This window comes from Panthera leo, chromosome F3 (assembly GCF_018350215.1).
Source record: "Panthera leo isolate Ple1 chromosome F3, P.leo_Ple1_pat1.1, whole genome shotgun sequence".
Taxonomy (NCBI): Eukaryota; Metazoa; Chordata; class Mammalia; order Carnivora; family Felidae; genus Panthera; species Panthera leo.
Genome location: NC_056696.1, coordinates 29,834,622 through 29,978,800, shown reverse-complemented (window position 1 = coordinate 29,978,800; position 144,179 = coordinate 29,834,622). Strand labels below are relative to the sequence as shown.

At 44.0% G+C, this 144,179-nt stretch overlaps 1 protein-coding gene and 2 long non-coding RNA genes across 5 annotated transcripts in view; 1 reads left to right on the top strand and 2 right to left on the bottom strand.

Annotated features, from left to right (window-relative positions):
• LOC122211814 overlaps positions 1–926 on the bottom strand; it is a 10,964-nt gene extending 10,038 nt beyond the window's left edge. The window contains exon 1 of the long non-coding RNA XR_006198855.1: positions 803–926. This is a non-coding gene — a long non-coding RNA (uncharacterized LOC122211814). The remainder of the gene's footprint in view (positions 1–802) is intronic.
• A 33,497-nt stretch (positions 927–34,423) lies between these two features.
• On the bottom strand, positions 34,424–65,867 carry LOC122211813. Its single transcript, XR_006198854.1, has 6 exons — positions 65,750–65,867; positions 59,452–59,562; positions 59,106–59,343; positions 44,051–44,238; positions 34,836–34,947; positions 34,424–34,525 (listed from the first exon to the last, which is right to left on the bottom strand). It is a non-coding gene; the product is annotated as an uncharacterized LOC122211813 (long non-coding RNA).
• Positions 65,868–66,359: 492 nt separating this feature from the next.
• On the top strand, positions 66,360–116,275 carry PROX1 (prospero homeobox 1). 3 transcript variants are annotated; one of them, XM_042925239.1, is made up of 6 exons: positions 66,360–66,547; positions 66,680–66,785; positions 74,584–76,375; positions 83,357–83,464; positions 89,824–90,018; positions 112,920–116,275. In XM_042925239.1, exons 3-6 carry the CDS (start codon positions 74,651–74,653, stop codon positions 113,103–113,105), a joined length of 2,214 nt encoding a protein of 737 aa, XP_042781173.1. In that variant the 5' UTR covers positions 66,360–66,547; positions 66,680–66,785; positions 74,584–74,650; the 3' UTR covers positions 113,106–116,275. The 3 variants fall into 3 exon arrangements, with proteins under 3 accessions (XP_042781173.1, XP_042781170.1, XP_042781171.1); XM_042925236.1 differs by having other exon boundaries at positions 112,917–116,275; XM_042925237.1 differs by lacking the exons at positions 66,360–66,547; positions 66,680–66,785 and adding an exon at positions 67,317–67,390 and having other exon boundaries at positions 112,917–116,275.
• The last annotated feature ends 27,904 nt before the right edge of the window (positions 116,276–144,179 follow it).

Below are 144,179 nucleotides of genomic sequence, written 5' to 3'. Positions count from 1 at the left end.
CTCCATACTACCTCTCAATGCGTTGCTCCCCCTTTTAATATTTCTAAATTGAGATTTTCAACGAATGTGTACATTTAACGTAGCACCAGAGGGTTGTTTTTTTTTTTTAATCTTCCAAAAAACAAGCAGTTGTTATTTAAACAATGGTACCCAAGAACAGAGGACGTGGATGGGGGTATGGTAGGGTCATTCTCCAGTCGCCTGGCTTGAGCCTCACTGGCTCAGGGACGCTAAAGGAGACACACACAAGGCCTCGGCCCCGAGCACACCGCACATCCCTTGCCATCCCAGACCCTTTCTGCAGCTCTCCAAAAACACAGGCTGGATCCAAGGCGCCTGTTCCAACATCACTTCTGTTTACTCCACCATCAGGATGGTGTCATTTAGCCGGAGCCATCATTCATAGTCACACCAAATGGCCCATGGAAGAAAAGTTGGTTACACTCGAAGAACAGATGACAAGTGACAGGCTCCGCTCCTGATTTTCCATAATAACAGAAGAGACCAGCAACTGCCATGGTGGTCCGACATCCGAACCAACCACTCCCTTCCAAGCGGATGCGATCAGCCCATCTCCACTCCTCTCTGGGATTAAAGACTATCCCTTGTCCCTGGGGACGCTGGGCAGCCTGTCTTTCCAAGGACAGTATTGGGAAAGCCACGCACACGAGGAGCCCTCCTCGTCTGAGTTCCACTGCTGACTGAGGGGGAGAAGGAGCTGAAGACCAAAAACAGAAGAGAGGAGAAAAAAACTCCAGAAGTTCTCAATCAAAAGCAGCAACGGGGGACAAACTGAACTAACCTCGCCGATACCCAGGCCGATCTACTCCTACACCCCTTTACTTCAGCTCAGGAAAGGCAGCTTTTGACATTCGCCTCCTGCCTGTGGGATAATCAGAAGTTTCAGTCCTTGGGGTGCCTGGGTGGCTCAGTCAGTTAAGCATCTGACTTCAGCTCAGGCCATGATCTCACAATTTGTGCGTTTAAGCCCCGCATTGGGCTCTGTGCTGTCAGCGAAGAGCTCACTGTGGATCCTTTGTCCCCCCACCCCCCACCTCTCCACCCCTCCCCTGCTCATGCTTTCTCTCTCTCAAAAATAAACATTAAAAGAGAGAGAGAGAGAGAGAGAGAGAGAGAGAGAGAAATTTCAGTCATTGAAACTGAGAATTAAGGGAATGCTCCCAGCCTGCTCTGTGGAGACTGTTCAGTTCTAATAAAAAGTTCTCCTAGAAAGCCCGGGTCCAGTTTGAGGATTCTTATAGAATTTTTTTAATGTTTATTTATTTTTGAGAAACAGAGTGCAAGTGGGGGAGGGGCAGAGAGAAAGGGAGACACAGAATCCAAAGCAGGCTCCAGGCTCTGAGCTGTCAGCACAGAGCCTGACGCGGGGCTCGAACCCACAAACCATGAGATCATGACCTGAGCCCGAGTCAGATGCTCAACTGACTGAGCCACCCAGGCAACCCTTGAGGATTTTCAAAGTTGAAACACACCAAAATTGTTACTTGCCTGTTTTTTAACCTCCCAAAGAGGAAATACCTTATGGTCCAACTTAATGCTTTGTGCAAGCCGTTGCCCTAGGTGTTACAGATGTATACGGAGATGAGACACAGTCTATCCTCAAGAGGCCGCCAGAGAGAATCCCATAAAGAATTAGCTGTAGGGGCGCCTGGGTGACTCAGTCAGTTGGGTGTCCGACTTCAGCTCAGGTCATGATCTCACGGTCCGTGAGTTCGAGCCCCGCATCGGGCTCTGCACTGACAGCTCAGAGCCTGGAGCCTGCTTCGGATTCTGTGTCTCCCTCTCTCTCTGCCCCTCCCCCGCTCAAGCTCTGTCTCTATCTCTCTCAAAAATAAATAAACATTAAAAAAAAAAGAATTAGCTGTAGATTGGGTGTGCGATACTAAGAGGTACAGACGAAAGGGGGTGGGGGTAGGAATGCAGGGTCCTGAAGTCGGAGTTCACTCCTTTCATTAGCAGGAGCCCGGATCCAATGGAATAAGCACGAAGTCCCCTTTCGTGCCATCTCAGCATCTGAGAATCAGCCAGCCAACCCAGAATCTCCAAGCAAGTATAAGAACAGGGTGAGCCCTGAACCTGCCAACCTTGACTGAGTCTCTTTAGCATTTGTTATTTTTATGGGTCCCTGAATGCTTCCCTTGAATATTAATTTTCTTCAATTCTTTAAGTATATATTAGTTATTACATATTTTTGATTAATATTTGATGGCCGCTTAGGCTGCCAAGAGCCCCCATAAATTTCCCAAGTGGATATCTGGCGCTAGGTAAGAGTGGGAGACCCCTTATGTGGAGCAAAGACATCAATCATTTTAAGTCTCTGACTCCACACCTTAATACCCAAAGATATATTGCTAAGAAGCCCATAACAAGGCATTAAAAATGAATGTCTTGTGGCAGTTTTCATGCCCGCAGAATTCAGCGGGGGAGGGAGAGGAATCTGGGATGCGGCAGAGCCCAGATAGCTCACTAACACCTCGTTGGGCATTTTTAAAAGCTTTCCTATCCCTCGCTCCAGGACCAGCTACACCATTTGCAAGGTCCAGTGCAAAATGAAAATGCAGGGTCTTTTCAAAATTATGAAGCGTTTTTTTGAGACAGCAATGACAGCGCATTAAACCAAGCACGGGGCCTTTCGGAAGCTTGGGGCCGTGTGTGACTACACAGGTCACACAGCCGGGAAGCCCCGCCTCCCTCGGCCCTCCCCAGCACCCGCATCGCCTTCTCTCTGGAACTTAATCCACTTCTGTAGGTGCCTCCAACGATAACAACAATAACAGCAGCATTTGTTGAAATACTGTAAGGGCGCTCACAACTTTTATTTTTATTAACTCACATGATCAAGAGAAGGTGCACATTAACCCTATAAATGCTATTGTTACCCCCATTCTGCAAATGAGGAAGGAGAGGGAGGTTTGTGATGGTTAATTTTATGTGTCAACTGGACCAGGCCACAGGCTGCCCAAATATTTGGTTAAACATTACTCTGGGTGTGTCTGTGAGGGTGTTTCTGGAGGAGATTAACATATGAATAGGCCTCCGTCCCCACGGGGTGGGCCTTGTCCAATCAGTTGAAGTACTGAACAGAACAAAATGCTAACTCTCCCTTGAGTAAGGGGGACTTCCTCCAGCCTGACTGCCTTTAAGCTGGAATATCAGGGTTTGTTTTTTTGTTTTTTGTTTTTTCCTGCCTTCAGACTCAAACTAAAAAACATCAGTTCTTTCTGGGTCTCCAGCTTGCCAACTGCAGGCCTTGTGACCTGTGAGCCAATTCCTATTCATATATACATGTATATATATGATACATATATATACATATATATATATATGAATATATATGTGTATGTATATGTCTCTATTTCACAGATGGATAGATGACAATATAGGGTAGATAGATGGATAAATCATCTCCTATTAGTTCTGTTTTTTTGGAAAAGCTTCACTAATGCAAGGCTCATATAGTTAAGTAAACTGCCTGGTGCCTCCGAGCTGGCAAGGTGGTAAGGTTGTGATATGGATACAGTAGATGAATACCCGCAAATGACTGTAGTGCTGTTGAGTAAATGTGTGCCCTTGGCCTGGTTAGGAGGAAAGACTAAATCCATAAACCAGGGCAGAAGTGATAAACAACTTTCATTTGGTCAAGGACAGCACAACTCAAGCACCTCAATGCAGACAGGATCACACTGTGAGCTCGGGCTGAGCTCTCAGATCCAAAGAGGCCCAGGCTCTGGTCCCAAGACCCCTTCTAATCAGAGGGCCATGCCAGTCGGGTGAGTCCCTGCTCCCCGGGCTCTAGAGAACCGCCTGGGGAGAGAATGAGCTAGACTTCCTGTCCTCAGTGAAGTCCCTTCCTGTCTCAATACTCAGGCTTTCTGGGAAGAAATGGTCTAAGATGATAGATACATTCTCTCTTCTTGGTTCCTTAGATGACTTCTGGTTTGTATTCACTCTGAAGAAACTTACTGGGCTAGAGAAACGGGTCCACATCATGCCTGCCCATTGCACAGATATATGAACAAGGTGAGGAAGGATGCTCCAAGATACTGGACAGGTTTACAGACACGCACCCAAAGCTTAAGTCCAACCTGAGGCTAACACATGGTTCATTAGCCGTCAGTGTTCTGAAAGTGGGTGGAATGTGGTCGAAGGCAGCTTCAAGGAAACCTTTATCAGAAACCAGATGTCTTTGTCCTCTCCCACTGTCTTAAACTAGGAGAAGAATGACGACAAGTCTCAGAGGGACAAGGGAGAGAAGGCAGGCAACTAACACTTTTTTTAACCCCTTACCAATTCCTGAGACAGCCTCTGATTTATATCATCTCATGGCGACCTTGTTGGGCGGGAAATACTGTCCCTGTTTTACAGATACCAATCTGAGGGTCAGGGAGACGAGGGAACTTGCTCCTTGTCTCACAGCTCCTGAAGAAGAAGCAGAGCTCAAAGCCAAACCCAGACCTTTCCACTGCATCACCTTCCTGAAATGACCTGTGTTGAAATAATCAGTTTCATAAATTGAAACAGAGTCCGGAATTGAGCTGGGCACTTTGAATGTGTCCTGAAGCCATTGGTTTAGTTTATAAAATACAGTGGTATTTGTTCCCTGTTTACCAATACTCAGATCAAGTCAGGAAATGTAAGGTGAATAACGCCCCCTTAAAAGGGGTTTATAATGGCTATGATCCCAGTTTCCCTCATTGCCCAGGTCCTGTGGCTTCTCAAAGATCCTCACGGCTGCACAGGGAACTTCCCGTCCTCCCACATCTGGGCCAGTCCACCTTCTAAGGAGCCCTAAGGAGCATCATCATCTTTGTTGAAATCTCCAGCACAGAAAACTCGACGTACAGCAATACTATGATCCAGAGGTCCACCAATCTAATGATCGACAAACTATAGTATACTTCCATCCTTCCTGCTATGATTTCAGGCTCTAATCCCCAGGGTCCTGGTCTGCTCGTACATCTGACCCTAGAATTGTGGACATGCTGTACGACGCCCACCCTGTCAGGCAAGAGGAGCGACTGAGATTCTCTTCTCTGCTATCACACGTCCCACATTTCCCACACAGCCTCACCTACGCCTCCTTCCAGCCCCTTTAACTTTCTCATTTGCTTCCCTATGTTTAGTCTGGTGGTAATTATTTAGACCTATGGTTTTAAAACTGGGGGCACTCTTACCCCCAGGGGACATTTGGCAATATCCAGAGATAGCTTTAGTCGTTACAACCGTGGGGGTGCTACCGGTATCTAGTGAACAGAAGCCTAAACATCTTGCTAAAGATCCTGCAGCGTGCAGGACAGCCCCCACCACAAGGAATTATCTAGTCCAAATGTCAATGGTGCCACGGTTGATAAACCCTGATTTAGACCCGGGATGGCAAGTTTCTGCCATGAGTGCTCCGCCTCTCCACTCCCCTTGTGTCCTTTGCTGTCACATCTAGTTGATCAGGACAGTCATGCCCTCTGAGCCCAGTTCTGAACTCAGAATCCTCTCGACACAGGGCTCCAGGCAGCTGCTACTAAGTGATAGGTGCTGAAATGCAAAATGAACTCAACTGGCCATCCTCACGTCAGACACTCTTTGTGCTGGCCAAATTTACTGATTTTAATTGTTACCCTTTCAGAGCAAGGGTAAACTCTTATTGTCCCCAGTAGCTCTGAGATAAGAAAGGAAAAGGTGGGCAGAGGAAGAGAAAGAAAGAGAAGGAGGAAAGGAACGAGGGAAGTAAAGAAAATGAAAGAGAAAAAAAGGGAAGAAAAGAACTGTGTAAAAAAAAACAAAAACAGGAATAGAAAATAGAAGAAATGAAGTTCCAAACTAGGCTCCACTGAGATCAACACTGTGAATAACCGATGGAACCCCTCTACGTGAGGAGCTCATCTTGTGTATTGTTAAGGTGGCTCTTCAAAGCCAAAGGAGCCAACACCGAGAACTTCCTACCGTCAAGAGGGTGGCTCTCTGTCAGGAGAACCTCATGGCTGCACTCTTCTGGCCATCGCAATTGGCCATTTCCCCAGTCCCTCCACCCCCCCACCCGCCGCCCAGTACAGGGCCTTCTTGCCACATGGTGAGACAGAACTGTCGTTCGGTGTCACTTTTCCTGAAGGCCACACAGAGTGCCCCCAAAGAATTGGATTCAAGTTTTTCCCAAATGTTGGTCAGCCCTTCCTCTTGGGGCGGACCGCAGATTCAGGCAAGGGCACCCATCCTCGTTAATGCCTTCATCAGCGGTCAACAATGGTGGCCGTGAGCTGAAACGAAATCTTAAACAGCGCTTGACTGTTGACAGAGTCTTGACGGATACACTTGGAGTGTTTTTAATAGCTTAGATCTTCAGAAGAGATTTGGCAGACCCTTAGCATTTAAGGATGTATGCCATGAGAATGGCACAACCACGTGTCCCTTTTGAACTTTTCCCCAGTAAACGTGGAATGTAGGCAAAATTCTCATGTATACAAAGGGCGCTCCTTAGAAAATCACAAACCTTCCTATTGAGTAAACAAGTGATCAATTTGTTGGAAACAATTACTCTTTGAAGGCACGTATAATTTTTGGCACTGTGCATCTTGGGTTTTTTTTTTTTTCCCCACAGCATTGCCAACCAGAAGCCCAAGCACAGGCTGTGCCTCAGATGCTTCCATGCATCGCTACCAGCAGCACTTGCCCTGTCTAAGGTACAAAACATTTGCTCAGTGCGGCTTCCCGTGCACAGCTCCCACAGTGGCCAGACTCGCAACCCCCCTCCACTGATTTTTAAAACCTTTTTTTTTTCCTTGAACGTATTCCTATTCTCAGAGTCCATCTGTTAAGTCTTTTTATCGGTGGCGTATTTGGGACCCCATGCCATGCAAAATTCCACAAAGGAACCTTCTTTGTCCATTGTAAAATGAAGTGATCTCTCCCTCGTCTCTGCAAGAGAGAGCCGTTTGGATGAGATCCCAATCCCTGGAGAGAAAAGATGGAGGAGGCAGGGGAGACCGTCGGCCACCTTGGATCCTAGCTTCGCGCCTCCTGCCCTTTCTGCAGGGCTGACCCGGATAACACAGATCATTTAGCCTCCACGAGCAGCTGAGCAACAGCACGCCCATACCTCATGCAAGTTGAAAAGAGCTTAGCCGAAGTGGGGACCACGTGCAAATTCAGCGTTGGGAGAGCCATGGGATTTTCTGGGAAAATTCTAGGAAAGAAGTCAGAGGACCGCCGCGCTTGTTATCCCTTTCCGAGTGACTTCCGAGCTGCTCGCTTTGTGCTCCAATTTCCAGGCAACCAGGCCTATCGGGGCCCGTGTGGGCAAATGGCTCTGCTTCTGCTGCTACCGCGAAAGGCAAAGGCATCTTTCGTCACCTTTGCCTCCTGTAGAGAAGGGACTGGTTCTCATGTTTTCCCCCAGCTCAATAGCTCAGGGCTTTGCTAATCTTGCTGAACACTTCAGTTTTTAGATGGTATATCAATGAGGCATTCAAACAGAGCAGTTTATACACAAAAATTCTGTCTGCTTTGTAAAAGATTATCCTTTTATAAACACTCTGCAGAAAACATAAAAGCAAATAGGGGACAGCACATGGAACAGGAAAGATGTTAGCAGGGAGATTAATACTGAATGGGTCGAAATGAATGGCGCTTACTAAAACGCGGTCCAGATACTTTGGCTGCAGTGAGACATAAGTAATGGGAATGACACATCGTTTATTCGGGATAATGAGCTGATCCAAAGTAGAGGCCTAGGACAAGAGATTAAAGATTAAATATCCATCTCCTGATGAATATCAGTAGCCAACTTTAACCTTTTCCTCCCAAAAGTACAATTTTACTTGAACAATTATATGTGTTTATGCTACAGTACAGAAATGGGATTCTTACACACACACACACACACACACACACACACACACACAGCAAATACCGCTTGAACCATTCTCTTATCCTGGTGATAAAAAAAACAAAAACAAACACAAAAAATACGGCTTCACATTTCAAGACAGGAAGTGTCGTGAATTTTATTTCTAGCCTGTGAGCCTCTGGACACTGATGCAAAGATTTTCCCCTCGATATTCTGCGTTTGAGAAATCTAGCTTAGGGACTCTGCTCACCTCTCTTCACTCACTCATTTCACGACAAAGTTTTGCAAAAGAGAAAGTGGGATTGGCACAGCCCCATACGGATCCCACATAGACAGTAAGCTCCACAGAATGACAGACTGGGACAAGCCTCAGAAATCAGTGCATCCCGACATGGGAGAGGACGCTGAGGCCGGCGGCCGGGGTCCCACAGCTAGTTCGAAGCAGGGCTGGGACTAGTACTGGGCCTTCTGGCTTCCAGCCCCCACTCTCTCCACTGCACCCCGCTGCCTCTTTATTCCCTCAAGTTGGAAATAATGACCAAAGCAGCCTGCTTGAAGAGCCAGCACCCCACATGCTAAATTAAAGCCCTGAATTCATGAAAAACTTAGAATATTGGAAGCTCTGAATAAATAAGGGTTGGAAACAAAACAAGGGGATGGGAAGAGTTGGAGAGAAATGGGAGAAACGTAGAGGAGGAGGAGGGGGAGGCAAAAGGAACAGGCAGCCATCACGGCCACCGGCAACGCCAGCCCGCAGGCCCTGCCCCCCACCCCCCCAGGGCACGATTCCGGAACAGTCCGCTAGTGGCCCTTGTCTCTCGGAAGGCGAGAAGACACCAGGCAAGAAGAAATCGTGTGGTCTGCCCATTTCTTGGAGCCAAGAAGCTGCCCACTGTTCATAAGCCAAGACCAGGAAAGTGATTTGGGGGCGAGGAGATACCAGGGGAGTAAGGAAAGCAATAGGATTCAAACGTTCCACCAAAAACAACAAAAAAACGAAAACAAAAACCCGGGCCACCAACCTGGTGGGAGCCGGAGACCATCACAGGTGAATTCCACAGCCGCTCACCTACAGGGAGCAAGGTCAGGATTTGGCTGGCGTCCCACGTGGTATCAGTTTGGTGGTTTCCGTCTATGCTCCAGGGAACATTTGTCGCGGTGCCAACCCAACATGCATGCGCAGTTGGCAAGCTGTCCTCGGAGGCCAGCGATGAGGAGCCGTGGAAGTGTATCCATTTTCACTTTGCAAGTATTTGCATGCCAATGCCTCGGACACTGCTGCTCTTCCGAGAAAGAGGGGAATTTATACTTGAGAGCAAGGCTGTTTGCAGACACCGCACCCCACGTGGGGGTGGGGGCGCTGGCAACTCCAATCCCTCTGTCCTCTTCGCGAGTAAGGCCAGCACCTTGTCGAAGGTGGAAATAATTGAACTACTTCCTAGACGAGAAAGGTGTCACTGGGACCACCTGCCAGATCTCAGCAGGAAAGAATTTTTTCTGCTTAACGCACAACTCATAGGTTTCCATGTGGATGGGATCAAAAAGACTAAAGGCAAGAGATTCACAAGACATTCAACTGCCATTCTGTTTTATTCATTCATTCATTTATCTATTTATGTATTTATTATTTTTATTTATTTTTAAGTTTATCTATTTTGAGAGAGAGAGCACAAGCAGGGTAGGGGCAGAGAGAGAGGAGAGAGAGAGAATCTCAAGCAGACTCTGCACTTTCAGCACAGAGCCCGATGCAGGGCTCAAACTCACCAACAGTGAGATCATGACCTGAGCCAAAGGCAGACGTTTAACCGACTGAGCCACCCAGGTGCCCCCGATTTTTTTTAATGTTTATTTATTTATTTTGAGACAGACAGACAGACAACGAGCTGGGGAGGGGCAGAGAGAGAGGAGAGAGAGAGAGAGAGAGAGAGAGAGAGAGAGAGAGAGAATCCCAAGCAGGCTCCACGCTGTCAACACAGAGCCCGACATGGGCCTTGATCTCACCAACCGTGGGAACATGACCTAAGCCGAAGTCAAGAGTCTGAGGCTTAACCGACCGAGCCACCCAGGTGCCCCTAATAAGTAGCATTTTGGAAAAGGAAGGATATGTTAAATAGAAAGTTTAGAAAAAAAAAAGAGTTCTGAAAAGGAGGCCATCACAAACTCAAACACCTTTTTGAGCACTGTGGAGGCTCAGCACTAAGAACCCAGGAGAAAACGGCACCACTCGGCCTCCCTAAATTGAAAGAGCACCCACATTTTAACGTTTTTACCCAGTGTTATGAAGTCATCCAGTGCACACAGGTATGGAAACAAGGAGAGGGTGGCTAGGGGGAGGAAGGTCCCAAAAGAAGCACCATGCTTCCATTGAATCTCGTCATGATGCCCAGCCCTGGTCAAGGTGATTGTCGGCAATAAATAGTAACAAACTGAATGTGGCCCTGCTCTAGAGATGGTGTGACACAGGGTCAGGAGGATGATGCTACACAGACCCGGGACCCGTCCGTGAAGAATTTCCAGTCAAACATTCCCAGGGCTTAAAAATGCTACTCACACTTTCCAGGCATGACCGCCATTCTCTTGTGGGTGAAGCCTATTAGTAGATCTGACCATGAAAAGACTACAGCCTCCAAAGTGAGATCGCTGCATCTTTATCTCCCCAGAGACAATTGAGTGGCTGTGGAGGCAAAGATGGCCGCCCTCAAATTAATCCCCAAGGGCCCGGTAATGAGTGGGCTTGGGAATGTCTCTCAAACTGCCATTTGAAAATGTTGACCCACCAGCAAATAAAGAGCTTTATAGGAACTCCCGAAATTGGCTTTTTTTCCCCCAGATTATCAAATTCTCAGCAAATTACATGGTCTTTCTCATAGCTCCCGAGTGACGTGCCTATGTGGCTGTGGGACTAGGTCCGTCCTTAGGGCCAAAGCTAGTGATAACCAGGGGGATCCTCATAGGCCAAATTCTTATTTTCCCTCAAATATATTCACTGAAAAAAGAGTCAAATGTTCATAGATTGAGTGGGTACAGTGAGAAAGAAAAAAAAATTCTCTTTACTGGCTAAAACAAGCAGCGAGTTCCGGAGGGCCCAGGGTCCCAGCCTGAAATTCCCGATTCTGAGCCTGCCTCTAACTCTCGTGTGTAGTTCAGACTGACGTCAGTTGTTTTTACACATTACAAATGTATGCCAGCACATGCCTTTCAGACTTGGACTTATAACTCCGGGGCACTGAACCCTATACTTATGGGAGCCCAGCGAAGTTAGATCTCCTTTGACTTGTTAGTTCCACATATCCTTCGTAATTTGGACTTGGACTCAGGTGTCACGCAGTCTAGAAACTTAGTGTCAGGTGGATGGAAAGAAGTAGTAAGAACTGAAAGAGGCAGGACCAAGAACTGCAAGGAGGTGACCTTTCCTTTCAAACAGGCACAGTGAGTGAGGGCTTCATTCAGATAGCACTGAGAGCTGAGGGTTAATAGGGCAGCAGAGGTCTCTAAACGGCGGTGACTTCCTGCCTGCCACTGTAAGCACTCTTCCCTCATTCTGCTCTGCCCAGTAGCTCTCAGCCCTGGCTATACACTAGAGTCACTTGGGGAACCATTAAAAAAACACCCATGCCCAGGCCTCACCCAGAGATTCTGATATAACTGGTCTAAAGTGGAGCCCAGGCAGTGCATATTTAAAAGTTCCCCTGAGAGATTCGAATGCATTTCAGGGTAGGGGGCTGAATAGGGACTCCCAAAGCTATCAGGTCCTAATCCCTGGAACCCACAGATGGTCCCCTATATGGCAAAAGAGGATTGTGCAGATGTGATTAAGTTAAGGATCTTGAGATGCCATATTGCTATAATAATGCTGTATTATTCAGGTGGGCTCTAAATGTGCTCACAAGTGTCCTAATAAAAGAGAGGCGGAGGGAAAGTGAACACACACCTCAGAAAAGGTAATATGAAGATGGGACGGAGAGAGATCTCGAGATCCAGAGTCTTGCACTATTGAAGACCGGGGTGATGCAGTCACGAGGCAAAGAATGCCGGCCGCCACCAGAAGCTAAAAAAACGCAAGGAACGGATTCTCTCTTGGAGCCTCTGGAAGGCGCGTTGCCCTGCTAACACCTGGATTTCAGCTCAGTGATAGTGACTTTGCACTTCTGGCCTCCGGATCGCTGAGAAAATAAGTTCTATTGTTTTAAGGCACTAAGTTTGCGACAATTAGTTATGGCAGCCACGGGAAACTCATAAAGCCAGGCTTGGCAACCACGGTGCTAATCTCACTGGCCACCACGAAAGCCACCAAAAAGGCCAAGCTCAGTGCTACCTCTGAGCCATGAGACCTGCCTTCTCTCGGCATGGAGCACTCTTCTCCATGATCTCCACTTGGCTGGCTCCAGAAGATTTTCCCTGGTCCCTGACCCAATCTACGTTAGATCCTGCTTGGCATTTCTTTTCGGAATCTGGTTCTCATCCTTCAAAGCGCTTATCACAATTTATAATTAGATATTTATCTGTCTGGTTATTTGTGTAGTGTCTTTCTTCCCCACTAGAACGTAAACTCTCTGAGAGCAAGGTTTACACCATTTTGTCCACCTCTGCATTTGCAGCCCCTAGCATGGTAGCAACACGTAGTGAGTGATCAATAAAAACATTAAAGGAAATAACGAACGCGTGAACGATTGTCACAGTATGTGGCAGTGAACCCCAGATAACATCCAGGAGCATCAGATCAGCATCTATCTCTTGGGAGAGAGAATGGCAAGAGCTAAAAAGGAAATCTGGGACGCAAATAAAAGGACCACAGCCCTGATGGTGCCCCAGAATCCGTGGGAGGACTGGCAGGAACAAGGGAGGTTACGCACCAGGGCTACATCTGTGCACACCTGATTCTTGATTTAAGCAGCCAGCCACAGTTCTAGGCTGCACTTGCCATGTCATGGGGATCCTGATCCAGTACCTGGTTTGACTAGTACTGGCTCAAGAACTGGACAGGGAAGAGAAAGCAGGTGGAACAACCCTAAGACCTGCAGCAAGGCAGAGCTAGAAAACGTAGACACTGACAAATATTCCAGTGAGATAAGACACATCTCTCTCTTCATCTATGGGAAAAGATAGGCGACTGGTTGAAATCCATCGATCTGCAGGTGTTTTAAGTACGCTCCCACTATCCGTCTGTCTCTAAGGGACTACCTGTTCTGTAGCATGCGTGTAGTATCTATTTTTAAAAAATCACTTCAGCAAACCCAGAATAGTAAGTACAATCCATTGCACTGTTCCTTCCTGATTGCTTGCTCCAAACATAGAAAACAGACCCCAAAGGCGAAAGTGATTGACTACTGGACACTGCTTTTCAGGGTCAGGGACCAAGATGGTTCTCTCATCAGGACGCTCCAGGCTGTTCACTCGCTTGGTGAAATGGCAATGTCAACAGAAATGTAACTTTGAAAATCTAGGAATTCCAGGATTCAGGACAGCGATTAAGCAAAAAAGCAGACCTAAAAACCCTACCTTCAGCCAAGAAGCTAAAATGATCGGGTAAGGGAAGAAGAGGCTTGGTAAAGTAGAAATACCCAGAGGAGGGTTTCAGTTAGGCTCTTTGATTGCAAGGAACAAACTCACCCACTCATGCCAGGGAAAAGATGGTGCTTTAACCCTGCCTTTTTTTGTTTGTTTATTTTATTTATTTTGAGAGAGAGGAGGAGAGAACACAGCGCCGGGGAGAGGGGGAGAGAGAGAATCCCAAGCAGGCTCCATGCTAACAGCACGGAGCCCAATGCAGGGCTCGATCTCATGACCTTGGGATCATGACCTGCGCCAAAATCAAGAGTCCGACGCTCAACCACCTGAACCACCCAGGCACCCTTAACCCTGCCTTTTGTTTTCATTTGGCTTTACTCCTCCGACTTGACCTCAGGAACATGTTGACTTAGTATTTGTAAATGTAAACATTTTAATCAAAGGAATACCAACATCAACGAATTTTCAATGAGAAGCTATTTTCTAGAGCAAACCCTATTGGCCCTGTGTATCTCAGCTTTTAACAGCTTCACCATTACATGCCTCAGTGTAGTTTTTTGTGTGTTCTTTTTGTATTTATCCTGCTTGGAGTTTGCTGAGCCTCTTGAATCTATAGGTTTATGTGTTTCTCCAGTTTTTGAAAATACTCGACAATTATCTCCTCAAATATTTCTCCTTCCTCATTGTCTCTCTCTTATTCTCCTGGGTCTCCAATTTACATGTGTGTTAAAACATTTCACTATGTCCTATGTATCTCTTCTGCTCAGTATTTTGTTGTTGTTGTTTTTTTCCCTGTGATTCAGTTTAGCTTTTCCGTTTGGGCCTGACTTTGAGTATATTAATCCTGCCTTCTACTGCATCCAGTAAGCTACTGGACAGTGAATTCTTAAGAGCAGATATACTGGGGCACCTGGGTGGCTCCATCAGTTAAGCGTCCGACTTCAGCTCAGGTCACGATCTCACAGTGCGTGGGTTCGAGCCCCGCGTCTGGCTCTGTGCTGATAGCTCGGAGCCTGGATCCTGCTTCAGAGTCTGTGTCTCCCCCTCTCTCTGCCCCTCCCCCACTCGCACTCTGTCTCTCTCTCCTTCAAAAATAAATAAAACGTTAAAAAAAATTTTTAAAAGAGCAGATATAATATTTTTAGGTTATAGAACATCTGATCGATTCCTCCACATAGATTCAAACTCTCAGTTGGTCCTTTCCCATCTGTCCATCTCTTTTGTACATCTTTTCCTTTAGCGTATTTATATTTTCTTTAGCATATTTATACTAGCTATTTTAGTCTTTGAACTAACTCCAATATTTGGGTCATCTCTGGGCTTACTTCTATCCCTTGCTTCTCATTTAATTGTTCATTGTCAGTCTTACTTTTCTGCTTCTTCACATGCTTCATAATATTTTTCAATAGAGGTAACCTCAGACATAAAGTGTCTTAGAGACTGAAGTCTTTGTTATTTCTCCCGGCAGGTTTGTACATTCTTCTGAAGGGCAGATAGGGAGGAGGACTGATCACCTCCGTCCCATGAGGAATTGAGCTAACTTGGAGCCAGACTGAAGCTTCAGTTAGAAAAAGCCCACCTCTGTTTTCAAATACCTCAAGGACAATTGTGTGCTCACTGTAGGACCTTCCGTGGGGGAGGGAGGGTGGGTTTCAAGACCCTTTAAGGCAGTAAGACACTGCACTCTGCTTTCCTAGCCCAGCCTCTTGAGCCCCGACTCTTGAGAGTCAAACATCAAATGTCCCTTGAGAAAACTGGCTAGGACATTTAGAGCTCTTCTAGATCCTAGTTTGTCAGTTTCCTTGGCAGGTCTGTCTTTCCTGTGCAGAACCCGTCTGTCTGGGCCAAATCCAACTGCCCCTCAGCCTGTGACTGTATGTGAAAGAAAATGGCCAATAATCTCAGCTAACCCAGGAAGGGAACTTCCCGCTGGAATTTGAATTTATCTGATACTTTTTGCTTCTCAGTTCTCCAACGTCTTTAAAAATAGTTTTATAATTTATCCCACTTTTTTTCAGCTGTGACAGCAGGAGCCAATAGCCTACCAGGACGTACTACTCAGGAGCAGAAGTTGCCATTAGCCCAGGCTAATTCCATAAGTCATTTTCTATATAGAATAGGCCAGCTTTACTGGTATTTTCCATTTCATTCTTATTTGCTGACATGATTTTTTTCTAGTTCAATTTTTTCCATGTAAATTTACAACCAAGATTTGATTTATTGATCAGTATTTTTGACCACATGAAATTATATCACTCACAGCAGCAGCCGTTGTGAGTTTTCCCCTGCAACCATAGCTTCTACCAAGTTTAATTTTACTCATTCCAAATTTGCAGATCTAACCTTTGTCAAAAACATTTCACTTTTTCAGTCATGCTTTAGACTCGAATATATTTTACCAAGTGTGGGTGTAGGTGATATAATTTTTACTTTGTATTGATTATCTTTATCAGGACTATCCATTAAAAACTCAAGACTGATGATATGACTGAAGTCTTATTGAATCTCTGAGAAAACTGTGTGTAATTCCTCTCAGATAGTCCAGATTTTGTTTGGCATCCTGAATTGGTCTATTGCACTTCTGACAAATTTCTTCTAGAATTCATTTGGCATCCTGAATTGGTCTATTGCATTTCTAACACATTTCTTCCACAAGTGTCTATTCTGTATGGTCGTAGAACCCTGTATTGGCAAAGTGATGAAATTTAAGTGGTAGCCCCGTAATGGCGAGACCAACATGCTTTGCTCGGAAGACCAAGGCCCTGGAACCGAAGCAGCTCTAAAGGCTGGGAGTTGACTCTATCTCAATCTGCTTTGTCCTTACTTGTCTCTCTCCCTCTGCTCTCACCTCCTCTCTACAAAAAGCTCCCTGTGTAGGCACCTGGTTAGCTCAGTTGGTAGAGCATGCAACTCTTAATTTCGGGGTCGTGAGTTCCAGCTCCATGATAGACACGGAGTTTGGGAGGGAAATAAAAAAAGAGCTTCCCGTGATTCATCATGATTGTGCTACTCCCTCCTAACCTCAGATCTCCCAGAGTCCATTATGGCCATGCGGGCCCCTTTCTCTGTATCATCACCTTTCAGCTTTAATCCCCTCACCTTTTCTGATATGATGTCTAAGTCCAAATTCTTGAGGGAAGGGAGGTGACCAGCCCAGCGTAGTCTAAAGACCATAAGGACCCAAGTCCCGGGAATCCTGTTCAGGAATTGCTCTCAGTACTTTTCCGTGTGATCTGTAGATCACCTTCAGGCCTGACAATCACCCTTCCCCATTCCACGTCCCTACATCTTTCCCCTGAGTTGCATTTCCCTCAGCCATAAGGGAAACCAGGCAAGAGGCTGCCAGGGCCCCCTGCAGCCCCTCCCCACCCTATACGGCAGTTCAGCATCCTGGGAGTGAAAGAGCTCCAGTGTCAGATTAGTCAGGGTTCAAATCCCAGTTTCACTGCCTATAAACTGATCCCAAGTGAGTTCCTAAATTCTGAATCTTACCTTTCTTATCTGTAAAAGGAGAGAGTTATATCAGCTTTACAGAAAGAAAGGAAAGAACATATATAAAGAACCTGGCATAGAAAAAGTACTCATAAAAATTAGTTCCTTTTCTCCTGAGAGCAAGTCTGTGGGGCTACCTTCATACACAGAGAGGATAGCAGAGCCACAGCGCATGGCCAGAACCAAGCAAAACACATGAGATGAACCCAGGAAATAAATGAATGGATTTGCCAGCAAGAGACATTGTTATGCTTCCTCCTTGCCAAGCCTGAATTTCCCAGAGATACTGCATTTCTTTGGATAACTCAGCAACCGCTCAGTCCAGATATAGTCTCTCAGGCAGGCAACATGTTTACAATCAAAAAGCTCACTTCCACTTCAAGTTTCCAATCCCCTGCTGCTACTTTCTGCAAACTTAATTAATTAGTTGCAGCTAACATTTGTTCAACCTCATGCGGCAATGGGAGACTGAAGGAAACGGGCTCTCATAAATTCAAAACATTTCAAAATATTGTCTTCTCCCAAGAAAACAGCTTTTTTTTTTTTTAAATTAACACTCCATTTGGATAACTTTAAGGTTTCAAAAGAAAACAAACATGGGAGTTCCAATTAATATCGATTGCCTTTAACTATTTCACCACCATCGATCCATGCTACCACCCTTGTTATCCCAAGCATCGTCATGCCCATAATAGATCTATAACTGCTCCTATACCTATCTCCTTTGTAATGCTTAGGTAATTATATCACATATGGTCCTGGTGTGAAAATGCCTGCCACACACTCCATCAGTCAGCAGATTAAGAGATGCCTAAACCCTAAGTGATAATGTTGTCTTAGAAAATTAAAATCTCCAGTGCCATATTGAAGGCAATGATGTGTAACAAGTGGTTACAGTAAATTTTTATTTTTCTTACTGATTTGGTTGTTTCACTACCAAGACATAATTACACTGGCTAAGACTAAATGACAGGGGAAGTGGCTAAGAAATGTCACGACGAGCAAATGTCACCTTATCCCAAGCGATTAACCCAAGGGATCCAGATTGGGGCATTGTGATCTCTTCGCCTGGTTAACAGCTCACAGTTGAGTATCTGTAATTGGTGGGGGAAAGTTCCTCCATTGACCACTGAGTAGGAGAGAGCATCCCAATTACTGATCACCCACTACCTGTTGTGATTTTTGTATAGTGCTTCCTCATCTAAAAAGGATCAATAATATTTGCTCTGTCTGCCGTGCATGCCTGGTGAGGCCCTCTGTACAGTTCTACAAAAACATTAATTGTTGCCGTTGTTTTATTGTTACTATGAATAACAGCGACAGTATGAACAGTATGAACAGCGACAACTGAAAGACCCAGTATTGGGGATGCTTCTAGAGACTCTGTGACACCGTCCGAACGCCCATGATCGTGTGGAATTATCACGATTTCTTCTTAGTTTACTCTGGTGTAATCTTTATCTTTCCTATCTGCTGATGATAAGATTCAAAAATATGTCACACGCACAGTTTGAAAGTTACTGATTAAATCATGGAAGTGGAAGAGAACAAAAGGTGAAACTTAAGAAGGCCTAAACTCGGGGCACCTGAGTGGCTCAGATGGGTAAGCACCTGACTCAGCTCAGGTTTTGATCTCAGGGTGGTGAGTTTGAGCCCGACCTTGGGCTCCATGCTGGGCCTGGAGCCTACTTTTAAAAAAGTCCAGATGGGCACCTGGGTGGCTCAGTCGGTTAAGCGTCCGACTTCAGCTCAGGTCATGATCTCACGGTCCGTGAGTTCGAGCCCCGTGTCGGGCTCTGTGCTGACAGCTCAGAGCCTGGAGCCTGTTTCAGTCTGTGTCTCCCTCTCTCTCTGACCCTCCCCCATTCATGCTCTGTCTCTCCCTGTCTCAAAAATAAATAAAATGTTAAAAAAAAAAAATTAAAAAAAAAAAAAAAACTCCAGAAACGAAACTAAACCCTGGATCACTAAATCATTTAGCTTCTATGAAATGTGAGGGTATGATCATTCAGACATTCCTATCAAAAGTGATGTTGACTACAGGCGTGAGAAATCTAATCGAAGCTGCCATACAATGGAAAAAACTTGATATGATTTTGCACAAATAATCCCAGTAGTTACCTAAGCAAAAATATCTGCACTTATGTGTAACTACAACAAGCATGGTAATTGGCATCATATTTAACATATCAGGGCTTTTTAAAAATTTTTTTAAAGGTTTATTTATTTATTTATTTATTTTTGAGGCAGACAAGAGGCAGGGAACAAGCAGGGGAGGAGCCGAGAGGGAGACATAGAATCCTTAGCAGTCTCCAGGCTCTGAGCCATCAGCACAGAGCCCGACGCGGGGCTCAAACCCACAAACCATGAGATCATGACCTGAGCTGAAGTCGGATGCCTAACTGACTGAGCCACCCAGGCTCCCCCATATCAGATTATTTTTACAGTGATATTTATTCGATTTTGTTCAGTTTTAACAATGTGTATGTGTGAATTCTCAAATAGAGATAGATATAGTAAATCTCTCTCTTTATCTATCTATCTATCTATCTATCTATCTATCCATGTAACAGGCATACTCTGGAGATATTGCAGACTCAGCTCTAGACCAGTACAATAAAGCAGGTATGACAATAAAGTCAAATTAATTTTTGTTTTCCCAGCGCATATAATAGTTATGCATGCACCATGTTCTAGTCTTTTAAGTGTGTAATAGTGTTATGTCTTAAAAAATCAAATGTACATACCGTAATTAAAATACTCCATTGCCAAAAACTCCTATTATCTGAACTGTAGCAAGTTGTAATCTTTTTGCTGGTGGAGGGTCCTGCCTCAGTATTGGTGGATGCTGAATGGCGGTTGCTGAAGGTCAAGGTGGTTGTGGCAATTTCTTAAAATAAGACAACAATGGAGCTTGCTGCATTGATCGACTCTTCTCCCCATGAATAATTTCTCTGTAGCATGTGATGCTGTTTGATAGCACTTTACCCCCAGTAGAACTTGTTTCGAAAATGGAGCCAATCCTCTCAAACCCTGCTGCTACTTTATCAACGAAGTGTAATATTCTAAATCCTTGGTTGTCACTTCAACCATCTTCACAGCATCTTCACCAGGAGTACATTCCATCAAGAAACCATTTTTCTTTGCTCATCCATAAAAAGCAACTCTTCATCCACTATAGGTTTATCACGAGATGTCAGCAACTCAGTCCCATCTTCAGGCTCCACTTCTCAGTCTAGCTCTCATGCAATTTCTACCACACCTGCAGTGACTTCTTCCACTGAAGACTTGAACTCCTCAAAGTCATCCATGAGGGTTGGGATCAACTTCTTCCAAACTCCTGCTAGAGTTGATGGTTTTATCTCTTCCCGTGAATCATGAATGTTCTTATTGGCATCTAGAATGGTGAATCCTTTCCAGGGGTTTTCATTTATGTGTGTGTGTGTGTGTGTATATACATATATGTACATATGTATGTGTATACATATATGTATATACACACATGTATATATACACACATGTATACACACATATAATATATATGATGTTTAATATTTAACAAATTTTTTATTTGAGTACAGTTGACATACAGTGTTACATTAATCTTAGATGTACAACATAGTGATTCAGCATCTCGGTATGTTATGCTATATTCACTACAGGTACAACTGCCATCTGTCATTATGCAACACTGTTACGGTATCATTGGCTAGATTCTCTCTCCTGGGCCTTTTATGTCCGTGATTTATTCACTCCATTACTGGAAGCCTGCAGCTCCCAGTCCCCTTCAACCATCACCTCACACTCATCAGAGTGGCTAAAATCAAAAGACAAAAAATAACAAGTGTTGGTGAGGATGGGGAGAAAAAGGAACCCTCGTGCACTGTTGGTGGGAATGTAAATTGGTGCAGCCACTGACTGTGGAAAACAGTATGGAAGATTGCTCTAAAACTTAAAAATAGAAGTACCATATGATCCAAGAGTTCCAGAAGGTTTTCAATTTACCTTGCCCAGATCCACCAGGGGAATCACTATCTGTGGAAGCTCTAGCCTCACAAAATGTATTTCTTAAGTAATAGGAATTGAAAGTTCAAATGACTCCTTGATCCATGGGCTGCAGAGTGGATGTTGTGTTAGCAGGAATGAAAACAGCATTAATCTAATTGTATATCTCCATCAGAGCTGTTGGGTGACCAGGTGCATGATCAGTGAGCAGTAATATTTTATTTTATTTTTTTTTAATTTTTTAAAATGTTTTTATTTATTTTTGAGGCAGAGAGAGAGAGACAGAGCATGAGCAGGGGAGGGGCAGAGAGAGAGGGAGACACAGAATCCGAAGCAGGCTCCAGGCTCTAAGCTGTCAGCACAGAGCCCGATGCAGGGCTCGAACTCACGGACCGCGAAATCATGACCTGAGCCGAAGTCAGACGCTCAACCGACTGAGCCACCCAGGCGCCCTGAGCAGCAATATTTTAAAAGGAATCTTTTTTCTGAGCCGTGGGTCTCAACAGTAGGGTTAAAATATTCAGTAAACCATGCTGTAAACAGATACACTGTCATCCCGGATTTGTCATTTTCTCTCCAGAGCATATGGGCAGAGTAGATTTAGCATCATTCTTACCATCCTAAACGGTAAAAACTCCTGGGATGTTTAGAATGGTCAGTGAGCATCGGCTTCAGCTTCAAGGAACCAGCTGCATTAGCCCCTAACAAGACATTTGAAGCTTTGAAGCCAAGTATGAACTTCTCCTCTCTAGCTATGAAAAGTCCTAGATGGCATCTTCTTCCAATAGAAGGCTGTTCTGTCTACGCTGAAAATCCATTGTTTAGCGTAGCCGCCTTCATGAATTCTCTGAGCTGGATCTCCGGGATCACTTACTGCAGCTCCTACATCAGCACCTGCTGCTTCACCTTGCACTTTGATGTTGCGAGACGGCTTCTTTCTTCAACCTCGTGAACCAACCTCGCCTAGCTTCAGACTTTTCTTATGCAGCTTCCTCACCCTTCTCAGCCTGCATAGAACTGAACAGAGTTAGGGCCTGAATCGGGCTTTGGCTTAAGGGAATGTGGTGGCTCGTTCGATCTTCATTGCGGACTGCTCGAACTCTGTCCATATCAGCAAAAACGCTGTTTCCGTTTCTTCTCATTCATGTGTTCACTGGAGGAGCGCTTTTGATTTCCTTCGAGAACTTTTCCTTCACGTTCACAACTTGGCTGACTGGTACAAGAGGCCTAGCTCTCAGCCCATCTCGGCTGCCGACATGCCTTCCTCTGAGCTTCGTTATTTCTAGCCTTTCACTGAAAGTGAGAGATCTGCAACTCTTCCTTTCACTTGAACACTTAGAGGCTATTGTCCGCTTAGTAATTGGCTTGATTTCAATACCGTTGCGTCCCAGGGAATAGGGAGGCCTGAGGAGAGGGAGAGACACGAGGCGATGGCTGGTGGGTGGAGCAGTCAGAACACACACATTTATCGATGAAGTCCACTGTCTTTCATGGGCATGTTTCCTGGTGTCCCAAAGCACTTACCATAGGAACATCCAAATCACTGATCACAAATCATTATATTAAATAGAATAATAGTGAAACATTTTGAAACATTGCAAGAATTACCAAAATGTGACACAGAGACATGAAGTGAACAAAGATTGTTGGAAAAGTGGTACCGACAGACTTGCTCAACACAGGGTTGCCACAAACCTTCAATTTGTAAAAAAAAAAAAAAAAAAGAGAGAGAATCTCTGCAAAGTGCAAAAACATTTTATTATGTGTGTGTGCATACATATGTGCATATGCACATTTATAATATATATTCATATATATTTATATGATTCAAATAGAGGTAAAGATACAGAGACATAGCATAATCTCTGTCTTTCACCATTTACATGTGTGTGTGTGTGTGTGTGTGTGTGTGTGTGTGTGTGTGTGTATCCAAACAAGAATTTATATTTAGGGACAGAGACAGAATGAAAGAGACAGACAGACAGACAAAGAGCACAGATAATTAGTTGCCTCCAAGTTGTCAATAGCCCTTATGTTCATTAAAATAACCCAGATTTTTCTGGAGAAGGCAATATGTCCACCTAAAAAAAAATATTTGCAGCATTGCTTGCGAACAGGAATGGCTATATATCCAACTGCTGACAACCAGCAAAATATAAGCAGTACTTGTGGCATGGAGTGTCCAGGGAAGCATACCGAAAGTAGGACAGGTGTGACTGGGTGGGTCAGTCGGTTGAGCGCCCAACTTCAGCTCAGGTCATAATCTCATGGTTCATGAGTTTGAGCCCTGCGTTGGGCTTGCTGCTGTCACACAGAGCCTGCTTTGGATCCTCTGTCGTCCCCCTCTCCCTCTGCCCCTCCCCTGGTCGCACACTCTCTCTCTCTCTCAAAAATAAATAAACATTAAACATAAAATAGAAGTGGGGCTGATTAGGTTGGAAAGCCCATTTATTCCCTGCCTTTCCCCTTCTGCCGATCTGCAGCTCAGATGCTTTACTTGAAAAAGATCAGTCAGCCTGTGATTCCGAAGTGACAAATCCATGGTAAGGACGGCTCAGTGGAAAGGTAGGAGCAGGCTGGGTCTCTGCTCTTATCAAGATTTGCCAAATCAGGTTAGGATTACCTGCCTTCATGCTTCTCATAAACGAGAAAAACATCAAACTCCTAATTTCTTAAGGCCACTGTGTGGGAGCTTCTGTTCTTAACAGTAAAATAGAATTCCTAACTGATGCAAGAGGAACATTGATCCTTACACTCGAGGCATTTATAGTTTTACTAACGAAACAAGATAGGTATTTGTGTTTGACCTGATTAAACAAGAACACAGACATGTAAGTGATCAAGTGCTTCACAAACAGTGCATGCTGTAAACGCTACGGGAGTTTGACAAAGAGAAAGAAGAGTATGCACTGGAGTTTTTGAAAAACATCTTCACATGGAAAGGACCTGAGCAGCCTTGATGCGCAGAGAGATGTTAATAATTAGACATTTAGGGAATGAGCAAGCATTTAAACACAAAGACCAAAAAGCAAATGCAGTTTGCTAACTGACTGGACCAGGAGGGGAGGTACACAGAATGCGGGATAGCTGAAGATGAATTTGAATAAGTAGGATGGGGCTAGGTGACAGCAGCCTTGAAAATCAGGCTGTGAGGTTGGGATCTACAGGTAGTATGGAGCTCTTCATCATCAATTCTTCGTGTCTTCTCCTGGCCCCTTGGCTACTCACTACTCCCATGTTTATAATTGTCTATAGGATGGTTCCACCGGGTATCCCAATTGATCCCAGATATAACCTGTCTAAAAATAGAAGTCAGTATTTTCTTTCATCAAGAGATCAGTGGTGTTATCAATTATCCAGCCTTCTACAGTAGAAATCGTGGGGTTATCTTTGACTTAATTTTCCTCTCCCAAACCCTCTATGCAATGCCACCCTGGCCCATCCTTCCCTCCTTTCAAATGTCCTTTGAGTTGATTTCTCTTTAGCCCTCCCACCATCACCATCTGGAGTTGTTTTTTAACCCTCTCTCGCAGGAGTCCCCTAACAAATCTCCCTCTTGACGGCCTCTCCCCTGTTATAGTCATCCTATAAATAACTGCCAGAAAAACCTTCCTAGATCACTATTCAAATCACATTACCCCGCCCCCGCCTCATACTTCAAATCCTAAATTCCCCTACTGAGCTTACAAGAACTTTCGTATTATTGCTACCAAAGTGAACCACCCTATTTCTCACCACACAGGAACCTGCAGGCAATCCTGCAGTCTTCTGTGCTTACCAAAGGAACTACTCATTCATGCCTAGCTCCCACTTGCTTAAAAGTCCACTGTTTTCCTCTCTGGCTATCTAAATACTACTCACCCTTAAGATTCAGTAAACTAACATCTTCCTCAAAGGCTGTTCAATCAACATCGATCTCCTCTTTTCCGAACTCCCACCCCATTTACAGTTTATAGAACAAAATATGCTATTTCTAACTATTCGTGTGTCTCAGGATTGCCAGCCACGTAGACCGTAAAAGAGGGAAAGATCTGTGGAAAGTTGCCACCAGCTCCTCGGGTTGAGGGACCCTAACGTACCCTCGGTGTTCCCCCTACAGAAGTCTTCTGTCTCTGCCAGGGTAAATCCAACTCTACACTCTTCGACAGAATAGACATTCAACAAATACCTCTTCAATCGATGGCTTATAAAACTTTGTGATACTGTGTTGGGCCAATACAAACTTAATAAAAACTTGTTAATCATTTGATGACAATTAACCGATTAAGGTTTACAAGCGATAGACACGAACATACGCTTTAGGGAGATTAATCATTCTTGTTCTCCATATCCCTGAATGCTGACTCTGCCATGAGAGTTTAGATCTACTAAGCCAATGTAGTTTACATTAATTTTAAAAAACTAAAATAAGTTCCATTGTTATGTAGAATTCATTATGGTTTAATGGCCACTGATTATAGTCTGGTTAATCCTCATTCATAGACAAATTTACCTTGAATTGCTGGACAATTAACTATACCATTGTTCAAAAGGCAGTAATTATTTCTAGCTGAAAATTGAGAGGTATGGAACTGAACCAGCTGTGCCCATCCAAAATTCCTAATGAATTCTGAAAACCCATATCATCCTTTTTCATTTATCACATCCACTTGATATTATTGTAGTGTTCCCTTTTGATTCAAAGGAAACGATTCCATTAGTAGACACAAAGAGAGTACCTATTTAAAGGTGAATTTGAGCAAAGAGAATTATAGCCAGAAAGAAGCAATTCATTATCTTCTTATAAATAATTGAGACCTCTGCTAATTTCTCGAAAACAGGAAAACTAAACACCCGGTCAATAAATATATATCCTTGAAAATATATTGTTATTAAACCAACCACATTACTCTGTTTAAACAGGTCCTATGATACATCAGAAAAAAAAATTCTAGATAATGTGTTTTTAAAATTTTCCTTTTATCTTGACATCACTAAATGGGAGTATTCACCATTAAGTTCTTTAATGACAATATCCTTTCTCTTACAAATGGCTTTGAAGTCTTCTACCGCCTATTGCAAGTATGTGGATACTTCCCCAGCAAGGGTGGGCAGGAAGCCAATACAAGCCACCAGGTGCCAATATTACACCTGACAAATTAAGCCACACGACTGGAAAAGGGTGGGTCCATCCTTCTGTTAGAGGTTCATTTCCTCTCATTTTCCCATGAACAGGAAGTCATTGGAATGGGGAAAAAAGCTTTCCTTAAAGACCCAGACGACCAAAGGTCTGAACTTGTTAACTCCTTGCTAACAAACAACTTGGAAGCAAGTTCAAACTAATCACAAGACTTTATTTACATTGACATGCTCCAACCCCGCTGATGGCCTGGGTTCCGTGGTGTTGTGATGTAGTTAACTGAGTGTTCCTGGGGCAGGTGGGGAGCGTCCTTGGATGTCATTTAGAATGATATCACAGCTGATGGAGGAGGCAGTTCTATCTCAGCCCTTGCACAAAACCTGAGAACCTAAAGACTGAAGGAGTCCTGACAAGATCCTACCACAGCCATGAGTTAGGGCCAGAACCCTCTTTAAATAACCCAATTCAACAGGATTGATTTGAAGAATTTAATCGGAGCTGACTGAAATTCCATAAAATACTGCACTATATTAATGTAATACTCAATTCAATTATACCCCTGAACTAATGACTTGTAACACTGTCTCCTAAAGATCAGTTACTCAGCTTGATGGGTGTTAAATAAAGCATAATAAAAGAACGTTTTCCAGCAGGAAAGTAATCCAAAGATTAGAGCTGTATACTTATACTTGCTGTAGCCACTCCAAGAGATAACGACTATACAAGACAATGTTGTGTCTTTGTAATGCATAAATAATTAACAAAGTTCATTCATGTTTGCTTTTTAAAAAGCGTTATGAAAGTGACGTGATATAATGTACGATGTCCTACAACTTGCTTCTTTCATTTAGCAATATATTACTGACATCTATTCTTGACGGTCTATACAGTAGGTTCATTCATTTTAACTGATATATCAAATCAGCTCCCTTAGTTTTTTGCCAATCTGATAGGTAAAAAAATGGCAGCTCATGTTCTTCACTGTATATTTCTTTAAAACTAATGGGATCGATATTTTTCGATTTGTTAGCCATTGGCAATTTCTCCTGAGAATTGCTTATTTTATATCTTTTGCCATTTTCAAGTACATTATTTATATTTTTCTCATTAACTTGGGAGCACTCTTTAAATAATGGACCAAACATCCTTTATTCTGTAATGTGTAATTCAAATATTTTGTCCCAATCTGTCATTTTTCTTTTAACTTTCTTTATAATGTTTTTTTTTTTTTTTTTTACAAACTCGGGTTTTCCTTAATGATCTCTGGATTTCCCTCCCATCTTGTTTTTACAAAGAATTTCTAATCCAAGATTATTTAAAAAAAAGATTTCGTTCATATTTTCTTCCAATGCTTGTATAGATTTGATTTTTATGTTTAGAGCTTTATTCCATCTGGAATTTACTTTTGTGTATGGTATGAGTCCAGATGGAGAGCCGGCTGTCCCAATGCCATTTACTGAGCAGTCCGCTTTTCAGCCACTGATTCGAAAGGTCTCCATGTTATCTGTTAAATTCTCCTGTAGTCTTAGCTCTGTTTCTGGACTGCGATCTTTTTTCATTATTTGATTTCTCTATCGCTGTGCTTGTGCGGTAATCATATCACAACTGTTTACTGCTTAAGATGAGTGGTTCTTTTGACCACTGCCACTACCACTAGGGTAAGTCTTCACTCATTTTAACTGTTTGTTTGTTTCCCATGGCTATCGTCACGTGGTTGCTCTTCCGGATGAACTTTAGAATAGACTGCTCAAGGTCTATTACCGGGATTGCCTGGTAATTGATTTAAAAAACTGAATGGAATTTTACATCATAAGTGCATCTGATTTAGAGCACAAAGTTTCATGAAACAAAATATTTTACAATACTTTGAAAAGCTAGACTATCATAAGACATAGGTGGGATATTTTGCCATTATTCTTTTTATATCAAAGACTTGCAGGGGGGTAAATGGAAATATGTCCTTTTGATTGGCTGCTCAGCCAACCAAACAGTAGCCATTCTGTACTAGGATACCATGGTGTATGTTATGAGCCTACAGAGGTAACTTGTGGCATGGTCTCTGTCCTTGGAAATTTATAATCTAGTTAACCAGATGAGACATATGGCCATATACATATAAGGCACATCGATATGCACAACATACATATTGATATGGTAGGTCATATTAAGAATCAAATAGAAAATAAGATTACGAGAGTTCAAGGGCAGGAGATTCGCAGTAAGGAAAGCTTAGAGGCTCTCCCCCTCATTTTATGGAAGAGAACATGAAGGCCTATTCAGGTTAAATCATCGAGCTAAGTAGCAACAGAAAACATCAGGTTTGCTGATTCCCATTCCGGGGACCTACCCACTGCACGTTTCCTTGTCAACCGTTTTAGAATGATCTAGAAATCCGTGTCAGTGAAGCAGCAGAGTCTTTTAGAAAACTCACACTGATAACTGTGTCAATACCCACAAACTAGCTTCCCCAAATCAGTTAAAAATGAAAAGGTTGCATTCATACCACCTATTATAGGAATATCTTTTGATGTGTATGACATCAAATAACAGATATTAGCGATGCTTCACTTTTCAACCAGTGGTTTTGACATTAGAACACATAGCCCGTGACCAGGTAATGAGATGCAAGGAATTTTTTTGGCCCCTTTAGGCACAAATCATCCTCTTGTCATATTTTAAAGCCCTTGGGTGACAAACCCTAAGACCCACAGGTATCTTTACACCTGTGGAGAAGAGATTTCTAAAACTCAACATCAAATCCACTTTTGATTTTCACTTGAGTTTGTTTCTGTCAGTGTTAGGCAGGTAACACATTTCAGCTTTTAAGCCATGAAGTGATCTCTTTTTTAGAAAAAAAAAATTCCATTCACAGCTTTAATCTTATATTTCCATGCGTATTGAGTTAAATGTTGTAAAACTATCAATTCTGTCAAAACCTAGCAAAGAGAAAACAGGACACCATGCAATCTTAATGTCCAAACTGACTAGTGATTATCAGAAATTAAATGTGCAGGAATTCCAAATCTTTTTTGATCTGAGATGTCTAGATAACTTTTGTTTTTCCATAATTGTATGAGGTTTCTACATAGTATTTAAGAATCAATTATATTGCAATTGATGTAATTAACTCTAATAATCCATTAAAAGTCAGTAGGAGGGCTATTCAAGTCAATAGAAAAGAAGGAGTATATTATGAAGGTGTTATTAACCTATACAGAATTTTACTAGACATTTTCTTTTCTTACATAATAAATACACAGTGGTTAGGAAGGCTGTCATTATAATTTAATGTGAACAATAGTCCATCACTTCTTTTCCTATGCAACCCTTAACTAATTCCATGTACCATGCACAAGTAAAATGAAACCTTTTCTAATCAGGGTACAGTCATATCAATCATCTGTTACTCCATGATTAAAGAAGAGGTCCTTCCCCAGCTAAGTGGGAGAGAACTGGGCTCTAGCAGAAGTTTCAGACCCACCTTTTCTTTCAGTTGACAAGTCTCAGTTTCTGATGGCTGTCTGTATGTTGCAACTAATCAAAGAGTAAAGAGCCCCCCCTCCCAGAAAATTTTGTTCAGCATACTCTAGAAACCATTACATTGCCATTGAAATCATGGCTACACACTATCTTGAACTTTGGAGCGTTTGGAACCTTTCGAATGAAATGAGATGAGACCCGCTAGCCTTCGTGGCATTCTACACACCCACACCACTTCCTCGTCGTCTTGTGTGGCCCTAGCCGTGAACCTCACAGATATCTAAAACGGCCAACCCCAGTAGAGCTGGCCTGACCATCCCGGGGACGCTAGGTCACCTGCTCTGTGATCTAGAGTCCCCGCTCAGCCTGCTTCCCACCCTTTCTCCGTTCCTGGCTAAATGAAGTCAGGAGAATATAATTTAATCACAGGTCAACAACCAGCCTGTCCTTCTCTGGAAGGACCCTCATCTCTCACTAGGTCCCAGTTCTGCTTTTCCAATTGGACACTGAATGACAATGTTGCACCCTAATATTTGCATGAAAGGATACTTCCTTATCAGTCTTAGCCACTTATCCCACCATAGGCTTCATTAGGAATACACATGGTGTTGGCTTCCCCTGGCTTCATATGTATCATGGTAAGTGTCCCCAGCTACGTGGACGGCAAGTTTTATCGAGAACAACACTTTCCACACAAAGAACAGCAATGTCCACAAAGGTACAGAGCCACAGGGGTTGTGGGGGAAAAAACAGGGCACGTGGAATCACAAGACTTGGGACGAACACAGGCTCTGCCAAGGAACTAGCTACGTGATCCAAACCCCCTCACTCCTCTGGCTCCTCATCTGTAAAGCGAGCGGACAAAAGGATCCACGTCATAGGGCTGTTATTAAGTTCACCCCCACGACATTAGGATTAAATTAGACAAACCCCGTGAAATAAGCCTTGTGAATCAGGAACCATCACACAAATCTGAGATTGTCTTTGTGCCGGTAGCACCACGCAGTCACCAAGGGCTCTGGAAGCTAAGGAGAAAGGGGACAAAGCGATAATTCTCAAAGTTTGGTGCACACAAGATGCGTCTCGAGACTCATTTCCAAGTACGCACGCCTGTTGCCCTGGTGATTCGGATTTGAACCACAGGCGGAGGAGGGGCACTGGAATAAGTGCTCGGCTGAAAATGGCTTCCGGTTCATTCATCAGAAATTTTAAACTAGTCTTAGAGGATGCAAATAATGAGAAGATACGGCTGAAGGTTGGGCGACCGCAGATCTACATGTAGAAAGAAGGCAAACATCCGGAAGTAGATAAAATACAAGGCTCTGTGTTGGCCAAGTAGAAAAGGCAGCACTTAAGTAAGACCTCATTGAGTTTCCCTGTGGAGCACCTGTACTGCTCCAGGCTCCCTTCTGCGTGAACCTCACTTCCAGGTCCCAGAGTCACCGTGAGTCATTGAGGATCGGCCAGGAATCAAGGGGAGCGTGTGGGTCCCGTCCCCGCTCCTGGAAAGCCAGACCTCACCGGGAAGTGGCATCTCTTACTCAAAGGGTTCATCTCAGAGATGGAACAAAGAACCCCTTTCATTCTGGAGAGCTCCTGTTTTATGTGGTACAGGCAAAGATTGAACAAATCCACCAGAGGCATGGGCAGCCACAGTGACTAGAATATGAGACTTCCCCCTCTGAAGGTTTCACTTTGAATCTCCTCCCTAAGGCCAGTCCCGGAGAGAGAATTTGGACACAGCAAAGCAGTGGCTTCAAAGTCACAGTAACTTTCTACATGCCTGGGAGGAGATGGAGAATGTCACCTTCCTTTTTTTCTGAAACTCCCATCATCACTTTGTATAGGTCGCAAGAACACAGAGAAAAGAGAGACCTGGTCCAGGAGTCAAGAGACCTGGGTGGTCGTCCCTGCCCCTGCCGGTGATGAGCTAGGTAACGATATGTCTTTCTTTGGCCACAGCCTCTTCCAAAGAGCAAACTTCAGGATACTGACATCTACCCTGGCTATTTCACAGGGTTAACGTGAGGGCTAGATGAAAAACTTCTTTGAAAAGTAAAAAGTGCCACTGAACTGTAAGAAATTAATATTTAAGGCCCCAAAGTAAAAATTTCAACCTCTGAATCCCCCGATTTGGTTATGAAATGTGGTCGCCCGATTCACTAAAGTTCTCTCGGCTGCTTCGCTGTGAAAGCGGAGGCCGGTCCCCTGATAAGTCACCGCCGTGGAGTCCTCTGTGGATGCAGACTTGCCAGGCCGGGCCGCAGGCCCCACTGAATTCCCTCCGACTCTCGCAGGTGTGCCCTCGCTCTCTCCAGGCCTACAGAAGCTTGACATGCTCCTGCTCTCCCACCCCACTCCACAGACCTGGAGGTGCCCGAGTACAGCTGACCCCCGTCGCATTCATGTGACACCTTTGTTCACTGCTAAATTCACTGGAGAGGGGAAAAAAATACCTCAACCGGGAAATAAATCTTTCGCTGCTATTCATCCTCCCCTCACGTGGAGCTGGAATATCACTTTAAAGAACATTCTTGTGGCCTTTCCAGGTCTTTTCCTTTAGGTCTGCAAACAGGAGTAACCCGTCCAAGGGGAAACTACTCCCCAGCAGAGCAGTTCTTCAAAGGGGACTTCTTCGGGCAGGAAAAGGGAACGTCTGATACCATAGCTGAATAAACAGACTCATCAAGCCCAGCGCCAGATTGGAAAACCAGGCCCTCTGCACCTACAGCCCGCCAGCCGTGTGCCTCCTGTGCGCTCGGGCTCTGGCTCTCTCATCTCTGTCCTTCTGGCTCTCTCTCTCTCTTTTTTTTTCTCTTCCATTCTGTCATCTTCTTCACCAAATGCCTTAACGTTCTTGGGTTCATAATTATTGTTTTTATTATTATTGATTGACTGATTTAATGGGCTCTGCAGTTTTCGAAGCCCATTTTTCAATCACAAACTGCTGACACTTCTAGTCATGAGGCTCCCATTATCCCTCAATGTTCACATGTCTCCACAGTCACCAACACTCCTCAGAAAGTAGCTCCTTTGGGGGCACCTGGGTGGCTCAGTCGGTTAAGCATCCGACTCTTGGTTTCCGCTCAGGTCACGATCTCATGGTTCCTGAGTTTGAGCAATGACAGTGCGGACCTTACTTGGGATTCTCTCTCTCTCCCTCTCTCTCTGACCCTCCCCTGCTCACATCTGTGCGTGCGCTCTCTATCTCCTTATCTCTATCTCTATCTCTCTCAAAAATAAATAAATAAACATAGGAAAGGAGCGCCTGGGTGGCTCAGTCGGTTCAGTGTCGGACTCTGGTTTTGGCTCATAGCATGATCTCATGGTTCATGAGTTCGAGCCCCACATTGGGCTCTGCACTAACAGTGAAGAACCTGCTAGGGATTCTCTCTCTCTCTCTCCCTCTCTCTTTGCCACCCTCCTCAAAATAAACAAGTAAACTTTAATAAAAATATTTAATAATAAAAAAAAAAAGTAGCTCCTTTTAAAGGCAGAACAGACAATTCACACGCTCGATGTTCTAAGCCCTGGCTGGATGGCCTAAAAAACCCTAGAGTTTGATGGACCCTCCAAACATCAAATTTTCAGACTCAGAAAGATAATTGTCTACTCTGGACTTTGAAAGAGTCTTGAAGCTTTACAACTCAGCTCAGTGTCTCTGTCTGTAGAAGTATTTCCAAATGTCTAAGCTAAACTTATATTATAATTAGTTTTTCCACTTGAATAGCTGGTCATGAGTGAAATTCCAAGCCATAGGTCATAGCAGGGCTTAGGCTTAGAAATTGGAATTTGTCTTTTCCATACGGGAAAATTGTGGGGTTTTTCCTCTAAAACAATTATGCTCATAAACTCAGATAATCTAGTTGCCAACTAGTTTTGATTACCTGTGTATCCATACATACTCACATGGACAGAGACAATTCTGTGTGGATTTCATACAATACATCAAATCAATTAGGATTTCTTTAGCCATCTAAAAATTAGGCAGAGGATCTCACTCTGATTGCTTTGTTCTTCATGTTTAAACTCTTTCTTAAATATTTCTTTGAGGGGTGCCTAGGTGACTCAGTCGATTAAGTGTCTGACTCTTCATTTTGGCTCAGGTCACGATCTCACAGTTCGTGAGATCAAGCCCCACATCCGGCTCTGCTGACAGCATATAGATGCTTGGGATTCTCTCTCCCACTCTCTCTGCCCCTCCCCTGCTTATGTTCTCTCTCAGTCTCAAAAAAAATAAACTTAAAAAAATATTTCTCTGAGAAAATAATTCTTGGATAATAAACATACTTGGAGAAAGTTTATAAACTTCTCCAGTACCTAATTTTAGAGCTAGAGGTCGGGGCACCTGGGTGGCTCAGTCAGTTAAACGCCTGACTTTGGCTCAGGTCACAATCTCGTGATTTGTGGGTTTGAGGCGGTCTCAGACTCTGCAATGACACCTCAGAGCCTGGAGCCTGCTTCGGATTCTGTGTCTCCCCCTCTCTCTGCCCCTCCCCTACTCATATGCACTCTCTCTCTCTCTCTCAAAAATAAACATTGAAAAAAAAATTTTTTTAATAACTTTAAAAAAATTAGAGGTCAACTCTTTAAGTTACTCGGCTTCCATAACTGGCTTCTGGCTCATTCATTATCAACAATGCATGACTGTCCTATATAAAATGCCTCTTTAATTGGCTTTACAGACATCAAGTTTCAACAAAAGCAACAACAAAAAAGGAGTCAAAATAAAGAGAAATGATTCAGTAAATATGTGGTCAGTATGAATCTCTGAGACCCAAAGCATTGTTCTTTTTTTCCCCTCCAATAGTAAGCTCTTAACCTCAACCGCTCAGTCACCTCCCACTTTCCCATCAACATTTATGGATTGGATACTATCTTCTAAAAGACTCGTTGATCCCCACACTGTATGTTCGTCCAGTCTGAATACTTGTAATTACTATGGAGTACTCATAAGAACAATCCAATCGTCCTTGACATCATTAATCACCACCAACAGAAAAGTCCAGATTAGCCAGGAATTGGTAAACTTATTTTAGTATTTGTCAAGAGTTGTGTTGTGTCTATGTTGGGAGAAGGAGAAAAAAATTCTAATTCAGCTACTCTGACACTGACAAGCAACACCTGAATATTTAGAAACACTCTCATCAACAAATAGACTTTTCATATGATTTTTGCATAGACACCACGTTCAATTGCCTGTCAAACTAAGAAGAATAAAAGTCAGTGACTATGTTTAACCAGTAGGAGTCTAAAATGTGCCTCCTCTCCTTTTGACACGCATAGATTTGGTTCTCGGTTATGCAATCGTTGGCGCAAGTATCCCCTTAGACGGGCTGAAGGGACAAGGTGGGAGACATTCGTTACAGTTACCTTTGCCCAGGCTTTATTTGTTCTGCAGATAATAACCTTTGGACTTCTTTACTCAACGAGTCATCTTGCACAAACAGTAAACTCTCTCAAAACTTTCTGTTCCCTTGAGACCCTTGAGAAAACAAATGGGGGTAGAGGGGGAAGCATGATCAAAATCTACTTTCTTTGGTCAACATCCTAAAATTGAGCAATTTCTTGACATCTTAAAAGGGACTGTCTGGCGTCAGGTTGAGAGTTAGTAAACTCCCTATTGATCAAATAACTGAAACCAGTAATAACTGCAGTCAGGATTCTAAGGTTGCAAACACTTGTTCTGTAGCTATTTCCTGTTCCTCCATGCAGCATCGTGAAAACTTTATCCACATTTACCCTGTGTAAGCACTAGTTGCTAAACTTTTAGGTCACATAGTTCTATCGATAAAACTATTTGAGACATATCCAATTTGTGTACTTTTACTTATAAGTTCCATGCATATTACTGGATCGTGTGCATCAAAAATACACACACCCTGGGGCACCTGGCTGGCTCAGTTGGTAGGGCATCAGTTGATCTCAGGGTCATGAATTCAACCCCACCTTGAGCCTAGAGCTTACTTAAATATATATTATGTATATATCCCCCAAATATATATTATATATCTCAAAAAATCTTTACCTAAGATGGAATTTTAAAAATAAAGCAAATAGAAGATTTAATATCTTCCTTCTGCACATGACGGGATCATTTGGGATTCTCCATGGGGCCTGGATATTCTACTTCTGAACACACTGCTTTAAGAAGAATGCAGTGACCCACCACTGTCCCAAACTCAATCACCACCTTGCCCTAATCAAAACCCATTTTCGAAAAAAGATCTGCCATCAGTCATTATCATCTTATACGAATGAGGACCCGTCATTAGATTAATGCTTCCAGCAGGATTTGCATTTTAAGTATATGCATAATTATGAGAAGAAAGCTTTATTTCACGTTAATGTAATATCAGGAATGTCAAAATAATTTATGATATTTGAAAGATAGAAAACGGTTCCTGGTGGCCCTAAAATCAGACAAGTTGGGATGCCCCTTATGTAGTGAATATGCCATAGCAGCACCAAACTTGGTATATAGAAAGGTCTTAGGGAGAGCCAACTGGTTAGAAAGAGGAAGAGGGGGGACCACACATGGTAGGAGATTTTTCCTGAGGCCAAGACCAAGTTTCTACTTGCACTGTATATTCATCTGGGAAGTCAGAGCAGGACAATAGCTAGACATTATAGAGGAAGGGCTTACATCCTCCAAGTCATGTTCACGACCCCCTCAAGACCAATTAAGAAAAAAAACTTGATAAACTCCCACGAGGTTGACATGGAACTTCAAAGGCTTGGTAGCCTCAAGTTGAGGAGTAAGACTTCTATAATTCAAGAAAAAAATCACTTTTGCCACAAACAATCACAGGTACTGACACAGCTCAGGTACTTATGTTTATCATGAGTTCATGAAAAACAATGTTCCCAGAGGAAAAGATGAGCAATAATTTAGATTATTTTCATCCTTGGGAATAAGCAGTAAAAGTGATTACAAAATCAGAATAATCCACTAGACGTATGTATTGATCCGGCTCATCAGGTAATTACAAAATAGTCCGCTTCTTTTTGTTGTTTTTGTTGTCTTTAATCTAATGTTTATTTTTGAGAGAGAGAGAGAGACAGAGACAGAGAGCAAGGGAGGGGCAGAGAGAGAGGGGGACAGAGGATCCAAAGTGGGCTGAGAGCAGATCGGATAGCAGAGAACCCGATGCTGGGCTCAAACTCACAAACCACGAGATGCATGACCTGAGCCAAAATCAGTTGCTTAACCAACCAAGACCTCCCCCCCAACCCTCCGGTGCTCCGTAGCCTGTTTGGTTTTGACAAAAGTAAAGTGGAGAATGAAGCACATAAATTAGCTGTCAGGAGATGTCTCTTGTGTATGTATGTATGCATACAGATACCATCCATATGTATATCTATGTTTGTATGTATAGGGAAACTCCTGCCATTCAGTTTACCACCTGATAAGAAGTTGGGCTAATCAGGTGCCCATGAAAATTTGTAAAGTGATATATGTATCAGCAGACACAAAATAACGACGTAACCCAAAAACACCTCAAATAAGTATGCACTGACCGAATAAAGAGAAGGATATAATTAAAATTTATTAGGAATTTCCAGAGAAGTAGGGACAGACATTTCAGATAGATGAATAAATTGGCACGAGAAATGGAAAGAAGTTTAACTTAGCAAATTATACCCAGGGGACACAAGATTCACTAGTGTGAGAAAAGTATCCACACTGATAAAGTATGAATTACAAAGTTAAAGTTAATGGGTTGATAGAGGAACCTTGTTATGTGACAGTTAAGCCAAAATTTAGCTTTGCTTGAAGCATCTAGGTAAGGAAGGCAAAGCATGTATTACATTGTTGTTGTTTTACTTAAAATATTCCCTGTATAGTCCTTCCGTACTATGTGAGATAACATAGATACACAGACATAACATAAGAAGGCACAACATGATACCAGCTTTATGGGAGAGAACTTCACAAGTGTGGACAGGAATTCTACCTGCTCTGGGACCTTTTCAGGCTCTGACCTTTGTTTCCAAAATGTCAAGGGATCTCTTGTGTCATCACGAGCCGCCTCCCCCAGCCCCTCAGAGCTGTTACCGCGAAATGGCCATAAACTATGCCAAAAACGATAAGACCTGAGAATTGCTGAACACCACCAATTCTTCTGTCAACATTCCTGTCCTGAAATCTCCTTTTACTTAACAAACCTAGATCACCTTCCTTTAATGCCACCAAACAGAAGAAAGCTGAGGCAAATAATCAATTCTCTGTCTCTCCAAAAGACGATCGTCAGGAGGGAAATGGAAAGATACCTCCTGTCTAGTTTCTCCTGCGTTTTCTCGGTCCCACATCTTGCTTTGTAATTGTCATGAGCTGCTCCACCTGCTCCCGATCGAACTTCCAAAAGGAATGGAAGCTCTACCGGGAGCAAAATCTGGCTTTTCAGTATCTTATGTATTCCCTATCACAAGTTTTGAAAGTTAGTTTCAGCCTCTGTGCACAGCAGGAACTCAATGTGTTAAGCACCAGATGGTATCCCAACCTTGCTCAGATGATGCGTTAAAGAATGTATGGATCAGGGCGCCTGGGTGGCTCAGTCAGTTGAGCATCCGACGTCAGCTCGGGTCATGATCTCACAGCTTGTGAGTTTGAGCCCTGCGTCGGGCTCTGTGCTGATGGCTCAGAGCCTGGGGCCTCTTCAGATTCTGTGTCTTTCTATCTCTCTCTGCCCCTCCCCCACTCACACTCTGTCTCTCTCTGTCTCTCAAAAATAAATAAACATTAAAAAAAATTTTTTTAATAAAAAAAAAGAATGCATGGATCAATCAGCTCATCAAATTGATCACCAAGCTATGGATAAGAGAATCACAAATTCCATTCAGTTTGGTTATTGAGAAAGTCAGCTAATGACCAGGCCACAAATTATCCTGTTAGTGTTTACCAGTTTAATAGCCAAATACACTTGGCACTGCTCAGCAGTGGATTGTGGAAACTGTCAAGTCAACCTAAAGTTAAGATGGATTTGAATCTCCACAAGGGCAGAGGCTGTGCCTGTTTAGCTCAACACATTTCTCCAGTATCCATCATAGTACCTGCTGCATAGTAGATAATTATAGTAGCTTGTCATTAAGATGACCGCCATCAGTTCTTTCCTTCTTTGAATGCACCAGCCATTCCCCTACTGTGAGTGGACTCCATTTCTCCATCTCTTAGAATCTGGGATGGCTGGTGACTGCTTCAACAAGCAGAAAGTAGAAGTCACCCGCATGACTTCCAAAGCTAGGTCTTAAGAGGCTTTGCAACTTGCACCTGGATTTGAGAACACTTGCACGTGAGGAAGCCGGTCATGTAAGAAGGCTGATTACCAAGAGACCAACAGGCTCTGAGGAAACCCAAGCTAACTATGGGGAGCAAAAAAGATTCCCGAGGAGCCCGAAGCCAGACATGAATAAGGAAACATTTAGCTGACTCCAGCCCCAGCTACCATCAGACTTCATCCATATGAGGGACTCAAGCAAGAGCTGCTCGGCTGAGCCCATCAAGCGTAAGAATCAAGAATGACAATAATGAAGTGTCTCCTTAAGTCACCAGGTTTGGGGGTAGTTTATGACACAGCAACAGATAACTGGAATAGTGTTCAATGCTTATTGAACGATTTATAAAAGCAGCCACTTAGAATAAAGGGTTCCCAAATGAACCCAAATAAATCCATTAAATAAATTATTAAGGTGATGTCAACAATGGTAAAGACTATCAGAAAATTGGACAACTCTGTGGATAATTAAGGCCAAGAGGAAATCTGCTACAGAGTAGAGAAAGTAATTTTTTTTTTGAGAGTGGAATTTTCCAGATTCACTAACCATCTTGACTGCATTCATTAGATGATTGCTCAATGCTCTACTTCCCTTTACACAAAATAAACTCATGATTGTGTTCCATCCATGATTCTGGGTGCAAAGTAGAAGAAAATATATTCACCAAGAAGGAACATGAGTAACCAAGGGAAACAGATTTTGTGGAGCCTGGTTTTTCTGTGAAGACTCTATCTCTTCTCTCCATTCTTTGAATTTTGTAAAATAGACTTTGCTCCAGGTACACTGTGTAAAACAACTAAATATAGCCAGAGATCATGGTGGGTGGGAATGGAAAAGAGAGGCTAAATACTGGGCACTAGCCGCTATTACATCATCACATCCCCCATAATTGTGCTATTATGCACACAACGCTTCAGCTAGATACAGTCACCACTTTATAATGATAAAAAGATTAATTAGTGACATGATCCATATCTTCCATTTCTTTGATGGTTGTAAATAAGTCTGAGTCATTCTACTATTATTTTTACCATAGGCACAATAGTCTTACCCTTTTTTGATGAGGAAAATGAAAATATCAAGAGGATGTCTTTAATCTTCCACAGAGTTTTAACTTGGTGCCTTTCTAGGTAAAACCACATCAAGGTCTGGCCTTCCCTTTCCTGAGTATCTTTTTCTCGGGCTAACACCCGAGTCTACCCCACCCTCTCCTCACTTACAGAATACTCCCCACCCTGCCCCAATGTGAACTCATAAACCTCACCTTCCCAAAGATGTCTTAGCTCTGCCAGAGCACAAAAGTCATGTTCAGACCAAGTGAATAAAATACGGAAATACTTGGACTAACTCTGCAAAACCAACGTGATACTTCAGTTTAAAACATGTGTGTGTGTGTGTGTGTGTGTGTGTGTGTGTGTGAGAGAGAGAGAGAGAGAGAGAGAGAGAGAGAGAGAGAATATAGACAGCCTCTACCAGACCCATTATCAAAGCCTCCTCTTTTTGCCTATGTGGACAGGACCCAGAGCTCAAGCTTAAGGTCACTTGTTGAACAAGAAGCTCTTCACTCTGAGCAGACTAGGAGGGGAAAGAGCTTAAGCCAGGGAAGAAACTAGGGCAGTCATTAGGGAGAATCATCAGATTCCATGGGCACAAGACCTTGAAACCTAACTTAAATACACGGAGACAACTTTCTGATTTGCTACTCATTCTATTGTCATTCCATCCAAATCACTTCAGAACAATTTTTTGTTTGGTCTTGTCTGGCATCGGGGGATAAAGAATGGAGTAAGATCTGCCCTCAAGAGTCAAGAGAAAATGGGTTATGGAGGGATGACCATTTGGATTTCTCATGGGAAGGACGAGGAGCATTTGTGCCTGACACTTTTTGTTGAGACTCAGGAGGCACCACCTCTGTCCTCTGTACCATAATGGTTAAAAGCCTGGCGATGACATCCCCAGGCTCCTTTGGCAGTAGGGTTTTCGGTACCACCTCCCACTGAGAGATGCTCTTGCAATCATTGGAGGTGGGAGGCAAAAGCCATTTTTCTCTATCTGTAGCTACAAGCAGGTGTGTGGGCACTAACAGACTGCAGACATGGGGTGGGGGGGGTTCCGTGTCAGCTTCAGGGCTTCTTCCTAGGCCTCTCCCCCATCAGTGCTGCAGGGAGCTGAGATCATCGGTGGCAAGCTGACGTCCTGGTGGTGCCTTCACTTCAGATTTCCCTTCATTCCCTGGCTCTCCCAGTGATTCTGGTTTTGGAGTCCTCGAATTCCTTGCACTGAATTCCTCCCTGATGAAACACTTTGAGTACAGGCAGAATGCGGTAGGTATGTTTCGGTAACAAACAACTCCCCAACCCTGGAGAATATGACAAAATACAGGTTATTTCTTGTTCACGTTGTAGGCTGAGTGGCTTCTATCTTGTAGCCACACCATCCGGAACACATGTCCTGCAAGATCCCTATGGACGAAGAGGAGACAGAAACAGGGAAAACGCACACACACTCTTAACTCCGTGGACCAAAGGAGGCACAGTACTTCTGCATACACTCCCTTACAAAGAACTGGTCCTCTGGCCCCAATTAACTTGCAAAGGAGAGGGGACTGTGGTCTTCCCCTGTGCCCGGGGAAAAGAAATCATTTGGTGAACACATTACATTGCATCTGCCGCAAGAGACTTCTATTTTCCTGAATAAACTTGACTATTCTCTTCAGTACCCGATCTGGTGTCCTGTAACAAGACCCTGATATATGTGGCGTTGACTTTGCGGTCAAGGTGCCAGAGCAGATATATTAGTCTGGATGGCTGCAGATCCATATCATGCAGTGGAAAAATACCTGGCAAAACTGCTGCTTTTCGTAACTTGGAAGTCAGACCATGTGACTCTGGAGCTCGTAGGTGAAAAATAGCATGCGTTGGTTGTTATTGGCTGCTGTTGACAACATAATAGAAGAAAAAGAGGATATCAGGAAATAATTAACTGGTTTTTAAGCAAAGGCGAGAAGAAAAAGCAACTGCTTCTAGAGCTCCCTTCTCGTAGCAATTTCTGTATTAGTCAAGGTAAGTAATGATTGCTGGTATAACAAACAATCCCTAAAAGCTCAGCGGCTTCACGTATGGACATTTATGTCTCACTCACAAAAAAGTCCAATATTTGTGGATATTCCCGGTTGGGCAGCTGTTCTGGGCTGCTCTTCTCTAAGCAGTGATTCAGGAATCCATATTCCTTCCCTGTAATGGCTCCAGGCATGGGGGACATCAAGACCGCCCTGGCATTATCTAGCCAGAAGATGGAGAGACAGGGAGGGACAGAGACAGAGAGACAGAGACAGAACGGAGAAACTATCACAGTCTTCACCGAACCCCCATGTGACACATATCTCTTGAATTTCAGCTCAGACTCCCCTGATGAGAACTGGTCACATGGTCCCACATCACCACAAGAGAGGCTGGGAAATACAGTCTCCTGCTGACATCCCAGAAACACCTCTACCTGGCAGAAGGGGAGGATGAATCTTCATTGGCCAGTTAGCCACCTCTGGCACAGGACTGGGACGTTTCTTTCGTTTGTTTGCTGCTTTGTACTTTCTTCCCCCCTTGTTAACAATATAGCTTTGTGCTCTTTCCAACTTCTCTTTTTCTTTTGACATGCACTTTCTTTTGTCTTTTGTTTGCTCTTACCTTCCCCTCTTATTTTCCCGTTAATGATAACGAATCGTGGCATTCCACTCTGAGAAATTTCTAAGCGTAAGGTCAGGAACAAAAAATGGAGCTGCTATCTTGTCTGAATTGAGAAAGGAAGTCATTCCTGTGCCTTTTCTCCCAACTCAAGTCCCCTCTTATCCTCACTGTGGGAAGTGACGCAGCGGCAGGAAGGGGCGGTCCAAAAACCGTCACAGAGCCAACAAAGTATCTGCGAGTTTGGTGATGCTTTTCAGACTTCCTTGTTCCATGTTCTTCGGGTTGTTTCAGGTTTTGTACTAGCTTCAGGGTAAAAGCTTTGTTTTTCTCTTTATTCAGTTATTAATGGAGACTACCTGTCACTGCTGGAGGAAAGTGGCATGTGTGATCTAGACGGTTTTCAATAACTGTTTTCAATAACATGACTCTAGAGGGGTTTCTTTCAGTCACTGATGCAACTTTTATCCATTTTCAGCTTTAAGGAAGAAATAAACAAACATTTTCGAAAATGGGAAACGTAAATATTTATAATGTGGCAAAAGCCAGACGCCTCCGTGAAAGGTAACCAGCACGGGTCACTAATGCTTCCTTACAATCTACCTGGCTCTGTGCTTTATGTGGGCCGGGGGTGGGGTGGGGGGTTTAGGACAGAAAAATAAGGCTGCGGTTCCTATCCCAATAGTTCCCGTCCTTTGGAATACCCCCCAATGTAATGAGTTGGGATTGGTCTGCTCAGAAATTGGAGTTTTCTAACTTCAGTTGGAATCCATGTTGAGCAAGACTCGATTCTCAAATCTGTGTCATTATGTGGCAAAGAGTCCCTGTAAAGTCGTGGCCTCACAGCATCTTTCTATTTCTGTGTTTGCTCTCTTTTCTGGTGAGGTAGCTGCCATGAAACTAGAGCCCTGGGGTCCTAACAAGCTCCTAGAGGCACTTTTGACTATAAGTGAGCTATTCGGTATATTTGGGGCAGCAAAAATAATAACAATACCAACATGCTTTTACATCTTTGCCAGATAATGTTCAACCACTGTCACGTTATGAAGCAGGTATGATTATTGTCATCCTTATTTTATAGATGAAGAAACTGAGGCCTGGAGAAATTAAGTCACTTCTTGAGGAGATACAGCTATTGATTGTTACTTCAAGAACTTCAACTTGATTCTGTTCGACGGCAAAGCCAATAGCTTAACCACTCTGTTACCAGTCTATTTCCATAAAACCAACCCAAAGAATTAGCATAATGGCCATGGGAACTGGACAGGACAATTATCAGAAAATAAAGGCAAAAATGCAAACTTCCATAGAAATGAATCGTATCAACAATAATTATCAACATTTCTTGAACACTTGCTATATGCCAGACGCGGTTCAGAAACCTTTATGCGGATTAACTCATGGAATCTTCACAACAATCCTAAGAGATGAGTTATTTATTATTATCATCCTAATTTTTCTTTTTTTGCAGAAACTGAAGCACAGAGTTACTAAATTACAGGATCGCACAACTAGCAATTGCAAGACGTAGAGGAGTTGGAATAAAAGCGTAACGAACCTATTTGTCCTCCATGGAGATAAGAATGGACAAACTGGAAAAATAACTTTTGAAAGTTCTTGAGCACAGCTTACCTTCTGTGACTCACTCACACCGTCCGAACCATCCTTTGGGTAACTCGGATCCCAAGTTCTGGTCCAACCTCTTCCTTCCACCTGAACTGGGAAGTTTTGGATGATGGCCGTGTATCCTCATACACGAGCGACCCGCATCCCTCCCTCACCGGACCAGGAGGGTTCCGATGCCAAGGAGCTCTTCTGTCCTATTGAAAGCAAAGAATGGTTGCCTCTGAAATACGTACAAAGAGCAAGCAAATTTAGTCAGTTTATGCAAAACACAAAATGGCATCTGCCGTCTGGAAAAATACACCAAAGCCATGAGCTGTCAAGTCCCTTTGGCATGTAAAAATCAACACTTTTTTTTTAAGTCTGAAAGGTCCATGTGAACTCCCAGTTTCATTAAATATAATTCTCTCTTCCCCATTCCTGCCACCAGCCGACCGCTCTCCCAGCACATGCACTACTCCCCCTCCCCCCAGTTAAAATATACATACATACATACATACATACACACATATTTTCCCCCTTCTCAGAAGTACAAAGATCATTGAGAAGGTGGCCTTGACAACAGAGGGCTTTTAAAGGGAAGATGAAAAAAATCATTCATAATTACCTTCTTTTTTACATTTAAAATGATTGTTTTTTACATTTACATTTAAAATGATTTTTTACATTTAAAATGATTACAGGGGCGCCTGGGTGGCGCAGTCGGTTAAGCGTCCGACTTCAGCCAGGTCACGATCTCGCGGTCTGTGAGTTCGAGCCCCGCGTCGGGCTCTGGGTTGATGGCTCAGAGCCTGGAGCCTGCTTCCAATTCTGTGTCTCCCTCTCTCTCTGCCCCTCCCCCGTTCATGCTCTGTCTCTCTCTGTCCCAAAAATAAATAAAAAATGTTAAAAAAAAAAAAAAAAAAAAGATTACAAATACACTTGCTTTGGCATTGTGTATGTCTACACGTCTTGACGCTAGTTTTTCAATGACATTCCAGAGGCCCCCAGATTGTGGGTTGATGTTGCTGCTGTCTTTATGATCACAAACTCGTGATATTGCCTCCATCTGCACTCACTTCAAGGATTTCCAACCAGATGGGAACAAGGAAGGCTGAGCTCAGGCTTTGCCTCGGTTTTGGGCAGAGCAGGCAGGGCACCCAGGCAGAAATGCATCCATCACATAGTGGGGAAAAGAGGCTGGTGATGCCTACTTAAGAGTTGGGGTTAAACGGACAGGAACTGAGACTGGGAAAATCGCTGGTGAAGTGTAAGGGGGAAGCTGATCACACCAAACGGACTGAAAAGGGACAGAATCGTGGCCGAGGACGAAGTTAGCTACAGGCTTGGAATCAAGGAGGCTGGAGCATGGTCAGAAACAGAGCAAGAACATTGACGAACGTGTATGTAACCGCAACTAGATGCAGGAAGTGATTCCCCATGGTCCAGCTACTTCACACACATCAGATCATTGTCACAACAGCTTTTTGAGGGAGGTACTTGACATACGAGAAAACTAGGGTCCAGAGAGGTTAGGTCACACGGCTGGTGACAGTGTCTACATTTAAAGATGGGTGGTCCGATTTCAGTCTGCCCTGTTTTACTGCCTACTATATACATATAAATAAATAAATGAATGAATGAATGAATGAATGAATGAATAAATAAATAAATAAATATCTTAAACAAAACAGACATACACCATAGGACTATCAATTTTCTCCTGCTAGTAGAAAAACAGGTAACTCTTATTTAATGTATTGATCTGTATTTCCCTATTCTCTATTTTATAATGAAAATATTTCAAAGATTGGGGGAAAAGAAGATAAAACATGCTTAATGAAGGAAAGAGGCTAAAATTTGGTGAATGAAGGAAACATGTTTTCTCAGGAACAGAGGAGTGTAGAAGGCTGGACGCCGGTATGAGGCATGAGCGGCAGCCGGGACTGGTCCCAGTGCTGTTCGGATCAGAGTTCATTGTGACTTGTTATCTGCAACCATTCAGCTCTTCCTGGGCCGGTGCCCTTCCAAGGCTGAGGATGATTCCCAGGGTCAGGCTTTTGAGGGTAAGAAAGGGGCTTGTTGGGGGCAGGGAAGATGTGCTGGGAACAGTTTGCATCTCCAGGGCTGACATGATCAGAGCCTCAGACTTTCCCTTTTCTTCTTAGTCAGCACCATTTGCGCATGTGTGTTTCGTCCCTGGCTGCTTCATTCAGTCCTCTCCACCCTCATTCGAAAGTGCCTGGTGACAGGTTATTTTTCAGTTGCGTTAAAATGAATGCTCTGTTGATCATCTCTTTACTCTTTTAGACTTAGGGAGACATGGTGACGTTTCTTAAAAGTTGGTGTGTTATGTGTAACCTGCTCTAGCAGTAAGAGGCATAGCCTGGAGTCTATCAGACCTCACAATTAAAATCCCAGCTCTGCTACTTATCAGCTGTGGGACCATGGACAATTTATTTAGCTACTTTGATCCTCAGTTTCCTCATCTGTAAAATGCAAAATGCAAGATGAAGAGTTAGACTGGCTAAGTAAATAGTAATAATAATGATTTTTATTATTTATATACTTATAAATAATTCTTCATAATAATAATTTATTATTATTATTATTATTTCTATCATCAGCAACAGTGGTAACATTAGATTCTATCACGGTAGAAGAACCATTCCTGCCACTTCTGGGGAGTTGCCAAGTCGCTACAGAAAGGATGTGACAATGGACTCCAATATATTATTGAAATGACATTCTCCAACTCCAGGGGCTGAAGAGCTTGTTGCTATCACAGAACCCCCTTTAGGCCAGTCTTTTGAGTGTCACTTACACCAGTTTGGAAGTAATCTGCTTGCTCGCCCTTCCAGCAAAGGATGTCATGATCAGCTAATGGAAAGTGACAAGAAGGGATATAATGAATGAGAGGGAGTTAAAGATTGGGATAAAAAAAAAAAAAAGAGCCTTGTTCTTTTGGGGAATGCACAATGCTAAGCATACCATGTTAAATCGTGCGTGTCAAATAATGGACTAATTAAGAATCTTCACCCATTTTTTTTCACATCTCATTTTTGTTGTCCTTTCGTAGATGTATTTTCAAATTAGCTCTTAGCTCTTTAAATAAGTACCAAGGGGAAAGAAAAAGAAAGAGAGAGAGAGAGAGAAAAAAGCTTGTCTATCAGAGAAGCAAAAGATAAATGTAAAAGGAAATGCGCCAGGGATGGAGATGAGGGCTTTGCAGGATATGCTGGGAAGTTTTATAATCAGAGCGGCAACTTCTTGAATAATGGAATTTAATAACATATAATAAACTATGATCTGGGAGAACTCTGATTCAATCCCACTAATTGTTTGAGCCAGTGAAATGAAGGCAAAGTTTATCATGCCAACGTGCTGCTAATGCCACTGAACACCGCGGGGGACAGACAATTGTTCCCAGCTGCCTACCCCCTCACACCCAGAGGGCACATGGTCCCTGCCCTCCAAACACCAGGCTGAATCCCCAACTTGCAGTGGCAGACCTAGTTCTAGGACTTTAAAGTCACAGAAATGTAATTTTTGCAATCAACAAACTATTGTATGAAGCTGAGAACAGAGGGGTAACTAGATACAAAGCCTCCAATTAGGTTATAAAAACTAATAACCAATATGCTTTCATGCTAATGCCAAAAAGTACAAAAACCTATAATAAATCTAATTGAGCACACGATCATAAGCACTGTTTTTCTACCTACATAGTTCTGCTATATTAAGGTATACTCCAAATAAACACGTTTTTTTTTTTTCATTGTTATTGAAAAGGGTGCCTTTTTTTTTTTCTTTTTAATTTGGATCATTTTACCAACATCAAAAAATGCAGATGTATAATTGAGAAAAAATTATTTTCTCTGTCATTACTCATTGATTATATTTCAGCATAAAAATGAAGGAATTGAAGCAATTATCTGGATAATTCGTATCTCCCCCAAAAGATTAGAGATTTCTAATAAAAAAAAAAAACATATTGTGTTTGCCTAAATTACTCGGGTAATAGCCTTAGTTTTCACTTTATGAGAGTGGACCTGTCTATTGATGAAAAGTCTTTTGTAATCATTTAGAAGGGTTTTTTTTTTTTTTAGTTTTTTTCTGACAATTAAGTGTATGATTTCTTTGTACCTAAACTTTGTACCTCAAAAGTACAATCTAAAATTCTACAGCACATTTTGCAAAGCAGGTACAGTCTAAAATTCTACAGCATATTTTGCAAAGCAGCTACGGTAAATTACAAAACCTAAAAAGAAATGTGAAGAATGGGTATTAACTTCCCTTTCCCAACGAGGTCCATGAAATCTTGGTTACTTTTGGGAATCAAAGAGGGAGTGAAATACCTCTGTAAACTGGTAGTCTAAAAACAGGAAAATTAGTCTTGTGCCACAGCTATGAGCAGCTAATAAAGAAAACACGGGTAGAAGAGATTAAGGTTCAAATCAAGGTCAGAAGAGAGACTGGTTGAGGAAAACTGCCATGTTCCATTGCATGGCAGTTTGAGTGAGACAGTTTCCCCCTGAATCAGTCTGAGGTTGAAAAATTACACTGTTGGGGTTAATAAAGAAGCTGGGCATTTGTTTGGACTGAGATTCCAATTAAAATGTTATTTGGGGGCAGTCAGAGCTAATGTCTTGCTTAGAGGTAAACTGAACTGCCTTTTCAGAGGTTGAAAAAGAAGAAGAAGAAGGAGGAGGAGGAGAAGGAGGAGGAGGAGGGGAAGAGGAAGAAGAAAGAATAAGAAAGACCACCTAATCTGTCAAAGACCCTGAATAACTGGCAGAAAGAATTGTGTTTGCTGGGCCTGTGCCCAACTCAGCAGTGAGCATTCTTGAGGGTTTTGTGACATCATCCAAGGCAGCTGAGGTTTTAGGAGTTTTTGATTGTTGCACTGGGTAAGGAATCTAGTGTTCAGCTTAGCCTTCTTTGAGACAAAGAAAAAAAATCTGGGTGGTGTAATATGCCAAGGTTTGGGTTGGGTTTTTTGTTTTGTTTTTTTGTTGTTTTTTTTTTTAATGCCACAAAAGGGAATCAAGAATTCCGGGTCTCAGTCTGACGATTCTAGCCCAGAAACAAAAATTGATGAATACAGTTAATTGAATTTCTCAGTCCATACCAATTTGCCCACAGTTAAACAAAACCACCAAAGTTTGCTTTCATTTCACTTCTTAAGGGTAAGTGAAAATCCACCCTGAATAAGCTCCTTCTTCTCTATAGTCACTCCTATATTCCACAGAGATTCATTAAATATGTTTACTCTGGCCAGCATCAGGCATACCTTGGTCAACAAAGCAGACACATTTTCCAGCCTTTATGAGGCTTATTGCTGGAGGGAAGGTAGAGCCGTCAATACGTAAAAAGATAAGTAAATATATAATTACAAACTGATAAGATTGAAGGAAACCGCGTGAAGCTGGAAATATATTCCATTTCTTTCCGATCTTATTCTTACCCAAACCCCTGAGCAGCAACTATCGGAAGGCCTCTGATTAGGACATGGGGTGGTTGGGGAAGCTGGTTAATGGCAGATACAAACTATGTGATTTTCTGCTGGGGATTCTGAGATCTGGTTGTGGAGATAAACAGTGTGATACACAGAAAGGGGTGGGACAGACAAAACAGCAGGGATTGGAGCCAAAGTGAACTTAAGAGTATGGACTTTGATCGGCTTTTTTGGTCCAAAGAGTGATACAAACAAAACAATGAATTCCTATAACAGTGCAAAACCAGAAGAGGCCCCCAGGGCAGGGAAAGATGCTGTTTCACGGGAGTTGTGGGGCCAGCACAAAAGAAAAGGTACGCTAGGGTCCACAGAAGAGAATCCGAACCATTCTTTTGCTCATTTCCTTCGTGCTGTGCAAATTTTCTTTAACCAAGACTATAGAGAACGAACCCAATTTGTCTGAATCTCAATTCAAACTCAGCCCCGCGGTCCAGCTCTGTCATTCAAATTAAGAAAAAAATTGCGAAAGTATGAATTCCCCTCTCCTCTTCCCACCCCCTCGGCTCCTCCAAAATTAAAACAAACTAAAGCTAACAGAATGTTTGGTCTTCAGAATATTCTTTAAGAAGACAAGATTGGTTGAAAGACAAGTGGTAGACAGTGCCTTAAGCCTGAGCCACACAGAGGGACCATGTGAAATGGGAAGATAACACTTTGAAAGGAAAATGCCAAACATGAGATCACAGCAGTGGGAACAAGGCAACCAGCAAGCTGAGAAGTGACACGACATCATGGGTGCTACGTCTGTCCAAGTTGTGGCAAAATCTGCCAAGTCCAGATTGACTTCATTAGTCACTTAGATGCACAGAGATCACAGAAAAAACTCTCCTCCTCCTCATAGGCATAGTTGATCATTATATAAATAGAAACTGATTAGAACATCAAGATTTCTCCAAAGCATAAATATTTCATTCACCAACCAGTTGCTATTTGGCCTGTGGTGGTTAAGAAGAAAGTGTGCAAGGCTACCACACAAAAGGTATGACTATCGTAGACTTTAACAGGGACATAGGTTTGACGTGGATTCCCATTGGATGTAGGGTAAACACGCAGACTACACTGTCCCAGATACAGTCAGGGAACTTGGGGAGAAGCAAGCACCACTGCGTTAGCCTAATTCAACCCTTCATTCCTTCAGGCCTACTTGAACCAAGATGATTCTCAATGAGCAAATATTTGCAAGGTCCTTTTTGGATGCCAGACATTGTGTCGGGCATTGGGAATTCTACACTGAACCAGACAACCACAAGCCTTCCCTCTTTTCATTCCCAACTTATCTTCAAGCCCTCTCCATCCCCTTACCCAGCTTCACTATTTTCCAGAGTGTTTATATCACTGACATTATATCCCATCCACATGTGCTTCTTGCTTGTTGCCTCACTTATAAGCTCCAAGGGCTGAGACTTTGTCTTCCTGTGTGGTATTCCCAACATCTAGGCCATTCTCTGAAGGCCTCAGAGAGTATTTGTTGGGTGAATAAGGTCTGTGCTCAAATAACTTATTTCACTTAGGGTAAGCAGAAGAAAAGAAAACCATAGGTGATGTGAGCTGGTATCATTAGATCATCTAACCTAGGAAATGAGGGAGGCCTTTCCTGAGCGAATGACTTTTAAGTGGGACCCTAACTAAAGAGAGGAGTTTGTCTGGAGAAGGGATTGGGGAGGCCTTTCAAACAAAGGCAGCAACACGATAAAGGTACCAGCAGTGCTGAGGTAACAGGAGAAAAGCCAGTGACGTGGAGACGTGGGGAGAATGGGGAGTTCCAGGAGGTGAGGCAGGAGCCCAGGACAGAAGCCAGATGATGAAAAGTCTCGTGGCACACATTCAGGACCTTGGACTTTATCCTAAGAGCAATATGAAGAGTTTTAGGCAGTGACACGATCACAACTCTCAATTCACGAATCTCTTCAATAAGCACACAAGCAAGCACTTAAATCTGAGCACTCTGAAACTGACTGGGCTTCAGAAAGGACTGGAAAATTTCAGCATGTGGAGAAGAGGGAAGTATAAAGACCTAGCCACGTTCACTGAGGGTATATCAGAGGCGCCACATTAGAACAGGCAACAGCAAACAGATGGGCTTCTTGGTTTCTGAAGAGGCCGCGATCCAGCTACAGAAAGGCAAGGAACACCCGTGGGAAAACTTAGAGGAAACTGAGAAATCACAGATGAACAAATCTGTCTGTCTCTTTCCTGTTTTGAGGCCATCACTGCCCCACAAGCCCCTTCCTGGTCGGGCAAGACCGACTTTTGCTGGCTCTTCCTCCTTCAGGCCGCCCCTGGTGCTCTGGGCTCCAGCAGTAAGAGACCAGCTCAGGCCCGCCACGCACAGAAGTGTGCCTCCTCCACGCCTCGCAGGAGCCACCTGTCATTCTATCTCTCGCTCCGTCCTCATGGTGTCTCCTGACGAACTGCTGGTCTTTTGCCCAGAACCCAGCACTAGGGCATGACACCTGGTCAGTGCCCAACAAATATTTGCTGGATTAATATTAGAGAGTGTGCTAAGGTGTCACTTTATCATACCTTTCTAGCAGACATTTATGCAGTGTCGACTTTGTGCACGGTGTCGAGGCCTCTTCACGCAATCTCACTTAACCTTCAATCTCAGAAGGCAGGTATCACTATTCCCAGTTTGCAGACAAGGAAACTAAGGCTCAGGGGGATACAGTGACTTGCTTAGGATTCCGCTCCCTTTGCAACGGGGACACACGCTTCTGTTCCTCTCCTGAGCCCATGGTCCGATGAATTAACGCTTTTGCTTAACTTCTCCCTGAAGGCTTCCTTGCTACTCCCAGCTTCTGTGAAATAAGCCTCAGGGCTCCTAAAGTATTTTGTGTCAACATGTATCCAGAACTATCCGACCCGATGCCTTCCCAAGCACACTGTGAAAGCCTCAGATGGGTCTTCTTTATCATCAGTGCTGAGTATGGTGTGTGGCACATGATATGGGCACAGGTTAATATTCGTTCAAGAACGAACGGATGGACGAATCGACCCTAAGGCGATCTAATGTAAATTCTAAATTCGTCCTTCAAGGAGCTCATCAAGAAAATGCAGTGCACACAAATCCTGACAGATGAATTGAAAAAACGCTCATTCGTGTCAACAAGCATCCAACGCCACTTATCCTTTCCTCTGCTTCCACCCATCACGATGTTCCTTGACGTACTGGTTCCTCTGGCAAATGGACAATCTGGTTTATTTTCAGAATTAGAGATACCAACATTGTACCGTTATGTAAAGGGAGAAAAGGGAGCCATGAAGACATTTGTATGACTACACATGAGTCATGGGTCCATGCACAAGCTGAGAGGACACAAAGCTGAGGAGCAAGCAGAAAAGGGAATTATTCACTGCCACCTGATTTTCCCTCAGAAGTACTGAAAGGCTACTCTTCGTTTAAAAAATAAGGGAGATGAGCAATATTGCTTTTTAAACTTGGAATATATCCCATAGAAATACTTAACGCAGACATCCAAAAGCTGAAATATCCCAAACCAACCACAGCTCAGAAGTTGGAATCTCCCTGACAAGATTACTATACTAGAAACAACATGTTTATTGGCTCATAAAAGACATGTCAACTAACAATTCATAACAGGGGGCCTGAAGGAAATAACTCACCCATTGCGAAGTCAATGTTCAAATCAATATCCCTTGGGGAGAAAAATATTGCTCATTGATGGAGATTGATTTTTCTTTTTCTTAAGAAACTCTCGAGGGGTAAACATCTTTTTCATAGTGAGTGTAACGAAACGTGCCAATGTCAAGGTCTACATTTCCCTATCCTCATTAGTATGATACTCACAAATTATTAGTGTAATTATAAATGCCTTTCAACCTGTTGAAAAATAGATTCCAGTTTCATTTTTTTTAAATCTCATTTTAATATCCAAGCAACATGACCACACAGACAGCATGATGTATGTCCTCTGCTTTACTTACCAGCCCTCTTATAGGTGAGATACTTTTTCCTATTTTAAAACAATCAAAAGTTAACATAAAGCCCAAGAAAACTGGATCTCAGGTTTACCTAGATCCCAGGTTTACCTACAAATTTAATGACTAGTTTAAAAAAAAAATTCTCACTGTTTTTCTTCTTATCTTTCCCATTCCCACTTGTATCCCCAAATGATTGTCGTAACATTGAATGTAACCACTTACCACCTTGATGAAAGCAAGAAGTTTTAATGGGCAAAGAGAAAAAGATGGCTGGCCCTAACTGGTTTTATATTTAACATGTTGTTTCAGGCCGATGAATCTTCTAGACTTATGTATAAGGCTGTGGTAGATTATGTTGTTTAATTCTTAGATTGTCTTCTTAGGCCAAATGTGTGACCAAAAGAAAGCTTGCCTTCTGCCCTTTTGAAACTCACAAGTTGCATAAGAAAGGACAGATGGATGATGTGGGGAAAAAAGAAATGTCATTCAATTAATGTTTGTTGAAAAGGGTGTCACAGATCATTGGCGGAACTTCCACTCATTGGCAATTCCCCCAAGCAGCCAAAGATTAATTGAGCACCCAGACTACTGAGTTCTATTAGGAGAGAAGAACAATGTGTTGGTGATCACGGAGGCTGAGCTGTGGAACCAACGGAAGTGTAAATGGATGCACCATCTTTGACATGAAGGAATAACACCCTTGTGACACCTTCGTAGACAAACGTTCAATTTTTGTTGTTTTTCTCCCAGAATGGAGATGGAACCACATCGAGCCACACTCTTGCACCCCACTCCCCCTGTGTCTAAAAGAACCTGTTTTTCAAATGGCTTGAGCAGACAAAATTAGGGGAAAAGTTCATAGACTGGCATCCTGTCGTGACCCACAGCTTGATCTTAGGAGAAATTCAAACCACACTTAATATACTGATTTTTCTCATCTAATAGTATAACTACAAGCACATATCATAATACACTAAATGCTGTACAGAATAACAAAGCAAAGCAAAACCAAAAAATGGAAATTAGAACCATTTAAGAATTAAGCCCCTTACTAAAAATTTGCTTCCGTAGGAAGTGAAAAGAACCTGGCCTGCCAGAAGCACCAAAATCAGTATTTATTTGTCATTTAATTTTCTACTTATTTAAAATTTGAAAATTATTCTCCTGCTTTGGTAGGGCTATGCGGCTGCTTATCACTTAAAGTGCATCTCTGTTTTTACCACAAATTGAAGACACACTGACCTTGAGAGACAAGGAACAGAAATATCTATAGGCACTGGGAAGAAACTACAATGATGGGAAAAGCAGGGAAAAAAAAAGATACAGTCCTCTAGGAAGACTAAGGGAGTAACGATCAGAACACATCTGGGATTTGGTTCAAACTGACCTGGAACCAGAATGGATCTCCAAGCTGTTCTGTCTGACACACGTGCATGCGCACACACACACACACACACACACACATTTCCCAAAGTGAAATCTGCAGATGTTATCCAAAGGAGTGAGCCTAAGAAAAGATTTCACTGGCAGGTACCGGCATCATTTTACCCCTCATGGGGATCCACGAGTGGGGTCTATCGGAAGGTTCTACCTAAGCATCCCACTAAAGCAGGGATCTGAAGGTGTCAGCAGGATTTGGCCGACTGGCCCATTCATGGAACTTCGGTTAATTATTGACTGATTAGGGATTTACCTTATCTTTCCATCGGCAGCTGGCTCAAGACTTAACGGTAAGCAATTTAGAGCCAGGGTGAACCTACCCACGTGTTTTGTTTTTTCTTTTAAATTCTCCTTTGGGTCACTTTAGCATGTCTTTCCCTACAATTCACGTTCAGGTCAGAACAGCCAGTTGGTACGGCACTGGGGAGTCTGCAAAAGGACTGGAAATGAGAGGAGTCTGGTTTATGGTGAGGAGTGTCCAGAGGCAAAGGCCCAGAGGACCTGTAGCCTTTTGCAAGACTTTACTTATTGGTCCAGGTTCCCCCTGCCTCCCCCCACCACACACACACCCATTAAGTCCCTGGGAGAGAAGCCATGACTTTTTGTCTCTAAAAGTGATTGGGATGCTCTGGTCCTGGATGAGAAGGAGCAGTCCCCCCCCCCCACCCCACCCCCCTCCCACTCTGCAAGGCAGCCTCTCTGCCGAAGGCCTCTTGGCAAAGCCAGGGAATCAGCCCAGGCAGCTGAGACCCAGCTGCCCCAGATAAGAGGTGGCCCGTGTTAATGTACAGGCTTCCTCTGCACCTCAGCAGGGCCTTCCTTTTCTAAACAGTCTCCCTTTAATGTTGGCGAATGTTGTTTTTCCATTGACTCAACATCTCGCCTCTGGTGGTAAGCCAGTGGGGAAAGTTGGAGCGGGGGAGGGAGGAGGAACGGGGGAGAGGGTGATGCCAAAGCAAGAGGGAGAGGGACTGTCAGCGACATTTCCAAACAAGCCAGACACCTGCTTTGGAAAGACAGTGACCGAGCCTAAAATTCTTGCCTTCCTCTTGATTTAGATCGGCCTTTTGTTCCCTGCCTGTCTGTGATGGGCCCTGGGGCTTCCCGGTCCCCAGGACACTGCCCACTTCAGCTGCAGTCACTGCTATAACATGGACACCACTGGGAGGGATTCACAACTTTTCTCGAGGAATGTAACAGTCTTAGCCGAAGGAAAGAAACACTAAGAGAGCTACCGGGGTACACTGAGGAGGGAAAAGAAATTCTAAGGAAGAAATGAAAGAGAAGATGCAAAGAAAGCAGGTGACAGGAAGGAAATTAGGAAAGATAAGAGGAGAAAGGGAAAGTGAGGGAAAAAAAAAACCAGAAGCATGGAAATGAAAGTCAAACAGGAGGAAAAAAAAAACCAGAAGCACGGAAATGAAAGTCAAACAGGAGAGAACAGAAGGTGCAAACAAAAAAGGAAAAGGAGAGAGGGGAGAGGAGAAGGTCGAAACATCTGAAATGAGAGTGTTCCCCCAGAAACTCGGGTTTTCAAGCCACAGGACAGAAGCTGGGTTGGGGATGGAGAGCAGTCCCCTCCGGGGCTTCTCTGGGCAACTCGAGGTCAAAGGGCATCTTCAAAACCAAATCTTGATTAGAGCCAGCTAAATGTTTTGACTTGAAGGAGACACGAAGGATTAAAAAGCAAAATAGAGCAGCATGGGTAAGAAAGAAACAGGAAAAGAAAGAAAATTAAAAAAAAAAAAAAAACCTCACGGGAGACACAAAGGGAAGGATAGAAAACACTTCTGAATCAGCTAGTCATCTACTAACAGGCTGCAAAGATTTCCAATGACAAGTTGTCACATTAGTTTAGTGAAACTGAAGCAGTACTTATCCCCTTTCCTGTGCTTAATCTCTCCCTGCGTGCCACAAAAACATGCTACCACGTTTAATAGGATTAGTTTCGTTCACTTTCTCCCCCCACCCCTTTTATTTTTTACAATTCTATTTTCAGCAATACAGGGATCCTTGAATTCATCGACTTCCTGCAGTGCACAGCAAAACCTGGCATGCATGGATTTTTACCCTTTTAAAGACTCTATTTGAATCTGAAGAATGTAATTTGACTATTTTGTACCTTTTCTCCCCAATGAATTACTTTCTCCTCCTGGAAATCTCCAGAGCTTAGAGGGTGGGGGAGGGGTCGCCGGTGGCAAAAGGGTCCAGACAGAACCCGGGCTAGGAAAAAAGCTGAAGGAGCCCAATCTTGCAGAGGTTACGTGCCCTGGGAGAGACTGTTCTGGTTCTGACCGCAGGCAGACCGGGCGTCACTGCTGACTGCTACTTACAGGTTCTGTGGCCTTGAGCAAGTGGTGAAAGCTTCCACAGTCTCAGTTTACTCATCCATACAGTGGGGATAATTCCTATCAGGGCTGCTGAGACAACTACGCTTAATAGACTTTGTTTCTTCACTTCTGAGATTCCTGTTTTCTCATATTTTATTACGTTCCTGAAATCAGTATGTTTTACCACCTATTGTGCATTTAAGGTCACTGTGTTTTCCTTCTCTCTCATCTTTACATTGTCAGTGCATCTTCTAATCCATGGCATTTTAGAATTAAGAAAATGGCAGTGCTGGGTATAAAGCATCTGGCACAGTTATGGCACTGGAAGTGCTCAATAAATGCCGACCTGCCTATCATCGTTTCTCACTTCGTCTGTTTGCCTCCTTCTGAAGTCTCACAGAAAGACCACTGGGATACCGAGAGGATTACATGTGGACGCGTTTGCCCCTCATCCAGATTCTTCTAGGCTTGTGTTCCTAATTGAAGTTTCAGAGGCTCAACTAAATCCCACACATGATAATGATCTCCCCATGTTGGCTAAGACCCCAATGGCTAAGACTCGGCTCCCTCAACAGGGTCACCAACTGCCATTCTTAGCCATGTCTTGCAAACGTTAGCTCTCTGTTGAATTGTGTCATTCCCTTCTCTTTGAGTCCACTTTGGGCTATGGGCCCTCTCTTGCCCTCTGCCTGCTACCCGCCCTCCCCGCCTCAGGCACCACTAGCAGAAGATTAGCATGGAGGAGATGAAGGGGTGAAGGCGTCTTATCTGGGAGGGAAAGAAGAGTGCCCAGGGAGACCTGGGGCTCAGAAGCAACCCTGGGCCTAGAGTGGGGATGGAGGCACTTCAGGGGACGTCCTGCTGGGAGAGGGGGGGAGGGCAGGGCTGGAGGTAGGAGAGGGGAGCAGGGTGCAGGCCTGCCTGTGGGGGGGGGGGGGCATCCCCAGCGGGAGACCCCCGGATGCCCCACCCAGTGAGGCCGGGCCTCACAGGGGGTCCTAGGCCTTCGGGTCAAGCTGGGACTAGTAAGCCAGCCAGTGGCTTCCTGTCTCAGCGAGACTGGTGAGGGCCTGAGGAAACCTAGTTGCTGCGCCCTTCATCCAGGCTTCAGCAAAGGCCACATGTCGCCTCTGGACCTTTTCTCCTGACTCCCTTTCAGTCCTCCAACCACACTCCCACGTGCCACTTAGCCCCCAGCAAGCCACCTGGTGGGGGAACTGGTGCTCCTCCCCTACCTTTCCGGTCACCCCTAGTACTCCCAGTGGCACTCTCCCCCTAACTCTGCCACCTTGTCGACCTCCACCTATACTCTTTCCTCACCCCCACCCACTCCCCTCCCACCCCCACAGACACTGTCCCCCTACCCATCCCTGGCCCCTCCAAACTCTGTCCCCCCACACATACTCTTTCCCCCCTCAGCCTCTGCCCCCATCTCCCCACCACCTTCTCAAGTGTAGGCCAAAGTGCTGTTTGTACCATGAGGGCCTTTGGGAGTGAAAGGTCAGTCGGTGTCACCTGTCTCCCTACAGCTTGGCCCCAGATGCGGGTTTCTCTGGAGTTGTCTTGGGGTTCTCTGTTTTGTCCCCTAGAGGCATCTCCCCCAGGTACAGAGAGTAACCAGAAAGCAGGAGCCTTCCATACTTGCCCACAGATATCCACAAACCTTAGGGGGGACAGGCCTCTAGGGGTGATGCATGAGCTCTCCCTCATTCAGGGAGTATCTCCTCCCAACCCATGGGTTCATTCACCAGGGATCGGGCCCACAGACACCCCAAGCTGGCAATCTCTCCCTTATCTTGCTCCACGAAACACCCTGATTACGTATCTCGAGCTTTCAGAGGGTCCCAGCAAATACCTTTTTTGGGATGAGTAAATAGCTAGTCAGCCGTCTCCGGTTCTAAAATTGTCAGCCTTCTCGATGTTTCTCTGCTAGTTCAGCCCATTCCATTTCTCTGGCTTTCTTCCCCTCACACGACTGCAGAGTCACAGCCAGGGATAGCACCTTCCTGCCTATCTTTCTTTGCCTTCTCACAGCTGCCTTTGGCTGGGTTCGCTTTTAATTATGTCGGGGCGTGCTTGTGTTCATTGGTTCACTGGGACAGAATTTTATGAAGCGTTGTAGTTTACATAGATTTGGGGAAGTTGTTCATTCAGACATGTAAAAGCAAACGATAGATGATACACATTTGTTTTAGTTTTACCTGGGAATGTTGACCTTTTTTTCCTCCTTGTTGTTCCCTTCTTGAATAGAACTTTTTGTCCTGCGGGTTTCACTGGTCTGATGGGCAGCTTCTGTAGGAAAGGTTTGCCATCTATAAAGCAGGGAAGGTGAAAAGAAAGAAAGAAAGAAAGAAAGAAAGAAAGAAAGAGAAAAGCAGACCTCAGATCAGCAAATGATTCCTGTCCGCCTGGATGGACAGTTCTATAGGTGCAAGAGCCCAGAGCCTAGCTTCCAAATGTGCACCAAGTCTATGGTTTATGGCCTTAAAGGTGTGCACATAAGGGCCCAGTGGAGCAGCTATGCATAGGCTGAAATGTGCATACATGAACATATCAAAGGGCAAGTTTAGGTGAAGTTAGTTTCACCGAAATCTTTGGGAGAAAGGGTTCTGCATAAAAGGAGTAGGGATCCCGTGCAACTGTACAGAGCACACATTTGTAGACAAAATAGGCTCATTGAGCACCAATCACATGCTGAACAATTTTACTTACATAACACTCTCTACAACTCCGTAAGTTGGATATTACCCCCACTTAACAGATAAAAAGAACTGAGGCTCACATAGATTAAGTAACACACCTAAGGTCACTGATCAGTAACTGAACAGTAATTGGAAACACAGCATGACCCCCAGAGGCCCAGGTCCTCCCACTGATTTCCCTTGCTGGGGTGGGCCCAGAAATCTTTGTTTTTTAAAAGCTCCCTTGGTGACTCCTAATTATGGGCCACTCTTGGGAACCACTGCTCCACATCAAACCATCCCGCTATCCCTGTTACCAGCCTTGCCTCCGAGCGAGCAGCCTTCTCCACATTGGATAAAACATTTAAAACATATTTAAATAGCAATTTCGAAAAACTATGCAGCATATGGATTTTCCTTTTGATCTCAAAATGATGACAAACAGACACTTAGATACTTCATAAAAGAAATATCACCAGAAAAAATTATAGAAATCTGGCTTTCAACTCTCTCTTGCTCTAATTTAAACAAAATGCAACTTTCCAGAGTCGCGCTCTCTCCCCCCAAATAAATCCAAACTGGGAGCCTCCTTCGCTTTTCCCCCTGTGCCAGGCCTACACCTATTTATCTCGAATCCGCTCCTGAATAAAAGCCTAGCAAGGTGGACAGGAGGGGTAATTTAAGTCCTATCACCCCAAATCACCAAAAATGGAGCACCTCCTCGGAATTCACACCTTGGACTTGAACACCAAGAAAGGAGAAGCTGGGGGTAACGGCCAAATGTCCTTAATTGACAACAGAAAGGGGGTGGACAGGAGGGGAGGCTTCTTCCATCCTTTCAAAGGCCCCCGCCCCTCCTTGGGTCCCTGGGGAGGCCCCCGTCGCCCAGGTGGAGCGCGTCCCCGGGTGCGGGCGCGCCGCCGCCGGAACGGCCCCCGCAGCAACAGGCTGGCGGTGGCGGAGCGGGGTCGCGGGGGAAGTGGGGGGAGGGCTGGGGGGATGCGCCGCGGGGCCGCGGGGCCCGGGCGGCGTCGGATGTTCGCTGCCCCGCGCAGCCCGGGGAGCAGGCGGCTGCCCTCTGCTCCCGGCGTGCGCCCCGCGCGGGCCAGCCGAGAGGGGCTCCGGCCCCGGCGGCGGCTCGGGAGGAGGCGGGGGCCGCAGAGCCCGGGCGGGGCGAGCGGGACCCCCGGGGGCCGCGCGGGCGGCAGGGGCGTGCCCTCCGCTCGGAGCTCCCGGCCGCCGCCGCCGCCGCCGCCGCCGCCGCCGCCGCACCTCGCGCTCCGGGTCTCTGGGCCGAGAGGCCGCGACACCTAGCGCGGAGCCGCGGCGAAAAAGGAAGGGCCGGGAGGGAGGAGGGGACCGGGAGGTAGCCGCCGGCCAGGCAGCCCCGCTCGCGCCGGGTGCCAGGAGAGGCGACTCCCACCCTTCCCTCCCAACCCGAAACTTTTCCAGCCCACTGAGGCGTGTTCCTCACGGGTTTCGGCGGCCGGAGTCGCCGTCAGGGAGAGGCTCGGCAAACAAACGCGCCCCCCGACCCACGGGCGGAGGTACACAGGCACACGGGGAGGGACCGGGCCTCGGGGGAGGTGGCTGGGACCGTGAAGGCAGCAGGCGGCCACACAGCCGAAAGGGACTCCCCGCGTGCGAGAAGCAGTGCTTGAAAACCTGCAGAAGCTCGGGAGCCTAGCGGTGCCCGGAGGCTTTGCGTAACTTTGCCCACTGCGCCCCCGCGTGCAGAGGCGTCCCCTCGCACTCACACCCTCACCCCACCCCGCTCCCCCTCAGCCGCGGCCCGAGCCTGCCTTTGTATTTCAGTGACTGGGAAAGATCTGCTAATACTGAGCCAAAGAAGGAGGGATGTAAATTGCGAACATTCCACTCCCGTGTACGCCCCCACCCATACCGAGGGACGGCGTCCGGCTCTCCCCGAAAGCGTTCCCTCCGCTTCCCTCTGCCCTTGGGTCTCCAGCTTCTTTACTGTGGACTGAAGAAGGTAAAGCACACCCCGATCGATGCGAATGTTTTTCTGAAAGCACGACCTCTCCAAACCCTGGCCCCCAAAGAACCGGGTGGGGGTTGGAGGGGAAAGCACGTTATTTCGGGGGACAGCAGCACCCCTCGCAAGGCGCGCGCGCGGCCTGGCGGGCGCCTCGCCGGCTTCAGCGCGGCTGGGCGGAGTGGCTGGATTATGTAAGTAACAGCCCTCCATGTGCTCACCACCATCTGTTAATATCTTGATATTGGAAAGTTCGGTGCCTGAGGCAAAGCCAGGGCTGGCGCAGAGCGCCCTGCCTACTCCTTTCTACTGCAGGGCTGGGAAAGCACCTCCCTTCGATTGTTTTCGCCCACTTCCCTAAAATCGAGTAGTAGTGTGCCCCTTCAAGTCACTGACAACCAACCCCGCTCCCCGCAGGTGTGTGTTTGTGGACGAAGGATGATTTTGAGGTCACTTTACTGCAATGAATCCTTTCGATAAATTTATGTTTTTGTGACCCTTCTAGTTTCCTTTAGGCACTGTGGTGGGCTCTTATTTGGGATGGAAGCTTTATTATTTAAAACAAAAAAAAATTTTTTTTTTTTACTTTTTCCGCCAGCACTCCTGCCCCAAATTCTTGTAAGGGTTATATTTCAACTTCTTTGGAGCGCTTCGCCTCTGTTTACTTTGAAAGCCGTTGGTTAAACAAACATCACTCGGGAGGCTTCTAAGCAGTGGGGTTCCCAGGAGAGAAACGCTGCAGCTGCTACTTGCTACTGATCTTGTGGCATTTCACTTTCCCCCCCATTCAGAACAAATCCAGGTTGAGCTTGGCGTCGCACTGGGCACCGGTGCTAGGGGGGTGGGGAAGGAGAGAATGGCGGTCAGTCTGCTTTTAGACTGCCGGAAGCAGGCCGGCCTGCACCCTGGAGTTGGTTTTTCTTTCTTTCTCTTCCCTTCTTCAGGGTGGTGCTGGTGGTGCTGGATAGTGGATGGTTTTGTGTGCGTGTCCGTCCAGGCAGGGATCTTCAGCATCTTTCTTCCGAAATCCACGCCCACGTTTGCCTCTCTACTGGATCTGGCTGAAGTTCCCAGAATTGGTTTGCTTAGGATCTGACGATGGTTCATCGTAAGGTTTTAAATTACTTACATGCAACCTTCCCTCCTAGCTTCATCTGAGGGCTTTAAGAACGGGGAAGGGGGGCGGAAACACACCGAGGAAAGGTCAAGGCAAAGTGGGTTTAACCCAGGACCAGATGCACAAGTGACGACTGCAGGAGTTTGACTAAGAACTCGCAGCAGATCCCCCTTCCCATAAATAAGTAAAGGCAGTCTGCATGGATGAGGTTTGTTGGAAAAGCGGTCAGAACTTGTGTTAACTTTTAAGTTACTGGGGTTGTGTTTCCAATGGACAGAGGAAGGAGTTGACCCTAGGCTTGGCCGCTGGTTTCAGAGATGGAGCCAGTATCTAGGCGACTTCTCGTCTCCGACCTGACTGATCACTTCTCCCCTATCAGAAAACAAACCGGGAGTCGCCCGAGATAGGGGGCTCGGGCCTCACGCCTTGCTCTAGAGCGTCCCAAGACCTGGGAGAGCGCCGCAGCTTGGGCAAGAGAGGTTACCAGGAGCCCGGCCTGTAGGGCGCCCCGACAGCAGGGGACAGGACAGGGCTCCGCGTACGTAGCTCACGGAGCTGGGCTTCGGACCGAGCTCGCTTGCCCAGCGTCGCGCGCGCTCCTATTTCAGCCAGCAGTTCTTGCGCCCTAATGCGGGCTGCGAACTGCCGCGGCGGAGCGTGGCGAGCTGCGAGCCTCCGCGGCGTTGGCTGGGAGTGGGGGAGCTTCCTTGTCTGCCAGACGGCTTTACCCCGACTTGCACTCAGGCCTGCCTTCCCCCCGAGAGTGACAGAAGGCTTACTGGGGTTCGCGAGGAACTTTTCCTGCCGCCAGTTCCCGGGCGTAGAGTGTGCAAAATGTGCAAACCGAGCGCTAGGTGTAACTAACATAACTTGTGGGCTGAAGTTCAAGCCATTTCCTTGCAGATTCTGAATCTTTTCTCTCCCTCTCGGCTTCCTTTCTTCCCCCTTCTCCCCCTCCTCCTTCCCTGCTCTCTCCTTCCTTTTTTGTAAATGTCAAACTGAGCAGATGGTTTTAAGGTGTGGAGGGCATATATCCTCTACTCCTGCCAGTTTATTTGTGGGCTGGCGCTAACATGTACAAACTGGGATACTTAAAGAAAATAATAGGACGGAAAGGCAGAAAGGAAGTAGCCTCGATCCATTCACAGAACCCAAATTTCCCGGCTCAATACACCCGCTTACCTCGAAAGGACCCAACCAATAGAAGCATTATTCCACCCTGCATCTAATGGGCATGTTGATAGATTATTTCTGTCCCCAGCCTAAATTGTCACATCTCGATTAAAACACTTGATACAATAGCCGATCACTGGGAGTGCGGGTGATGTGTTTGCCCGCATCTGTGTCGTTTCCGAAATGGTGTGGAGGGAGGGTCTGGGGGCGGCAGAAAGAGAGAAGTGAAGGCTGGGGGATGTTCAAGCAAGCCTCTTTTCTTACCCTCGACACCTACCCTGGCAGGCTTGATTTCTTCTTCTTCTTCTTCTTCTTCTTCTTCTTCTTCTTCTTCTTCTTCTTCTCAATGTTTGAATCCTGTGCCAAAAGTTTCCTACAGAGTATAGTCTCAGGCTTGTTACCATCTCTATTCTTATTCAAAGAGAAGACTTCTTCACAGTGATGAATTTGAGACTGAAATTGTAAATGTCCTAGGAAAGGGGTATATGTGCGTGGCAGAAGATGGTGGTGGTTGTCTGTGTACTGGTAACACGCCCCGTCCCAACCAACGTCTGCTTGACAGTTGTCACAAACCTTTGATCTGCTTGAACTCGAGGAACATACAAAAAATACTTGTTCCCATCCTACCTAAAAACTGAGTGTCTAATCGACTAGGTACGAGTATTTCTGCTTCTCAGCCCTTGTAAGTCCTGGCTTTTATAGGATCTTTAGGTCATAAACGCGGTTGCTTTATTAAAAGCCGTTTACTGTGCCCGGTGAAAGACACGTTCTGGCTGCGGCTGGAAATGCCCTTTCGCATTTGTAACTTGCAAACCTCCAAGGAGCTCTTTAAGAGCCACGTTATCTAAAGAAATCTCCCTGGTTATTTTTCCTCCAAGAGATGTCTAACCAAAGTGCATTTTCTATAGCTTTACGTTGAAGCCCGAAATTTAAGCGTTTGAAATTTCTTACTTAATAAACTTTAAAGTTGGCTACCCAGGAGCCAAAATTGTGTACTCCAGTATGAAACCTCTCTCTTTGGTCATCGTGGGGTGAGTGAGTTAGTGAGGGATAATTGCGAGGTAATGTTTGCAACATTTCCCCCCCCCCCCCAAAAAAAAGGCTGCTGTACCTACAATCAGAAGAACCAAGGGCAGATACTCTTCTTCCTAGTAATTTTGACGGGAGATTAACTGGAACTCAGCCAATACTGGTCTGCTACCAGATGCAGCGGAGCCCAAGTGAAGCCTCTGGCACGTATTATTTAAATCCCAAACCTACCTGTATTTTATTGTCCACTTTGCCTCTAAAAGCAAGCAAGGGTGACATGTATTCTTGATACTGTCTGTGATCATTTAAAATGTGGAACGACCTGCGAGCTTCCCCACTCCCTCCTCCTATACCACTCCACCCCTAAAACCCCACTTTTTCTCCAGTATACTTTTCCGTGCCTTTCTCCACCCAAGTCTGCTCCAAGCTCGGCCACTCGGTGAACTCGATCAGCTGTATCTGGGAAAGGAAGAGAGGGGGTGGGGGGGTGGGGGGGAAAGGACCTGCGTCCAGGACGAGCGAGTGTGAGCCGAGCGCCGCTCGCGCCGTCGCCCGCTTTGCACAGTGCCCGCAGATGGCTCGCTCCGGCCCCGGCGCGGCGATCCAGTCGCCCCGAAGCGGTGGCAGGGCGGGGGCGGGGGTGGGGGCCGGGGATGGAGGCGGGGGAGGGGGAGCGCGGGGCCCCTCTCCCCTCCTCTCCTCCCAGCCCCTCACCCCCCACCCCTTTTATATTTTTTTTTTCCTCCCAAGTTCTCTTGCCTCGCTATCCCCCCTTGAATCCGAAGGCGCCTCGCGATTGGGTGCTGGGGCCGGGTACGTCAGTCAGACTGTGACGTGCAGTCTTCCTGTTTCCTTCAGCTGTGTCTTAAAGTAAATCTTGTTGTGGAGCGGAGCCCTCAGCTGAGGGAGCGCTCTGAAATAATACACCATTGCAGCCGGGGAAGCGCAGCGGCGCAAAAGAGCTCTCGCCGGGCCGCCCGCTCCCTCTCCGCTCGGCTCCTCTCCGCGGCTCCTCTCTTCTTCCCTCCTTCCTCTCCTCTCTTCTCTCCGCTCCTCCCTGCCCTCCTCTGCCTCGTCTTCTTCCCTCTCCTCTCCTCTCCTCTCCCCTCCCACCCTTCCCACCGTCCCCTCTCCCTCGCCCGCTCGCCCCGCTCGCCCCGCTCGCTCGCTCGCGCGCACTCACCGGCCCCGGTCCAATTATCACATTCATCACCCTCAAGACACCGCCGCGTGTGTGCGCGCGCGTGTTCTCCTCTCCCTGCCGGCAAAACCACGCTCGGTCCCACTGCCCTCTGCACCGCGTAAGTATCCTCTCCCCCTCGCCAGTCCCCTCCCCTTTTCCAGAATCACTTGTCCTGGCTTGTTCTTGAATGGGAAGAAAAGAAAAGAGACTCCCATTACTCATGCCCGTGTAAACATTTTTTTTTTTCCAGGAGAAAATGGTGTTATTTAAATGAATCATAATAAAATAGGCTCTAAACAGTTTGTAAGCAGGAGCCTCCGTGGAACTCAGCGCTCCGCTCCTCCCAGTTCCTAAGAGTAAGTGATCCGCTTGGCTTTTATTTCTTTCTCTTTCCTGCTGGTGGCTGGGGTGGTGGTGGCGATGGGGGGGGGGGGGGCGGGCGGCGGGGGAGGCTGATACTGCTGGACTTGTCGCTGATCTTGTCACCTTTTGTGTACTGTTCCTGGGCTGTGAGGAGGCGTTTGCGTCCCTTCCTTCTTTTTCTTGCCCTCTCTTCTCGGGAGAGAGGACCGCGAGGGGCACCGGGTCGCTTTTTGTTCGCCTGGATCCCCGCTTTCCGCCAAGCCCCATCCTTCCCGTCTCTCCCGGCTAAAACTCCTGGGCCAGCCCCCACGTCCTTTCTCTTTGTCTTGTTTATTATAGCTGCCTTTCTTCCAGGCTCTTCCAATTTGCTTGTCATTTGCATACCTTTCACTTCTCCTTTTGAACCCCAGCAGAGGGCCGGGGAGCAGGGAGGAGGGGGGAGGGAGGAGGGGGGCGCTCTGTTACTTTACTCGCAAAACGCTGTCGAAGCCGCAATGTTGAAATCGGGGTTGGAGCGGTGGAGAGATGGTCCCGGGAAAGCAGCGCGGCGTCCCTCTCCAGAGCTCCGAGGAACCAGGGCTAGGTCAAGTTGAGTTGGGTAAGGCGGCCGCGGGAGCCTCAGGAGGTCGTGTGGCGGTGGTGGAGGGATGGGGCCGGAGCGTCGCGGGGGGACCGAGTGCTGGCGGTGCGGGTGGGGGTAGGGGATGTTCTTGGGCTGCGGATCTGCGACGCGAGGACTCTCACAGCCCTAGCTGGCAGTGTGTGTGCCGCGGGGCTGCTGGGATCTGGTCTTGTCTGGGTGGTACCTGCCGTTGTGCCCCAGTTCAGCGGACTGGGGAGGGAGGAGAACAGAGGTGAGGGTGATTGTTACCGGGGAGAATGGTGAGGAGGGCGGGAAGAGCTGCTATCTTGGCTGAACACACCAGGAGGGGGACAGGCAGGGGGGCGCTGGGTGGGGGGGAGACTTCACCCAAAGTCCAGTTTAGCAAGTTGTTGGTTCTTCTGGCGTGCTAGCCACTTACTCCTGCTAAAACTGAACGCCGGTGGAAAGCGTGGTTCGGAGTGGGGGGGGGGGTAGGGAATGGCGGGAGGGAGGTGAAGGGGGAGTAGCTTTCGAGAGAGACTCACACGTCTCCCGCCACTTCTCAGCTTTTTTCGGAAGTTGAGAGTCCTCCAGGCTGGCAGAGAGGAGGAGGAGGAGCGGTTGGGCGATCGTCTTAAATAGCCCAAGGAGGCAGGTTGGAGTGTGAGACTGCTGTTCTTGGCAGTCCAGAACCCTGCTCCGCCTGGGGGAAGGCTGGGAGCTCACCTGCTTGTTTTTATTTTTCCAAGAAGGTCTGTGTTGTCTCCCAGAGCTTATAAAAACAGTGCGAGCACAGGGTGGCCTTCTCTCAAAGTCAAGGCTATAAGTGTCTTCTCTTGTTCTCTCTCTCTCTCTCTCTCTCCCTCCCTCTCTCTCTCCCTCCCTCTCTCTCCCCCTCCCTTCCCCCCTCCTTCCCTCCCACCTATAACCTCCCTTACCAAAAAAAAAAAAATAATAATAATTTCCTTTCCTAAACTAGGTAGGCAGAAGTCTATTCGTAGAGCGCTGTGCATGGGCAGGGCCTGACAGGTGTGTTGGGTCAAGAAAGACAGGTGCAGATTTCCTCTGTGTCTGTGTGTGTCTGTACAGCTCCAGACCACAATGCGCACTCCAGGGTTGCAGAAGTTTATGAATTTATGGGTGCCCTGCTTAATAGGATTCTCCGGGCTAATGGGAACTGGGCTGTTGTTATGCTTTGAGCCCGGCCATGTGAGTTCTTTGCTTGGGGGTGGGGGATAAGTTGGTATGTGTTTGTTTATTTTCCTTAAGGATGTTGGCAGGCTGCTGCTGAGGCTGTGTCTCAGGCTTCTGCCTGCCAGGCGGCTGAAAGTCCCCCCACTTCAGGCAGCAGGTGGAGAGAGATTGACTTTCCCTCTGCTTCCCTCTATAGTTTCTGCCTATCTCCCAGGTCCGTGGTGCGGAAGGGGGGTGGGCGAGAGCCGTCTTTTGTGTGCCTGTGTGTTTTGGGCGGCCATGGGCGGTGTGTGTAACTGCCAAGAATACCAAAGTCATTTGAAAGTGTTACTGTTGTTAAAGCTTATCTTTTTAGCGTGCCTTCTCTCTGCCCAGAAAGAATAGGTATGTGCATAAACTCTTTCAAGTCCTATGTTAAATACTCTCATAAAGCAGAATGAGCCTGTCATTGTACCAGACATGTGCCAGATGTCCTAGTTATTACTCTGATGGAGAAGGAAAATCTCAAGTACGTGAGAGGTAACTGCGCTTTCTCTGTTTGATGCAAGATGCAGGCAATCAGCTGTGTGAGGAGTTTCTTGCAAGAACTTCTGAGTATTTTCAGAATGAAATGGGCTGTGTGTGGTAAGAAAGGAAAAGCGGAGCATTGGTGTTACCCTGTCCATATGCTACAACGTGGCCACGTTTATATAATGGTAAAATCGGCGAGGGTAAGGACCGTGGCTTGATGTGTGAGGGAAGCTGTGGAGAATTCAGTGGAAGCACTATATCTGGATTATTCAAACTTGACCTTTTAAGTTTCTCTTTAAACAGGCTACTTCTTGTGTTACATAGAAATAGGTTAGATGGGTGAATGGTTTTATCGGTTGTCTTTGTTGTTTGGGTGACGATCGTGGGTTCATGAAAATGAGATACTGTGTGTCATTTGTCCTTTAGACTTAAAACCTCAGAGTCCCTCCCTCAATACTTGCCTTGGGTGTTTGCGAAGTTTTTTCACGTCATCTATGGATATGTCCATTTCCTTTATGTTTGATAGAGGTTGTCTGTGCTTGGTACTTACTAGTATGTTTATGTGTCCATTATGCAGAATTCTGCTTAGTTTAATCATCACCTTGTGAGAAGAAAAGTCATGCCTACGTCACATGCATCTCTGTTCTCACTTTATTCATTTCCTAGCATGGTTCCTCTAGAAGTAGCACTTGCAATCTTAAAACGTAAGCCAGCTGCCGGGGTTCTCTTTATCTGTTCAAAGTGCAAATAGGCCTTTTTTTTTTTTTCATGAATTTCTTATATCATTTCAGGGATTGTCTTGCATTTTCAACTGTTGATAGAAGGAATGTTTAGGTTTAGGATTAACAAAATAAATTATAAAATGTGACTGTTTTCCTAGTATAAAGATGGATTGTGCGTGACATATTATTATTGGATTCCAATTAAGTACCTGTATCAACTGGAAAGGACAGATACCTCAGGAATTTCTCCAACCTTATTGCCTAGTGTAGTCTAAAGCTTTCAAAGGACATTTAGAGTATTTGAATTTTCTACAAAAAAGAAAAAAAGTGTGTTTTTTCTTGAGATCGTTTCTTACTCTTTTACTTACTAATGTGGTGAATTATTGGTGCAAATGAATGTTTTAGGCATGTCTCAGAAAATATTCTGTGTTCATTTTGCAGGTGAAAAACGTACGGAATTTTTGATAGGTTGGAGGAATTTTAAGTGAAACGGTTATGATATGAGAACTCTGTTATGATAGGAAATTTTAAAACCTGATATGAGATTTGAGGATACAATCTCAGTTAACTGAAGTACGAACTTCTGTCAAGTGGGTTCTTCAAACTAAACATAAAACGCTTTCTTAACCTTACAGCAAGCAGAAACATCCCTGAAGGAAAAGTTGCTAATTAGCAGAAAGGAACTCTTGAATACAGTGAAGAGGGGTTAGGGGGAAGATTTGATGATTTGGTGGCCTTAGGGGAGACTACCTAAATCAAATCATCTGATGTCCCCCACCCCCCCTGCCTTGAATTACCGATTTTCAGGTGGATTTAAGATGTTCTTTGTTAGTGATAGTGCATTCGAAATTTCATAACCAGGTTGACCCAAGTAGATTAGAGGCCCATTCAAAGATTGTTTTCCATAAGAAGTAAAGTGTAGGCTTGAGCAATTTCTTCAAATAATTTTACCAACAAAGACAGATAATCTAAGTTATCCAAACAGGAAACCATGCCAACCTTACACTCACCCTGTCTTATAAAAGATTTGTCTAAACTATTTAGATAATTACCATGATGAACACTTCTTTGTCCAGAATCTGGACTCCGGATAGATACGTAAAAGTTGTGATCCCCTCCCCCAAATAACTTCTTTATTCAAGTAGAGCACTTAGCCACTTTCTACTCCAATCCCTTTGAAATTCCTCGCTGAAAGTTCTTTTCTAACATTAAGTCATCAAGTTCCTTAGCATTCTCCATGTTAAGCTACCTGACGTTCTTGAGATAATTCAGATCTTAATGAATCTTTTGGAGTAGTTAAAATCTGACTCGATTATACCTGGATGTTTGTTCTTATCTTTCTCTGGGAGGAAGCTGCTATGTCAAGATAATCACTGTATAGGAATTATTAAAGCAGTTGAGTACTTAGATACCAAATGCTAGCTGTGACAAATTATTTAAGAATAAAAATATTCTGTATGGGTTTTCATGTTAATTGAAGAGGAGTTTACTGGAACAGAATATATGTATCTAAACAGTAATACATTTGGGCTCAAATTCTACATCAGGATTTTTTTCTGCATACTTGCTGATATTACTGTTTCCAAGGGCTGATCAAAAGGTTTCATCTCGCCTGTTTAAACTCAAAACGAATGTAAAAATCAAAATACAATAAGAGTCAATAATAATTGTAGTTGAAACACTATGACTTAGGACATCTGTTGAGAAATAAAGGAATTTTTAAAAATCTTAATGGACAGGATGAGATCAGTGATAAAGTCAGTCCATAGCATTCTCTAAATTCTGAATTAGGAAGCCCATGGCAGCACCTTTAAATGTGTTTTCAAGTGATTTAATTTATATGATAGTCGTTGAACAATGCGTTTTCTTATGTGGTAAATACATTCACATCTATCTCTTGTTTATGAATCAATTTGCTAATCAAGTATTATGTCACCCAGTTATAATTACTTAATCTTGTCTATTGCCTCCATGGGTTATGGTCCCAGCGTGCACTACCCCTCTACCTTTATTTTTAAGTTTAGATCTTAGCTATATGGAGAGCTGTATTTAATCATGCGTATTAATATAATGTCTGGTCTTGGCAGAATATATACTTTTTCCCATTTGTTTTGTCCTATTTGTTATGTCTGAGCTGGACATTTTACAACAAGACCTAAAAGGATTCCCATATTCTCTTAGCCCCAAACAGAAGCAAATCATTATCTAATCTAAAAATGCTGACTGGTTGACAGGGGATGGAAAAAAATCTGTTTAGATTCGTGAATTTGAAGGAAGTCACAGGGTATTTGGTTCTTGGAAGACCCACCAAACATGTTTAATTAACACTTACTGTCCACTGCAAATGAGAGTATCATTTCTTTCTGCCTTCGGAAGAGCACAGCCCTCTTCTTGGCTTGGGCACGAGGCAGGGATGCAGCTGTTGATACCTAGGCTATGAGAGGAAGTGCAGTTGACGCAGAGGTAAATGACAGTTGGGAAAGGAAGGATGCCTGCGGATGACCTTGTGCGCATCTCTTACACCAGCCTGTCATTCTGAGCCCCTGTTGCAGAGATGCTTGTCCCCTGGCAAGGATGGACAGGAGAAAAATCCAGATTGGGGGTTAAGCTGAACAGAGGAAGAAAAAAGACTGCGGAAAGTTTGTTCAATGTTTTGACTAGAGATCCCTGTGCTTTTCAGGTGATATTAAGGAGAAGAGAATTTGCACACAAAAAAAGAAAAGAGGTAAAATTTTAAAACAATGGCAATGAACTCTATTTGGGGGGAAGCTGATACACACACAAAGAGGTCCTCCTTGCAGAGACCTACCCCCAGTGTGCAAATCTTTCTGGGCTCCGAAATAACCCATTTCTTTTCTTGTTTGCCTCGGTGTTTTTCTTTTTCTCACCTGATGGCTACACCTGATTTATGGGATCCAATGTGTTAGCGAAATATTTGTCATTGCATTTTTGTATTCCTGAACTCAGTTTTATTATTGATGTGTGAGGGTGCACCATCATTCCGACTTCAATTTTGAACCCAATATTGAAGTTATTAAGATCTGTTTCCATTCCAACTTTGGGAAATTTTATCCTGAGGCATACAAAAAGTATTTTAATTTTAAGCATACAAAAACATATAAAGAAGCATCATATTGCCTGCATGAACAGGCTTTTTAAAAAATGTTGTGTCTTCACATAGAAACCAGGAACAAGGAATGCATGACGGAATCTTTGTTGAGTAAAAAATAAAAATAAAAATAAAAAACCCACACGTTGTCATCTAAGCATTGAGCATTTTCTTGATTTTTACAGGTTATTTCCTGCTGAAATTATGCCTATTTGCATGGATAGTCATTCTTTAAAACTAGCCACAGATGCAGTCCTAGGGAGCACGTAGATGTTTTTACAGGTGAACCGAAAGAGATGGGAACCGTTCCAAACACTCTGCACGCTGCCTTTGGCAATAGACCCTGTTATTGTGAAGATGTGCTCTGTTAAGCAAACGTGAAGTTTAATATTAGATAAACCCTGTGTGAAAAAAATATTTTCATTTTCTTCATAAAATGTTAATTGTAAGCAAAAAAGATATGACATCTTATATGCACACAAAATTGGGGGTTAGCATCACTGGGTAATAAGTCACAAAATATGTCAGGTGCCTTGCATAAAATGCAAGGAAGGATATTCTCTTTTACTATTGTGTCCTCAAGAAACAATGGAAGTTCATGTGCAGAGAAGATATTTCTCTTTCTCATATATCTGACTGATGCTTTTGCATCTTTATTTACTTTCTTTTAGTCTCCCCCCACCTTGAATTTGGCATAAGAAAAAAGATTCACAAAGGATGTGTATTTTAAAGTTTCTTTAGGCATTTGAAGTATTATTTTGGCAGATTTTAACAGAAGAGAACTAATACTGAAGATACATTTATCCTTGCCTCACTCAGTTTATTGTTCCCCATACTGATTTCTGAAATGTGGCAATTCCTTCTTTTACAGTGAGTCCAACTTTGTGGTCATTTAAGTCATCAAAAGGACATCATGAAAATTCATAAATATTCTCACCCTTACGTTAAGATATAGCAATAGATCGCGTTTTCCAATGTGATTTTACTAATAAAAATGCACATCCATGCTAAATAAGCAGACTTGTGAAATGAATATGTGTGCGTTTATTTCAATGTTAAATTGACCATTTGTATTGGAAAGGTGCTGATGGGGGTGTTCTCCCTCCCATTTCAGATATGACAGAAATATTTTTAAATTCAGTAATAAAGGGGGCGTGTTGAGCATTTGCATGTACTTTCGAGTCTTTCTCCTCTAAGGGCATTAGAACCAGAATAATTTTAATTCAGAAATGGAATTTTTCTTCCAAATTTCACACAGCCTCAAAATTGAACCTTATATCTTAAGTAGAGACCACTTTCATCTTCTTTTGTAATATGAATCTCAATGCCCAAAATTTAATCAATTGGTTGTCAGAGGCTGTGTTCTTATAATCTACTGTTTCTTCTGAAGATAAACAGTATCATTTTAGGCATTTGTGAAAGAGAATCATATTACTGGTGCTTAAGCAGTTTTTGCTTTTTTTTTTTTTTTAATCTTAATCCATCTTAAACCAGTGGAGCAGAAATATTTAAAAATGTTTCATTTCAAGCAGAGTGCATAATAAATTGCAATAATTGTAATGTGCCATAAATCCCAGAGCCTATGCATTTTGCATTTGATTCAGGATTGAGGTCAGGAAATTTGGAGAAATTTAAAGAAAATGATTCATCAGTCCTTTTGTTCTGTTGGCCAGGGTCCCGGGATTCTTGAGCTGTGCCCAGCTGACGAGCTTTTGAAGATGGCACAATAACTGTCCAGTGATGCCTGACCATGACAGCACAGCCCTCTTAAGCCGGCAAACCAAGAGGAGAAGAGTTGACATTGGAGTGAAAAGGACGGTAGGGACAGCATCTGCATTTTTTGCTAAGGCAAGAGCAACGTTTTTTAGTGCCATGAATCCCCAAGGTTCTGAGCAGGATGTTGAGTATTCAGTGGTGCAGCATGCAGATGGGGAAAAGTCAAATGTACTCCGCAAGCTGCTGAAGAGGGCGAACTCGTATGAAGATGCCATGATGCCTTTTCCAGGAGCAACCATAATTTCCCAGCTGTTGAAAAATAACATGAACAAAAATGGTGGCACGGAGCCCAGTTTCCAAGCCAGCGGCCTCTCTAGCACAGGCTCCGAAGTACATCAGGAGGATATATGCAGCAACTCTTCAAGAGACAGCCCCCCAGAGTGTCTTTCCCCTTTTGGCAGGCCTACTATGAGCCAGTTTGATATGGATCGCTTATGTGATGAGCACCTGAGAGCGAAGCGCGCCCGGGTTGAGAATATAATTCGGGGTATGAGCCATTCCCCCAGTGTGGCATTAAGGGGCAATGAAAATGAAAGAGAGATGGCCCCGCAGTCTGTGAGTCCCCGAGAAAGTTACAGAGAAAACAAACGCAAGCAGAAACTGCCCCAGCAGCAGCAACAGAGTTTCCAGCAGCTGGTTTCAGCCCGAAAAGAACAGAAGCGAGAGGAGCGCCGACAGCTGAAGCAGCAGCTGGAGGACATGCAGAAGCAGCTGCGCCAGCTGCAGGAGAAGTTCTACCAAATCTATGACAGCACCGATTCCGAAAATGATGAAGATGGCAACCTGTCTGAAGACAGCATGCGCTCGGAGATGCTGGACGCCCGGGCCCAGGACTCCGTGGGGCGGTCAGACAACGAGATGTGCGAGCTAGACCCAGGACAGTTCATTGACCGGGCCCGGGCCCTGATCCGGGAGCAGGAGCTGGCTGAAAACAAGCCGAAACGAGAAGGCAACAACAAAGAAAGAGATCACGGGCCGAACCCCTTGCAACCCGAAGGCAAGCACTTGGCCGAGACCTTGAAGCAGGAACTGAACACCGCCATGTCGCAAGTGGTGGACACGGTGGTCAAAGTGTTTTCAGCCAAACCCTCCCGCCAGGTTCCTCAGGTCTTCCCGCCTCTCCAGATCCCCCAGGCCAGATTCGCGGTCAACGGGGAGAACCACAATTTCCACACCGCCAACCAGCGCCTGCAGTGCTTTGGCGACGTCATCATTCCGAACCCCCTGGACACCTTCGGCAACGTGCAGATGCCCAGTTCCACAGACCAGACGGAAGCACTGCCCCTGGTTGTCCGCAAAAACTCATCCGACCAGTCCGCCTCCGGCCCCCCGGCCGGCGGCCACCACCAGCCCCTGCACCAGTCGCCTCTCTCTGCCACCGCAGGCTTCACCACGTCTACCTTCCGCCACCCCTTCCCCCTTCCCTTGATGGCCTACCCATTTCAGAGTCCGTTAGGTGCTCCCTCCGGCTCCTTCTCGGGAAAAGACAGAGCCTCTCCTGAATCCTTAGACTTAACTAGGGAGACGACGAGTCTGAGGACGAAGATGTCATCCCACCATCTAAGCCACCATCCGTGTTCACCAGCACACCCACCCAGCACCGCAGAAGGGCTCTCCCTGTCGCTCATCAAGTCCGAGTGTGGCGATCTTCAAGACATGTCCGAAATCTCACCTTATTCGGGAAGTGCAATATCCTTTTATTCTCCCCTGGAGGAAAACAAAACAGAACAAAACAAGGCTTCCCCCAAGGTCAGGTTTCCACAATATATAGAATAATGTAGATTAGTATCTTCTTAAGAACGCAATCTTCTCTATTATCCAGAGTAATAGGCTTTTATCAACACACTTCTGATTGCACAAAAGCGTCCCAGGAAACCCACATCTTTGCAACTTTCGCAAGTTGTTAATTGCCTCGAAGAGCTGGTATTTAATATGTCCCTTTTCAACTGTGCTCTTTCTGCTGTTCCAGTATTATCCCCCCCACACACACTTTTTTTTCTTTAGGAGTAGATTCAGAGGTGGACAAAAAAAAAAAAATCTCATTGTAACGTTGAATTCTATCAGGTTTTTAAAAAAGGTTTTACGTTCTATAATGGCGTCGAGGGAAAAGTCAATTTTGAGATCCCTAAGATTCCGTAGGAAGAATTGTCCCTCTTTAAACCGTCTGCAAGGCCCCTGGTCCCTGCAAAGAAGACCCGATTAAATTTTATGAAGAGCACTTTCCTGGTGGGAGGCTTCAGTGGGAGAAAAATGGACATGGGTGGGGAGTTAGATTCTTTCTTTAATCTGTAAGTGAGACATGGGGGGTGGGGGGGGGTCGTTGTTCTTTTTGTTTGTTTGTTTGTTTGTTTGTTCTTTAAGGAAATGTACAGGTACTGATTTATTCAGACAGCTTTGGTCTCTCTCGTTCACCCAAGGTCTGTTCTTTGGATCTTGGTGCAGCTGCCTCTATGCATGATTAACCTCTGTTCAGCCATACACAGAAATCTTTTGTCCTAACATACACAAAGCAAATTATTTTGGAAAGCGAGAGAGCACAATTAAATATAAAACTCAGCTGTATTCAGCTTTAAAAATGGCTCTTTTTATGACTCTTCTATATTTTGAACCTGACTTTTAGGTAGAGATGCCAGTTATAGTTTTTATTAGACCCCTCCTGAACTCCAGCTATTTTTAACTGACTTTTTTTCTTTCTCTCTGTAAATCAGTCCTTTCAGTAAATTTTTAAAAATCTTGTGGTTGTTGGTGTTTTGGGGTACGGGTAGTAGAATGGTAGCATTTGGGGGCACGTAGAGGCGTGTTTCTTTTATAATAAACTGCCAGATGGATATAAAATTTAGCAATTAAGTTGGCTGTTGCTAAACTGAGGATTTTGAGCAATTGTCCTGATGACTAGAGATTGACATTTTAGTATCTAAGCCCACTCCAGAGGCTGCCACATAAGTGCAAAGCCCCAGCTATGGTGGAAATACATTTTCCTATGTAGTGAAGGCCGTCCTTCAAACCAGCTCTCAGAAGAGTTGTGGAGATTTTTGATAAGGTGAATGAGAGCCACAAATAATGAGACCCACTTAGGGCAGTGAAACACAGTCTCTTTCCATAGTGAGGAAGAAGAGAATAATGTCATGAGAGGAAGGAACATAAAGATGTTGAGGACTTAGACATATAAATAGAAACTGAGTCTTGATTTGGTTGCTGATTTAACTTCTACCTTTCAAAGACCTAAACTTTAATCTACCAGCCATGAACCAAAGCTGCACCAGGCACCATGCTTTGCTCGTGATTAACAGGCAATAAACATTGGTCAAAATGATTGTAATGTAGTGTTGGTGATGAGAAAGGCGAAGGAAGAAGATGCAGTGTCTTGAATGGTTTTTCACCCTTGGCAGGAAGAGCATCTTCTGAGGCTCATACAAGGTTGATGATGTCCAGGGCTAGACCCTGTTGCTCTCAGACGTCTCCAGTTTGAAGGCAGTAGTCGTGATGGTGGGTTGTTTCTCTCTCTCTCTCTCTCTGTCTCTCTCTGTCTCCTACACACACACACACACACACACACACACACACACACACACACACACACGCAGAGGAAGGGACATACCTGTTTCGAGGATCATATGAAACCAGATTTCAAAGTGCCCTAAGTGCGGACTAAAAACTCTTTAACCAGTTTATGGGTTTTGTGTGTGTGTGTGTGTGTGTGTTTATTAGACTTTTCATTGTCACCAGATAATTATGCCTGTGCTTTTTTTTTATAAGTAAGTTGGGTCTTCTAGGAAAGAAATCTTTTAGATTGCTTTAAGTGTTGGCTACCTTCATTGTCTCACGCTCTCTCTAAATCCCCTGAGGAATTTAGAGGATTTGAATTGAAAGAAGTTCCTTTTATTTCCATACATATCAAAGGATTTAACGAGAATATAGTTGCTTCTTCAGCTGAATAACTTCCCTCTCCTCCCAATGTAAGAGTCTGTGGAAGAGTGATGGTTTGGAAACACCTGTGTTCGTGTGAAATGTTGCTTACACCTGGAACTGTTTCTTTCATGAAGCGAAATAATTTTGGCCTCTTGTTGGAGTTAATGATTACATTTTCCACCTTCTGGCCATTGACCCTCTTCCTGTATCTTTCCCCTTGATTATGGCATACTTTTAACCATTTATCTCATTGATATATTATTATTTCTCAGGAAGAAGATGGGCTGGCTTCTCTTTCTATAATCCGCATGATTCTGAAGCCAGTGAGGATCTGATTGTTTGTTGGGAGACTGGACCCACTTTTCTCCTCTCTCCATCCTGGAATGGCAATGGGTCCTTCCCTTGATTTATCTGATGGCGTCGTAGGCAAAATTCTCAAGCTTTTAGTCTAAAGAAGTCTCTGGGAATCATAGCAAGTGGTGTCTACTTCAGTTTCAGGTGGTACAGTTACTCCTAGGAAAAAATTCAATAACATGAGTAGAAATGGGATGAAATGATACCTCTACGATTGCCATTATTATATTTTTATTTGTAGCCATAGCTTTCCAAGTAGAAATGAATGATTTAGTGCCTAAGGAATGATTCTTTCACACCCCAAAGGGCATCATCTGTGTCTTTGAACAAAGTAGCCAAGATAAGAACTATGAAGAATACCAGCTTATCAGATAAATCCATTCTAGGTTCAGCACATTAAGCATATATAATCTATATAAAAGCACTATCTCGTTATCCTTTGTAATAGGAAGGCAATAGTGAATGTGTGCACAGTAAACTCAATGTCCGTGCACCTGCTCCAGGAGCTCACTCACGTCTTGGATATAAAAAAATGTGTTCAGTATCTTTGCAAATGAATCTATTTAATCAAATATTAAGTTTTATTCAAATTCCAAAAGAAACAGCCAGCCAGTTGTTTTTCTTCATGATGTTCCTCGTCATTCACCCTCTTTGCATCTCAAGAAAAATAGCCTTGTTCAGGCCTCGGACATTTGCATACACCCAATTAAAGGACAAGAGGAGTATTAGAAGCCCTTAAGATGTGCAGGTGAAGAAACTGAGTCTGTTCTCTGTGACAGCCAGTGTTTCCTACTTGACTTTTAGGGAGAATGTTTAAAATACGTAAAGTTTAGAAAGGGAAATTGGTAATTTGAAACTAAAATCCAACTGGGAAACATGGATTAAAAATGAATTTCTAAAATGTGAAATAATCCATAGACCTTTTTAGAAGTCTTGTGGGGCCATAGTAATTCTATTAGCTGTATTAGCTATGGGGAAAACATTTATTTTCAGACTGAGAGACTCTAGGTTCCTACCCCCACCCAAATTATTAAGTCAAAAACATTTTTTTTAATTTCCGCAAATGACACACCTTCATGTGCTGATCCCCTTAATGGAGAAACAATTTGTTCTATCACTTTCATTAAATGAGACAGGTTAGATCTTTTCTCGCCATTCAAGGGAAAAATCTCTTAGAAACAACAAATCAGAGCATACAGAGAAAGCTAAAATTCTTTGGGTTTCAAAGCATTTTGGAAAATGTAAGTAAGGAGCCCCAATCCAATTTGGTTGGAACACTGCAGCCTGTAAAATCTCTAACCACAATTCAGGGTTCCATGGGGGCGGGGGGGGGGGGGGGGGGGCGGGGGGAAGAATTCGCTTCCTCCAGCCTTCACAACATATTCTTGCTCTTGCCTTTTTTTCGCTGCCTCTGTTCCTCCCCTGCCACTGCTGTTTAGGTAAGGTTATCCTGTGCTTGGTAAACAGACAACACTCAGATTCTCAGGTTGTTTGAACACCGCTTCAGGTTCAGCCACAGTACTCTCCTTCTCTGATCTTTTATATTCCTGAGCAGATGTCTTTCATTAATTTATGGATTTATCATCTTTTCTTCCCCCCCTTTTCCTTTTTCTCTTTCTTTCTTCTTCTTTTTTTTTTTTTTTTTTTTTTTTACACCTGGCAGCTGTCTCAAGTTTCAGCAGTTATTGTCTATTTTGCATTACACATAGAATTGAATGTCATCTGTCTTCACAAAGCTATGGCTAAGAGAATTGAGGCAAAGCCACATGAGCTGCCGGGACAGATCTGGTTTGCGTTCCATCCCCCTCCCCCCACCCCCCTTACCTCCTTAATATTTATTTGTGCTCATTTTCTTTCCTGGCCTTGAATGGAGCTTAGCTCGTGTTCAGTACAGCTGTATGTTTACTGAATCTATTCCATCATGAGTCATTGTGCGTGTGTAAGTATCCTGGAAACAGCTAGTGCTTTCTTGGAAGAACAGTTGCTTTTCAGCACAAGCACTTAAAAGGGAAATTAACCAATTGGTCAGTTCAGATTTATTTTGAGGAGGAAAAAAAGGATTATCTAACTGTTGGCTTTTAAATGTTTCATTAGCTATTTTTAATAGTTTATTAGAAACATATATTTTATGGGAATTTTATCTTAATTACACGATGAGCAAGAGATACAGATTTATTCTGTGTTCCATTTCAACTGATCAATTCTAAGTATCACCGACAGGAAGCATTTCAAAGCAAAACGGGCTTGAGAAACCCAAATTAGAATAATTTTTTCATGAAATAAAAAGCCCCTAAGTCCTGATCAAAATAAGATGGAGAGTTTGTGTTGTTTTGTTTTTTTAAAAAAAAAGAACGAATACCTCTGAGGATCATTTAAGTGTATTGGAAGTGTCAGCGAGTTTTTGGTACCTCTATCACTGAGGACCACGGCAAAACAGTCTGTTTTGTAGGACACCAAATTTTTAAAACTCTGTTACTTTTCCCGGCGAATAATTGCAGTGTGCAAGGTGGTTTTTTAATCTCACCGCCTTTAGAAAAGATTAGAACCCAGATCTGAGGCTGTTTGCTGAAGTTTGGGCTTGCCTAAAACTCTTATCATGAGGCAATAGGAGACAGCTTGCAACTATTATTTCACTTATCCATTTGGACAGATGGTCCTGAAGTGCGCTGGGTTCCTTTAGCCGTGTCTATCTGTCTAATGGAGGTGACTGGAGGGCCTTTCAGCTCTTTCCTTGGCACAAGAAGTATGTCAGTCATAAATTATCGTCTTTGTGATCATTAAGGATCTGAAACAAAAACACAAGTTCGGTTAAGCTGCTTTGGCGTACAGATATAAAATCAAAATTTCTTCCTTCAGTGTTTATTCCTGGCGAGGGGAGGGGGAAGCACAATATCTCACTTTTCTCTTTGCAAACCAAGGTGATCTTTTAAAAATTGCGTGATGTTAAAGGGGATGCTAATTGATCAAACCCTCTGCAGAATAGTTGGTTAAATGCCCTGTTATAAGTAGTCAAGAGCTTATCGGTATTAATTTGATTATGTTTCTCTACTCACCTCCTGGTTTCTCTGTCTTCCTAAGATTGGTCACGCTGTTCTTGATGGAGGTCATTTAGAAACCTTGACTTTTCATAAATATGTGTCTTTATTTGACCTTTTTTTCACAAGGTGTGGCATTTTTGTTGGGTAGTAAAACGTGTGTGTGCGCGCGCGCGCGCACACACACACACACACACACACACACACACACAAGTGCATGTTTTCTTTTCTTATTTTTCCCAGACTCTCTTTTAAGAGAAAATCCTTAGAGAAGCTTCTAGGAAGGACCCTTAATTGACCTTGTGGGGGACCACATTGATTTTCTCCACGTGCATCTTCATTTCTGATAAATTATAAAGCCATTAATTTGCCGAGGAAATGGCAGGGCCAGGCTGCGGCACAGATGTGACCAGAGCCATCCCAGCTCCGAGTCTGCTGAGGAGTGCCAAGAATCTGGGGGAGAATCAGGAAGCCTGGATTGTTATGGTTAGCCTCACATTCTCTTGGGAACTGTTTTAGTTGCTGCTGTTTACAGATCTAAAAGGTAATGATGTTTCCAGATAAATAGGCCTTCTTATTTTGGGTAAGTGGCCATTTATTGATCTGCTAACCCGCATTTATTGATTTGTTAGCCCCAACCACTGTGCCACTCTCAAAGGAGTTAACTATAAATCCAGGAGAGGCAAATCGTATTTGGTTTTGGATCGTTGCTTGAACAAAAGTGACACCCCCTCCCTGCTCTCTCTGTGCCAAAACTACCCCTCCCAAGTTTTAGCTATTATTTAAAAGGAAACAATTAAAAGGGTATAATAGTAAGATAGGAAGAAAGTGAGTCAAAATGCCCCATTAGATTAGCACTAAAAGGTAAAACGTGAAGCTTGCCTAATAGTGTTCAAAATAATGCATTTTATATTTTCACGCACATTAGGGTAATAATTTGCCATCAACTGCAGAGTGTGGGGAGAAGAGCAAACAGAACTGCGATTGCGAAGAAGGAAAAAACTTGTCACGATAAGAGTTGTGGGATGCACGTTGGGTACATTTGTCTCCTTAGCAACAAGTGAACATATACGTAGCGTAAGGACCTCCAACAGGGCAATGTTTTGCCATCCTCACCACGGAGTAGCCAAGATTCTGCAACTACGTTGTGCATCCTCACCATTACCTTTGGCATTTGCTAACACACAATGGTCATTTTGAGCAAGTGCAGCAAAGTAGTGAGGGATTTCGTGGCCAGTGCCTTGTACCTTTCAGAATTCCCACAGCTTTGTGATGGGCCTCCAGATTCTTTTTTTTTTTTTGGGGGGGGGGGGATGGGGGTGGTAGGTGCTTGTGTTTAAAGAAATGTTTTCCTTAACCAAATGCATCCTACATGCAGGAAGGATTGTCACCCAATCACTTGAAAAAAGCAAAGCTCATGTTCTTTTATACCCGTTATCCCAGCTCAAATATGCTGAAGACGTACTTCTCCGATGTAAAGGTAAGGACGTTTTTCATTAGTAATTTTTCCATTTCTGTGCATGTGGTAGTGACTTGAACTCTTGGAAGTTAATGGAGATGAGTGTGAAAACAATTCACGAATACACGTGTGTTATAATTGATTTAATGCTCTTGCAATTTCGTCTAAAGCTGAACTGGGGCAAAGACGCCCTTACGACCAAAAGACTAGTATGAAGTCACATGGGTCTCCAGTGTGATCCGTGAAACTTAGCCTCTTGTCTTTATATGTCTTAGTAACTCCTCGGAAGAAATCGCAGCTAGTCCTGGATGGGTGTGCTTTAGAGAATGTTTTTTTTTTTTTTTTTCTCCTCCCCTGAGCAACAGTAAACTGTTTCTGTTTTCGTTTCTGTTGGTTTCCCCATATTTGTGCTTATGAAAGCAAACTCTAGCACGTCTTTTCCCCCCTGTCGGAAGGAGCGTACATTGAAATTCTCTATGCAGTAGCTGCTTAAAAACAAAAGTGATGATTGTCTCTTATTTACAACTTAATTTGTTGTTGATGTGGAGTACACTGAGCATAAGGAGAATGAATAAAGTGACAGATTCAGGACACATTATTCAAATGAGGATATGAAAGCTGTCGGCCTACAGCTGCAGCCTCCCTCATTCTACAGAATATGGGGACCTCCTGGTTCTGTGTGCGTGTGTGCGCGCGCGCGTCTGTGTCTGTGTGTGGGTTTTAAGTAATTGTTTGCAACAACTTGATGTTGTGTTAATCATCTGCAACTTTTTAAAACATAGATTGGGTTTTGATGATGATAATGACACGCATCGTATCATTATCTGAGGGACTTGATAAACATTACATTAGCTGAGATTAGTTTATTGGGGTTGGGCGCTTTCCCCGCCCTCTGCTGCCCACCCCCCATATGTACAAGTTCTTCTTTCTGCCGCTGAGAACTCAGGAGCTGCCAGAACACGCTTGTTGTTCCTCCGCTCCCTCCGCGTAGTGTGTTCTGTGCCCGATGCCCAGTTTGCTGCGTCGGCCCCCTTTGCAGGCCAACTCATTTTAGTTTCCTTCGCTGATGTTTTATTTGGCCTCCTAAGAAAAGTTCTGTTTTCCCTCCTGTTAGCTTTTGAATTGTGTATCAACTTCAGCCTTTTATCTTTCTCCTCCCCTGGCTGAGCTCCTTAAGTGGAAGGCATGTTTTCTCCCCACTCGGGGCCAGCAGACTGGGCTGGATGGGAAGGCACAGAAAGGCAGTCACTTGAATGGCTGGTTGAGGATCATTAAAGCGCAGAAAAGGCTGAGCGACACAGCAGGCCAGGGAAAGGGTCTGGACTTTGTGAGGGACCATCTGAAACAGAGACCATGGAGGGAATTTGTCAACTGGTTGAAGACCAGACAGCTTCCGGAGCCTAGTGGAACCCGGCAGACTTCTGTCACGGGGTCCTCTCAACACTAGTTCGAGGACAGGGGGACATGGAAGAGAGGGAGAAAGTGTGACTGCACACGTGTGTGTGTGTGTATGTGTGTGTGTGCGTGTAGGTGCCCATGTTACCTCCTCCACTCCTCTTGGTGCAATGATCTGCAGTGTTGAGATACAATAATGGCAATACCTTACGCTATTTAGATAGCGCTTAGTATCACAAGGAGGCCAGAGAGCTTTACAAACTGTACACATAGGGATCCCTTGCCTACCATTGAATTGCAGCCACCTGGAGGGTGGAGCGCAGCCATTCTGAGCCAGCAACACTATCCAATAGTAGATGTAAATATTAGAAACTTCCTCACGCGCAAGCATGTGTGTATGGGGGGGGGGGGAGAAGGGCAAGGATGGGGGAGATTATTAATCTGTAGTAGTTAATCTGTAATCTTTATAAATACTCTGCAGTGTAAACTGACATGAAATTGTTCCCATTCCTTTAGAATACAACTAGTAATTCAGCTTTGCAAATAATCACTATGTAAACAACAATTAAATACTGGGGTGAATATTTTATTTAAAAAAGCACTAATATTCACATTATAGATTCTATCCATACTCCATCCATACTGGGAGAGAAGGCTGTTAAAGTATACTTGAGTCTAGTTAATTCCCAATTATCCACTCTAATGGAGGGGAAACAGTAGGGCATATAATGCATAGCAGAAAATCACGAAAGGTCACTTGTCTTTTATTTTTGGAATGAATTATACATTTTTAACTTTGCTAATTGTGTTTTTTCTTTGGCTAGTAATAAATGAATTTGTATTCCCTGGGCTTATGCTGATGATATTGGAAAGGCATGCATAGAAAGTGAAGGATACTCTAGGCATGGTGTTCCAGAAACTTTGTAGAAAACAATGGCGAGCATTCTTGGATTTTTTAATATTAAGGAAAATCCAGAATTTGATTTGATGTCATATTATATTATTATGTTATGTTAGGTGTATGTGTATCTATATATACACACATACCTATTTCTAGATATAGACACATAAAGGTGGATTCTTATTTGCAAGACTGAAATAACCAGATGTTTCCTCTATACATGACAAAGTTTAGATGCAAGAAAACCACTACAGAATTAAGACACCCCCTAGAAATTAGAGGAAGCACCTTAGGAGTTATCGGAAGTGACACTCGGCATCACCCATCTTGAGAAAGACACGCTCATGTGTCTGTGGACCAAGCAGTACTTGTCACAATCACACAAGCCTACACTTGATTGTGGCTGCATTCATCTACTTAGATGAAAAGTCCTAATCCTAGCAAAATGTACCTTTCCAAACCATAAAAGTCATTGCATTTCAAATGGGGATCAGGAGTTACTTCCTCAAGTGAAAAAACAAAAACACAGAAGAAACAACACCAGTAGAAAATATTTTGTGTCATGAGTGAAGCTCAGCCTAGGTGCCATCAAAGACACAGTTGGAAGATCGTGCTAGACCAAGTGAATCCTCTGATCAGCTCCAGAAGGTGAGCCCAGCCAGAGTGATCCACCCTCCCTTGCATTTTGCCTTAGGAAGGGATACAGTGCTTCACTCTCCCTAGCGACTTCGTTTGGGCAGGCTAGGTGAATGCTCTTAAATTGCTTTGCAAAGAGAGAGGTGGAGGAAAACCTCCTACAGTTCAGATGCTGGCTTGGTGAGAGTCCTAACAGGGCTGATACAGAGGAAGGATGAAGCCAAGGCTGACTTGGTCTCATTCCTCGAGTCAGAATCGAAACAGAGTTCCACGTTCTCACGGACTCCAACTTCGTTCCCTCACCATGACATTTAGCCGGACGAAAAGCCCAGCCTTTGGGAAGAGCAAAGGGGCAAATGGGAGAGACGTGCCACAGAGCAATGGGCCCCACCATCTTCCTGTGCGCTCCCGAGTGCTGATTTTAATGTATCAACTAATAACTCTTAGACCACTAAGGACAACAGATTCGGTGCCATTTTAGCTTTGAAGAACAGACGCTCACAGCTTTTCACGCCGGCAGTGTTAAATGATGTATCTCATTCCCTCCACCCCTTGAGTCAACTGCTGCCTAGCCAGATTAAGGTGTCAGATTGATTTGTTTTATACATCTTTTGACCATGCTCATTGAATATTTAGGAAGTTTCTTCAGCCCATATTGAGGCTGAGATGTCCCGTGGGAAGCATTAATCAAAGTCACAGAGACTCACACACTGTGGAAACACAGCCTCTTTATTGTAGCGATTAGTTTTTGCAGTAACACATTAACACACGACAGAGGTCTCCTTTATAGAACAATTGATCCTTTTCTTGTAAGCCACTACGGAACGGGGGGGAAATTAACTCTTTAAAGTTTAACACTTTTTCTCCCCCAACGTGAGTATCTGGAAAAGAGGGGGCCTGCCTTCGCTTTTCGCCAGCGACTAAAACAGAGCGAATTTCAGTTCACTTCTAGTGGAGGGAAGCCCTGTTCTTCAAGCTGTTGTGATGGTCATTTCACTTGTCTTATGTCGGGGGAGTCTGTTGTTTTTGCCCATTCTTTCTCTCTGGTATTTCCATTCTCTAACAATAAGCTTTAAATCTCCCTTTATGTCCCGTTCCTAAATAATGGCAAGTGCACTTACTTTTTTGTCCTCCCCCATTAGGTCATTCATGACCATTCTAGAAAAAAAACACCCTTCTATTTTTTTCCTCTACAGTACTCTTGTCCATAGGAGACAATGTCTTGTAACAATGCAGAAGCCTAATCTCCATGTCAAAGCAATTTTCATTCCCCAGTGCACAGCCTGCTATCATTTTGTAATGTTTTGTTTCTTATTCTAAAAGAATTAAAAAGGAACAGTAAGCCGTCACGGGGGCCTGTAGTCCTTATCTCAGTGTCTGGAAATTTGGACAGTGTATTTTACTGCTGAGATAAAATGGAAAGAACTCCAAGTTCAGCAAATCGTAATGGGTTTAAGTTCTATTGAAATCGGCAACCAGAAGATCAGATAAGGGGGGTCCTTCAGTTGTCTTTTTAATCGGGTTCCCCGCAAGGCTGAATAGAGACAGAGCAGACACACAGAGTGAAAATATAATTCTTGGATAGGTTAAGTACATGTTTGAACTCTTGCAAGCAGAAGCGATTTGCTGATGACTTAATCATTTTCTGGTCAATTATCTGTAAGGGCCCTTGCAACTCCATGGCAATTATGATGCAAGTTGGCCTTTTGGGAGAAACACCAGTCTCCCTGCTTCTGTTTCCTTGTTACGTCCATTCTCTGCCATAAATTTTCATTCATTTATTATCTTTGCTAGTATAGGAACAACTTTCTGTGTAGTAATTACAGCCCCAATACACACTTTCGCTGTCATCCTGTTGGAGTCTGGATGTTCTCATGGCCAGTGTTTGATAAGTGGTCTTTGTTGATTTTTGATGAATGTACATCTTTTTCTGGGGGCCCCGGGAAGGGAATGCCTGTAATGACAAAAGGCAGGGGGTTGTCTGTCAGCCCGCCTGATATAAAGCTATGGATTTATTGGTTTTGACTTGGCAAGTTGAGACGCATCTGTCCTTTACGTGAACAGAGGTTCGTCAATAAGAATGGTATCATTTGCAGTGAATCCAGGAAGACATCTTCATTTAAAAGGTCATCAGGGAACCTTGGTAAACAAAGTTTTAAAGCCTAATCATGTTATGGTAACTTGGCATTTTAAAAAAAATGCAGTATAGTTTCTGCCTATGCCATCTGCGTACTGCGTCTTAACCACACCTTCCAAATGGCATAGACGCCAATGGAAAGGGGCGTGGGTCTTATCCGATGCTGGCCATGGGAAGTGTGCAAGCAGGCATGGCGGTCTGACCAGACAGGACCGGACGTGAGTGCCGTGTGCAAACATAAAGTGGAATCAGAGCTGGATGGCCGTGGGGATCACCCATTTGCCAAAAAATAAGCAAATGCCAGCTTCCTCCCCTTTTGCACGAAAGCTGTTTTCCAGCATTGTACGGGGCTGTCATGTGATGACACAAATTCTCATTAAAAAAAGAAATCATGCTGGTGGTGAAGTCACGTGGCTCACCATCTCTGGTACAGGTTCCCCCCCGCTATCCAAAAGTAGAGCGTTCCTATAGAAACTTTTCATAAGCCGAAATGGCATAAAGCAAAGAAGCAATTACCATTAATTTATATGGGGGAAATGTTGAGCATTCCCAGACCCAAAAAATAACCTCTCTTAGACTTTTCTGATACCCTAGGACACATCTCGATAACAGGTGCACAAAGTAAATCAAATAAAGCACAGATGCTCACAGACACAGTTCAAAGCTATGGCGGCTTGATGCCGGGATGCTGAGCCTCGTTCCTGGGGAAGGAGCTTGGTGGAGCCACTCTTGCTGCTGGGGGTGCGCGCTGCCTCCCTAATGGCTCGCCGCAAAACCAATGCTGAATGCTATTTTCCCTTCTCGCTTTCTTTCTGAGAAGCAAAAATCCTCTTTGGATTTCTTTCTGTTAACGAAACCAGGCACTAATGTAGGCCTTTTCGTAAAAGCAAAATGGCGGAACATGAACTTTTGAAACGCAGGGGAGGCTGTACTGGAAAGTAACAACTCTTCCCAGGGTTTTGTGGTTTGAGTGAATTTCCATAAGAAGTACACACATACAGTTTGTTCCACTGAAAGCTGAAGAACAGTGTTCGAAACAAGATCTTCAGCTTACAGAAAATCAGGTTTAGAATGCGAGTTTTCCATTTGAAACGTGGAGGATTGGGGCGTGGTTTCCATTGTTGACGGGTTTTATGATATCTTATGAACGTATTACTGCTTTCAAACCTCTTGCCACCATTTTGGTGAAATCAAAAACACACCCATCCAAGCAAGAAGGAGAGGAGATCTTTAAAAATACTTCAGACTGCTTAAAGAATAAATGAAGAAAATGGTGATGTTCTTACCCTTTTCAACATTTAAATTTGACAGTTCAACAGATGCATTACCTCTCAGCTCATCAAGTGGTTTAGCAATTTCCGTGAGTTTTACTACATTCAGATGGAGAAGTACGCGCGTCAAGCCATCAACGATGGAGTCACCAGTACTGAAGAGCTGTCTATAACCAGAGACTGTGAGCTGTACAGGGCTCTGAACATGCACTACAATAAAGCAAATGACTTTGAGGTAGGAACTCATCTTTATCGTTTGGTCATTTCCCTTTTCTTTCTTTAAGAAATGTATTTTCTTTAGCAGTGTCCCCAAATCGGCGTCAGCCTCGTTATCTCCTAAGAGCATGCCCCACTGGGGTAAGAGGTAAAGCAGCAGTGAGGAGCCCCCTGTGTGGTTCCCATCCGGGTCCTGGGGAGCTGACCCACCTCTGCTTCCTTTCCCATTCCCCAGCTCGGCTGCTTGCATGAAGACCCATTGGCCACAGAAAGAGGGAACTGGAGAATTCAAAGAAAACTGCAGCAAGGAACCCACCCACACAGTGATTCCCTTTCCAGAGAAGAGGTCCCCACTCTGATAGGCGTTTTTTGCTATTTAGGTTTTGGCATGTCGCTTGGGCTGACATACGCTGTGTGCTAGGATAGCTGCAAAAGTTGTTTTCTAAAAAAAAATCGGGAAAGGTTGATGGGGGAGTGATTCTGTGGTTTCTACTTTAATCAGCATGTATTGCCTTTATGGAAGAAATGGAACGAGAATTTACTAAGTCCGTATTATGAGAGCCATCAACATCTTTCGTTTTTGTTTTTGTTTCGTTTTTGTTCTTTTCGGGAGAGAACCTAGTGTGTTTATTTCGCGTGTGCGTAGCTTCGCAACCAAGCTGCCCGTCGCTCATGCCCTCTCGACACACACACGCACACACACGCACGCACGCACACACATCTACGACATGCATATTCTAGATACACGCAAAGCAGTATAGACGAGTCCCAGAAAGCAATAGCTATGCAACAGTGAAAGATGTGTGGCTATGAGTAAGGCGTTTCTTTACTGGCTAATGTGGTGCCTCAGCAAACATTTTTCATTGCAACATGATGACTCTCTATGAGACAACACTAGCGAATCTCCCAGTCCTCACAAAGGCATTTTGCTGAGCCCTGCTGGCTCAGGCAACAATAGTTAGAGGTGGGAATGTGGCAAGGGTTCTGCAGGCTGAACCCCCGATGGTGAGTGTAGACAGGCCGTGGCCTGATAAAGTCGGTCCCTTTCTTGTTGTTATCTTGAGGACAAGAATCTTTTTTCCTCCCACATCTGCTCCTGCCGGAACCTTATGTTAATAGTCTTGCTTTCCTCACATAGATAGGCACCCAGAAACACCCAGAAGTTTGCAGCTTCAGGGGAAGAGAAGGGCATCTTGGTCTAGACTTGCCAACGAAAGGATCCGCCCCTTCCTGCCCCCCTGTCTGCCCATTCCCTTGGGGGGCCCTTCCCACACAGGTTTTAGCAACGCAGATCATTGATGGTGGCTTACCAGGCACCGAAGGTGGAAGCTTAGCCGTGGGGAGGTCACAGTTTTCCCTTGGAAGTTTGAACCATTATACTGGAAGCCACCAATTTACCTTTGTCGTCCTAGACTACAATGTTCTTCTTGCCAAATGTGTTATGAGCAAGGTTTTTCTCGGGCTGAACACATGAAAAGTGGGGATCCTCCTTGTTTTGCGTCACCATTTTAAAGTCTCTGTATTTAAAGTGTGTTGAAAGAGAGCTCTGGTTGACTAACCTGATGGGACACCCTAGCAGAATTTCTTTTAAAGCTGAAGAGGAGGACTGTGGCTAAATAGTTTAAAGAAACCTTATTCAGAGTTCCGTTTCTTTTTCTGCCCCTTTCTGGTAAGTCTGTTGCTCTAAACTTGACCCAAGGAGAATTCGGCTATGCACTAGTGAACTCTTTACGGCTGATTACGGCAAATATTTGTTTGGCAGTGTGCGTCAGGCTTCATAAAAGAATTGCCCAAGGTTCGTGCGCTGAGTGCTGCATTTTTGCTGTGTAATATCCTCGAGAGGACAAATCCTTACAGGGCACATTAGGATTTTTAGGGTTTTTTGAACCTTACCTGGTTGGAATTTAATCCCCTGCTCACAGCACAAGGGCCAGAATGACACAAACAGGGGCGGCTGGCATCAGGAGGTACCCAACGAGCTGCCCCATTTAGCATCATCTAAATCCTCCTTTAATATGATTAACATCTGATATTTCTCTCTTTGTGAATCAGATCCACTTCCAGCCCGGCCACCTCTCCTTTATCTGCAGTGTCTATTTTAAGACTGCTTCAGTGCAAGGAGTATGGGGCCCGGGGAGCAGTTCTGTCACTTCTCATGTGACTCCAGACAAGTTCTTGGTCTATTCTGGGTCTTTTCCTTCTTCAGTAAAAACTAGGATCTTTCCGGAAATGTGGTAAGAAGAAACGCAGGAGCATGGATTCTGCCCTGCCCCCTCCCCTCACACGTATGCCCATAGGCCTACCCACCACCACATACGATCACTAAATAGCTTTTAATTTAGCTTCCCAGCTTGGCGCGCTTACTAACTAGAGCTTCAGATAAGACAACCCCTTCTTTTCTGTGCACGGAGGTCAGGGCTTAAGCGAGATGCTTAAAAAGCCACTGGTCTTATCAGTGCAGCTTTACCACTGTGGGCCGTGGCCACGAGCCACAAGCAGACCCAGCACCCCATGCTGAATATCTCAACCCATACTGTGTGCACTGCTTGACTTTTGTATTTAAGTTTCTCCTCTTAAGATCAACCAGAGTGAATTTGTACTCTAAGAGGAGCAAATGAAGAAGATGGCCAAGTAGAGAACTGGATGCCTTGTTTCTTTTCTAATTTTCTTTCTTTCTTTCTTTTTTTTTTTTTTTTTTTTTTTTTTTTTTGAGAGAGAGAGAGAGAGAGAGGGAGGGAGCATGAGCGGGGAGGGGCAGAGAGAGGGAGAAAGAGAGAGAATCCCAAGCAGGCTCCATCCTGATGTGGGGCTCGAACTCAGGAACCACAAGACCATGACCTGAGCTGAAATCAAGAGTCAGATGCTCAATCACCGAGCTACCCAGGCACCCCCATTTTCTAATTTTTAAACGGAGATGAAGCATGATAGAGGGACTTTGAAGTTTTGTCTACATTTAAAGGAATATTTTAACCCAACCGAGTATTAGCCGGTCAAGTACTAAAACAACTTATTGATTGCATTTTTAGATCTCTCAATCAGAGGTTTGTTAACAATAACAAAATAGCTAATGTTTATTGATGACGTCCTGAGCATCCTTCCAAATGTCTTACCAATATTAACTGATTTAACGTGAGCGGGAATAATGATAGAGATATTAATAGGAGAAAAAGTTTAGTGTGCCCAACGCTCTATACTGTTTATAAAGTAATTCTAAACTAGTGGGAACCGGTAGAGGCAGGGAGAGAGCGGGGTGAGGGAGAAGGAGGCTGATGCCTTCCCTCCTTCGCTGGGACTTTCTCCCTCCTTCTTTCTCTTCTGCTGCTTGTCTTTTTTCAGCTCTCTGCTCCGGCTGTGTCATAAGCTGGCTGGTGCCACCCCTGTGACTGCTAGGCACCCTCCCCCTCCCGCCCCTGCTGCTCCTGGCTCTCAAGGCCAGAGTGGTTGCTGACCCCTGGCCTACAGGAAAATGAAGCAGATGGGGAAGGTTTATCACTCGCAAGGAGGGAGGAGTGGCTTGAATCTCTCTCCTCCTCTAGACCCTGCGTTTCCTGGCCTTTATGAGTCAGGGCCTTCTAAGTGACAGGAGAGCTTGCTCTGCCTTTTGTATCAGTTTACACAATGGCCAAGATTCTTGGCACAGCGCTCAGGCTCAGTGTGGTGAGAGCTTGAGAAGACCCAGGGGAAGCGGGAGAAGGCACTGCAGGGGGAGGGGCACCAACGCCGCGGTCGGTTGGCTTGCACCGAAGGAAGGAAAGAAAGTTGGCCACCTCACACGGGGCGGGGCACCTCGCTGCTGAAGGTGAGTTTGCGAAGGTGTGCAGGAGAGGGGGGTTTAATTACAGGCTGCTTGTTTCACTCCTACTTCTCACGTTTAATGAGATTGGCAACAATAAATTTGTCTTTCCAGGTGTTATGGGATGTATTTCCATGCTCCATTCACACTTTGCTTTGAAGAGGTTCCAACATTTTTTTTTTTTTTTATGGGGAGGGATAGGAGGGTTGGGATTCCTTCCCAGTTTTTAAATCGTGCTGATACTTCTGACTTGAGGGGCATACGAGTTGGATTTTATCACTCTTTTGTTGCCCTCCCCACCGTGGCAGGAAGGAAGGTAGTGATGGCTGTCAGTCTCCAAGGCTGCACTGAGCGCTGTCTGTCCTTCTCCAGTACCAGAGGGGTAGCTCTTCCCCCTCAGCGGGCAGCCAGCATCCTTCACGGGCCTCCTGGTGGTAGCCACTGGTCTGTGGGCAGGGTGCACGTGCCTGCGACACTGACTGGCCTCCATTGCCTTCACTGAAGACCCAGGTTTGGGGATGGAAGGCCTAGAAATAAACAGAACAGGGAGCCTGATTCGCTGATTAGCGGGCTTGTATGTACCGTATCCCAAGACGCTGATGTCCCATCCCAAGACACTGATGTCTATGTCGATGCTCCATCATAGACCCTGTGCTTCGACTTCTTTCTGGGTGTCCCGTGACAGGCAAGAAGGGTGCTTCCGCAGACCCAACTTGTGGGTTGCCTCGCCTTCCGCTTTGAAAGAGAAAATTAAGAAGCCGCACCCCTCGCCTCCACCCCTACCCCCAGGCACACACACTCGGAAATACACGTGCTGAATACACCGTCCCCACCCTGCCTGCCCGGTGCCCAACCCTCCCGCTGCCCGCACCGCGCACATTGAGGAAGATTTAATGTGTTTGGAAATCTCTCGTTCACGTCGTCATCTCTTTAAAGAAAAATGAGGACAGGTGGATTTAGGAAGCGCTTCCCTCCGCTCCAAATAGATACTTAAATATGAGTGATCGCTTGGAAAACTGGCACATGAGTGAAAACCTTTTACTGCCGTTGCAGTCTTTTGGCCCCAGAGCCGCTGAGCCGTTTGAATGATCACATGACACACGCCCTTGGTGGGTGGCGAGGAGGGAAAGAGACTCTTAGCACTTCTTCCCCTGCCAGTCCCGCCACTGACAAGCCAAATTGATCTGTTAAGAGACTAAATGAATGTTCTCTAAATATACGTACACACACGGCTGTCTGGGAGCATATTCCTGTGCGAAGTGATGGCCTGAAGGGTGAAGGAGAGAGTGGTAAAGACGCCCGGCTTCAAGGTGGGCTTGAAGGGTTGGGGGGTAGGGCAGAGGCGGAATTGTGTGCGGACCAGAGCTTCAGTTTTGCACCGTGTGTCCTTTCGGGATTCAAGGTGTTGATCAGTATAATGAAGCGGGCCCATTGATTTATCATCTGTTTGGTAATGTCATTGCATTTTTAGCTCCCTGTGTCTTTTTTGTCATTGGGTTACATTCAAGCCCAGTAAGATCAGCTTTAAAACCTCCTTACTCAACAGCTTTATTAGTTATAGCATTCCATGACCTTTCTCAACATTCTTAAAGAAAAAGATACAGTGTAACGTCGCTTTACTTTGCTTATTGTCCTTTGTTGGGGTGAACAAAGCATTTTCTACAGTGGCGATAGCACATAATTATACAGCTTTCAATGGCAGTGTCTTGGCACATATCAAAGTTCAGAGGAGCCTTTAGAAAAAAAAAATGTTTTGTGGCAGCCTAGGGAGGGTCTCATCTTTCCTTCAGAAAATAGTTCAAGGCTCTTCTGTCAAGCTTCCCTACTTAGAACTTTTTCTCCTCCTGCTTCATAAAGTTTAAAGCGGATTCAGTGGAGTTCTATGATCTATTTCCTTTGAAAGATTGTTCCTCAGCACAGAGAGGCCTTTTGACTTCAAGAGTTCACAGATTCATGTCTTTAGGTATCATATGTCTGACCTTACCAGTTACTCCATTTAATGTCGGAGAAAAAGCCTCAACCCTTTGTGTTTGTCTGTTTTGCCTCTGTGAAATGATTTGGTGAAAAGACCATCCTTTTTAACACACCACTGAGAGGCCGTTTCTGCTGCAACATACCCTGTGGCTTTTCTCTCTTTAAAAAAAAAAAAAAATTGTCCTTGTGTTTTGTGTATGGATGAGTTCACAGTGAGAATAGAATTATACAAGGGCAGACGCACACACAAAAAAAAATCTTTTGCTTTCCTCCCTCCCCGCCACCCCCCCCCATGATCTATTGGCTCTCTTGGTGGCTGTACCCCAACAGGAGAAGCCATTTAGCAAACACAGAGGTGGCAGGCGCGTTACGGAGATGGCAGTGCGTTTTCCCTTGCTTCGACCTACCCCTAAGGCCTTCATAATTAATTGTCCTTCAGAGATGAGGGAAGTTCAGAGACAGTGTGTGGAGGGATGGCTATTGTCTGACATTCACTCCTCCTTGCCTCTGCTCTTTTTCTTCGTCCCACAAAGGGTTATCAATAGGAGAAAAGAAGCAAGTTCTCTGCAGAGAGCAAGCGGCCGGTCGTGGTCGGATCTTTCGGTGGGATGTTAGCATTGTGTTGGGCCCATCCTGAATGAAACGTCTGAAGAAGTTCTAACAGCCTTTTGGAAATGAGCCTGTTTATTTCGTCGAGATTAAACAGACTCATTGAGCAGCCCAAAGCGCGTTCGAAAGTTGGTGATCCCTTTTCACACGGCAGAGAGTGTTTTAAATCAAATTTCCTCATCTTCCTCCCACTGCCCGGATTTTATTTCACTGTAATTGTTTGGTTCTCTTTGCAGCCGTAGGGCAGAAAATGTAGTGCTCGTTCGCTCATCCCTCTTAAGTCTCTCCGTGTAAATTTGCCAGCATCAGGTATTTTCGCAAACATTCTTTTCGGGGAAGCGTAGGACTTTGGTTCTTGAAAGTAGATAATTCTGGTTCAAAACTATTGTATCACCTTCAGTGACTGCCTTAAGCCAGTCTTGGGTGCTCTTTGGTAACGTGCCATAAAACAAGCACAGTCTGTGTGCCCCCGCGCCCCCACCCCCGCCAATGCCTGCTTTTGGCTGAGACACAAAATAAAGATGCAACATGGAAACAGCCATCTGAGAAGTAAAGGCAAAGGAGGGCCATTAATGATTATTATACCTCTGTTCCTGCTAAATAGGGTGAAGCCAAGAAAAACAAATATAATTGTTCTTCCAAAGAGAGGTTGAATTGGCACATTAGAAAGCTTTCAGATCACCTCACGGTAGTGTTCACAGTGATGTCGAGGCTGAAGGGAACCATCTCGAAAGGAAATCTCTGTGTCTCGCAGAGCGGTTTGTCGTGGAGGAAGGGACCCGTAAGGAATCTGCCCCCGTGGCTCCTTGAACAACTTTCAGCACGGACCTTTGGGTATTTAAAGAGAACCTGTGTATGGAAGTTGACACAACTAATATAGTCATACCAAAAAGGGGGTCATAAAAAATTAAAGTTATTCTTATGAATCTTTCATCAGAGGCAGTGAAAAGGGACACGAGTGTCGTCTAAGTCCTTTGTGCTGCGAGCTCTTCTTCCGGGCTCTGGGCTATTGTTCAAGCAGCTCCTCAAACAGACTTTCACTTTCAAACTGACAAAAGTCACTTAAAAGCTAGACAGCTGTACTAACACACCCACCTTAGCGAGCGGGAGCCACAGGCAGGTGCCGGGCCCTCTGAAGAGACCTCATTTCAAATGGGCGGGGGCCGCTTCCTCCTGCCTGCGAGGTGCTCTCGCGCTCACGCCGAGGGGGACCCTCCGCTGCGGGTTTGTGTCCCCCACCTCAGGCTCCCCCGCGTTTCTCTTGCCTTTTCTTGACAGCATAAAAACATGGCCGTCCGTGATAATACCGTACCTCAGGTGGTATGGCCAGGGTCAGGTTCTCGAAAGTGAGAGCACAGAACTTGGCACAAGACAGAGGGAGTTGGCCTCAGAACTCTCTCCTTCCGTTCCCCCCGCCCCTTCTGCTTCCCTTTATTCAGCCCTTTTCCACCAGTCTAACACTCTCTTCAGCTTTTCAGCTGTCTGCTGCCCCGTCAGGAGTAACTTGGGTTGCACGGGAAACACCCACCAATGGTGGGGCCGAGCCCGACCTCAGGACTTGAGAGACAGCTAGAGACGGAGAGGTGGGTAACTGCTTGCGTCCCCGGCCTCAGGGCAGCAGCCGCCGTGGGCCATGGCGCGTCCTCCCTGTGTGTGTATTACAGGCCCCCCCCCCTCCCCTGTCACCTTGTGTACAGTCTGGTCTGTGACACTGATGGTGATTATGTCCTTATTTTGCTCTGGGGGCCCCGGCACATGTGCAGAGCCCCAGCACATCTTCTTTGTCGTGCTGGCAAGCGTCCCACACCACAAATGCTTCATTAGCCCTGCTGCTGGCCTCCTTGCCAGACGCGAGTGCCCAAATCCAGGCTTCTTTCTGCTCCGTTCTTTTGTGTAGCTGATGATCATGTATTCATCTTCCCGGTTCTTCCCCATTTTCCTCGACTTCTGAACTCCAGATGTCCCAGCTTTCTTGCCCAAATCATTCTGCAGGCTACAACGAGAAACGGGGTGACTCTACCCCTTAACCCGTCCCCGCCCCTTGCCACCTTCCTACTTTTCCGTTCCCCAAGTGAACAGTGACTTGGAATGGCTCCCCAACGTGAGGACTCACATTTTCAAACTTGGAATTTGAATAGATGCCTAGGGACAGTCCCCACTTTGTGACGGTAGGTAGATAGGGTTGGGGTTAGGAGTTATTAGATATTGCTTATTGGACGAATGCCTTTCTCCTCCATCCCCACCCCTTTCCTCCCCTTGGTTCCTTCATTTGCCACATTTTATCAATTTTCAGAAAGCAGTCTAAAACGTGAGTACAGAAAAGGTTCTTCATGCTTCGCTGTGCATGTTACAGTTGTCTGAAGGTTCCCTTTCTCTGAATGGAATCTTCATCCCCTTTCTACCCCCTACCGAAGTCCCCTGCCTCCTTCCGTGGCCCTAACCTCCCCAGCCCCCAACAATGACCTATTATTAGATATTTAAAGTGATTAACACTTGGCTCTTTGGGAAAGGAGCTACAGCTTTTCTCTTAAGTTTTATTCTGTATGTTTCACAGAACCATGGCATTTGTTCAGGTGTGCGGGTTTTTCTATTAACTGCGGGAAATTTCAGAGTTCAATACCTTGGGCTGTGATAGGTGCTACATAATCGGGACGTTTAATTTCCCCTTAAGTTTGAATTCATTGGTCTGTGTTAGCATGCAATGAGTAGCTTCCCCAGGGGAGAGTTTCACCAGTTTTTATCCCCCCAACCACTGCAACAGAAGATGTTTTAATGTCTCTATCTTTGAGCAAAACATAGATTTTTTTGTTTGTTTTCAGGATTAAGTTCATATTTTTATGGGTATCACAGACACTAGGACAAAGACATTGGTGAGGAATAAAGAAAACTCCCTCCAAGGAATGAGTTGTCATATTGTACCAGGTCCGAAATCTTTCCAGTCACGGAGCCCCGTTCGGAATTTTAGGAATAACCTGTCTGGCAAAGGGAAGGGAAGAGAGGTGGTCGCATCAGGAGGCCACCCAGCCCCAGGCGGGAAGCCTGTGAGGAGGGGCTGGTACCTGTCATTGATGGAATCGTTTTCAAAAGACTCAGGATGTCCCTAGAACATTCCCAACCTTCCATTATTACCTCATTATGGTTTTATCACCCATAGGTTTATTTAAGCCTTTTTCAAACCTAACTGCATTCTCAGAGTATACCACTCCTCAGGATGATAATTCTCTAAATTTATTACCTGCTGTGAAAATTGTATCTTCTTTTTATGGCTCTGAAAGTCATTTTCCTGGAACTCCAAAGGGATAGCCCTTGTTACAATATCCTGGGATTTGTGAACAGAACTGTAGCCATATTCTCCATTTCCTTTCTGATTTTATAGACTTTGATCATTCCTCCCTCTTAATCTTCATCTGTCCAGATTAAGGGGCTCTAATCCTTTTTAAAAGTCTAATCTCATACAGTCCGTGGGCCACCCCTGATCATTTTAGCTGCCCTTCTGTAATGCGCTTCTGGCATGACTGTGTCTTCGTGAGGGACAGTGCAGTTACTGGCCAAGGGGACAGAATTCCAGCTGTGGGCCACCACACCACGCTTTGGTGATGATCTCTCTCACACACACCCAATGCGATTTGCTTTGATTGTCCCAAAAGTTTATCCTCGGAAGTTGGATTTCTTGCGTAGCTTCTCAGTTAGCACTTTTTGGTTAAAATGATCCCATGAGACCAATTTATGAGACGCTTGGCAAGAATTCTGGCAGATCTTAATGTGTCCACGGGACATATCCAGCCAGATGAAAAATGGGCAGATCCGCCCTACTGTCTGGATGTTTTCAGTGTTTTTGTTGATAAAGTATCAGAGTGTTTGATATCGGGAAGATATGGCCTTAGTCTTGGGTTTGAGCCTATAACAATGATAACTACAGCAAGAAAGCTCTGGTCTCTAAATTATTCTCAGGCAGGAAACAAAATGTTCACTTACAAGTAGGTGTTTTTTTTATATAAATAAAAGCATCACCTTGAAATCTGAAAAAGGAAATCCTTTGGGGAGTCTTTGCCATGTCCGTGGTCCTGAACTGATTATAATAGAGCAGAGCCTCACGAACAGCCTGCATCCTGGAACCGGTTCCTGGGATCAAAACCCAGCTCTGCCACTTTCTAGCACTGAAACCTTGGCAAATGTCTTACCCGCTCTCTGTGCCTCAGTCTCCTCATCTATAAAATGGGGGAAATGATAGCAAGTATCTCACCGAGTGGTCTTGAGAATTAAATGAATACGCACGAATATATTAGCCCAAAGTAAGTGCGTATAAGCATTTGCTTTTATTAATTCCCAGAGCCAAGTAAAAGTTACCTTGTTGCCGTTATCAGTAGCTCAACGGTTGCGCCATTTCCCGCTGACCCTAAATAGGCAAACAAACAAATGAGCGGAAGAGGGAGTTCTCATCAGAATTGGGACAAAGAGTCAATGCAAAACTGGTTTTAAAAAGAGAAAGTGATTCTTCCTGCCCCAAGTGTGGCTGTAAAGGTGACACCAGCCTGGCACAGCTCCAGGATTCTGGAGTCATGGGTTCTAGATGAGAAGAGCAGCGATGGGGTGATGGGGTCTGGGGGAGGGAACCCTGGATCGGAGGGTCTAGTTCTGGCAACACCTGTCTATTTTGGGCTCTACTCTGCTCACCTGTAAAGTGATACGATTAAACACGGAGCTTTGTTCTCTCTCTGAAGTTCTGTGATTCTAGAATAAAGACATTCTGCATTCTCTAAATAAATCCTGGGCATGATGCAAAGCTTTAAGCAGTGATTGCGGAGCCCCTAGGAATCCAGATGGTGTCCATGCGGGGCCACTTCCCCCCGTGTGGCTCTGCTGTGGCTTAATTATCTCAGCGAACATCTCTAGGGTGCCCATTTCAGTGTTCTCCCAAGGCCCTCTTCGCAGATCTAAATCTCAGCGGTGCCCTTGGAGACGTGGCAGCTCCCTCGCTGAGATTATAGGGACTAATTTTTTAAATTCATAAACATTTGTTGACTGAGTTGGCACTAGTCGTGAGACTTGCTGCTCACTTTATTCGTTGTGTCGGCTAGGGCAGCCAAGCAATGAGGACATTCGTCCTTGAGGCCCTCGTGCAAGTGGGTTTTCTGGGAGATGGTATAGAACAGGACAACTAAGGGATTGTCTGTGTACCTGTTCCCGTACGTCTTCCTGTATGCCCGCCATCGACCCAGACCGCTGGCACTTGTGATACGCATCAACCTCTGTTTAATCTACAACACCTCCCCTCAGACAACTACCTTCCTTCCTAGGCTCGGCTGGTAATTTTTGCAAAGGCACTACCACCTTTTCTTTTAGGGACGCCCAACATGGTGACAGTCTCCATCAGGAAAGTCTTTTCCACTGGGGTTTTGTGTGTGCTCATGTGTGTGGTTGACAGGTGGCAAATCTTCACACAAGTCATTTGGATAAGTGTTTTTTTTATCTTCCTCTGGTCGTAGTCCCCAACTTCTCTTTTTTTTGGGGGGGGAGGGCTACCATAACATTTTAAAGTGAAATCTGGTTGTACAAGTGACTTTTCATAAAAGGTGACAATAACGTTGACTGAGAACAAGTGTGGGGGTTTGAGTGGTTCTAACGGTCGAGAAATAACCAGAAGTAGGTAGAAGAAGATGAGAGGCTTTGGTTTCAAGGCCACTGCATTTCCTTTAACATACAGACGATTTTCCAAGATGTATCATTGAATGTGACCTGAAGGTACACAAGATCATTTTTATGTAGACTCCTGGAAGTGCCTTTCAGCAGGGCCAAGGCAAGGGCCAATCCCCGACACCACCCTAAAACTCCCCACCGTGAATGTCACCTCAAGCCCAGTGAGCCGTTGACATGGGTGGAGGGGGCTCCCAGGGGCCCCAGGGGCCATTCCGGAATCTGTTTCTCCCCTTCTCCAAACTATTTACCTTTCTTGAAAAGGGAATTTCAAAGCCATTCACAAGCCCTCAGGTTGCTTTGAAATACAGCTCATCCTTAGTTTTGCAAAGGGTAATTGTGGAGGAGAGACCAACAGGATACTCTAGAAGCACAAAATAGAATTTGTCTGACAGAACAAGGATGTTTTGGGCAAAACCAAAAGATGGGACTGGGGTGTTTAATCCCAGTCCTTTCTCAGAACAGCCCGGATATGATTTGGGACGCATCCTCTATTGTTAGCAGACTGAGAGGCTCTCCCAGGATCCGGTGTTCTTGGAAGCACTCTTGATGATCACCCACATCTCACAGTGCCTTTCCTGGTGCTCGCGGTGAGTGGTGCTGTTCTCATCGTCCTGCCTGAACTCTGCTTCCTAACAGTTTCTCCTTGGGCTCCTCCCTCACATGCTCCATCAGCAGGAATACAGGGCAACGCAGACCAGTTTCCATGTCAGCCTCGGCAAAGCTTAATTACGAAGATAAACCTGCCGTAGAAAACAATCACGTAATGCATTCTCGAACGAAACAGGAGTAACTGTGGATTATCTGTGCCCCAGCTTCCTTTTGTGCAATATTGGAGAGTTTATGTCTTGTTGTTTTTGGATAATCTCCCGTCCAAGAATGGCACCAAGCTTGGCCCTATTTATCTTACCACCTCACCCAGCAATTGTAGCAAAAGTTAAACTTTAAGCACTATCAGCCCGTCTTGAACTCAGATGCCAGTGGCACATAATTCATGGGGCTGCCTTGAAGGGAAGTTAGTTAACACTGCACGGTGACTGGTACGCTGCTTATTTTTGTGTTTTTTGTTTTGTTTTGTTTTTTTTAATCTAAGTATCGAGCTGATTCATTTGATGTGTTGTGAAGGAGGTACAGATCCCTCCGTCTCGTACGATTGAATATTTACTGGCAGGAAAGTTCCTCACGAGAAGCTCCCCATCAAGGCAGAGCAAGACTCAAGGCTTCCCGGTCCTTGACCATCTCTGGGCGTGGTTTAGCTCTGATCCCATAGACACGGGCAGCCGTCAGCGCATCTGCGGAATGGCGTGACTTTGCAGGTTGAATTTGGGTGAATCAATCCCAGCTACCCAGCGAGAACAAGGAGTGTGCTGATCCAGTGAGGCACACAGGATTAGTGAAGAATGAAGGCGCATTCAGGAGAAGGGTTAGCCCTCAAGTTTGGCTAAGAGCAGAGGTTGGCAGACTAGTGGCGGATGGGCCAGATCTGGCCCGCGGCCTGTCTTTTATGACTCCAAGCTCAGAATGGTTTTTATATTTTTAAAAAGTTGTAAACAAGAAGAAGAACGTGCAACGGAGACAGAATGTGGCCCACAAAGCTTATGTGTTTACTCTCTAGCCCTTTTCAGAGAAAGATTGCCAACGGCTGGCTCAGGTTGTTTCACTCTTTTGGAGAATATGGACTCTCTCCTAGTCCTGGGGTCCCCAAACCCTCTGATTCTTTGACGAAATAGTCTTGCTCGAGCTCTTACCTGAAGAGCCTGCCAGACGCATTATTCCAGCAGAAGGCTTCCAATTGTTGTTAAGGTCTAAGAGTCTTTTCATAGTGTCTGGGGGGTGCGGAGACTGGGGAAAGTATTAGACTTTAGTTTTTAATACTTTGCCCCTGATTTTCTTTTTGGCGAGTTTTATTCATTTGTTTGTTTTGTTTGTTAAAACGTGGAATCACTCTTTGAAACATGTGCAGAGTTTGGGAAGGAAGGAGAATTGACTCCGTCGCCAGAAATGACGTGACAATCATTGTGTTACCTGACATGTACATCACCAAGACTTCCAGGCCATTTTAATCATATTCGGTGAACCACATTTCGGCCCCTCAGAACAATTGTTGCCAGTGTCAAAGAGTTTCTTCTAAACTCTACCATAAGAGCTTATTATATAGTACCTCCTTTCCTTGGGATAGGGGAGAGATGGTTGTATTTATCTTGACATCTCTACGCATTACCGATGGAATGCTTACACCGTTTAAGAAGTACACACAAATCGTTAACAGGTAGACTAGATGTTAAGACATTCTTTTTTTTTTATCACCGGAAGTCACAACTGCTCAAAAGGCTCCATCCTAGCACATGCGTTGATAATCGTACGCTGTTTGTATCCGTACAGATGTCATCAACATCTTAAGGGTGTAGACATTTTATGGTGCATTCTGTATATTGTAAAGAGCACTTTGAAAAGAGAAAGACTCAAGTCAGGTGAGGAAACCAAGAAAAGACTCAGGGCATGCCTCTGTGCTTCCTTCAGGCTGCTGTCAGAGAGGTCCGCGTGAGGGTGATAGCCTGGAGTCGCCCCCCACTGCCCACGCTACAGACCAAAGCCCACGCATGATGCTTTTTCGTGGAGTTCCCTTGTCCACTCAAGGCGGGCCCTTAACCTCCCTCCTCGCAGTTTCCACGTGACTGTTCCTTCTTTTTATTGCATTCCCTCCAGTGGGCCATTTCTACCACGTGCCATCTTTTTTGCCCCTCCGCTGGCAGGTGTACAGACTGGTATGGCACTGGAGGATGGCAGGCGGTTTAACTTGGAAGTGTCCTGCCACAGGCTCAGTGTCCGTCCCTGCCGCAGTGACAGACGGAGAGACATGCTTTCCTTTTGCCACTTTTTCCGACGATCCCTGCCGCTCTTTCAGGCTGGCCTGGAGAAACCTGGGGGCCCTGGTGTCCATCCCCACCCCCACCCCTCGCGCATTAACATGACATTGCATGGCGAGCACAGAACTGGAGCGGCTCCCACCAGCTGAAACCTCTGATCCCAAACCCACCAGAGAGTTTGGCTTTTGGATTTTGGCAAGAAGGCCTGTTGCCCATCAGGTCAGCATGAATAAAGATTTCTTTCTTCCTTTCTTTTTTAAAGTCAAGCACCAACTGACACTGCCCCCAAAGCTCCCTTTCTCAAGACAGTTTAACCCTTTCTCCCAAGTACAATTTTTTGTGTTCAGAACGCATGGGATTTTGTTTTACTTTTTGCCTGGGAGACAACCAAGAAATCTACTGTCCATAAAATCGGAAAGCCACATCAATTCTAAGCCATCTTATCATTTTTAAAGTATGTTTGTCCAGCTTTGCAGTAGGAACAAGCAGACTGTTTGAAGGCCACATACTTTTCAAACCTTGGTTGCAACACGTTTGCCCCGTTTTGAAACTGTCTTTATCTAGCCGAGAAAACGAAAATCTATTTGACAAAGTGGCACTCTGGCCAGTTTATCTTGCAATATGGCTTTAGCTCACTGAGTCTATTGATTTCCTTAAATTAATGTTTACAGAATGCTACTGAATTTTGCTCAACAGAACATTGTTCTTTTGAAGGTTTGTAAAAAAAAAAAAATATGATACAGACTGTTATTGCTATGTGTTCCTTTGCTTAGAGGAAACATGGGGGGGTGTTTTTGTTTTATTGTTTTTTGGGGTTTTTTTTTTAAGGACAGCCTTGAACTATAGCCACTTCCTATAAGCATTTACTCTTCACATATTTAAGTAGCAAAACATGTTACTAGGAAGTGATCCCACTCATAGGCCTAAAACTGCATGATCACGCTGATCCAATCCTGTAAGTTCCCTGAAAGATGAACGCCACTTGGAACATCAGAGTGAAAGAGACTTTAGTCTGAAGCCTGGTTGCTGCCATAGAACCTTCCTTTGCCTCATCAGGTATAACCCAGCAGACGTAGGCAAGTGGCTTCTCGACCAGTGCTCCCCAGATAACGCCAGGCCTTCCAAACATAGGTGTGAGCAACCTCGTAAAATTTAAACACCGCGTAGCCATTTGGTGGGAACTCTAAATACGACACCTTGTTCTTTGACCGTGGTGCTCAGTGATTAATTAAGGTACAAAACCTAATCTCTAGAGACGATTTAAAACCTGGCCTTCCCAGGGAAGCACCCAGGGCCCCGCAGCTCCTGATAGGGACTCAAGTCACAATCGTGACATGACTGGAATAAAACTTAGGAAATGCAGAGCAACTTTGTCAACTTGTTGACTCGGCCAGTAAAATTACTCAAGCAAACATCCTCAAGGCATCTTTCAAAACACTGCTTTGCGCACATTTATTAATCACAGTGGAACTCTTCCCAGTTATTGGATTCTTCCTTAAAGGTTCGAAGCACCACCTTACATCTGGGTGGTACTTTATGCTCTCCAAAGCACATTCGTGTTTGCTTTCCTACCTAATGCTTCCCCACCATGACAGGGCTTTGGGACACAATCCCACAATGCACCCTGGGCAGCATCCTGCACCCTGTCTTCCTTCGGGCCCAGTTAGTCCCCGGTCATACACACAGGATAAACGCGTGCACGACTGCAGGGGAGACCCTTAGTAACAGTGTCCTGTAACCACATTTTAAAGCTCCGGGTTTCCTCCTCTGCCTCTGACAGAAAAATTCAGTACGAACAAGACAGCGGAGAGGAGCAGCCATAACGTATCTGTTCTTGCCTTTTCATCTGGTAATCTCTGTGAGGAGTAACTAAAGCATCTGAGTTTATCCATTTAAGTCCACTCTGTCTGCAGTTTAAGTCCCCAGCTTGTGCCACTGCCGTCAGGAGCTATGTCTCTCCTTGATCAATATTTACTTAACAAACAGCGGGGATGGGAGAGTTTGTTTAGAGGAATCATGTGCACACCAGGGTGAATGAATGCTCGGGAAAGTACTTCAACTTTGTCTTCTTTCCTAGGGTCTGTGTGTGTGTGCACATGTGCGTGTGTGTGCAGAGACCCTTTCTCTTTGTAGCTTCTCCAAAGACACTTAGAAGTCATCTAGAAAATGCCTCGCTGTGTATGATTAGTGTATTGTTTATACTATAAGAGAACTCATGATGTAAATCCCAGCCCGAAGTTCGATTTTCCTTTTGTGCTCCTACCCAGGTTAAACATTTTGGAAAGGCTCTTGGGATGAACTAGATACACAAGCATCTTCCTTTGACCCCTTTGATAAGTGGGAGGGAAGAAAATGCAGTTGGAAACAATGAAAGGGGTTTGACAAGGCAACTCTAACTATGTATTTCTGATGGCATTACTTTTTTTTTTTTTTTTAAGTTTTATACAAAGCCCAAGGAGAGAAGTGGCTCTCCAGATTTCCAAAGCTGCTTACCCAGCTTTTGGAATTAGATGTGTTTAACGCTAATAACAAGTATGAATACCGCGGTGTTCAAGTGTAGAGAGCACTATTCTTTCAACTTCACTGAAACAATTGCTTGAAGGCTCAAGTCAGTGTCTTCAATGCGGTTGACTTGGAGGCATCTGGGTCTAGTTTGAGGGGTTTTGTTTCTGTGCGGGTAGAGGCTGGGGGAGTTATTTATTTATTTGATTTTGTGAATTGGAGTTGTAAAGCCATCTGAAATATTCATGCAGAATTGTCTGAGAAGCCCGTTTCTGTTTTATTTACTGCACAGTAGAACAGCCACAGTGGATTAGTTCTACAATACCCGTAACAAAAGCCCAACAGCTGATGCATGTGATGTTAGGAGGTGACAAAACAGTTAAAGTATGCTGCTGGCTACAGGCAAGCAGTCAGCAGATGCAGACAAAAGGGTTTGTGACAAGAATAACTCTCTCTCCAAGGCGAGCAGTGAAGAGTATCCAAAATACCAGTACCCTTTTCTCCTTGACATTGTCTTCTTACAGTCAGCATTTTATTGCCCTTTTATAGTATTAAAAAAAAAAAAATGGAGGAGGAAGAAGAAAGAAAACCCACACACAAACTAATTCACCAAAATACTAGCCAGGATTTTACTTTTCCATCCCTTAAATACTCCTGCCCATGCATAGGTTTCCTTTTACATTTCCCAGTCAGAGTAAGTTTGGGAAAAAAAAAAAAAAAAAAAAACTAGTTTGAAAGATGATCTCCCTTGATAAGATTGTGATCTATTGATAACCTTGATAAGCCATTTGAGCCTTTGGTCATGGGGGAAGGGCTGGTGAGAGAGCACCATGCCTGGTTTGTTTTCTGTCCGTTTCAGCGCAGATCATCTCACTGCTGAAATTAGGCCAGTGGACCGATTTTTAAAGGGGATCAAGGATGGAGAGGCATCCGTGGGGAGCTGTGCGAGGGACCAGGCTCAGGTCCCCTGCAAAAGGCCAAGGGATGAGCTTGGGGATATTTCAGAGGTGTGAAAAATCAGCTTCTCTTGTCTCCAGAAAATAGGAGAGGCTGTCTTCTTTTTAACCTTTGTAATTCCCTTTCTATTCTCTGTGACATTCATTCAGCTGCCAAGAGCGTTTGGCAAGGTTTGGGCCAGCGAGCACACTTGCAGTGACCACTAACCTTGGTATGTCCTGACACTTATGATGAGTGTCTGCAGGACACAGAAGGCAGGCAGCCTGCTCTGTCAGGCTTTTATTATGTACTGCAGAGGCTAGGGACAGTCAGTTTAATAAAACAAATCATCCTTGAAGGTAAAGCAACTGGGAAGAGGAGGAGGAAGACAGGGGGAAAATGTGTCTTTGCCACTCACTCCGAGAAAGGAAAAAAAAAAAAAAACAACAACCACCACCCAGCAAAACAGCCGTTCACCCAACATACCGTGCGTACGCGTGAGTGCGTGCGCCTGTGTGCGCGTGTGCGCGCACGCGCAACCCGGGCACAGCTGGAGCAGGTTGGAAAACATCCTCCCGATTTCCCCATTTCATCAAAGCCCATAAGGCCCTTGTTTGCTCTGAGGAGACTCAAGTGCAAACAATTGTGATGAAATTGGTAGATGCTGGTAGCCAGCCCCCTTCAAATTTATAAGTGCCTTCAAGTACCTCCTCGCAATTATATTCTCCTCCAAATATCAAGGCAAGGAGAGGCAAGACCATTTGGGGTGAGGTTCCTATATTGGGATGCCTTTGTATCAGGCAAACTTTCCATTCTCCTCTCCTGAAGAACACTCGGCACCAGCAGCTCTCACAATAGCCTCGGAGTTGCAGCCAGAGTCTTTGGAAGCCTTTTGTTTTTCCCCTGTGGCATGTCCAAAGGCATGGCCTTCCCTCCCCCCTCCCAGCAGCCTGCATTGTCTTGCATTCCAGGGGCTTGATTGACTGTTACCACCTGATGCTGAGGAGAGACTCTGGGGTTCATTCTGCAGATTGTTGGGTTCTATTAAAAGAAACCTAGATAAGGGATTACTTGTCACTAAGGGATTTTCTGCAGATGTTTGTTAGTGATTGGAAATCCATTAGGTGTGAAGAGGTACAGAAAAATATGGCAACATCATTCTCCTAAGCCTGAATTCTAAGATAGTCCCCCCCAAGTCAGAAAGGACCCCCCTCTTACTCTGTTAAATGGAGCTGGGGAAAGTTTTGAAGCAGAAAGGTAAAGGTCTCTTCTCTCATGGGTGGTATTTCTACCTGTGGATGGAACTCCTTGACCACTCTCTCAAAAGATCAGTTGTTACTCATCAGTTTACCTCTCTGGAGCCACCAAAAAAGATTCATTGCTCTAGTATTAGAGGATTTCTCATTATCAACTGTTTTAAACCAGCCCAATCCGTCGTAGGAGTTATTGCTTCAAAGTAAGCACTAAATTAGCAAACCATTCCATTTGTTCCAAAAGTATTCATCCCTTCTCAAACATAAACTAATAACCCAAGTCTCCCCCTGGAAATCCTTTGTACCATTCACATTTATTTTGAAGTTACCAGCTCTTCGTGATTTTTCTCAGTCACAGATCCACAGCTTGTCAAGGTTTTGATGCCTCATCTAAATAGAAGTTACTGAAAAGGCATTAAGAAGGAGCCAGCATGGTTTAATGATAAGACACCTGGACATGTTATTTCACATGAGTCCCCTCTCATAATTTAGTCATCTTGTAGAGTCTCGTTTCTTTGTCTAGAAAATGAGTTTTGAGATCTAGTCCAACTCTTTAAATGCTATCTTTCTTCATCGTTATTTTAAAAATTCTTTTTTTTTTTAAATATTGAGGGAGAAGGTAAGTGTGATTCTAGAGTAATGTGGATTAAAGTGGAAGGCAAGTTCTCAATATGAAAGACTAAGCATTATGGGGGAGACAAAGAATAGAAACCATGGCTCTTTACCTAAAGATATCTTGTGATAAATTCATTACTTAAACACCACAAGGCGTAAATACAAAAGATGGGAGAGGACAGCCCAAGATGGCTACCAAAAGAAATGAATGTTTCAAACAAGATAAAACCCACTAAAAACCATTAACACGCATGGCGGATGATAACGATAGAGTGGAATCCACATGCCCCCCCAGAGAAGTTTCTTTGATTTGTTCTCAGGCAAACTCTAGAACTACGCTTCCCTCCCTCCTGTAGTGCTGATGCTGTTCTAGATGGATCTCTGTCCTCTGACGATCTCCAGCAATACCTCTGCTCCCTTGGCCCCCGGTGCCCCAGCCCTCCTGTGGGGCTCTTGGTGTGGAGGGGCTTCTGGCCTTCTCTGACTTCATCTGTAAAGGACATACCCACTGTCCTTTACAGCTCTCATGCTATGCTGAGTCTCCCAAGTGTTGGAGGAACATAGATCTTTGTCATGCCTCTGTTGCCAATGGCCGGGAAAACCACACTTCTTGAAATGTTTATTTTAATAAATGCCTATGATTATGTTTCTGTAGCATTTGGCTAACAGCTCCCAAACCAAGTAGTTAGAGTGTGTAGTTGTACTGCCTCGCTGTTCTCCAGCCAGATTCCCTCCCTCAGAAATGCCCATCTGATAAAATGTGAAGGATTATCTTTGAGGGAAGAGAGGAGAGTACTCCAAAAGGCTGCTTAATGACTTTTTATTTAGTGCAAGGTGAGTTGGAGAGCTAATCTCTCCTCCAGGCTCTTCCTGTTCCACAAATACAAATGTATCTTTGGGGGTTTTGGGGAGAAATCGCCAACGTTCTGTAGAAAATCCAGATGAATTCTCATCGGGGAATGGCCATTGGGTGTATGAGTTTGTACATCCATGGAGGATAGGGCGGTATTTGGATGATCTGGGGGAGCTATGTCCTGAGAAACTGGACAGTGTATATGTCTTTGGAAGGGGATACTCAAAATTTTCACTTTTTCCTAGACTCTGATAGACCCCAGATGGGGTCCCTTCTTTTTCTGGGGAATTACTCGTTTCCTTTACAGAAGACGAGTGACTGACCACTGGACTTCTTTGTCCAATTTTAAATGTATCAAACGGGGATGCCTGGTGATCATTTTAGTTATCTTTAATAGTTACTCTCATTTTAAAATGGTCTATTGTACAAATTGAGAAAAGGTGGGGAGGAAGAGATCATATATGTTCAACATGACACTACCTCCCTTGGACTTTGGTTAAGAGGCATACGTGAACTGAGATGAAAATCTTTCACTTCTTATGTATGTGTGGACAGACTTGTCCACACATACAACTACAGTGCATTTACTTCCTCATATATCTGCTCTTGCTATTAGATAAAACATTGCTAATGTATAAGTACCCCCACTAAAAGAAATCTACTGAGTGTCAGTGTGTACTTGGAAAATTATGAGTTCACCGAATGGTTCTGCAAATCCTTTATCTTGGTGTGGATGCTTTACCTTGAGTAACTGACAAAGAATACTAAGTACATCAATAGCTACCGTTTTCTTGGACAAGAGGTCAGACTATTAAATAAACAATTAAGAACACGGGCACACACACCCATGCACATTTCTATTAAGTTACTCTGGAAGAAAAGGATAAACAAATAGGGGTTCTGAAAAGAACATTTGGAGAATGTTTATCTTAGAGTATAAGGGCTTTGAAAAATTACCTTGATCTCTCTGAGCCTCAGTTTTCTCCACTGTAAAAAGAGGATAATGACACCTTATAGAGATGTTGGGAGAATTGAATGGCATCATTCACAGTCAGTACACAACACAGCGCCTGACACGTAACGAGCACCCCAAAAATGTTAGCTTTCGTTACTGTTATCAGCTGCATAAATCACTGTTGTGGGACAATTCTAATCTCAAAGGAAAGTACTTTCTGATGTAGAATTTTAGGAGTCACTAAAACTTTGTATTTGGAGATTCAGTGTTAGTGTCATTATCTCATTCCTTTCTGTATGCAGAGTACTTTGTGATGCATATTACTCTCGTATCCAATTTAGCAGGTGAGTCAATAACCCTCCACTTATGCAGGAAACAAATTCTAGGTTTTCTTCCTTTCCAGGGGGATTCGTTTCTATCAAAGGCCAATTATTTCTTACCCTGCTTTTGGGAACACGTTTTGTTTTCATAATGGGAATCAAAGAGAAATAGGATTGAAGTTCTGAAAGATTAGCTGGAAACTTGCACCTGGAATACACCTGTTTACGAAGTGCGTAAACAGGAACCCAACAGTGCGTGTCCCCTTTTCTCACCCAGATATTCAGAAGGGGACCCTAGTTTGTCAGTATGTCTGCGTGGATCCTTTGCACGAGTCCCTCTCTAAAACTTCGCAAAGCTGTCAACCCCACATTACAATGCTACTATATATAACAAATTTACATAAGAGAATAGAGGCCGGCCATTTTTAGCAAATGCAGGTGCCGTGTAAGCCCCTTCCTGAAAGAAAGAACTTAGCTCAGTTTCCTTTGAAGAACTGGAGACTTGAAACTGAAAACTTTATTAATGCCATTGTCTCCTTGTATCAGCAGGTTCCAGAGAGATTCCTGGAAGTTGCGCAGATCACATTACGAGAGTTTTTCAATGCCATTATCGCAGGCAAAGATGTTGATCCTTCCTGGAAGAAGGCCATATACAAGGTCATCTGCAAGCTGGATAGTGAAGTCCCCGAGATTTTCAAATCCCCGAACTGCCTACAAGAGCTGCTTCATGAGTAGAAATTTCAACAACTCTTTTCGAATGTATGAATAGTAGCAGTCCCCTTTGGATGTCCACGTTGTACGTCTCTAGATTTTGATTTCATATATATGTGTATGGGAGGCATGGATGTGTTATGAAATCAGCTGGTAATTCCCCCTTATCATCTTTCGCTCATTTCCTTTCGTTTTCCATCGCAAGGGGATGGTTATTTTTCCTTCTGTCTTTAGTTTACTTTTGCCCAAAGCCCTTAACATTTGGAGACTTAAAAATAGGGTTAATTTTCAGGGAAAAAGAATGTTGATGTGTGTAAAATCTATATTAGCAAGGAAAGGCATTTCAAAGGTGCCTCTGCTTGATTGATGGTTTATCGCAAATGGCAGTTGGTGGAGGGAGACCCGTGACACAGGACCGCTCTCCAAACGGTGGGGTGTCTCTTGTTTTTACTGCTAAGAAGGCCAGAAAACTCAACGAGACCACTACATAAACTTAAATATTTTGTTTGGTTGGAACTCCGTACGTAGCTTTTTATCACACGTTGAAAAACAATGCCAGCGGCAGGTAAACAGCTCACTTTTCAAAAGTTACCCCGAAAGGCCAAATTTCAAAAAGAAAAATAATCACTATCAAGCTTTTCCAAGGAAAAGTGGCAAAGAGCCCAAGCTAGGGCCAGTTTCTTACGGAGGCAAAGCAATTTTACACAAAACTGACTCTTTCATGATGAGACTAGGAATTTGTACATGGTGTTCAAATTACCTCTCTAAATTTTACAACAGGCTCTTCATCATCAGCGAGTATATATCATTCTTCATAGAGAAAAAAAACCCTAGAGCATCATTTTCTGTTGTCTTACTTCAGATATTAAGAGGCGCATACGTTTCAAATGTACTCTTTGCTCAACTTTGTTGATGTGCTTCGAAGGATTATAATTTCTGCTGAATATTTAACACGCTTTTCAAGAAAACACTATTTTCCGAATACCTTTCTGTAGTAAGGAATAAAGGACATCCCAAGTTGACCCGTACAATTCCTGCCTGCATTAGAACCTTGTTGGCTGACTTGATCTTCACCTCTGGAGAGGAGCACGTGTGAGAATGACCCATTTTCATATACAATTCCACAGTACCCTGATGGATATTCAGAGCGGTGACAGTCTAATTAAGTGTTTCTTCATTTTAGGTACAACATTTTAAAGCAACTGATAAAGTCTCTTCTAATTCAGAAGCTAGTACTGACCAAAATGTGCGAACAGTGTATGGATGGCATAGGAAGGTTTGGGGTTAACCCAAAAGACACAATTTCAGCATACATAAGAAAGCTAGCTGCTATTTCATGCTTTCTTCAATGGTTCTCCTCTTTTTCCTTTTTCTATTTTTTTCCAGTTTTTCAAAGGTGTACAGTGTCCCATGCTTGCTTTTAAAAAGTCGTATGGCATTCACGCTTGTTTTTTCAGATGGGTTTTGTGTACAGATGCAGTAAGAATTCCTTGTTCATCCTAACAGGCTTTTCTAAGCCCCCCTCCCCGCCCCCCCTCCGTAAGTCATTTGATACGCACTTAAAATGACACAGGAACAAACCTGGTATTTAGATTATAGAGAACACAAATACCATTTTTCCTTAATTTTTATAAAAACCACCTTTGACTTTGGAGAAACGCAGGTTGGCCCATGTGACTAACTAGCTGACCCAATCGCCGCAACTTAACATCATTTATAAATTCTGCTGATGGACAGGAATGTATGGAGGCAATTATTGTCAGCACAAAGCCTTAAAACCTGCTGACTTTAAATTAAACGGCACAGTCGTATGATGCCCCTGCATCATTCAGGAGGCTAACAGGCTCACACAGTGTGGACGGAGTGCAGCAACACAGGCAGGAGCGCCCCTGGCTTCACTCTGCACCCCACAGCCAAATGCATCATCCGACTCGTGTCCCCCTACATGACGCACACAGAGCCATCAGATCCAATTTGTTCTTGTTCCGGCTTTGCCTGGGGGTGGAAAAAAAAACGTGTTCGGATAATCATTACATTGGAATAAAATGCAAACCAAAAAAAAAAAAAAAAGAAAGAAAAGAAAAAATCGAATCGGCACAAAGTAGGGAAGCAATCTCAACTTGTGGTCACACTCTTTTGCCTTCCTTCATGTGAAAGAGTATGAATTCATTGTTCACGTCATTACACACCCGGGTCTTTGCTGTTCCATATAATCCGTATCAACATTGTGTGTTGCCATTTGCAAGGTAGAAGGCAAAACCGTAGTGTATTCACCTATGTAGACAGACTGCAAGTATCTTCTGATCTGGGGCAAATTCAGTATTGATTCCAGACTCATTTGGATCTTTAGTATTATTTTCCCCTGCCTTTCTAATTTAAATAGACAAATTAAGCAAAAGTGTGTGTTCACAACCAATGTTGATTGTGCTTATCTATGATAACATCCGCTCAATGTTCACTGAGGCGTAGAAATTATTTCAGAGTAGAAATTGCTTGAGGATAAACTCATCTCTTTGTTCTGAAAACAGAACTCGATCACTTTTGTTTTTAGGTGGTTTTTCCTCTTTTACGATCATAAAATCTTGTGCCTCCCAGTGCATTGGAAAGTGACAAAAGCCTGTCTCTCACAACTCCTATTTAACAATTTTGGGGTTTTTCTTTTCTGTTTTTGTTTTTGTTTGTTTGTTTGTTTTAAATCACCATCTTTCAAATCTCAGCTCAACTCTCACCAAGTGAAAAAAATTGGCTACTTGGGAGAAAGTTAACTTTCTACGAAGGTGGGAGGGTGAAGGATGAGGGACAGTTTACATAGGAAAAAAAGTCTAAAGTGCATGTTGAAATACCACATTTCCAGTTATTTTCTGCTAACCCGAAATTATTTTTGCATATACACTTGAGGTTATAGTCTGTGCCTAGACCTAAAATGCACCAGCGGGGGGATTTTTAAAAATCCTTCAAAAATACCAGTTTTTTCCCACAAGTACAATTGTTCTTGTGCCTTCTGTGGCTTTCGATTTCATCTTTTTTGACTTTATTTCCAATTACTACAGCTGCAATAAACACTAGATTTTTTTTCTGGCTGTTTGACATAACGTTGATAGCTATGCATATTTTGTGTCTTTTTAAAACAAAGCGGGAGAATACGTTTTTGAAGAAGAGAATTTTTAGAACAGTTTGATACCGCAAATTATTTTTTCTTCAATTGTTTGAGCAGCATCCGAGTTTTGAAAATTCTTGTAGAAGCCAATTTTTTGTAACTGTGGTGCAAATCTTGTGTTTTCTTAGCCTAATGAAAAGTAGTATAGAAGCAATATTTCATACCATGTGCTATATATGTGTGTGCGGGTGGGTAAACATAAACACATGCACACATATACACACATGTAAAAATATACATATATATATGCGTGTGAGGTGGAAAGCTTACCTTTTCCTATCTAGATTTAAGGACCTATTTTAGACATTTGTTACGTTTTGTGAAAAGAATGTTCTATTTGCAACAACAAAACATTTAATTCTTACTGTATCTCTGGCTGTTTAAGGAGGACGTTTCACATTAAATGGTAAAACCACTTGGAAGATGGTAGGATGTAGTAATTATTTAAGGAAACGTTCACCCACATATTCCTGAAGTTTGCTTTGTGCCTCCGAGTATTATTTAATTAAAGTGTTTTATGTTTGCAGAATCTTTGTTGCTGTGCTAGGGATGTGGGTGAATATCATTTTTAAAAATTGTAAAAAACAACAAAAAAAGCAAAACAAAAACACTAAAGCAAGAGGGGAACTTTTATAAAGCAATGTAAATATTTAACCTCATGGCTGTGGTTACGTAAGACATGAGATTTTAATAAATAACTACATTCTCACAACATCTGTTGAATTTATTAGGAACACTACAGTGACTGTATAGACAGTTGAAAGCATTCTTGAAAATCCTGCTCTCTACTTTTAAAAGATAACAGTCTCTTTCATCAGATGTCAAGGGCAAGGGTAATGCAGTTTCTGTAAATTTATGAAATTTCTTTTTATGTACATGAAAACAGTAAGTAACCCCCAACACACACACACACACACACACACACACACACACACACACACACAGGTTAATACTAAGTCAGAAAGCTAAAGATGTGGGGGCTTTAAAAATAGGCTGTCCCTCAGAAGCAATCATAAATTCATCAAAGAAAAAGTGGTTTACAGACTCCCTGAAAGCTGTACATGTGAGGACAGAGCAAAATCTCTTTGCCATGTATATTATAGAATATTCATTGGTGTGAATAGTACAAATGTTTCCTTCTGGTACAAAACTCTGTGTTTGCAAATTACAAGAAGCATTGTTTTCAAAAAGCTCCCCTTAAAAGAATGTAACTGATTTATATGAGTAAGCAGTTACTGTATTGCACTTAAATGTTATGTTGAAGGAAATGCAGTTTTGTTTTCTGTCGATCTGTTGGTTGTAAACCATCTTAAAAAACTAAAGCTAAAATGTTCATATTCAGAGCTGGGATCAAAACTGGCATTTAACCTTTGCATCTTCTTATAATTATCCTTCTAAGAATATAACAGGATCTGGAAGCCTCTGGACTTTGAGTCATTCAACTGAGCCCTCTCTCAAATCGGATACCCCCTAAAATGCACAAACGTGAGCGGAAAAGGCAAACAGACTGGCCCTCTTTTGTGAAAATGCATTCATTCTGTATTTTAAAAATATTTGAATCCTCTACGTGGGAGGAAAAGGCATTTTGAAATTGCATATTACCACTTCAAAATTAGAATTAGAACAACAACGTATTTGGGGTTGGTCTCAGAGCTACCTAGAAAAATCCAAGGTCATAGTTTCTCCCAATGTCGTCCCAGCCATTTTTCATATGTATATAGTATAAACCGTGACAAAACACTGCCTTTCTATTATTTAGCAATATGTTGTAAATAGCATTATTAAGCTCTTTTTTTTTTGTAATAAAGACCCTTTGATTTGAATATAGTACAATAACTGAACTGATAAAGTCAATTTTTGATTTTTTTTTTTTTAGCTAGAGGCAATTTCAATTGTGGATTTTTGTTGTTGTCTATTGTTCTGAAGACTTTGCATAATTTATTGGTTTAATTTATCCTAATTTATTTGATGAAGGTGTACAATTTTGTATTACCAAGGATGTACTGTAATATTAATTGATATGATAAAAAAAATGAGACTCCCTGTCCATATTAAAAAGAAAATAAAAAGGTGCAGTAGACAATTGATTTTAAAGTAAAAGTACAAAAATTTAGTTTGGCAGCTACTAAATTTTAAAACAGAAAAAAGTTGTTGGGGGGTGGGTGGGTAGGGGGTTTTACTTTGTGTGTTTTAAGCTTTTGTATACTCTCCAAACTTTTACCTTTTGCTTTGTACCACTTAAAGGATACAGTAGTCCAATTGCCTTGTGTGCCTTTCATCTTCTCTTAAACTGAATGTATGTGCAGTATATATGCAAGCTTGTGCAAAATAAAATATACATTACAAGCTCAGTGCCGTTTGATTTTTTTTTTTAATTTTTTAATGTTTTTTTTTTTTTTTTTTTTTTTGAGAGAGAGAGAGATTGACAGAGTGTGAGCAGGGGAGGGGCAGAGAGAGAGGGAGACGCAGAATCCGAACCAGGCTTCAGGCTCTGAGCTGTCAGCACAGAACCTGATGCGGGGCTCGAACCCACAAACCATGAGATCACGACCTGAGCCGAAGTCGGATGCTCAACCAACTGAGCCACCCAGGCACCCCTGATTTGGTTTTTAAACATGTGACATTTAACTTTTGGACCTGCGTCTCATTGGAGGACAACAGGCAAGTTGTGACTAATATCAATTATGGAGCTTTGCTTTTATTAAAATGCTTAATTACACAAGCCTCACATGAATGCACACGACTCCTAGCAATGATTTTTTGACTTGAGACTATTGTAGTAATTGATTAGATCTCTTTTTAAATCTATCTATTCTCACAGATTTAACTTTACTTAGCCCTCAAAATTTTTAAATGATAAAAGCTTTGGCTCAAAACAATGTTGGGAGCTCAATTTAATTCACCAACTGCAAATGTCTGACGATTCTCAGAACAAGGGGACATGTTCCCTAAAGTCAAAGAATGGCAAATATGTCACTGAAATAAGTGGAATGAGAGCTCGTATTGTTTCTACTCTGGTTGGACTCAGAACTAAGTACTAATGTAAATTTTCCAAAACCTTTCTAGAATGTTCCTTTAGACATGATGACTGGCAGCATATTTCATACTAAGAACACTGGTCTGTGGCTTTTGAAAATGTCCTTCATCTCTTTCGCTTTGGTTTAAAATCCTGTCTCTTTTATCCTTGAATCAGGAGCATGAAGAATTAGCAAAAATCCTTTACCTCCTCGAAACTGACTCTATTATACATCATTCACAGCTGCACCTCCCTTTCTGGCTTCCATATTACCGTAGACTGAGTCTTCTTAATCTCCGATTTCATTTACTTTCACCTGAATGATGAAATTCTATTTTGACCCTATTCACACGAAGATGCTTAGAATCAATGCGATATCAAAACTAGTAAATAACGACAGTATTTTTTTCACTTAAAGTTATGTTTCTATCTGTGGCACAGATTTAAATTCCAGTCTTCCTAACTAAATTGGGCCAAAGAGCATGCTTATGCCCCTCTATGCCAAAATATTTATTCCCTGATTGGAGGGGAAAAAAAAAAAAAAAAGATTTGCCCCCTCGTCCACCTGCACTCAGAAGGAAGGAAGAAGGCATTTGAAGTAATATAATGACCCTTTCATCTCCTTGTATTTATTTGAAATCGATCCACTTTAAACTAGATTGGGTAACCCAGGTAGCAACTAAATTACTGAAAAGTTACAGTAAGTGGTAATGTTTCCTGACAGGTTTGTTAAAAATATAACGCCAAATCATTACTTTTGTGACTCTCGATTATCTGATGGCGTTGGTCTAGAATAATATGTACTGCCATCCTCAACAGCGACCCAACCCTTGATGACCAAAACTTGCTCCACAGATGTCTCCACGTCTGCCATGACTCATGTTCTACTTGAAACTATAAACTCTACAAACTAATAATAAAGAAAATGCTGGGCTTATTCATTGCTATCTCCATTTACCATCATAAGTAATTTACAAGTTTTTCTTAAAGACTAACAGCTAAAAAGCACCACAATTCGACAATTAATTTACGAGCACGCGCAAAGATAAGGAATAAATGCCCCTGAATGAAAGTCATAGGAAAACTTCAGATATTTGCCACATGTTGCCAAATTCTAGAATCCATGAATGCTCCAGTATTTTAAAAGGCATAAAATACAAGGGGAGTATATATAAAGGAAAAGAGCTAATACTGTTTAAAGGAAGGAAAAAAAAAACTTCTGATACGATGTCTAAAAATTGTGAAAGATTACTAAATCTACATTTATATAAATGTTACATTCCTCTCAACCAATAATATAACGCTTTGGAGGGAGGGTCGAGACACTGGGGTAAAAACCTAAAAGGTAACTTCTTTGGGGCGCCTGGGTGGCTCAGTCGGTTAAGCGTATGACTTCGGCTCAGGTCACGATCTCGTGGTCTGTGGGTTCGAGCCCCGCCTCGGGCTCTGGGCTAATGGCTCAGAGCCTGGAGCCTGTTTCCGATTCTGTGTCTCCCTCTCTTTCTGCCCCTCCCCCGTTCATGCTCTGTCTCTCTCTGTCTCAAAAATAAATAAACGTTAAAAAAAAATTAAAAAAAAAAAAAGGTAACTTCTTTAAGAGAAAAGTAATCAAGGGGCGCCTGGGTGGCGCAGTCGGTTAAGCGTCCGACTTCAGCCAGGTCACGATCTCGCGGTGCGTGAGTTCGAGCCCCGCGTCAGGCTCTGGGCTGATGGCTCGGAGCCTGGAGCCTGTTTCCGATTCTGTGTCTCCCTCTCTCTCTGCCTCTCCCCCGTTCATGCTCTGTCTCTCTCTATCCCAAAAATAAATAAAAAAACGTTGAAAAAAAAATTTAAAAAAAAAAAAAAAGAGAAAAGTAATCAAGAGAGCACTGCTTTGGATGTCAGAAGACTTGCCTTTAACCAGTTCATTTCTTTTTAGTTTTTAGTTTTATTTATTTTGAAAGAGAGAGAGAGAGTAAGCAGTGGAGGGGCAGAGAGAAGGAGACAGAATTCTGAGTAGGCTCCACACCTACAGCACAGAGTCCAATGCAGGGCTCGAACTCACGAATGTGAGATCATGACCTGACCTGAAGTCAGATGCTCAACCAGCTCAACCAACTGAGCCACCCACGTGCCCCTTAATTGGTTCATTTCTAAAAACCTTTACTATCCAGGGAAACCTAAGCAAGACCCTTAACCCCTGAGCGCCCAGAAGACTCCAAAGAATTACAAAAGGCTATAATGGAGTCTTATGATCAGTGTAGCCACCCTGTTGACTTTCTCTGGCAGAGTCCTATGTGGGGAAAAAAAAGTTTAGTAAAATATTTTTGCTTCTCATAAGAAAGGCAATTTAAGATGCAGGACAAGGCAAGGACAAAGTTCTGAAGTTGACAAGGTGTGAGTTTGGATCTTTTTCTCCGTGTTCATGATCCATTCTTCCTTCAGTGTTTCAACCCCTTGTCAAGCACATAGTGCTCTCGTGTTGCCCCAGCCTTCTTCTGTTCACAGGGATGAGCCATCTGGTAAAGTTAACAAGCCATCGCTGACTTGGTTATGTTTCTCTTCCAGTGGTATATGCATAAAAAGATAGATGGCGCACAGGAATACCTTTCACATTTTCATATTAGGTCCAAGGTCACCTAAATGCAAGTGATTAAGGGCTGGAGGGCTCCCCCAGAAAACATAAAGCCGGGTCTTTTGGGTGGTATCACTCGTGGCTACACCTTGCCCGAATGCAGGAGTCTGTCAAGGCATTTCCTCCTCTCAGCCCTCTTTCCCTCCCTCTCCAGTACTTGTTTCCTGCCCACTGTCCTAGAGTCCTTCCAAACATGCCCAAAATCGATCATAAGAAGGCACAGAAGGAGAGACCCTTCACCCTTGGTTCTTAGAGATCTTCGTGGTAAAGGAAAATGATTAGCACTCAAGACATTTTAGAGAGAATCAACATCAGTGGCTTTTATGACCCAGATCTCAACGGCAATTTGATATTATCTCAGGGGCCACCAGATTGAGACCTCTTTTAACCAAAGGAGCTTCATCTTTATTCTAAGGTACAATAAAATGTTTGTTGAGGGGCGCCTGGGTGGCTCAGTTGGTTAAGCGTCCGACTTCAGCTCAGGTCACGATCTCGCGGTCCGTGAGTTCGAGCCCCGGGTCGGGCTCTGGGCTGATGGCTCGGAGCCTGCTTCCGATTCCGTGTCTCCCTCTCTCTCTGCCCCTCCCCCGTTCATGCTCTGTCTCTCTCTGTCTCAAAAATAAAAAATAAAATGTTAAAAAAAAGTGTTCGTTGAAAAAAACAAGAAGTTCTCTGCGTAACTTAACAATGATCTTGTCAGGTGTGATGGAGCAGATCTCTAAGTATCAATATGGGTATGAAATAACAGGTTCTGTCAAACCTTCATTTAAAGAAAGCAGTTTTCTGCTCAGCAACACGGCACTCATTGGGTAGAGGGAGGGATCTTCGTGGATGAGTGTAAAAAATTAAGAAGCAGTGATTTCTATCAAACCTTCAAAAAAGAAAGCACACAGAGCCTGGCACATAGGTTTGTGCTGAATCACTGTTAGTTTCCTTTCTTCTCCCACAGTTGACAGCTTCTCTCCTCTTGCCATGTTGTTTTAAGTTGTGATGGCAGAATTATGCCCAGACTCATTGCAACTTCCCAGAACATTCAAATTTTGAAGAACACAGAAGTTCTCCAGGAACTGAGAGCTTCTCTCCCACACCTACCATTTCCTCAGGCCCTTGCCCTCAGCCTCAGGCATAGAGCTGTTGTGGCACACCTCCAGCCAGCCGTGCTTGGGTAGGCCCAGAATAGGGGTGAAGCAGCTTAGAAAGATTAAGGTGCCACAGCAGCCTGAAACAGAATCACTCAGGCTGCCTCTACCCTGGCCAAGGGGAGGGTATTATTTGCAAAGCCCCCTGCTGAGTTGTCCAGGTGCTAGCTAGACAGGCTCAGGGGATAGTTTGGCAGCCACCCTGGAAAAAATGCCTGTGTCTCTGCAAATAAATCTGCCAGTAGAGAAAGCACTGGGTTTTCCCCATTGCTTGTGCAAATAGTACCCTGTGCTTTGCTGGTATTGGAAATTCCTTGGTGTGGGTAGTTCTAGACCATCAAAATTGGAGCTATGGATTTCTTGTTATTGTTGTTACCCTTGGCCTATTGGGAAATAATTCCAAAAGTCCATGGTCCTATTTCTAATTATTCACAAGTGGAAAATCTTTGGTAACCGGAAGAAATGTTCTCACTAAATCCCAGCCCAGTGACTGATAGTAAGGTTGAGCAAACGAGTCTTGAGGTAGGTGCGTGTGCATCTGAGTGTAGGTATGTGCATTCTAGAAAAACTCATGAATAATTACACATTACCAAATTGAATATTATTAATGCCTTTTCTCTATTTGATATTCAAGAATTTGTCGAATCAACACTTTGGTTAGATATGTGAGAAATCTCAATGAGATGCGCACATTTCTAAGCAAAAAGTAGGTATCACGTATTACTCTATAGGTAAAAAAAAATTTTTTTTTTAAAGAATCAAGGCCACAGAAGAAATTGTAAAAGTTGTCCAAAAAACAAAACTAAAACAAACAAAAATCTCTTCTCCAAAGGCATCTGGCCTTTATAGTTTTATGGGTGAAATATACCAACTATTCAAAAAGAGATCATATTAGATACATGGTTCATCCCAATTTGTTTTATAAAGCCTACATCTAGTAATACAAGGGCAAAAAGTCCAAATAAAAATGTAAGTAAGTTTAGTTGAGCAGTGTAGTAAAAAATAATAATAAATGCTATACTACCAACAAACAAGGCTCATTTTTTAGAACAAACTGGGATGTATGTAGGAAGATCTGGATTTACTTCTTGGTGAAAAGCAGGAAAAAGTTTCTTGGTGTGTTGATTTGTTTTATTTTTCCTACCTTCTAATGATAACGGAAACGAATATTTCTTGTTGGCACTGTTAGCTAACCCAACCACTATGTGGGACCGTCTCCTAATTTTTTCTCCAACAAGGGCCAAGTAGCCTTTGCTCTTTCAGCCATTTTAGTTTGCCTGGCTGCCTAACTCAGAGGTCATGTCTCAGTTTAATATACCTTTTGGCAATTCCAAGTCTTTGAATAAAGACAGGTTCACATAGAGGAGCTCTAACGATTTCCCTCAACAATTTAAAAAAAGACGAAGAAGATAAGAAATCCAGAAAAATAAGGCTAATTAAAAACAGGCTGTTCGTTCTACATAAAAGGAATCCTGAGATTTTCATTTTCTGGAATATCAACTGAAAATAAAAACCCATTTGTTCATATTCTGAGAGGAAAGAATCAGATACCAGGCTCTAAAGAAGTGAGTTGGGCAGCACGGACCGCAGACCATTTGGTGATGCTTACGAGAGCTTGCGTTGTGAGCAACAGGACACTGGAGAGGAACTTGGCATAGTTTTTTTATTTAAAATGTGCATGCCTTTGCCTCACCAACCCACCGAACTCAACAAAAGCAGCAGTCAGCTTTTAAGAATATTTGTACCCATGGACAAACAGGAATTATAAAGGCACGTATCTGGTCACATTAAAATCTGTGATTTTTTTTTTTCTTTTTTTTTTTTACAACTCAACTTAAATTCTTTCATCAAACTCCCCTTTTGTCTGCTGGGAGAAACAATCCGGTCACTTCAGGCATCACCACTGTCCCAGACTAGGTTTTATCCCTTTCTGCGCCTTTCCCTGAGGATGAGAAAAGATGGGCTAGCCAGGACGCTTCTGGTTCCCGGAGGATGTCCTCTCTAGTCTTAGAGCAGGAAGACATGAGGCATTGGATTCCCAGTTGTCATCAAGGCACCACGCTTTGCTAAAATGGTCATTTCTGCATCGGGTGTCTGACACGCAGGGTTCATACCATTTTCCTCTGGGGCAGTGGCTCATTTCTTCACCATCCCGTGTCCAGTGGTCTGGTCACAGGAACATTTGACTCCTCTCAAGCCACTTTGGACTTGGTGCTCATAACGTCTGTACCCTACCACAGCCACACCGTGTGGCCCAGGGCACGTCTGCATGCCTTCTACATCCTAGGTGCCAGGTAAAGCAGAGATACACATTCCTTCTTCTGAACCCCAGACATCCTTGGCTGCTCTGTCACCTCTACCCAAGCCTCAGGCTCAGCCCAGGACAAGAGGGGCAAAGTGCCTTTGCAAGCAAGTCTCTCGGCCATTTTGTCTCTCTGTCCAGGAAAGCTTCCAGCCAGTGAGGGTCACCTAAAAGTCCTTTTCATTTGTTATTGCTCTAGGTTCTTTGCCTTGATTCCTTTGGTGCTTTGCTTTTGAAACTAAAAACAGTCTTTTCTTTTAGCATTTTAAAATACACTTTTTCTCTTACCCTGTCAAAATCAGTTTTCAGGCAAATTTCAAGATTTATTCTACTCTACCCCCTTCCCACATCCAATATGTAGTAAAATAGCAATAACTGGTTGTGGGTTTTTTCCCCCATGACTTAATTTATTTTATAACTGGATGTTTGTCTCTTTGACCCCCTTCGCCCGTTTCTTCTATCCTCCACCTCCCACCTCTGACAACCAGCAATCTCGTTTCTGTATCTCTAAGCTTGGTTTGTTTGTTTATTTGTTTGTTTTTCAGATTCCACACATAAGTTAGGTCATCCAGTGTTTGTCTTTCATTATCTGACTTATTTCACTTAGCATACTACCCTTAAGGTCCATCCATGTTGTCATAAATGGCAAGATTTCATTCTTTTTTATGGCTGAATAATATTCCATTGTTTGTATATACCACCTTTTCTTTAGCCATTCATCCATACATACATGGACATTTAGGTTGTTCCCATATCTTGGCTACTGTAAATAATGCCGCAAAGAACATGAAACAGTCTTTCTTATCACCAAAAAAAAAAAAGCCTGACTGGCAAATTAAAAGCCTTGACTTTCAAGACTATTAGCTCAATACTAAATTTTAGGACCCTATTTAGAAATTCTAAAGTCAAAACCTCGATTCTTAATTCTCTGCATTTGCGCCATGAATCCCTTCTAGAAGCAGTGCTTGCCCCTGGCTGAACAAGGAAGAGTCACAGATACTGGTTTAAAGATGGAAAGATCTCAGTTACTACATGTAAATTTCATGGGGAATGTTCGAGGATAGTCACTGCAAGATTATGGAGTAATAAGGGGAAATTGGAGACAAATTAAATATCCATCACTTGGTAAATTGTTAAAATACGTTCCTTTACTCCTCTTTGAGGTATCTTTAACGTGGTTACAAATGAGCTCAAGAATAAGTTTCCCTGTTATGTTACCACAGCCACGCAAAAAAAAATTTATCCGTGCTTTTTTTAAGTTTTATTCGTGCCTTTAGTAGTAAGATTTGTATTTTAAGTCCATGGCCTATGGAATATTATGTATCCAATTAAAGTTTGAGGTTGAGCTATAGCTATGTAGTGAAATGGAAGGTTATCCATGATATGTTGTTGATTTTTTAAAGTAATAGAGCAATATATTTCTGTAACATGACTCCACTCGGGCTTTTTGTTTCTGTTTTTGTTTTTTTAAGGGGGGGGCGCAAAGGAGTGAGGGTGGAGAGAGAGAGGGAGAGGGAAGCAGGGCTCACCTGATGCAGGAGTCAGGAACCTTGAGATCCTGACCTGAGCTGAAATCAGATGCTTAACCGCCTGAGCCACCCAGGCACCCTTGGGTTTTTTTTTAAGTTGCTATACCTTTATCTATATCCACAGGCATGTGCACACACACTATTTGTGAGAAAACGCACCTTCATAGTAAATGCTACTCCCGAGGAGTGAAAATAGGCAAGGAAGCATTTCGGCGAGGGGGGAGTTTAAACATTGACTTTATACATTTCTGCCTAAATGTATGCATTTAATTTTTTTTTTTTTTTCAGCAAACAAGCACAACTTTTGTTTGTAAGAGGCATAGGTATTAAAATACGAAAGCACTGAGGGAAGAGTGCAGCCTTCACCACAGAGAGGAAGTGAGGTCCTGACCTGGATCAATGGATCCCCTGGTCTGGTCTGTGTCCTCGGGGGCTGGGGCGGGGGCGGGGGCGGGGGAGTCTGGTCTGCAGGGCTCACCTCAGCGGTCAGTGACTCCTGAAGAAGGTGGGGGCACGGGGCCAAACACACCTACATCTGAAGCCTAGTCCGTGACATGTCAGGTTTTTCATCTTTTTGAATCATCGCTTTATAAAATCAAGATCTTTTATAAAAAGAACACCCACCTCTCACACTAAGGAGTAAATGAGCTCTGCTGGGCACAGTGCATGGTATACAACGTGCTCAATAAATGGTAGGCGGAAGAGGCGGTCAGGTAGGAAGAATTCTCGTTAACCTTGAGGTCTGGGAAACACGGCTGCCCCCACAGGGTGGTCACTGACATTTTAAATGCCACCACGGCTGCTTGCTTCCTTTGTCTTTTCCCTTGCCAATTCGATAGCCCATATCGACTCTCGCCAAGCATCTGGTAGGGGAAGCAAGCAGGGGGCACTTGTTTTCCTCAAACAAGTACGCGCCAAGTGGGATGTAGATGTGTCTGTGACACATGGGAGGGGGGGCGTCAAATGTGCAGAAGGGATATGCTGTGTTTCGCGTGGGTCCATGTGATAATGGGTTCGTAGTTCCCTACCGCAGGTAAGGAAGAAGTGGGGAAAGAGGCAGGAGAACCTTATTTAGGAAGACCAGAGTTCAGGGTGAGTGAGCAGGAAAAAAAAAAAAATTAACTTCTAAAACAGATGGCACAAAAACCACACTGGAAGTCTGGGTAGAGGGCAGAATGGGCTACAGAAGGAGACGGTGAGGAAGGCACGGTCAGGTACAGAAACTTGCCCTGGGCGGAGTGGGATTTGATGCTCACACTTCTGGGAGCTGGAGACTCGGGCAGACCACGTATGGTGGCAAAGGTGGGAGGCAGAGGAAATCCAGGCCGCCCGCACCCCCACCTGCCCTGACCTCTCACCCTGAAGCCTCAGAAAAGGGAAAATCAATGGACTCCTGAAGTACCGGGGCCTCAGGTCTGGGATTGGAATTTGACCCATGCAGAGTGTTTACTGATCTAGAGGCGGATAGGTGCAAATGAGCTCATCTTTATCTTGAGAGGAAATTCGGGAGACCAGACCTAGACAAAGCCACATTTTATTCAATGAAAACTTAGCACCGCCCCCTCCGCCCCCCACCCCGCGACGATACACGCACGACCACGTAAAACATCTGCCCGAATCACCTGGTCTCCGAAGGTCCGTTCTGAAAGATTAACGGATAGGGAATTAGGAGCTTCCAGAAAACCAAAAACGTTATTCCCAAATGTCTTACATTTGCCCCACTTGCTGATTTGTATACTTTTTTTTTCCCCCTGCACTTTGCAAATATTGACTAAGTTCAAGGGCAGGGGTATAAGGTCTAACTTCAGAGTTAGCATGAGGTGAAATACTTAAGATTGGTGCAATCCTGTCCTAATGAAGAACATATTAGATCCCAAGGTTGGCTATGGGCAGTTCTTGTCCCCTGACCCAGTTGATATTTGTTTTATCAAGTCAGGGACTATTTTTGTCATCATTGTTAATCTCCCTCTTGCCAGATCTGTTTTGGCCGAGGGCATGCACTTGAGGTATGTTAGAAGAATGGAGCGCAGTATTGTGGGAAAGAATTACCGCTAATTCTGTCTGCCTACAGCTTCCTCAGCCCTGTTCATCTGATCTTAACAGACTAAGCAGAACCGTGGATGGAAACTCCTACAAGTCTGTGACCTGGTTTCCAAGAAGTAGAGTTTGGAGCTGAAAGAACAACATAGCAACATTCCCATGATGACTACAGGTCTACATTCGGTTGGAAAGAATTTTGACCCGCGCATCAGGGGAGAGCTTGACGGAACGCTTTCCCAGTAAAGAAACCCAGGGCTAAGTGGACAGGTCCAACCCACTTAGCCTCATCTTCGGACCCAGTATTGCTAAGTCTTGTCTCAAGGAATCCTGGAGACCTGGCCTAAGATCACTGGCAGTTCTAGCTGGAGCTCAGAATTGTGACCCACGGGGTTTGGAGTCCAATAGACCCTGGTTCAGATCTTAATTTCTCTAAGCCTCAGTTTCTTCCTGTGTGAAAGTAATCGTAACAATGCTCTCCTTGCAAGACTGCCGTGAGGATTAAATGCGGTATTGTGTCTGAAAGCATTTAACACAGTGCCTGTTACTTGAAATGGGATTAATATGTTTTAGCCTCCTTCCTTCCGCTCAGCTCCCCCAGCTGCTGGTGTAGCTCCTCTCCCTGCTGCATACGTCTGACGTAGTGGAATCGGGCCAGTACACTTGAGGGGATCCCATCGTAGCAAGAATGAATAGAGAGAGTTAAGACCAAGTTAAACAATGTCCAGAACAGCAATATGCACTTTTAAATGATGGGAATATAAACTGAGTGGGCTCCACCGACCTTTGAAAGCCTCCAAATAGATAAACGTGTGGTTGTGTGACTGCTTCCTAGACCTGAACACAGCCAGCAAAATCTGCATGTGAAGACCGTTGCCTGGGGAGTTTTTTCCTAAAAATCTAACACCGTAGAGGCCATCGTAGACTTCCTTTGATCTTAATGATGTGACTGAGTTGCCCAGTGTATCCATAAATCGCCTGGATAGTTTGTTCAAGGGAGAGATGATGTCCTTTTAGACTCATAGCAGCCTCAGCCACTATATTCTACCTCGCATAGCATAGTGAGATGCTATGCATGATGTCTCATTTGGAAGTATCGTATCTAAACACTCTGGCAGATTGGGTGACCCTTAACCACTTCCTCTCTTGGCATCATAGGAATGGCCGGAATCCACCAAGTCATATCCTCATGTTGGGCACCCTGAGTTAGCTCTGAGGTCTCAAAACAAACTGACTTCCCAACCTTTGGATCAAATGGCTATCTGCAACATAGATGGTCAAATCTGTATTTTGTAGAAGTCAGTATTTAGAGATTCTGAGGGCAATAATTACTTCCATGTGCAATGTAGTCAATTCTCCAATGCATCCAACTCGGTCAGGGGGAAGATTAATATGAACAATTGAGCATTGAAAATGTATTTGTGGGGGCGCCTGGGTGGTCCAGTTGGCTAAGCGGCCACCTTCAGCTCAGGTCATGATCTCGTGGTTCATGAGTTCAAGGCCCACGTCAGGTTTTGTGCTGACAACTCTGAGCCTGGAGCCCGCTTCAGATTCTGCGTCTCCCTCTCTCTCTGCCCCTCCCCTTCTCATGCTCTATCTCTGTCTCTCAAAAATAAATACATGTTAAAAAAATTTTAAAAGCATATTTATGTTTGACATTGGAGTGATAACACATCCACCTTGAGGGAAGCTCACATAGTAACTCCTGAATCTGGCCTCTGTTTCTCCACACCTGGTACTTCCCAGTGGCACCAGAGCTATACTGGAGGAAGGAATGGAAAGAGCCAATAGAGGACACCCAATAAATATTTGGAGAATTCATGTATATTTCAATTTACATTTTTTATATGTTAGCAATAAACAACTAGAGCATACAATGCAAATAAATAAAATAACAACCTAACCTATAAACTATCAGGAATAAAGCTATAAAACTATACTGTAAAGACATAAAGAAGACCTGAAAAATGTGAGAGCCAGACAACAATGATAAAAATAATAATGATAATAAGAACTAATATTTATTATGTTCTTATGATGTGCCAGGAATTATCTAGATGATTTCATTATTCTCAGAAATCCTATGAGTTACTAATATGATTATCCTCATGTTTTTTTTTAAAAAAGGGAAGTAGAGCACATAAAAGAAAGTATACCTTTTTTGCATAGGAAGACCCCAAATGATAAATAGTTTAATTTGCCTAATTTGCTCAATAACTCTATTCTGTAAATTAATGCAATCAATTAGCTCTATAAATTAATGTGACCCCAATCAAATTTAGAGAACTGCTTACAGACCATAACGATTTTTATTCTTTTTAACAATTTTTAAGTTCACCTAGGAGAGAAAATTCTAAAAATAAAGCCAAGAAAGTATTGAAAAGTAAAAAGAGAATTAATTTTTAAATCTGGTAACAACTACAGGGGCACCTGGGTGGCTCAGTCGGTTAGGTGGCCGACCCTCAATTTTGGCTCAGGTCATGATCACCCTGTTCCTGAGTTGGAGCCCCGTCCCGCATTGGGTTCTGCGCAGATCTTGGGATTCTGTCTCTTTCTCTCTCTCTCTCTCTCTAAATAAACAATAAATGACAAACAAATAAATAAATAAACTTTAAAAAACAATTACATTAAAGTCCAGTAAGATTATTAGATACACCACTCAGGGGTTTACAATGAAGCCTAGCACATGGGGGACACTCAATCAATATTAGGAGAATTAATATTATATTTCTCTCTATTTCTTCTCTGATTTACCCCAACAGATATAAAAACAAAATATGAAATCACAGTAATAAGGACTGAGAAAAATAGTTCAAGAAAGCAGATTAGAAAACCCAGAAACAGATACAGGTAAACGTAGGAAGTTAGTCTATAATAAAGTTAACTTTCAAATCAGGATGAAAAGATATTCAACCACAAAAGGTATTCAACACTATTCAACAAAGAGCATGGGGATGATTTGCTAATGATATGGAAAAAAGTCAGATCCCCGTCATACAACATACACAAAAATAGATTATTGATGGACAAAAGGTTGAAAGTATGTATTCACACACAAATGCATGTGTCCACACACATGCACACATACTCCTACATGAAACACACACATGAACATTCTGGAAAACTGATTCTACCATCTTGCACTTTGTAAAATATTTTAAACCACACAAAGCCCAGAAACCATAAAAAAGTAAAATTAAAGATAGGGCTACATAAAAAGTTATATCTCAGCAACAAGGACAAAAACAGAAAAATTGGGGGAAAATAAACAAAAAGAAAATACATATTAGTTACATTTAGACTAATTAGCCTTAGTGCACAAAACACATCCATAAATCAGTTAAAATATGTACCATTCAATAGTAAAATGGTCAAAGGACATGAATAGTCAAGATAAGAAGGAAAAAATAAATATGGTTAGTGAATCTGTGAAAATATGCATAACTTTACTGGCAACGAGAGAAGTGCAAATTAAAACATAATACCGTGTTTTTGCCAGTTACGTTGGAAAAATAGAAAATATTGATGTTACCCAGTTTTGACAAGGGTCTGGGGGAATACGCACTCAGACATTATTGCAAGATTATAAATAGACATTTTTTAGAGGACAAATTGGTGGTAACGGTCAAAATTTAATATGGTCTCGTAATTCTACCTCTAGGAACTGGGTATATTCACAAAAATATACAAGAAAGTTTATTTATTTATTTATTTATTTATTTATTTATTTATTTATTGTTTATTTTTGAGAGAGAGACACAGAGTGTGAAAGGGGGAGAGGAAGAGAGAGAGGGAGACACAGAATCCGAACCAGGCTCCAAGCTCTGAGCTGTCAGCACAGAGCCTGATGCGGGGCTCGAACTCAGGAACCGTGAGATCATGACCTGAGCCAAAGTCGGATGCTTAACTGACTGAGCCACCCAGGTGCCCCAGTATAAGAAATTTTATTTAAAACACTGTTTTCAAATGCAAAAATTATAATTTTTGGTGAGTGAATGATTAAGCAAATTATTTCATATATATATTTGGAAAACTACAGAACAATTTTTTTATGTGATATATTTTTTAAGTGTATTTATTTTGAGAAAGAGAGAGAGTGTGCAAACAGGGGAGGAGCAAAGAGGGAGGAGAGAGAGAATCCCAAGCAGGCTCCACGGCCAGCACACAGCCCAATGTGGGACTCGATCTCATGACTGGGAGATCATGACCTGAGCCGAAATTAAGAGTTGGACACTTAACTGAGCCACCCAGGTGCCCTAGACTAATTGTTAAAATGAGATCGATCTTTATGTAACAACACAGAGAGATCTCCAGGGTAAATTACTAACTAGAAAAGTCTAGGAGCAGAATAATGTAGTACTATATTTTGTTGCTTCTAAAAATCATTTTTCCCACATATCAATACTTCTGAAATTGTGATGCATCATACAGTCCACAGCATCTAATAATTATAATAGATAGCATTTTTTTCTTCTTACTTAAACATAAGATAATAGCATGGCTTACAGTTGATGCCTCTTAGATTTTGTGAAATATAGTAAACCACATCACCTCATTTATACTTAAAATTATATTTATTTATACGTCTAACAAAATGAGTAATTGAGAACTTAATTGGTACCTCTCGTGTACCGGTCTGAAAGGGGAATAAAGAAGAGGGAGGGGCAGGAGAAGACGCAGAAGGAGAATCTTCTTTCTTTCCCTTTAAGGGAAGCCTGGTCTTTATATTATTGAATTTGGCTCATTCACTCCAGGGGCCTTTACAAGTTCTGACCATCAGATCTGTCGGTGATAGCGGTCTCTGAAAGAGAGAGGATGGAGGCATCTTTGTCTCAAGGGCAAGAGAGGGGCATAGTCCAACTCCATGCCCTGGTGACTACAAGGAGGTGGGAATTTAGGGTTTAGGCTAGGAGGCCAGAAAGCTGCTTCCCTGAAATGGAGGGATGGGTGGGATTGCTACACAGGTGCCTGGGGAGGACTGAGTGCCAGGCTCACCGTGTTGAAGGCTCTAGCAAAGATGTCTGAGACCAAGCTTATCACAGTGGCATAGGTGCCCCACAAGAGCTCTCTGCTTTGAGTAAACTTTAGTGTTATAAACAGGGACCCCTGAGTACAGAAGCATAATTGACTAGAGAACAAAGGCCCATCCATAGTCTTCCTAAGTCCCACAAACCCTGGAGTTCTCAGTCAACGTCAAGGGAAAGAGAGAGTCTTCCCATGACTCAGACGAGATGTCCAGCCAGCTCTGATGGGTGAAGGCTGGGGCACTTTATAAAAGGAAATGTCCAACTGCTTGATTCTAAATGGTCTGGACCAATTTGTACCAGAGATGATAGATAGATGATAGATAGATAGATAGATAGATAGATGATAGATAGACGATAGATAGATAGATAGAGATAGGCAAACATAGCTAAATAGGTAGACAGATAGATAATAAATACCTGGGATTGGAGAGGAGATATGAATGGCACCTTTTACTTTTTACCGTGTAAACTTTTTATTATTTGAATTTTTGCAAGCTCTATTGCTCTTGCAATTTTAAAACAATTTTTAAAAGAAATTTTACTGTAAAAAAATGAGATGGGGGCGCCTGGGTGGCTCAATCGGTTAAGCTTCTGACCTCAGCTCAGGTCATGATCTCAGGATTCGTGAGTCCGAGCCCCACGTCGGGCTCTGTGCTGACAGCTCAGAGCCTGGAGCCTGCTCCAGATTCTGTGTCTCCCTCTCTCTGCCCCTCCCCCGCTCCCATTCTGTCTGTCTGTCTCTCTCAAAAATAAATAAATATTAAAGAATTTTAAAAAATTATATGATGGCAGATTGGTAGCTCCGTCTTACTACATCCATTTGCTTATTTAACACATTTGCTCATTTAACGCCCAGCACTCATCTGGGTCCAGGGAGAAATGCACATGGACATTTACCTTGAGGAGTTCATGGTCTCCAGAGAGCAAAGGTGCCAGAAGGGGGTGGGGGGGGGTGCGCTTCGGCCGCACGTACCCCCATGTCTGTAGGTAAAATTGCAACCACCCTGTTGGTCGTTGCCCAGAGTGGCTTGACAGCAAGTGCGGTGTCTCCAGTTCAGAACTTGAAGCGGTGTGCCTCAGAGGCCTAAAGTTATAGTTTTGCCGGAACTGTGTGCAGTGGCCTCAACGTGGCCTGTGATAAACTGCTGTCTGGGAATTAGCCACGCAGCTTCTCAAACAGCTGCTGAGAGTTGTCTGAGAAGAGTCATTTCACTCTGGGGGCAGAAAGCCTCTGTGGTCACAGCCAAACTAAGCTACAGGGCATTCTTCTCTTTCATTCCTTCAACAGACATTTGTTCTAGGCTTCGTGAAAACAGTGATGAGTAAGACATAGTTCTTACCCTGGTGGAGGCTATACTCCAGTGGGGGAGACAGTTATTCACAAAAACAAAGGAACCACGTAGACTACAAAGTTCTTTATTGGTGCAGAAGTTTAGAAAGGTGAAGGCAAGGGTCATGCTGGAACGAATGTCCCCGGGCCTGGGACAGGAGAAGGCAGGCATCTCTGAGGAAGTGACTTAGCACTGACATCTAAAAAGTGAGTAAGTATCACGTGGCCAAAGAGGAGGGAAAACAGGCAAGTGTAAAGGACCTGTGTTTGGGGTAAAAGGAGAGCATTTGAAAGCTTGAAAGAAGACTATTCCTCTAAAGCCAGGATGCCGATGGTGGGGTGTTCCCAAGAGAGGATGGTGTGATGGGGAGACTGTTTCATTGCTCTGGAGGAGGAAAGATATGAAGCTCTTTTCTTTGCTTCTCCAGACAGATAAAAGTGATTTATATTTCAGGAGAGAAGGAAAGAGATATACATATGGCTAATCTGCTTTATCCCAGATTATGACATCTTTTCCCCAAAATGTCTTTGCCTAAGTGGATGGAGTCATTCATCCATCCACTGGACCAAACCAAGAACCCAAGAGTCATTCTGTCTTTCTTCTCTCAATTCCCACATCTAATCAACCATGATTGATGTTCAGTTCATGTTCCTTATATCACTCAAACCCATTCATCACCTTCTAGCCACAGTACCCTAATTCAGGCCCTGTCAACTCTCATCCCAGGTTCTACAAAGGCAGGAAGTGAACAACATTATGACAGGCCTTCCTTCCTTCAGTCTTTCTACCCCAGCACTAATCCATTCTCCTGCACTGTATCGGGTGATTTTTCTAAAGCATTAATCTGTCCCTCTATTCAAATTGAGAGTTTTGTCACTGCTCCAGAATAAAGTCCAAAGTCCTTAACATAACTTTTTAAGACCCCTTATGATCTCTCCCTGGTTACTGCTCTACTATCCTCCACCCAGCTATAATGAACTACCTCTTTTGTGCTGGTTCCTTTCTTCCATTTTCGTGGCCATTCTTCATACAACTGCTATCAATAAGTAATTGATCTTTCTGTGTCACAACTCTGGTATTTCCCGGATTAAGCCTAATCTGCAATTCCCTTTCACTCCAGCATTATACCTAATCCCCTTAGCATGGCAGACCCGATCCCTAGGATATTATTTGTACCTGTTCCTTCTGCTGTATTTCCTAATACTTTCTCCCTTCCCTCTAATTCTTGCCCTACAGTATTGAATTGCTTCTGGTTCCCAATACATACCCTCTTAGTTTATGCCTCAGTACATTTGCATAGATGTTTCCTCTGCCTGAATGCTTTTCTTATTTGCTGCTTGAGCTCTTTGTTACTCCCTAAAGTGCTATCCAGAGGTGGAATATGAAAATCTAGAATATAATATTAATCCAAACTATCAATCATGAATAAAAAACTCCAGTAGGCACTGATTCAAAGCTTATCTTCCATGTACTCTTTCCGAAAAATTTTCCTGAGATGTATTCCAACGGAATGAAGGTGAAAACCAAACCAAAAAAAAAAGGGGGGGCGGGGGAAAGGATGTGGAATAAAGAAACAGTGAAACAAACCAGGAAGTATATAGAAAATAGATTCACAGCTGTGTAGCAGCCTTAGACTATAATTCATTCACACTGAAACAAGAACTCAATAGTTCCAAGAAAGATGTCTTTAGAAGAATGTAAAACATTCTATGCAATGGGCAGAATGGGAAAATACGGTGAGAACATATTTGTGAAAATATGATGAAATTAGGTTCTTCTTCTTATACCAATAAGAAAGGAAAATCAAGAAAATAAATATTCCCTATCATATCCCCATTGCCTAGACTTTCCACCACAAAGGAAAGCCTTAGAGCTGCCTCTACAAACACTAACTGTTCCCTGTTTAAAACCAGGGGTAAGGGGAAAATCACAAACACCCATAATACATTTTTTTCCTTGAAACAATAGTAATAATTTTTGCCACACCGTAAACAAGAACAAAATTCATGGAAGGAAACGCATTTCTGAAAACTATGGGAATATGCAAACTGAAAGATAAGTCCTATATTTCTCTGGACTAGGGGACTCCAAGCCATCAGCATTGTATTCTGCTTTGGAGGACCATAACATACAGCGTCCCTCATCCACCTGCGGGTTCCCTCAAGCACCATTAAGACTGACGCCCACTGGGGTGCCTGGGTGGCTCAGTCGGTTAAGCATACGACTCGGTTTCAACTCAGGTCACGATTTCACTGTTTGTGAGTTCGAGTCCTGCACCGGGGTCTGCACTGGTGGTGCAGAGCCTGCTTGGGATTCTCTCTCTGTCTTTTTCACTCTGTCTCTCTCGGCCCCTCCCCCATTTGTGTGTGTGCTTGCTCTCTCTCTCTCTCTCTCCAAAAGAAATACACATTAAAAAAAAAAAAAGAAGAATGGCGCCCACTATTCTAACCTCTCAAGGTTCTTTAGTCTTCCGAGATGGCCGCACTCTTCAAGTTCTGTGTGGTTGGCAATATTTGGGCAGCCCCTAAGACTCCCATCCCTGGTGTACATGTCTCGTGCAGTGCCTTCCCTCTGAGTGTGGACAGAACCTACGAATATGATGAGCTATCACTCCTATAGTTAGGTTACATTATATGACAAAGATGAAGGTAATTAAGGTCCTTAAGCAGCTGATCAAAGCTAAAATTACCCTGGGTGTTCCTGGACTGATTAAGTGAGATCTTAAAAAGATTCTCCTACTGGCCTTGAATTGTCACATTGTGAACTGTCTATGGAGGGGGCCACATGGCAAGGATCTGATGGCAGCCTTGAAAAGCTGAAAGTTGTCCCGAGTCACCAGCTAGCAAGAAAATAGGACCTTTTATACTTCATTCCCCAAATTCTGCCACTAACTGGAATGCTTGGAGGAGACCCTCAAGCCTTACATAAGATCACAAGCCCTCACCTTGATTTCAGCCTGGCGAGACACTGAGCAGAAGACCAGACTAACCCCACCAAGTCCTGCCACACAGAAACTTGAGATAATAAATTTGCGCTGCTAAATTTTTTTCAACGAAAATGACTTATTCAAGGTGTAGCTCAATGTGATTTGTTACCTATAACTTTACAAGGCATTATACATAAATCAGATCCCAAATCATAAAACAATTTCAACCACAAAATATATCAATTAGTAGATATACATGTCATTAAGGCTGCCAGATACACTTGACTCTGCTTCTGTCTCAAATGGCAAGAAATATCCAAAGGCTCCAACAATGTTTCTCTGACCTCCTCTTCCTTTACTATGGTTAAGTATTGATGGTTTTGTCTGAGCAGTGACATTTCTCAGAGTGTCTTCCAAAGACGATGAATCAACGAGGAGGATCATTCTGCTGGCTGTCTCTGTTACACAGTCTCCAGGTCTTTAACACTATTTGATTTCAAGTGGATGAAGCTGTTTCAATAGCTGTTACTGGCTTTGAGCTTGCTTGAAGTACCGTGGCTTCTTAGCTGGTTTCAGGAATTCTCTCTGTTCCACCATCTTGCTGCCATCATCATCACCATCATCATCACCATCACCATCATCACCATCACCATCAGCATCATCAGTCATCATCGGTATTGCTTAACTTCATTGATTTGTTCAACAAACTCAAGTAAGTGTCCTCTACAGGCTAGCTCTCAGCTAAGTGCTGGTAAGTGGGAGGCTCAAGGAGTCCAAAACTTAAATCCGAATAGATCTGATTCAAAAGCCCTCCTTCTGCCTGCACTATGCCCTGTTGGTGCACATTTCACCACTGAATTTGTGGTAATTTGCTATTTAGCCATAGAAAAGGAACACATACTGCAGTGTCAATGGCAGTGTCCAGGAGGAGGTTGTGGGCACTACAGCCAGCTGTTCTTGTGAAGAACCCTGAAGCCTAAAGTGTTATAGCTCCCGGAACCTTGACCCAGGAGGCAGCAAGGATAACTGCTAGGGGAGCCCCGTGAGACATGCTAGGGGTGCTATATGTCTCTGAGGAGGCCTTGGCATCCAGGCACTTGGCCAGGAGGTAGGCTAGGTTTCCTGAGCACTTTGCAGAACTGAGAGTGGAGGGGAGGAGATCCGCCGTAGCAGGATCTTGATACATTACCAAACTCGGAAGATAATGGATTGGGATGGAGGCTGGGAAAAGAAGAAAGACACCACAATGAAAGAAAATTGCCCTCATACTTCATTGGCATGAACTCTAGATAAGGCGGACCTGGGTTCAAATCCCTCCTCCCACCTCTTATTCTGCGCTCTCGAACAAATTACCTGCCCCTCAGTTTCTTCATCTCTAAAATAGTCCTTACGGTACCTCTATCGCCGAGTGGTGAGAATTAAGAGAATATGTATAAATGCTTTCGTACAAAGCTAAGTACACAGCAGACACTCAATGAGTGAGAGTTATTACTATATGATAATAAACTAGTGCAATATGTATTAGTTTTCTACAGCTGGGTAACAAATTGCCACACATTTAGTGGCTTAAAGCAATACATATGCATTATCTCATCGTTTCTATGGACATGAGTTTGGGCGTGGGCTGTCTGGGTGCTTTTGCTTTAACAGGGCAATTTACCCAAAAGCAGGACACACAAAACGAGGCCCTTCTGGAAATATTAAGCTATTTACATCTCCTTTCCTCAGAGACAGTCCCAACCAAGGTGATGGAAATACTTCCTGTGGAGACTCGGGTCCTCAGTGGAGGAGTGATGGTGGTTGTGGGCGTGGGGAATGAAGCCACGGTCAGTCCTCATCAAGAACAGCTGTCAGAGAAAGGACCAAGAATAGGGAAGAGAGCCTGAGTGGGGGCCAGGTACCTCTTCCACTCCTCAGCTCTCCACTTAAAGCTGTCTTGCTATTTAGTGCAGCTCTCCAATGGCACCGACTCATCGGCAGACAGATATTATCCGTGGTCATCAAATTCACTGTTATTTGTATTTCTCCTGGGCTAAAATAGCCTCTTCTGGAGCTGGTTTCCCGACCCACGTGAACGTTCGTGAGTGGCCTATGTACCTTGTAAGGACTCGCATACCTTCGCTTTACGGTTCTTCTTCCAGGGCCTGGGGAATGGGTAGTACTCAGTGGAATACTCAGAGAGAGGATCCATCAGCCTGGTTCCAAGCACCAGTGTCTCCCCAGCTATCGCGGCAGTAACTATGGCACTCGTCACAGGGCCGAGCACAAAGTTTGCCTCATCAATCCCGCCTGACTGGCTGGTTCATCAACTCACCTCCTAACGTGTAGTGCACATTGCCTGAACCAAGAACACTGGCTGGCCAGCACCCTGCACGTTGACATTCACATCGTCATCCTTGGAGCTCACGTCAACCCTGGGAGACTCTTGACTCTAACGGGAACTCTTGACTATTCCTCTCTCATGGATAAGCTCCGAAATCTGACTAGTGATAAGATTTGAGTGCGAACCCAGGACTTCTGAATCTTGTCCAGCCTGCCTTCTGGCCCACTCTGTTTTCTTTTATGAATCCATGGTCCCCGTCTTCCGCTTTCCTCCTCATTCAGGGCAATCTCTTAATGTCTCACAGTTCAGCAAATTGATACTCAAAAAACCGCAGGTGTCTTCTGCATGCTGCAGAGATTCTGGATGGGAGGCGATCAGAGGAGTTTGCTTTTCTATCCCTCTGCGGTCAGGGCCGGCTTCGTAGGTGTGAGTCCTATGCAGTCACACAGAGTCCCACACTTAGGAGAGCCCCACATTTCTTCCCCGCTCTGCCGCTACCCTCTTGAAATTCTTAATAATTTTTAAACAAAGGACCCCACATTTTCATTTTGGACAGAGCCCCACGGATTATATCACCAGTTCCGTCTGCAATAAAGATGCAGTGGGCTTTAATATACATTTGCAAATTGGAGAGAGAATATAAATCCCTCTTCTCATTGGCTAATCAAACCCTGGGCATTTAATATACGTTAGTGCCACATCAGCTTCACCAGTAAACCCATAAAGGTAACCAAAAAAGAGGAAGGTTTGCATAGAAGCAGCACGTAAAACATCCCGGGATGGCCCTCCACCGCAGGAGGACCCGAAAATTCCTCTGTCTCCTCATCCACCTCCATCCTGAGCCCACCTACAACTACTCTCTACCCACACCCCCTCCCCCTCCCCCTCCCCTCCCCCCTCCCCCCCCCCTTTGCCCCGGCAACTCTCTCAAAATCTCCTCCTATACGTATTGGCACGCCAGTTCTCTCCCTCATCTCCTGTGGCTCATCTGTGTTTGTTAAACAGTATTTGGCACATAGTAAGCTCTTCAAAACCAGAGACTTGGAGGGCAGGGGACAGACGGTGGGCTTTTGAGTCGGGTCTACATGAAAGGGGCTGTACTGGCACTGCCCCCACCTCCCTCCTGTGCCCTCCCCCACCCCCACCCGCACCGCAGCCCAGGCCAGGCCACAACTGTGTTGATAAAGGAAAGTAACAGAGCCACGAAAAGCTTTGGAGACGAGGCCTGATAACTCACCCAGACCTGAAAGCTTGGATTCTGAAGGAGGCCAGAAAGGAGGTTGTCGAATCCACACTGCCCTTTTCTAAGCGTGTCTGCTTCTACACCCAGGACCTTCACCAGGGCACTCTATCATGGCCAGGCGCTGGGGGTCCCATGATGTCTAAGTCACTGATCCTCAAAGTTTCTAGTCTGAAAAGGGGAAATAACCATTCGGAAGGCACACATCTGCAGCCAGGGGTTCTGCTGTCTTCACTCGTTTAATAAGCACACTTCTGATACCACGGCATTTTTCTAGGGCTTACACGGAAGAAGGACAGTGGCTTTCCGACTGAGGTCTCCCAAAGTACAGGGAGGTTTCTCTTTTCGGCATGAAGGCACCCACACTCTCCCATCCTGAGACCCCAACAATGACAGTCACATGCACGTGAACAGTGCTGTCCATTCTTCAAGGCGCTTTCTGACTCGGCATCCCATATGATCTTCCGGGCACGCCTGAGAGACGAATGGGGCAAGAGGCGTCCCCACTTTACAGATGGGGCAGCTGAGTCTCGATGCCCGCGCCGTGTCAGCAGCAACCTCGGCACACGTGTGGCAGCACGTTCGAAGCCATCATCCCGGCTGCTGTTTAAAGAGGGAGTTCTCACCGCAAAGCAAGAACGGTGAGGAGTCTTTTTCTCTTAGACCACGAAAGCATTAGCAAGCGCTTCCTCTTTCCCTCTAACTTCGGGCCCGGGACTGCTTCGGGTGAGGCCACGCACCCTCCGATCGGCACAGTTGTTGTGAACGACGTGGGCGAGGGAAGACGGCTCACTGAAGGGAGAGAGGAGGTTTTGAGGCTGGAGAGGGAGGCAGGGCACAGAAGAGCAGAGAGAGGCACTGATTGAAAAGAAAAGGGGGAAATTATCCCAATTCTAGCACTGCTGGAAAATGGGAAAGTTATTGCTGCACAAAGACCCTCTCGAACCGCCTGCCTTCCAAAATTTCTACTGCACTGTCTGCAGTTACTTGGGTATGGCAGAAGCAGCATCTTTGTATTATATGAACAGTCTGCTTCATAATCAAATACCATCTGTCGCTACATCTGAACTTGTTTTCAACATCTGTGCGTTCTGGTCTTAACAAAGCTTTAAAAACTAATTCAAAAACTTTCACAGATCACTGACTAAATATGTACATTGACCATCTTTCCACATTGGGTTTGCTATGCTTCTTCTATAGGTGCCTCCCTCTGCCCGGGAAGAGGGAAGACGTATACACTTGGAGGCTTTATTCAGCTTATTTCCTAATGGCCTTGGGTAGCCAAGTGCAAGAGAGGGACACTTGCTTATGCACCGAGAGGACCCATCATATTCTTTCTTGGTGCCAATATGGTCCCTTTCTGCCAATGAGAAACCTGTAAGTTGATCAGCTACCATACCCCAATTACTCAAAATGACACTACAGATAAAACGGCAACCAAGGGGGGAATGAACTGTATGGCTTATACGCGGCTAAAGTGTGTTTGAACAAATGGTGAAGTAAAACCATGAGGGCTCTCGGGAGGATAAGGACGCTGTTACTTTGCACATGCTTCAGAAATGTGAAGTACATCTTTACAGAACTTTTTGCCAACCCCCTGGCAGATGTTGACCAGTTTTGCTTATGTATACATCAGTTGCAGAACACTAAAACAGAGATTGGAAATTTTAATTTAGTCAAGGCAGTTGGGCTAAAATGATGGCTTTTGTTGAAACCATTAAATAGAGCTGCCTAATGAAGTACAGTACAGGGCTGGCAAACAGAGCCCTGATCGGAGGCTGCGGCTTCCAAGCACGAGAGAGGGAAGGCAGTGGCCTTGAGGCCTCGGAGCGCAGGCAGCACGGCGCCCTTGGACGGAGAGAAAGGGCTCCGGGTGGTGGGGGCAGAGAGGAAGGAGGGCGGGGACACCCCCCCCACCCCCCCCACCCCCCTCCCTGAGCTGAGGGACGTCTGTCCACGACACCGGCACCGATAGGATCTTAGCGGCGCGCGCGCACGTGGGTGCGCGTGCGCACACGTGCGTGGGAGGGGGGTGTGCGCGCACGCGTGCGCGTCGGGGCGAGCGAAGGTTTCGTTTCGGAAATGTTCTCCTTGAAGTTGCGGCTGCCTGTTTGCAAGGGGCAGGGAGGGAAGTGTGGTGTAGGGAGCAGGTGCATGGCCCCTTGAAGGTGGTTTGGGTGACCTCGGATCCCGGAGGAGGGAGGGTAGTGGCAAGTGGTACGGCTGGGGAGCCCGTGGGAGGGGGGTGGGAGGCTGCCGGGTTAATGAGTCTGGTGATTGATTCCGCTGCTTCAGTACACTTGCCCTTCCCACGGCTGCTTGACGGCAAGGAGCCATTAGGTGTGCCCGGGCCATTCTTCCCGTCCCACTCGGGGTCAGCGGAGGCAAAGCAAAGATAACCTCAGTATTGATGGAAACCCACTTTAGTGTGATGGCGCTGACTGATAATTATTTAGG

Coding starts and splice junctions, on each gene's coding strand:
- PROX1 (XM_042925236.1), top strand. CDS start 74,651: ATGCCTGACCATGACAGCACAGCCCTCTTAAGCCGGCAAACCAAGAGG. Junction 76,376..83,356: donor CACCTTATTCGGGAAGTGCA/ATATCCTTTTAT, acceptor AATGCATCCTAC/ATGCAGGAAGGATTGTCACC. Junction 83,465..89,823: donor CGTACTTCTCCGATGTAAAG/GTAAGGACGTTT, acceptor TAAATTTGACAG/TTCAACAGATGCATTACCTC.